The following is a 144,179-nucleotide window of genomic DNA, read 5'->3' as shown; positions in this document are numbered from 1 at the left end:
CACAAGGGGAGCCGAGGTCCCAAATCCTAGAACCCCGGCCTCAGTTTTCTTGTCCGAGGAGAGACTTAACGGAAACGTTCCCGAAACTCAGTGGAAAATGAATATTTTGCTGCTGAATTTGATCTATTCTTTTTTTTCCCCTAAAATCTCCCGCTTCGTGTGTTCTTGCTCTCAGTGTAATACTTTGGATCTTGGTTCAGTGTCCTGTGTGTCTGAGCCTTGATTCTCTCTGCCACCTCCCTTCCCCTTCTCTTTGCTACCGTGGGCTCTTCCAGGCAGAGGTAGGGGAGCAGTAGTTCTCAGAGGGAGCGTAGAGGCAGGTCGTGGCGTCTCTTGCTAATTCCATCTCTTAATGACGCCACAAAAGGGCAAAAACAATGTTCTGAGAAAGCTCGTCTTCTCTCATTTATTGGGCCCTCCCCGTGTGCCAGGCGCCGCGCTTACGGTCCGCACAACAGTCTATGGGCGAGGACTTTTATCTACGTTGCGGTTAAGGAAAGGAAGAACTTAAGTGGCTTGTTCGCAGTCACACAGCTAATCGATGACAGAGGCGGGCTTAAAATCGAGGTGCATCTGACATCGAAGCTTTTAGCCCCTGGCCTCCACTGGCTCCTGTTCTACTAACGCTTGCGTTTGACCTGGAGCAAATCCGACCCCCACCAGCCACCCCACCTTCCCACAAGGGCAGGGTTGTTGTTCATCCAGCTGGGACGTCCTCTTCCCTCTCTTGAAAACCCTGGCTAACTCCTGCCTGCCTTTTAAGACTCAGTTCCGGAGATGCCTTGGCTGACATCCCCAACTTGACCTCAAGCCCCACCCCCCATCCCCCACCCCAGGCTCCCACGGTCCTAACACTATGTATTTTCATATTTCGATTTTTGGGTTACCTGTGTGTGCTCTCACAGCGAGCAACCTGAGGGCAGTTTTTTTGTGCATTCCCAACGCTTAGCCACTGCCTGGCACCGGCCCGAAGTTGGCCCTCCGTACTTGTCCGTTGAATGAGTAAATGGATTAATATATAATGAATACGTGAACAGCAACAAAGGCTACAACAGAGAACAGCCCAAGCCTGCTCCTTACTTCTTGTACCCTAATCTTTATCGACGCGGCCAACCAAGTAGCACTAAATCAATTCAACAAAGATTTATTGCGCCGTAGGGAGGTGTCGCAGAGTGCTGGCACTTTGCTTCAGAGTATCTCGGAAGCGAGGACCCTGGGCACAGATGTCTGGTCTGTAAGAGGAGTGTGATAATCATACCTTTATCACAGGATTGCCGTGGGGTCAGGTCGCAGAATAGATACAAAAGCTCTTCTGAAATTGCAAGGTGATATGCACATGTCGGTGGTTGTTATTTTACTGTTATTACTACGCACAAGGCACTCTGTCAGGCCCTGAAGGAGGACTTGAAGTTGAGTAAACTACTGCCCATAGGACACTGGCCACAAAATGAAGCACTCAAAGGCCTATGAAATAAGGCAGAAGTTCAACGACCTAGAGGGGCTCGCAGGAGGGAGAAATCAGGAGTCAGGGGTCAGGAAAGCCCATTTGTCTAAGGCTGTGGGATCTGTGAGGGAGGTTGAACGGCAGGGTCACACTCCGAAGCCATTTATGGTCATGGACAGTGTCATAAGCAACTGAACTGTGTGGTATTTGAACACAGCAGGATCTTCCAGGGTGTGGTCAGTGAAGGCCACAGAGACCTGGGCTGGATCTCAAAGAATGGGTTGGATTCAGGTTCGGGGACAGGTTGGATTCAGGTTGTCCTTGCTGGACAGAGGATACAAATAATGGCAGGCTAGAGCTTGGAGAGTCTGGGAGACTAAGGATCGAGGAGAGCAGAGCCAGGGCTCGTGGTGCTCTATTCAGGCCTCATCCCATGACCCCAGGCGAAGCATCAAAACCGTATGAAGGGCCACCCGGGGTGGATCCATAGTCCATTCAGTACTCTATATTTGGACCGTAGCTCCAGAGGATAGTTTGGGAGAGCTTCTGGTGATACTCTTTGGATGAGTCTTTAGTGACTGGGAAGATAAATTATATAATAACCTACTCTGGAACAATCATTCATGACTTTTTATTAACCCTGTCTTCATCTCTAGGCAAAAACTCACACACACACACAAAAGACTGTCTTCAAGGAATGTTCTATAATACAAAGCTGTTTCATAGGCTCTTGGATGGCTGATAGAAAAAAAAATGTTTATATAAAAAGTAACCCTTAAAAAAAAAAACAAAAACCGAAACTGTAGAGATGAACAGCAGATCAGTTGCCTAGGGGAATGGGGATTGGATTGATTGTGCAAATTGATCACGTTGGCACAAGGGAACCTTTGGAGGATGGAAGTGTTGGAAATTACAATGGGTGGATTTTATGTTGTGTATATTACAACTCACAAGATTTAAAATACAAGAACTATATAAATGCTTCCTTCAGTCCTTAACCATAAAACATTATCCTTTTTTTAAGTTTTTTTAGAAGTTTATTTATTTTGAAAGAGAGAGACAGAGATAGAGCACGAACAAGGATGGGCAGAAAGAGAGAGAAAGAGAGAGAATCCCAAGCAGACTACGTGCTGTCAGTGCAAGGAGCCCAATTCAGGGCTCAAACTCACGAAGCCAAGAGATCATGACCTGAGCTGAAATCAAGAGCCAGCTTAACCGACAGAGTCACCCAGGCACCCCAAAACATTATTCCTTACCCAGAAAGAAATTGCAAGGACAGAGACGAGAATGAGAGGACACCCAAAGTCATGTCACATCAGAAACGTAAAGACTTGGGGATGGTCAAGCTAGAAAGGCGAGGGGAAGGGAAGAGAGGAACCCTGGGGGTACTCCGTGGGGGAAAGGGATGCGAGGTGATCTGTGTAACCCAAGGGAGGTTGAGCTCACTGAGATGGATGAATGTCTACTTTGCTCTGAGAAGTCGGGAGCCACCCAGCACTGGGCGTGGGCCCGATGCCCTGCTGTTGATGTTGTAGGTCTTTAAACATTGGATGAGGGTGTGGTGTATAAAGACTTGAAGGCCCTTTCTCTCCCTAAGAGTCTATGATTCTCTAAACTTGGTGAGATGTGGCCTTGCCTCACACATTAGGAGAGAAGGGAGAAAGCAGACCAGATTTGTGTTCCTTTCCTTCCCAAAGCGTCCGACTACAAAACTGGGCAAAAAGATCCCGCAGCCAAGACAAGGAACTTTCTTTACAGTAGCCAGAGCTTGAGAGTCAATTCTGTTGAACTTTGGGGACTTAAGGTCCTTGAGTTCAATCCTCGGCTTGGCATCTAGAAGCTTCCATCTGTAGAACTCTGAGCTCCCTTCGCAGCCTTTCTTCCATGTTCCCTGCTGCAAACCATCTGTTCCAGGGGAGCTGACCAACACACAGCCCTTCCCCCCCCCCCCATGCCTTTCACATTTTCCATTCTGCATCGTTCTTCAGATCACTACCCCTGCATGAAATGCCCTACTCTGATCATCACACTTGCCTAAGCCTTAACCTACCCGCAAGGCCAAAATCCAGTCGCATCCTGCCACTGCCTCACCGGTGACATAGTTGTGGAAGTGTATCCTGGGAGTACCTCACCGGGAGCCGTCTGCCGGCAAAGGTCAAAGCTGATCACTGGGGGGCTGAGACTACAATAGGCCCGGGGATGAATTAGGAATCCAAACGGGCCAAAGTCAAGGGGATGTTGACAGGATTAGGGGATCCAAACAGAACGCTGATCCGCTGGGGTTTTTGTTTTCTCTCAAAGTTTTAATTTATGTATACTGTATATGTAATATTCAGAAAATCCAGAATGGGATGCCCGGGTGGCTTAGTTGGTTAAGCATCAGACTCTTGGTTTCGGCTCAGGTCATGATCTCGCGGTCCGTGGGATCGAGCCCCACGTCAGACTCTGTGCTGATGGCTCAGAGCCTGGAGCCTGCCTCAGATTCTGTGTGTGTCTCTCTCTGTCCCTCCTCCATTCGTGCTCTGTCTCTCTCTGAAAATAAATAAATAAAACACTTTTTTTAAAAGTTCCAAAATAAATAAACAAACAAATAAATAAAATGATGCCCCTGCTGAAAACGTAATGGTCATTGAAATGCCATTTCTTAATTTTGGGCAAGCAAGAGAGGAATAGTTGTAATTTCTCTGTCCAAAGGTTTTTAAAAATCAGCTTACTAAGTATTCTCCAAAAGATATCCTCTTGGCCTTTGATGGTCTCTACTTTCAAGCTGAACAAGAAAAATTGAAAATGAAGAGACTATATCCTAAGGGGGGGGGGGTGTCCAAAATTGAAAAATGTTATAGACATTTCAGTTTATATTTTCATAACTAGTAATCGGTGATCTCTCTATAAATATTACCTTATTATTTGAAGATACCACAATATAAAGGCATGTTAGGTACAAAGCTCTTACGTGCAGTAAATATGTCATAAGCTGAAGTCAGTTGACACACTGTTACACCATTCCCAACAACCAAACCCACAATCACTTCCCAGCCTTTGGGCGACATGCTTGGACAGCCTGTCATATTCAAGGTGATTATATCCTAGGAAGAAACAGTTGTATCCTTTGGAATAGGTCCAATTCCCAGAAATGCCTCAGTAATCAAGATGGAGTAACCAAGGTCCCCAAATTGTCTCCTCTCGTCTCACCTCCCGTGTTGTTTCTGCACAAGGAGGAAGGGCTGAAGTGGAAGGAAGGATGTGGATGTGCTCTTGGCATAGTTTGGCTGTGGTTCTAAACCACTGATTAACCAGTACTTGTCATCTTTAAAAAGAAAAACTTGACTCCTGGCTCCAATTTCATAAGTGGCTTTATAGCTCAGGAAACTTCCACCAAGGGGCCCATCCTTAAAGAAAAAATTTTTTCCTCCAACTGCAGTGATAGGATCAACATTGAAATGGGGGCCACAGGTGGTTGGTCCCCTAGTGTAAGGATGCGACATAGCTTGGTGCTTTTCTGAGTCTCCTTACAAAGACTGGACGTCACAGATGTCATCCATAGGGAGGAGAAAATCTGGTAAAGTCAACGTAACTGTAGAGGGAGAACATGATAGCCTTTGGATCTTTGGAATGGCCAAGCTCATGAACAACAGCAGTAAACAAGTTTATGCCTTTGGTGTGTTTAACCTAGATTTCAGCCTCACCGAAACACAAGGCTTCTCGAATGCCAGCTCGGGCTCCATAAGCTTGATGGGCCCACCTCTGCCATCAAAGGATTGGAGCCCCTTGTGTGAGCTCCTTGTGTGAAATGTATCCTAACGTCGGCCTCACCGGGGCTAATCTGTCTGAATTGCAGGGGGTCACGTCACTCCATACTTGAAAAGCCTCCTGGATGGCATAGTCCATATCTTTCCACGCCACGTCAGGAATGTAATTCTTGATTCCGTAGGTTACATATGTTCTGCCCAGACAGGCTTCCCCATCATTGTGCCGGACCAGTGAACATGGGGTCCTCCGCAGTGAGGTGTTTACATCATTGCCAGAGGAGATGCACCCGGCTGCCCCGTCACATTTAGCCCCAAGAACTGCTGCGTGTCCTGGGTTATGCCCACCAGCAAGTCGCTAATGACTCACTTTGAGCACGGGAGTTCTTTCCATCTCCATCTGGAGGCCATAAAAGGTGCCCAGGTGCCTTTATACCACATCATCTTCTTCTGGACTTTTACCACCAGGCAGAGGAACAGCTCCAGAGGCAGGAGCTTGAAGAACCAGACTTAAGAGTAGAAACTTCTAACTTTCTCTTGAATAGTTTAACCCAACTTACTTTGTTCCTTTTCAATCTGCAGCTGGCTTTTATTCCTGCCTTTTATATATGCAGATATTTCCACCCCCAACATCCCTCGGTGTCTCTGACACCAGATCTCAGGGAGCACTCCCACCTCTAAATTCCTTGTTATCTGTACTTCCTCTTTGATAACACCTTGTATTATCACTTAGCTTTTCCTCAAAATGATCGGATTTACCAACTGTGTTGTAAGACCCTCGATGGCACCCAGGCCAACCTGAGTTTCCAGTTTTATGATTACTTTTTTTATTTGCCATTTTTTAATTTTTGAGGTTGACATCTCCCTCTACTTCCCACTGTCTCCTTTGACCCTGAATCTTCAAATTTAGACCAAAAGAGTTTTCGCAGGTGCATTCATTTTTTTTTCAATATATGAAATTTATTGTCAAATTGGTTTCCATACAACACCCAGTGCTCCTCCCAAAAGGTGCCCTCCTCAATACTCGCAGGTGCATTCAAATGAAAGTGAGGTGAGGAATTTGGAACTGCCCTCTGGCCAGAGGGAAAGGAAGCCCCAGCATTCAGCATCAATGTCCTCAAATGATGGCATCGTAAGCACCTCAGATCAAGCCTGATTTTTTTTTTTTTTTGAGAGGAGGGGGGCACCTGGTGGCTCAGTCATGATGTCACAGTTCGTGGGTTGGAGCCCCGCATCAGGCTCTGTGCTGACGGCATGGAGCCTGCTTTAGATTCTCTCTCCCTCCCCCCCCCCCCCGCTTGAACTCTCAAGAAAGAAAGAAAGAAAGAAAGAAAGAAAGAAAGAAAGAAAGAGAAAAGGAGAGGGACAGAGAGAGAGAGAGAGAGAGAGAGAGAGAATCCTAAGCAGCCTCCATGCTCAACATGGAGCCCAACACTGGGCTCGATCCCAAGACCCTGGGATCATGACCTGAGCCGAAATCAAGAGTCAGACACCCAACCAACTGAGCCACCAGGGGCCCCAAGGCTGATATTTAAAATTAGGACTCTCGGGGCGCCTGGGTGGCTCAGTCGGTTGAGCGCCTGACTATGGCTCAGGTCATGATCTCACAGCTCTGTGGGTTCGAGCCCCACATTGGGCTCTGTGCTGATGGCTCGGAGCCTGGAGCCTGCTTCGGATTCTGTGTCTCCCTCTCTCTGCCCCTAACCCACTTGCATTCTGTCTCTGTCTCTCTCAAAAATAAATAAAAACATTAAAAAAGGAAAATAAAATAAAATAAAATAAAATTAGGACTCTCTATCTACACATCCACGTCGGAAGTTTTAGGCTCGTCTGAGCCTTTTGTTGTTGTGGTTAAAGGAAACAAATGCTGTTGCGGGGGGCGGGGGAGGGGGTCCAGCCTGCATGTAAATGATTCCCTCAGAATGAAAGGGCTTAATGTAAAACATTTTTCTGCAAGTCATTCCACATTCATTAAGTGCTATCGCTGGTATTTGTCTCTTAAACCCCTTTTACGAGTGGGAGGACCCCAGAGAGTTTACAAATAACGCCAGTGCCAATGGAGGTGGTTAGTACGACCTAACACACATCCATCTACTGGGGAAGTCCTGGGAGGGGAGACTGCTTTATCATTTATTCCAGTTACTCTTGTTTCGGCCATCGAGTCGTGTTTAAAGGGGCCCTTCAAGGTTATTTGGCTCAAACTCCCAGCAAATTCTGGGATTTGCTTTCATACCTGACCTGCGTTCGACCACTCCGAGCGTTGGCAGATCACCCCTGTGGGAGGCAGTCCCACCCCCCATGCCTAGCTATGGCGGTCAAGAAATTTCCCATGAGGGGAGGGTGGGAATCTTCTTGATATTTGTCTGCACTTGCCCCCCTGTCTGCTCCCTTCACTGAATGGAACGTCTTGACCTAGTAAGTCTTGTCCAACCCACCAGGGCACGGACACCCATGTGGGTTTTGTACGCCTGAATATCAGAGACGGTGTCGGAATACACGTGGAGTGCATAGCCCCTTTCTCGTTTCTGTTACTTCAGATAAGTTCAGTTTAGAGAGTTATACAATTCTCAAATTTATAAGGGGCCTCAAAGTTCATCTAGGACGTAAATTCACAACGTGAGCAAAAAAACCCACCTGACTCTTTTATGCACAGAGTGCAGATGCGCATACAGCGCGTAAACATACACACGGCATATCAGGTGGTGGTACATGTTTATGGCAGAGGGTAACGAGGAAAATCCATCTTTAAAAAGGATCTTAGGGGAGAAATAACAAAAACACAAAGTTGAGAAACACTGATGGGCCAGTGTCTTGAGGCCAATTACCTCAGAATCCATCAGGAGTGGGATTCAAACAGCACTTTTTTTTTTAATGTTTTTTATTTATTTTTTGAGAGAGAGAGCATGAGCTGGGGAGGGGCAGAGGGGGGGGGCAGAGGATTCGAAGTGGGCTGTGCGCTGACAGCAGCAAGCCGGATATGGGGCTCGAACTCACAAACCGTGAGATCGTGACCTGAGCCAGCCTACGTCGGACGCTCAACCGACTAAGCCACCCAAGTGCCCCAAAACAGCACAATTTTTCAAAACTATTTTTCGACTATACAGCCGAGATTGAGCACCAGTGACCTAGACGAACCCCCCTCTTATCCCATGGGGCATTTGGGGACCGAAAAAGAGAAATAACCTGTTGTGATGAGCAAACTAGACAGGAGCAGAGTCCCTCTTGAGGGCTATTTGAACCTTTTTTTTCACCGTGCCATGATGTTTTTTTCAACTTTTCTGTACCATTTTGTTATGCTTTATAACATGTTAGCCTGTGGACAATTTGGCCCATGTGTTTATACCACACTTTATCCTGACAGCTTGAGTAATGAGGTACCGCCCTTTGTGAAAGTGGAAAATGTGCTATCTGCACATGGTTTGTAAATTTTTCAAATATAAAACGTCTATTATAAAAACGAAGTTTCTGTTTCTCAACCCCGACTCCTGTATCCCAGTCACTGACTTCCTCCCCCAGGCGTGGGCTCTGTGCCAAGCGTCTTGACTATCTTTCCGACAAAATTGTGTGCCTCCTTCGGTGGCTCTTAAATAATGAAATCGCTTGATAATTAAACAGAAAACGGTAGTGTTCAAGTCAGGGCTCCCAAGTGGCTTTACTCCCAGCTTCATTATATCTTCCTCAGGGTTTGGTAACAAGTACACACTCTTCACCAGGAGTGAAAATAGCATCACTTTGAGCAAAGCCACTCTTACACTTTCATTTTATACCGAACCTGCCCATACTGAAAATATCCCTGTAAACTACGACCACAACAGGCTGTCTCATTGTCCCATTAGATGGCAGCAGGATGGTAAGTTACCCAGCATTTCACAGAACAATCTAGAAAACTTTGCCTATCACAGACTTCCTCTTTTTTTCCTTCCTTTGAAAGCAAATTGCTTTAAGCACACATCAAAGTCCTGAATAACTGATATATTTAATAAACTGTAAAAAGTCATGGTGTTTTTCCAAATGCATATAATCGTATGTCATGCTTGTTGGATAATTTGGATTACTTGGATAGTTGGATTATTGATTCCTCTCATTCATGATGAGAGTTTTAAATTAGAACCTTTCAAAGGAAAAAGAGAACATCCATCTGTCTTTTTTTTTTTTTTTTTTTTTTTTAGAGAGAGAGAGAGAGAGAGAGCGCGAGAGAGAGCGTGCGCAGGAGAGGGGCAGGGGGAGAGGGAGAGATCATCTTAAGCAGGCTCCATGCTCATTGCAGAGCCCGATGCCAGGCTTGAGCCCACGACCCTGGGATCATGACTTGAGCCAAAATCAAGAGTCAGAGGCTCAACCAACCGAGCCACACAGGACCTCCTAAGTGTCTTTCTTAACACAATATTCTCGATGTCCCAAAAGATGACCTCCGGCAGTGACAAGCAGTCATCTATAGACTCAGGCTAGGTTGATAACTAGTGTCCAAACTTCTGCTCCTCTTCCCCACCCAAGTCTCAACTCTGAAGTGCTACCCTAAGGAGAAAAACCAATGTTATTTCCCTGGGAAGAGAAATTTTTAAAACCGTTCTCTTGGAATTTATCCCTACCCCGAACATGCTGACATAGAAGTGATAACAGTGAAATTTGGAAAGTTCTTCCTCAAATAAGAGACTACTCACGCTGAGAGGAAAAACAGAACGCATTCCACCCCGTTATTTCATTCGACAGAAAGAAAACTGAAGACGAGGGAGGTTAACTGGTTTGTCCAAGGTCACGTGGGAAAATTCACTCTTACTATGTAGTTGTTGGGTGTCTACCGTGTGCCCAGCATGTCCCAGGCACGGGGGTACAGCCCCCAGTGGGTTTCCATCAGGGGCATGAGCGGCAGCCCCAGGGCCAGGATTTAGTTCCGTCCTCTCCCACCATTCTCCATTACAGTCCCCTCTGGGGGACCGCTGGCCTTGCCTCCTCAGAGGGTCAGCATTCAGAATGATAAAAATAAAGCAATTTCCAGGAAGGTGGAGCCTCATTTCTCTCAGTCCCTTCTGGCAGAAATTGAAGGATATTTGGGAGAAAGCCAGGGACACGAATGTGTCCTTATTTGTGGAGAGGATGCCACTGTCCCAAAGCCCACAGGACATGGCCTTGACTAATTTTATAGGTAGCCCTCCTATGGTTATGCGTCCCCTTGTGAATCAAGAGGGTCATGGGGGCTAGATGGGTGCTGTCACCCTAGAACACACACGCCACCAGAAAGCTGACCCACTCGGAGATTACAACCGAGACTTAGCTCCCTAGAACGGTACGACAGCCAATCGGGCCATAAACAGAACAGCCCTCGAGTCTGACTTTCAACCAACGACTTACTGTTCCTGAAATGTTTATTTATTTTGGCTCCATGACTTAACAGAAATAGTGTGAGGTAAAATGACATGAATCACTCAAAGCCTTTCAGATGGTGAAGTACCAGTCTTGGCTGGAAATATAAAACAAGCCATACAGGCACAAGGCACGCACGCACACACACACACACACACACACACACACACGCACAGAAGTTAAGACATCCCTACGAAAATAAAATCTGACAATAGGAAACTTCTTGGAAGTGTCACTCTGGTACATCTCTGTGAATGGATATCCGTTTTGTTTAAAAAATTCAAATAGGTGGATGAACCTTGAGAACATTACGCAAAGTGAAAGAAACCACTCACAAAAAAAAAAAAAGGCAAATCTATAGGATTCCACTTATGTGAGGTATCCAGAGTAGTCAAATTCATGGACACAGAAAGCGGAATGGGAGATCCCAGAGGCTGGGGGGGAGGGGAGGATGGGAGGTTGTTGTTTAATGGATACAGAGTTTCAGTTTTGCAAGATGAAAATGCTCTGGAGATTGGTTGCACAACAATGTGAATATACTTAATAATACTGCGTTACACTCTTAAAATTGATTGTGACGGTAACTTTTACATTACATGCATTTTACCTTAATTTAAGAAAATTTTGAAATAGAAATGAAGTAATACATGTTCTCCATCAAGAATTTTCTATCATGTATCAGTGATATAGGTGTCACAGAGGAAAAACTTTTCCTCTACCCTCTTAGGGGTGGTGCGAGGGGCCTGTGAATTAAATTGCCAAAAGCCAGATTGGCAGGAGAAAAGATGATGTTTCTTTACATAGGTATTTGAGAGCTCACAAAGAAACCAAACTAAACTGAGGGTTTATGTACCTAACTTAACAAGGGGAAAGGAATGGGTCGAAGAAAGCTCCTAGGGGAAAAACGAATGGTTTCTTTAGGAAAAACAAATGGGCTCTTAGAAAAAAAAAAAAGGGAGATAAGATAGTCTGCGATAATGTTTATTTATGCAAGTGTGAGAGCGGTCTTCTTTATCTTCTTTGGGGCCTGAATCTTCCCTGGAGAGGGGATTTATGATCATTTCATTCTAGATATCCTTCCTGGGAGTCAAACTGCCCAGAAGAGGGGAATTATGACAATCTCATTCCCAGGAGTTTCTGCTTTTAGTCAGATACATGTGTGAAGGTGGGAGGGCGGGCAGTCAGACAAAGCTTCTTTCTGGATCTGTTGATTGTCAGATGTCTTCAGCTCAGAGTAATGTTTATGCCACTGCCGTCCGATTTAGACTACTTCCTAAGCGTTATTCCAAATATTAAAAAAAGGTGCAGTTCGTAATATTTCCCAAAACGTTAGTTACCATGTCTGCCAAACGAACCTCTTCTCTCCTTGCAAGGGGCCCAAAATTATAAACCTCACGTTGTAGTTCAGTTTCAGTCCACAAAAAGCTGAGAGTAAAAGCTCAAAAGATCTTCTGAGATCAATCGTCATCAGCAAAGGGCAGCGAAGTGATAAAATGGGGGGCTGTCATTCAGTACAAAACTATGATTTTACCCCTGCGAGGCACCCGCTGGGTGGCACAGAGGATTTTATTTTTGCTCCAGACTCTAGAGCCCAGAAGAAATGAAATTATAACATGCCCTCTTTGAGGGGATGTTCACTGGTGCTCGGGACCAAAGAGATACAGGTCTGAGTTGCTTTATTTTATTTTATTTTTTTTATTTTTTTTTTTTTTAATTTTTTTTTCTTTCAACGTTTATTTATTTTTGGGACAGAGAGAGACAGAGCATGAACGGGGGAGGGGCAGAGAGAGAGGGAGACACAGAATCGGAAGCAGGCTCCAGGCTCCGAGCCATCAATCAGCCCAGAGCCCGACGCGGGGCTCGAACTCCCGGACCGCGAGATCGTGACCTGGCTGAAGTCGGACGCTCAACCGACTGCGCCACCCAGGCGCCCTGAGTTGCTTTATTTTAGAAGGCATGTTTGTCTGTCTATGTATGGGTATTTTTCAATATTGCTTTCATTCTTAAAATTCTATATGCTTTACTGCTTTGCAGCAAGTGCTGGAAATAAACCTAAGGAGTTTTCTAGGCAGAGTAGAAACCTACAGAGTGTGATCCTGGAACAGCAGCATGTGGGAGCCAGTTAGAATGCAGAATCTTGGGTCCCACCCCAGATGTACTGACTAGAATCTGCATCTCTAAAGAATCTCTTTAGGGGATTCTTGTGCCCTTAAAAGGCTGGTTAGAAACATGGAGTTCCAGGTAGGCTTGGGTGGCTCAGTTGGTTAAGCCTCTGACGTAGGCTCACGTCATGGTCTCGAGGCTTGTGGAGTTCGAGCCCTGTACCAGGTTGTCTGCTGTAGGCAGGGAGCCTGCTCGGGTCCTTTGTCCCCCCCCCCCCCCCTCTGTGCTCCTCCCCTGGTGGCGCATGCTCTCTCTTTTTCGAAATAAAATTTTAAAAGGAAAAGAGAAACCTGGAGTTCTGCGTTCCCCCTCAGTGAATCTTTTCTAAAGTCTGAGACTCCTTGGCCTAGAAGTTTCAAGTTACTTACCGTGAAATTTCATATCCATAGAATTCCTGTGACAACAGTGAATTGCTTGTGGAGGAGAGTACTGGGAGAGGGACCCTTTCAATGTCATACCCTTTGTATGGCTTGAATTTTTATTATGTGTCTATATTCTCTTTTTTACGTTTATTTATTTAAGAGAGAGAGTGCGAGCATGAGAGCAGGAGGGGAAGAGAGGGAGAGAGAATCCTAAGCAGTCTCCGTGGCTTGAACCCACGAACTGTGGGATCGTGACCTGAGCCGAAATCAACCAACTGAGCCACCCAGGTGCCCCTTAGGTGTCTATATTTTCTTTATTATGATTAAGTAATCATGAGCTGTCTCTAACCACCACATTTCAGTAGGACATTATAATTTACAAAGGACTTTCGTGATTGCACAAATACTCCAAACACCCATGAACCAAGAAGTGACACATTCGGGTATCCCTATACTACAAAGGAAGATTCTGAAGTACAGAAATAAAGAGCATAAGGAAACATTGAAAATTAGAGCCAAACATGGGATCCAAGTGTTTAACATGTTTTTATTATGAAAAATTCAGGCATTTATAAAGTAAATAGAATATCATAATGGACTCCCATGTTCTATCATTCCCACCCCCTATTCCATTATTTATATGTATACTTTTTTAGGTAAAATGTACATACGTTGAAATGCACAAATCTTACCCAGGTCCCTTTTTTCCCTTAATTCCAATCTTGTGTGGCAGAAATCTGGCTCTATCACCTCCCAAATGTAAATGCTATTGACGGATTTCCGGCTGTTTCCTACACTGAGTTGAATCATCCTTCCCTCGATTTAGGTTTGGCCAGAAACGGAATGCCTTTGTTCTCAGTCAGAAAGCATATGGGATTCTAAGTCTGACTGCTGCATTGTTACCCACTCCGCAAGTGAAATCGGGGCCTGCCCCCTTCAAACTGCCCTCCTGGCCAATAGCCTCCCTCCAAGACCGAAGCTCAGAGCCCCTTGGCTGTGCTCCACCCCCACCCAGCCTTGCACCCCATCCGCACGGCTCTGCGTGGGCTCTCGGGGCCATCAGAAATACACTCGCCGCTCATGTAGTCTTATGTGCCAGGCGTTGCTGGCGCATCATCTCATCTCCGAGAGACCTGACCTTGCAGGACTCCCATTTCCCTTTAAAAGCTGGAAAAGAAAATCTAAGCTTGCCTTCCATGTCATTGCAGGAGATGAGTCAGCAGAACAGGAAATTCTCCCCGCACAAGCCCTTCTGATCCCGTGGGTTGGGCGTGTGTGGCATCGAGAGCGAGGGCTGGGAAGGGAACCGGCTTCTCCCCTGGAACCACTTTGAAAGGCGAACAATGTGAGTTGGCCGGTGAGTTTAGAAGTGTTGACACACACCTTGCCAATTAGGACTGTCCCGACATGTTTTGGGGAAAGCTCAGCTGTTTCCAAATAAGGAACAAGGCAAATAGGGAAGCCGGTGGTTGCGAAAGTCTAGGTGGCTTTAGAGGCGGAGAGGTGAGCGGAGTTGCTGCCCGCGACACTCACCGTGCATCTGAGCGGCAAGGCCAGCTTTCTGGGATGTTTGAGGGAAGAAGTGAGTTAAGGGGGGGGGGGGTCCCCGATAAGGTCCTTAAATGCCACGGAAGCCCTAGTGGTGCAATTATGCACACGTGGTGGATTACAAAACAGCGAAGAAGAGCTGCGGGCACTGGAGACGCCTGTGTGAGGCCGCCACCTCTGGCCCCGTCTGCATGACACTGCCCTGTCCACCGAGGGCGCTCAGGTTCACGGCCTGGGTTCTGCGCCTAACCAGCTGTGGGGCACTTGGAGTAAGTCTTCCAACTGTGTGGGGGCCCAGTTTTCTCAGCTGCAGAAAGGAAGTGCTTAAGAGCACAATAAGCTCTTCCATTTCTAAATCGCAAATCTTTCTCGACCTGGGATGCAGTTACGTCCCGGGGAAACCCCATCGTAAGTTGAAAACACCGCGAGGTCGAAATGCATTTAACGCTCCCAACCTACCGACCGGCACCGCCCAGCCGAGCTGACCTGACACGTGCTCAGAACACGGACACGAGCCTGCAGCCGGGCAAAAGCGGCTCACGCCAAGCCCGTTTGGTAACAGACTGTTGATCGGCTCGTGGGATGGATTGAACACCGTACCGGAAGTGAACAACAACGGCTCTATGGGTGCAGAAGGGTTCCGAGTACCCGGGTTGTTGGCCCTCGCGATGGCGAGGCTGACTGCGAGCTGGGGCTCGCTGCCACGGCTCCGCATCACGAGACACGACCGTGTGGCACGTTGCTAGCCCGGGAAAAGATCCAAATTCAAAATTCGAAGTATGGTTTCTACGTGTGGAATACGTACAGTGGGAAGATGCGAAGTCGAACCATGGCAAGTCGGGGACCGGCTGTACTGCGGCTCCCTCACCAACTCAGACTGGTGTAGCATTAACCCCACTTTCTCCTTCCTTTCATGACTTTTCCAATGGGACAGGGAGAGAGAAGTGGCTGAGTGCGGCCGTGAGCGAAGCCAGGACTCTTTAAAATAAGTCGCCTGTGGGAATCAGGCGCTAGGTGCGGGGTGTGTGTGTGTGTGTGTACATTTCTATTGTGTGTGTACATTTCTATTGGGTGGGGCTCTGTAGAGGGGAAGAGCATTCAGCCTGCTCTAAATGTTTCAGCTTTGCAGGAAAATAGATGCAGCAAAGATTGAGGAGTGAGATTTTGCATATGAGGAGGTGGGGGAGGAGCAAATGCGCTGAGATTCCAGCACTGAATTAAAAAAAGAATGAGGACACAGAAGGGTAGGCTGAAAATGAGCCAAGAAGTAAAAATATGCTGGGGCTTTTAAAGAGGGTGTAGCCAGAGCCGGTTAAATCCTACCCTTCCACTCCGACTGGCCTTCCCCTCACCCCGCCCGGACCCATTCTAAATTCTTTCAAGGCGCGGGTCCCTCCCCCCCTCCTCCCCCGCGGAGAAATGATACAGGAGCCAGGAGGAAGTGACACATTTTCCTGCTTGAATGGAGCAGGCCCCTGCTGCAGCCTCGCAGCCATCGTCAGCAATCTTATCTCCCCCCGGCCATCCATCCATCGTGGGCGCCTGGTTCCTCAAACAATGGTTTCCTCTGGCTGAATGAACCCTGGGTGATGACCAGAACACCCAGGCAAGCTCCGTGCTGAGAGGTTCGGGACAACCGTGCATGGTTCGTGTTCCTTTCCAGGGCACCACCCCACGAATAATCAAGTGCAGAGGGTAGCACTTAGCGTTTCCAAAAACGGGTCTGAGTCTGGACCCTGCACCCGGCGAAGTGAGGGGCCCTTGGGCGGTGAAGTGGGAGAATCCTGAGGTTGGTATTGAGGACTGAATTTGAGTGCCAGCTGTGTGACCTTGGGCAAGTTATGCGGCCTCTCTGAACCTCTGTATCTTCCTCTATAAAAGGAGGAAGGGCTGGTAATAATAACTGCCTTGAAGGTTCTTGTGAGGATTTAATAAGGTAGCAGGTGTGAAGGGCTTGGAGTGTTGTAAATATGCAAAGTTCATTTCCCTACCCCGCCCATCTTAGACACCCCCCCTCACCGGTCCAACCCACAGTACTGTTTGCTTACCCTTTAATAGCACTTTTTATCAGTACCTTACCAGCATAGCACTTAATTTTATGCAGTTATAGTGTAGTTTAATCATGTAGGCCTCATTTTGTCAGTCACACCGAAAACATAAATCAGCATTCCAGGCGAACATCTTATTAGCAGCTCCCAAATGACTAACTAAATGCTGTACTGACTAAACAATAAAACTACATAAGAATAGAGAGTGAAGTTAAAAGCATCACAGGCAAAAATAACCTCTAGACCTCCCTATTCCCATACGATTTTGTCCTGCCTGGTATGTATCTCCACTTTGTAGGATTTTCCTTTTTTTTCTTTTTTTAATTTTTTTAATGTTTATTTTATTTATTTATTTATTTTGAGAGAGAGAGAGAGAGAGAGAGAGAGAGAGAGACAGAGCACAAGCAGGGGAGGGGCAGAGAGAGAGAGGGAGACACAGAATTGGAAGCAGGCTCCAGGCTCTGAGCTGTCAGCACAGAGCCCGATTCGGGGCTTGAACTCACAAACTGCGAGATCATGACCTGAGCCGAAGTGGGACGCCTAACCGACTGAGCCACCCAGGCGCCCCTAGGTTTGTTCTTATTATGTTATAATCACCTGGCTCCATACTTGTCTCTGAAGAGTCTATAAGCTGCTTGAAGGCAGGGACAATGCTTCTTGTATCTTTGTATTTCCAGAACATAGCTTAACAAACTACGTTGTGGGTGCATAATAACTTTAATCAATTACTTTGAATAAGCCATTAAACTAGTAGATTTTTTTCCTGTTCTGTTCACTGATGTAGCCTCTGCACGTGGAATCGTGCCTGGCACATAGCAGGCTCCCCTAAACGTGTGTTGAGTGATTGCCCTGGGACCTTCCTGGGTTGCACTTTCTTCATCTGTATGAGGCTCGTTCAAGGGGGGGGGGTCAGTGGACTAAATTAGCGGTTCTCAAATCCTGGTTCTCCAATGGGCCACAGCAGAATTGCACTGGGATTTTAAAAGACACAGATGCCTGGACTCCCCTGCTGAACGATTCAGTAGGTCTGAGATAGGATCTATACATTTGTAGCTTTAAAAAAAAAAAAAAAAAAAAAAAAGGAAGAAGAAATCTTTCCAGATGATTCTGGACAAAACCCAGGCCTCACTATGTTAGATATTTCTAACAGTTCTCATGTAGTATGATTTGGTACATCATTTTGACTGTTTCAAAAGACTGCATGCAGATCATCAGAGGACTTTGCTGGGCTGATATAAGGAGAATATATAGAGCTTGATTTTGTGTTCGGAGGAGTTAGAGAGGAACGCTTTTGGGGTTTGTTTGTTTTTTTTTTTTGATGTTTATTTTTGACAGAGAGAGAGAGAGAGAGAGAGAGCGCGCGCGCATGCAAGCAAGTGGGGGAGGGGTAGAGAGTGAGGGAGACACAGAATCCGAAGCAGGCTCCAGGCTCTGAGCTGTCAGCACAGAGCCCAATGCGGGGCTCGAACCCACCAACTGTGAGATCATGACCTGAGCCGGAGTTGGACGCTTAACCCACTGAGCCACCCAGGTGCCCTGAGACACAATTTTTTTTAAAGAAATAAATACATATTGCATATGTCTTTCTGTTTAAAATAAGCAATTTATGACATGTATTTTTTTTTTCTGATTTTCTGAACCAGACAACATCTTCGGAGGCAGAGAGCATAGTTTCAAACTTCAGATAAGTTGTTTCAGGTAAACGTCCATTATTCAGACCACCATCAGCTGGCTGCTTTCGGGGTTCAGACAGGAGCTGAGTAAAGTTGCCCCTGGACCTTTGCATGTGCCACAAAATCCTCAAGTTACCAGGGGTACAGAAACCAGGAAGGGTTTTGCATTTCTTCAAGGACACACTCTACTTTGGTGGTGGCAGAACCCATTTAATATTTCACCGGGTTGGTATTGTCACCTGGCTGGGGTTGTTCAACTCTAGAACTGTACTATACTCCAGCGATGGTTGACTGCACCTTTCAGACTGATGCTGACCGGCTGGCCCAATAGTCCTCTTAACATTTGGGACATGCTAATCAAATGACAAAGGCCACTTCTATACCCCCACAAATATTTTTTCTCTCTCTCCCAAGTCAAAGAGTGTCCTCATCTGTTATATAACAGTACAAATTGGGGATGAGGAGGCTGGGGCGAAGGAGGGAAGTAGGTCTATTTTAACTGGATCAAGTTCCCTCCCACTCAGTAGTCAGGGCATCCGAGAAGAAGCCACGTACTGGAGGGAAGAGTCCAAGGGAGACCTACAGAGATTAGCATCTCTTAGCAGCCAAATAAGGATGGGTCAATGAAGGCACGGCAGTCGTCTGTTGAACTACACCAGTTATTCATTGTTTTTCTTTCCTATGTTGATGAAAAATTTTGTGGCTTTGACACTCTCACTGAAAAAAAAAAAAAAAAAAACCACCTGTGACATTTCACAACATTTAGGCCATGCAGTCAACTTTTCTGATGCAGAAACATGTTCAACCCCTCCAGGATGGTAAGGGTGTCACATGTCTGCCTTTCTGTTCCCCTGTGCTTTGTTTATATCACTATGTGACTTCTGGTACCAACACAGCCAGACAAGATCAGTGACCTGGTCGCACAGTCCCCCGGGATGTTCTGTGTGGTGACAGAGGAAGGGATATCCCTCAACACCACTGCCCACAGGGGTGCTAGGGAGAGGGCTTCTAATGAGTCACGGGCAAAACGAGTCCTTGCCGTTGAGCTGCACGAGAAAGCTCAGGATTTAACAGGGAAATGCCAAACTGCAAGGTTCTGGCTGACGAAAAAAATTGAAAGAGACAGTGCACAAATCCCATAGCACTTTTCAGGAATTTTTAGGAGCTGGAGTGACAAAACGGAAGTCATAGACATTTTGGATTTGGCCACAGAGCTGATTTCTCTGGAAGGACCAGAAGCTCACGCTGCAGGACATCCAAGCCCTTCCTTCTTTGAGATCCAAGGCTGCGAAGCACACGTCCAAGCACGACCTGGAAGACGTGGCTCCTTTGGTAACCAGCAGGACTTGTATTGAGCACACAATCATTCAAGAGGCGCCAAGCTGATGGGGGTGGCATAAAATGGCATGTGCTTCATGACTGTACTCTCAGACTTTCTGCAGAGGGATGAAGAAAACCGGGGGTGACTCTTGCACGTGAAACAAAAGTAGCCTGCGTGTCATTTGCAAGGTCTGGAGTAACCATCACCCTTTCTTCAAAAATATGTCTCCTGTGAGCAGTTGGGAGAAGCAGTCGTGTTCTCAGCAGCAGCTTTTAAGTGACTGGAAACTCTTTGTAAATAAATGGAAATAGATCACATTCTATGGCATCATACTCCAGTTCCCTCAACTATAGTACGGTCATCCTAATGTATCCGATTGTATTATTGTGACCTTGTATCCGTAGGGCTGTAATAATGCGAATGCGGGTGACAAGCAGCACTTGCTTTGCAGCAGTGATATCTTTTCAACACATTTGTTGCTAGTTGTGGGACGGAACAGGTAGTATTCACCCCATTTCATCAGGGTGTCGGGTCTAATAAAAATACAACACTTGATTGGGAGTGATACCTTTTTTAACCAGGAGCGCTGATTCATGGGAAATCATCTTAAAGGGCCTAGATTCTACCAATATAAGGATATTTACTATTTACTTTGAAGCATCTCATATGACCTCCCCCCATCAATAAAGCAGTGGTTCTTAATATTTTAGGCCACAGACCCCTTTAAAAACCTGAGGAAAACTGTGGGCCCTCCACTTGGAAGAGGGCACATTCACATATGCATAGAATATTTTTCAGGCTGTATCACGGGGCTCATTCACCCCAAGTTAGAATTCCCCTGCTATAGACATGGGATAGATAGAAAAAGAAAGATCTGGAATGGATCTTCTTTCCACAATTCTTTGGGGCCCATCTCCATGGTGACCGTTTTAGATTCCAAGTTCTAGGGCCATACCTTTATAAGGTGAAACTTGAGATCCAGCTATTTTTGTCATTATTTTTAACTTCTCTTCTTGCAACGGTTCTCTGCCTTGGCCATATGTTGGAATCATATGTAGAATTTTTAAGAATCGCAGTGTGTGCCCAAAGCCATACCCCAGATCAATCAAATCAGAATTTCTGGAGGGTAGGAGCAAGGCATCAATACTATTTAAAGCTCCCAGATAATTTGGATGTTAAACCGAAGTTGAGAAATCCTGCTTTTCTGCCCCTCCGTACTTGAGAGAATAATTCTGTCAGTCTGGGTATTCCAGTCGCTTGCAACCCCCTATATCTTCTGTGTCTTTCTGTGACACATCCAGTGTCTTTTCTGTGTGGGGTATAACAATTTCCTCTTTAAGCTAATAATTGCCTTTCACCTCGTTATCTAGAATGTCACTGAGAAATGTATTGTTCAGCTACCACTTAAGAAAGATTTCGTTTGACTCAGAGGTTATGATGGGGGAGAACAAGAAGCAGGAGAAAACAAAAGCTACCCCGAATCGTTAAACTCCATCCAACCTCATGGGTATGCTTTACTGAAAGAACAGAAGACAGAGAGGAGGTGGTGGCCCAAAAAAATTCCTCAAGCTGATTTTGAAGAGGTAGATGACTCAGTTAAATCTGCAAGAGTGAAGAGGTCCAGAGAAAAGGCAGAAACATCTCAAAAGTGATGCTCCTTTCATCGGCAGAGGTGAGGAATAAGGTGAATAAGGAGGTGGGATTGAGTAGGCCAAAAAAAAAGTTCCTACAAAGTCATGATTTTAGAGCTAGAAGAGATCACTGAGATACTCAAGAGTTATTTCTTTCATTTTATAGGTGAGAAAGCAACCCGGGTTGGTGATGTCTCTGCCTGAAGTCTCTCAGCTGGTCGTGGTGGGGTAGGCATGGGCCCAGGCCTCCTGAATGGCCAGGCCTCTCTCATCTTCAATGGCTAGAGCTCATTAATACGGCGACCGCCCACTTTGTCATCTAAACCTAGACACTTTTGAGAGTAAAAGAGGACAACAGGCAAACCTAATTTTTTTTTTCCTCTCTAAAACTCATTTGTTGGGGCTCCCGGGTGGCCCAGTCGGTTAAGCGTCTGACTCTTGATTTCGGCTCAGGTCATGATCTCATGGTTTGTGGTTTCGAGCCCCGCGTCGGGCTCTGTGTTGACAGCATGGAGCCTGACCGCTTGGGGTTCTCTCTCTCCCTCGCTCTCTGCCCCTCCCATTCCAACCCCCTACCCCCATTCACACTCATTCTCTCTCTCTCTCTCTCTCTCTCTCTCTCTCTCTCTCAAAAATAAACATTTCAAAAAGAGAAAAGTTTGCTGGTTCTGAATCCTGTTCCTTATATCTTTCCATCCTTTCATCTGGATTCTAGCATCCCTGGAGGGTAACACATGGACGCTTGAGAGAACACTCCTCCAAAGGTAATAAGGCCCCAGATGTGTGTCCTATGCCTCACTCTCCACCTCTTTCCTTACAGAGTTTCTTTGTATGAAAACTGCCCTTTGTAGGGGAGCCTCTGAGTTGACTTCTCTCCCAGAGATATAGTGTTGTCCCTCAGGTGAGCGCTATTTCTCCTTCCACCAGTGGTTTTCCTTTTTGAGAAAGCAATGCTCTGATTTCTGTGACTTTTTGCTTGTTGAAAGACAGGCCGGCCCTCTTTCCCGATTAGGCCCTGTTTACTTAGGGCTGGGTTTAAATATCTGCCACAGATTGGTCAGTGATGACAACGGCATTTCTAGTGAGTTTTCTGTAAGTGCTGCTTTTATATTAGCCTGTTAAAAATTTACTGTTGGGACCTTCCAAGAACAGAGTACATTTCCTTATGTGACAGTAATGCGGTTTCCAAATGGCTAACTACGAATGTCTTCTGGACCTTCTGCTTTTTATTTTTTTCTAAAAGTGTCCAAGGTAGTTACCAGACTCTGAGATACTTGGTAAACTCCTTTGTAATCGCTCTGGACTGATATAGAGTGAATTCCTGTTATAAAACTTGACATTGGCTAAATTTTAGGACTCCATTTCCAATCAACATTGGGACCAATAAGAAGCAGGACTCAGTCAAGTTAATATAATCCCTATAAAATACATAGATTTCAGTGATCAATACTCCAATGTCCACTCAGCTGAGGTAACCTCATTTTCCGATTTCTTAACATAGCAGCTGATTAATTCAATTATCTTAATTATTATCATTATTTTAATTTGAGAGAGGGATATAGCACAAGCAGGAGAAAGGAGCAGAGAGAGAGAGAGAGGGGAGAGAATCTCAAGCAAGCTCCACGCTCAGCGTGGACCTGGGCTGGATCTGGGCGTGATCCCGCCACCCTGGCTGGGATCATGATCTGAGCTGAAATCAACAGTCAGACGCTCAACTGAGTCACCAAGGTGCCCACAATGATCTTAATTCTTAGTGGCTTGCCAACCACTGGTACCCCTCAGTTTGCTGTTACTGTAGACTTTTGCTATGTGGATGCAGCTTAAGCCCATTTATTCCTGGATATAACAGGATTTTAGCTGAGGACCTGTCTCCCAACTTTGATGGCACTGTCACTACCTGCTCATGTTGTCTTGATTTTTAGGAGCCTCCTTCTTCAAACACAAGCTGTATTTTCCCTCGGATGATTTGCTTGGGACCATGAAGCCTCCAGTGATTAGACAGGCTTATTTGTGGAGGTAGATACCTGTGTTGGAGAGAAGTCTTCTCAGGTTGGAAAGGACTCTGGCAGGGAACATAGGCGGGACACGGAATAGCATTCTCACGTGACCTTCAAAAGAATCACTCATTTTTCCTTCTGCACCTTGACGGGACGGCTGAGGTGGAGGAGGTTAAATCACAGAGGGGCGCCTGGGTGGCTCAGTCCGTTGAGTGTCCGACTTCGGCTCAGGTCGTGATCTCGCGGTCTGTGAGTTCGAGCCCCACGATGGGCTCTGTGCTGACAGCTCAGAGACTGGAGCCTGTTTCAGATTCCGTGTCTCCTTCTCTCTCTCTGACCCTCCCCCATTCATGCTGTCTCTCCCTGTCTCAAAAATAAATAAACGTTAAAAAAAAAATTTAAAAAAAAATCATGGAGGTGGGTGCCTCAAATAGCATTTGCCCAGTGGCGTCTTATCTCGTTTCCCTCGCTGAAAGCAATTTTGAAGTTTAACTTCTGTTGTAGCTTTATTGCCTTCCAAATTAAGAAGTTATTAAATTTAAATTTTTATTGCAAAGCTACCAACATACCATGTCAGAGAGGTTTTTGCAGGTCTATTAAGTATGAGCTGGATTTGATTCATTAAGCTTTCAATTTTCTCCAAAGCTGTCTTCAAGTGTTTGCGGAAGCATACATAACCTTTTTCGGGGGTAGGAGTCTGTCTAAGGAGGAGCGATACGGTCATACCGGGCCACATTTAGGGGCTTCATAGATGGGTTTCTATGTTTCATCCCCAAGGAATTTTTACCCAGCCAACTGTAGTTTGATTGTTTTTAAAATGTGTGTGTTTGAGGGGGCGCCTGGGTGGCTCAGTCGGTTAAGCATCCGACTTCGGCCCAGGTCATGATCTCACGGTTTGTGAGTTCGAGCCCCGCATCAGGCTCTGTGCTGACAGCTTGGAGCCTGGAGCCTGCTTCGGAGTCTGTGTCTCCCTCTCTCTCTCTGCCCCTCCCCAGCTCATGCTCGCTGTCTGTCCCTGTTAAAAATAAATAAACTTAAAAAAAATTTTTTTTAAATGTGTGTGTTTGAGGACTTATGTCCTCTAAGTGCTCTGGGTCAAGATATGTGACCAAGATAAACAGTAGTTTCCTGGGAAAATGGAAGGAGCACTATACTGAGTGGACTGAGAGCCAGAAACCAGTTTCTAGCTCCCAGACTCTCCACTGACGAGCCCGGGTGACCTCAAGGAAGCTACCGGCATTTAATAACGAACACCTTAACCTCTTAGAAACCCAGTGTCCTCATCTATGTCGTAAAGGTCTTCGAGATAACGTACACGACGTTATAAATAAAGCTAACGTACTGTCCAAATGCAGAAATCTATTGTTGATCTCATTGTCACGAATAATAACATGAGGTATGAAGCCTGAATTATGGTAAAAACTGAAACGAGCAGACCTTTGGCTCACTCAAAAATTTGGGAGGTGAACACAGGAAGACCCGCATACACTTTCCCCCATACTCTTCAGGGACTTCCAGGGTTCCCAGGCAGACTCAATGTTGGACCAGGCTTCGAATTCAGAAGTGCGTTAAGGTAAGACATTGCGAGGTGTGTGTCAATATCGAAGGCTATTTTCTGAATGGCTGAGTGACAAACTCTTTCTCGTTCGGAGGGGCCTGGAAACAACATGGACCAGACTTGGATACAGCAGAGCAGGGTCCAGTCATCAATATGAGAGGAATCCTAGGTTCTTTTTTGTTTTTTTTTTAACATTTATTTATTATTATTGAGAGAGAGAGAGAGACAGAGCACAAGCACGGGAGAGGCAGAGAGAGGAGGAAACACAGAATCCGAAGCAGGCTCCAGGCTCTGAGCTGTCAGCACAGAGCCGACGTGGGGCTCGAACACACAAACTGCGAGATCATGACCTGTGCTGAAGTTGGCCGCTTAACCGACTGAGCCACCCAGGCGCCCCGAGGAATCCTAGGTTCTTGAATATACTGAGACCCAATAGTTTATCTGAATAGCTAATGCCAAACTGATGAGTAGAAGGTCTGGTGGAGGCACATCAAAGGATTTGATATTTCAGGTCGAATGTTCCAGGCTAAGAATGTATGTGAAGGAGGAAAGGTGTGTGATAAGGACTCATGGAGTACTGTTTCATCACTGTTGTCAATGAGTCCAGAGGAATAATGAAGGACAGTGCGGGATGTCCAGCCAGGAGACCTGGAAGAAGTATTCGCACCGAAGGGGTTCTCATGACTTGGTGCAGAATGCCTTGAGCTAGACATGAGCAGGCAGTGGGTGATGGCAAGATACAATACACCTCATATACTGGACGTATGAGGTTAAAGCACAGAAACAACGGCTTAAGCCCGAAAGTGCATTACCAAACATCGGGCCAGAGTTGTGCGCTGACTTCTGGAAAGAAATACAGGAGCGATGCCTAACTGACAGTGTGGTGAGAAATGAATATGGAACAGCTTCTGGCATGTCCAGATCGATCTTTATCGCAACTCAAAAACAGCCTTTATGTGTGAGCATAGATTTCTTTTGATGTTGGCTGGCCATCAGTCATGACTACACTTATTCTAACATCATTGTTTTGCCGTCTCAACAACAGAAAAAGACATTTACTTATGTGGAAGTCACTGAATCTATGAGTGGTGATGTGCTAATAAACATCTCATCACCAGCCTTCTGGCGGGGGGGGGGGGGGGGGGGTTAAGGAGTATGGGGAGGTGAGCTACTTTCTAGCATTTGCTGCTTTCTGAGGTATAAATAGTTTCATCATGCCCAATTTCTATCCCACAGGTACAGTAGATGTAAATAACCTCCAAAGCATAGAAAATAGTAAAATGACAAAATGATTAGGAAGTGATGAGTGTTTTATTATCTTTGTTTATAATATGAATAATTTGATTGTCAGTTTACAATTTTTCCTTTTTAGTAATGTCTGGTTTTTAACAACCGGCTCACAAAATTCCTAAAAATTTAACAACTAGCTCTTGAGAGACAATATGAGAGGCTCCAACACACCATTGCCAATGAGCGAAAGAACATCAGAGCATCTTTAGGGAAAGATAAAAAGAGAAAGGAAGAGCAGTGAAATATTTTTTTATTTATGAAAAAAAATATGGAGAAATGTGGGTTTAGGTCCTTCTCCATTCAAGTGAATACTTAACTGTAGAATGATAATGCTGGTTTGTGGATCAATGATTTTTGTCCCATAAGCTTGGGGAATGTTTCATGTTAGATCTCATTTGCTGCGTATTCACAATGTACATTTAAACATTACATAGTAAAGAACCCTTTTATACCTAGTGTTCCCCAACTTTTTTGACTGGTAGAATCATTTTTTCCCCACAGAGTACTTAATATTTTATGGAAAATAGATTGAAAAAACACTGCCTTGTGGGTATGCTTAAGTATCCCGTCTCTCAACGTTTGTTATTGATGACTTCAATCAGACAATTTATGGCATGTCAGTCCAATCTGTGGATATACTAAATCAGTGATTCTCAAATTTGACTACCTATCAGATTCACCTGGAAGCTTGTTTGCCTATTTTATTTAAAATTTAAAATATGACCCCCTTTGGGAAAAAAATGGAAAACATGACTATATGAATAGTCTAGGATATTGAATGAGATAATGTATTGATACATAGATCAAAGCTGGGTCAAGGAAGGAAGCTTTAAGGAAGCTAGGGTGATTATTGTAGAGAAGAGAACATTTGGGAGACATAGTTATATTCCAATATCCAGATGACCTTCATATTCATGTTAAAGATGTCCCAGATGGGAGAACCTGGGTCTATAGAATAAAGTTGCCATGAAGTGCATTTCTTTACAATATAGGGGTGAATTACTTAGTGGGTATAGCTGTCTAAAATCAGAATAGATCTTAGTTCTTGATTAATTGGACATTTTTAAGCAAAGGCTGAACGAACACTGGAGGGCCTGTTGAATAGGGAGTTCATCCATTGTGAGGATTGAACTAGTTAATCCCTAAAGTTCCTTCCCGTGTTGGGTCCATATGTTTCTGTTATTTGGGCATAAAGCACATACTAGTGTCATAGCTAAGCTCAAATGCCACCTAAAAAGTCGGCAGCACAGAAGTAGACTTATACTTCAAACAAACAGGCCATTTGGATAATAGTTTGTCAACATTGCAGAGCATTTATGATCATCTAATAAGCAATACTGAAAATAGATTTCAGAGATAATGTTTAATTTCACAGAGTTTGCATCTCATATCGAAGAGATATTCAGCTATATATCTATAGACTATCTCCAACAAAAGCATAAAACAACATTTTCGGTTGCAATTTACAAACTCAAGGTTAGTGACATGAGTTTACTCATGAAGATCTTTTTTTCATCTTTAAATATTCACACTATTAAGAGACGAAAAGAAACTATTTCTCTGTTTTATGGTTGAACCATGAATTAAATCATATCTGTGAACACAGCTATAATGGACTGCAACTTTTCCTTTAATGTGGAAAACCTATAACATAGATTTTATCATCAGGCTCTTATACCAGCAGTAGAGTGGACTTTTAAAGGACTTTTTAAATTCAGTTTATTCTTTCCCTTAATATATACTGATTTTGGACAATTTGGAGAAACACGAATGTCAAAGAAGAAAAAAAAATTGCCAGTTTGCCGCTGCCTCGAGACATTTCTGGTGAACACCTTAGTACATTTCCTTCCTGTCTTTTTCAGCTCTATGTATTTTGTGTATGTTTGTTGTACAAATGTGATCATATTGTATCTGTATTTTGTATCCTGTTCCTAAAGCATAAGCCACTTCCTCTGGTTTTACAAACATTTGGCTACATCATAATCCTCCTGGTGGCTTCACTATTGTTATTTTTGAACACCTGCTAGTGTAGGATATTTTCATGATTTGATAGTGCATACTATACCTTGAACATTGTGGCCTGAATTGTCAATACAGTCTAGACTATGCAGGGTTTTGGAAAACTGCCTTGTAGGCCAAATTTGTAGATATTAAGGACGTACGTAAAAAGCTGACATCTGCTTATAATTTTCCCTATAAAGCCTTTGAGCATATTCCATGTTAGAAAGCATGGCTGTAAGTAGTTTGTCAAAATTTTAAATTGTATCACTCTCCTTTTACCCTTGAGTTCATGGTCCTTCCTAGATACCTCTAATTTTTTTTTTTTTTTTTGAGAGAAAGAGAGAAAGGGGGAGGGGCAGAGAGATAATCTCCTTTTTTTAATTTTTTTTAAGTTATTTACTTTTAGAGTGAGAGCATTCGAGGGCATGCCAGCAGGGGAGGGGCAGAGACAGAGGGAGAAAGAGAATCCCAGGCAGACTCTGCACAGCGTTCGCGTGGAGCCCACTGTGGGGCTCAAACCCACAAACTGTGAGACCATGACCTAACTCGAAATCAAGAGCCGGATGCTTAACCAACTGAGCCACCCAGGTGTCCCTAGACACCCCTAATTCTAACTGCCTAGAGGAGAGAAGCATCTGAACTTCTCATTTAGTGTGGAGGAGACTTTGTATTCATCTTAACTCCAAGGAAACACACAACTTTCAAGTGATTCTCCCCTCGTTCTATAAAATTCTTTAAAAAGCCAGCTTGCAAGATCCCATTAGCTCCATTCTTTGTTGAGATTGTGGGTGTCCTTAGTACCTCTCAGCTTAGATTTGAAACAAAACACCTCCGAGACTCATAGATTCTCCGGGACCTTACCAGGAAGAGTTTTCCTCTTGGTGTTCCTAGGCTGAACTCAGTTTTGCAGGGAACTATTATTTTGTGCATCTTACACACGGTTAGGTGTTGAAGTTCTGGCGAGGGGCTTACATGAAAAAATGTTTACATGAATGTGTATGGATCATGTGGATGAGGGAATGATGTCCTATGGGATTCTCTTGGATGATATGTATTCAGGGACAAAGGACCAGTTCGAAGTAGTTGGGATGAATCTATCTATAAACAACTTACATATTTAACCAACCATGCTTAACAGATATAGATCCGAATGACCAAGATAATGTGTAAAATGCCTTTTATTTCCTGGGTCAGGAAGGGTGAGTGAAAACATTCACGACATAGTAAGCTTTTTTTTTTTTAATTTTTTTTAAACGTTTATTTATTTTTGAGACAGAGAGAGACAGAGCATGAACGGGGGAGGGTCACAGAGAGAGGGAGACACAGAATCTGAAACAGGCTCCAGGCTCTGAACTGTCAGCACAGAGCCCGATGCGGGGCTCGAACTCACGGACTGCGAGATCATGACCTGAGCCGAAGTCGGATGCTTAACCGACCAAGCCACCCAGGCACCCCACGACATAGTAAGCTTTAAGGAGGCGACACTTCAGTGTTTTCCTTCCCAAGCCAGGGAGATTTATTCATTCATTGGTTAATCCAATAAATTAGGTGGTTGGTGATATGGAGATGAATAAGACATATTTCCTACCTCAAAGAACTCAGTCTAGGAACAGACACATATTTAGATAATTTTAACATGATCTCGTAAGAGAGAAGTACATTCGATTTTATGAAACTATTTCAGAAGGTAGGGGATGAGGGAACATATCAGAGAAAGCTTTCTGAAGGCAGTTACATCTGAATTGGTTTTTAAAGAATCAGAAAGAGTTTTGCTGGCTGAGGAAGGAAAGAGAGATGGGTAAGTGGGACTGTTGAGGCAGGGGTGTGGTGAGTAGATGGTGACATTCCAGGGGAAAACTAGCATCATCCTAGATATGAAGAAGACATGGAATCAAGACTTATGTTCTGCCAGTGCTTATTTGAAGTGCTTATTAGACATGTGTAGAAATGTCAAGCAGGCAGGTAGAAGTGTGTGTCTGCAGTTTCAGGGTGGGGACAGCGCTGGAGATGTAGATTTGGCAGGGACTGGTATATACATGGTATTTATACCTATAAATACTCGATGAAGTTGCCTGGGACAGAGAAGCATATGCAGGGCAGAGACCAGGAAGACATATCGTCCTAACATTTAGAGGCTGGCCTGGGAGAAGGAGCTAGCACCCTGAAAGGGGTGTATAGAGAGACTGGAGGTAAACCAATCCTGTAACACACAAAAAAGGGTCTCAAAAAAGCATGGGATGGTTAGTGGTTTCAAATGCTGCTGGGAAGCAGAGAAAGAGAAAACCAAAGTGAACCATTGGAAGATCATTAGTGACCTTGATGCCTTTTCATGAAATGGTAGGGACAGAGCCCTACTACAGTAGCAACCCTTGTCTTTGGGCTAATAGGTATTTGGGCCTCTCTTCCCAAGAGCCATTCAGAAGAAAGGGAGGCAGCTTGTGGCCTGCTGAAATTACTGCTTAGGGTCACTGATCCTTGATTACTGGACCCATCTCAGCTTGTCCCAAGATTCCATACAATGTTCTTAGAACAGTACCCAGCACATAGTGCTATATGAACTTGTTGTAATTATCTCAGTTTCTAGGCAAGCCTTACTGGCTTCCCAGAAGAACAGATCATTTATGTAGACCAAATCATTTTTCAGGAAGTGTGAATATACCAATCTTACACGTGACAAAAACTGAAGAAAATGGCTTATGTATAGGGGTTCCAATCCTCTGGTTTATTGGTCTAGTCCCTCATTCTCTCTTTGTCTCTCCTTCTTAGTTCTGATTGAGGCTCACTGGAGAGCCTAGGATTAAATTATTAAACAAGGGCAGAGAACGTAAAAAGGAAAACAAGTAATAAAAGGCAGATGCAGAGAAATGCATTTACAAAATCAGCCAAAATAGAAGTACATACAGCACAGTGCATTAAAGTTTTGTACCTGTTTGTACAGGTAGCTGAAAGATGAAAATACAGGGTGGATTTTTAGTTTGGGTTTGTTCTTTGGTTAAGTGAGAAATACTAACATAGCAATGGAGGAATAATAATACAATGGTACAGCTTTTTTGAGTGGAGACATTTTGAGACTTATTTTACAACTGAACTGTTCTGGAAATCAAGAACAAGGTAGAAAGTGGAGATAATGGAGAGAAGGTGTAAATAATTATAAACTTCCCCTTGGTCTCTCAATGCCTGACCACTCCTTTCAGCCTTAAGGTCAAATTCTGGATATTTTTACAGATATTTTTCACGTGGAAAGTAGAGATCTGTCTCCTAGGAGCATCGTGGGGATTAAGGGAGATCTGCAAAGTGTCCAGTTTATAGTGAGTGCATCATTAATGCATCTTTCAATGACGTACATATACATCTCCTTTTGGCTGATGACAAGTGTTTCCTGGTCGTTTTCCTTATACCTCTTAACTATTGAAGATGCTTTCAATACAAATCTAATAATAACAGCAGCAAACATTTATCACGTATTCTAAATCATTTAATCTTAGAAACAATCCTATGAGGTAGTAGTGTTACCCGCATCTCATCACGGCCTCACCATTTGGCAGCCTGGCTTCGGGGCCCAGTTCTTTCCTCAACCACCGCTTCCACTTTTTCGGCAGGACAGACCTGGGCCGCTTTTTTCGGCCATGTTCTGCTACTAGCAAACTCAGTTTTCTGTTCAGAAAACACTGAACCGCTTTCAGTCGCCAAGGGCTCTTGCCTCAGTTGCCGGGGCCCATCAGAAGGTAATTTATTTCACCCAGATGGAACCAGCCCAGCTGCGTCTTTCCCAGACCCAGGAACTGTTCCCCTGGCCGAGCCGCAAGTCTGCACACACCACCCCCCCCCCCCAACCCCGGTCTTTCATTTCATCGGCCATAGTGTCACTATTTTGAGTAGAAACAGAGTATGCTCAAAGACACAGGATCCCGCGAATCCACCGCGAGCGAGCACGGTAACCGCACGGCTGAGCCCGCCCGGGAATCCATGCACATGACGCGAGGGTTTGGGACACTGATGTGCGCGGGACCGCGGACTGGGCCGGGGACAGAGAGCAGGACGAGCGCGGCAAGACACCAGACGAGCAGCTCGCGCACCAGGGCGCGGCGAAGGCCAGGCCGCCCCGGCTCAGCGCGGGGCGGAGAAGGAAGGGGCGGGAGCCAGGAGCCGGGCCGGCCGCTCCCCGCCCCGCCCCCTCTGGTCTCCGCCCCGGCCCTCGCCCCGCCCCGCCCCGCCCCTCGGGCCCGGCCCGGCCGCTCCGCCCCTGGGTGACGTCACTGGCCAGGCCAGCCGGCGCCATTTTGAAAGTAGAGTCGCCTGCCCCTGCCGCCGCCGCCGCCGTCCCTGTCGTAGCTGCCGCCGCCACTGCTGGAGAAGGAGAGAGAGCGGGGAAGCCCCAGAGTGAAATCCACCATCCTCCTGACTGGTCTGCCCGCCCCTCCTTCCTTCTTCCCCGACCCCCGCCCTCTCCCCCCACAGGTGCCATCCGCCGCCATCCGCCCTCCCTACCCCCCCATCCCCAGGTGAGGGGGGTGAGTTCAGGAAGCGGCGACCCCGAGGAACCCAGCAGGGTCACCATTTGCAGCGCAACATGGCAGGTAAAGGAGAAATCACCCTCGTCCACTGACAAGGCACCGCTTCCTTCCTCCTCCCTCCATCACCCCCTAGCGACCGTCTGTGCCTCGCGTAGAGCCACGGGGCGCCCCTCGGATTTCAGGGAATTGGTCAAGTGGGGTGGGGTGGGGGTGGGGAGGGTTTGTTGAGGCGAGGGGCGGCAGTGATACCTAAATGGCTTTTTAAATGAGGGCTGGAACCTGGGCATGGGTGGGGGTGGGGTGTGTGCTGGCGAGCCGAGGGGTAAGGCGTGGGTGGGGCGGGGTGGGGGCGAGTGCAGATTTGTTCCTACTCCTTTGGACCCGGTGTAACCTCTGCTCCCCCCACCGTCTCCTCCCCGTCCTTCCCCCCCCCCCCCCGCCCCGAGCTTTTTATACGGATCTTTCTCCATATAATTCCAATTTTTTTTTTCCTGCTGCAAGCCTTCTTGGGTGTTTATACTAACGTATTTTGTACTGAGAGGGAAGAGTGCCTTACAAGTTAAAATACAATGGGGACCTATGTGTATTTTTTCCCCACTGTGGATACATGTATTTTTGAGACCATGAACCTTTATTTTTTGTCTCGAACCAGCTCCCTTTCGTTTCTTACCCTTCGTGTCCAAAGAGTGCAAGGCCTTGTTAATCCACCAAGTTGCATGAAAAATGTGATTTAAACTTTCCGTTTTGTATGTTAGTTTTTGTGCAGATGTCCTTTTCCCAAAAGGGTTTCGTGGAGTTAGTTAAAATAGTTGTGGAGTTCAGCGATATAAATAGCCAAGGGGATTGATTTAGGTAAAAGCTTGGGAGGGGGGGTGGGAAAGATGCATGGAGAAAACCGGCTTGGAATATTTAGCAAGGAATGATGGTGAAGGAAGGAAAAGGTGATTGCTTTGAGGATTATCTTTATACATTTTGATGTTGCTGAGTATCTTCCTGCTTCTACTAGAACCAATTCTAGTTCTTGATTCAATTTCTTCCTTCATAGAGCCAGGGCATTTCCTTCTCAGTGCTTGGAAGTGAAATAGAAACATTGAGGAACTAAACCAATTCTCCATGCGTTTTCTAATATTTAGATAATCTTTAAATAATCAAACCTTTAAAAAAGTTAACATGTTGGATTGACTTAGGGTTTGCTGTAAACAAGTTGCTCCTTTGGCCTTGTCGAGTAAGTGAAATTAAAATTGTTTTGCACAAGATGATGACAAACGAGCAAAATTGTTTGCAAGGTCCTTTGGACTCTGAGGGATAAGGTGGAGGGAGGCAAGACAAGCTTCCTCTGACAGGCTCTTGAGCATTTATTTCGGTTTCTTTTCCTGTCTGGAGCCCGTGATGTGCTGGTAATGAAATGCAAAGAAATGGGTGGTGAGTGTTGTGTTTGCTGTGTGTGTGCTCTGGTGATTGGGTTCACACGAATCATTACTCCTCACCCGGGCAGTAATGTTTCTGAAGTTTTCTCTTCGTTCCGTGTTTTATGGTAGCTTAACCTTATTAACCCTTCTGTAGGCTTAAAGGAAAACTGTCTAATTGGTGGTATTTACTTTTCTCTGGTAGGTCTTGCGTGACTGTAAGGCTTTCACTGTCTTTGAGGGGAAGGGAAAATGGAAGTTTTGAACACATGTGCAATGTTAATGGTAGTACATGGCCTTTAGATTATCTCATACCTGGGATCTCTCTGTCTCTCCTTAAATGCAGTGCCAGCTATTGGAGACTAACCTTCCGAATTAATGCTCTGGGCTGGTGGTTGTATGTGTGGGCAGTACTAGGCTATTAGTATCATGCCAACCATGGATACCATCTCTGTGTTTACGAGAGTAAACATGAACAGAACTGAGTTTTAATTGGTATGTTTTCTTTTTCCAGGAGCTGGAGGAGGGAATGATATTCAGTGGTGTTTTTCTCAGGTGAAAGGAGCAGTAGATGATGACGTAGCAGAAGGTAAGAAAGCATTTAATAATGCAAAGTTTGAATATGGAATCTTCAAAATCTTGATTACTGAAGGATTTCTTTGCAGCTGAGTCTGTTCCAGGTTAAGAACATACTGTGTTTATTGCATAAGCAATGGAGGAACAGTTTTAAAGTCATCTTTCTGGAAAATAGTCTTCAGGTTTTTTTTTTATTAATACCTTGTATCATTATTTTTTATTTCTATTAAATGAAAGGAGCACTGGATGATGATGTATTTAAAACCGTCACAAGAAAAATCTAAGGCTTGTATCATAAAGGTTTCCTGGCTGTATAAATTTCTCATACAAATAAACGGTGATGCATTTTCATGTTTGTAAATCATTTTTAGATAATTGTGTTGAAATACGTATCAGCATTTAGCTCGGAAACATTTTTCAAAAATGAATATCTTTTTTGAAGGAAGATTTTTAGTTTTGTTTTGTTTTGTTTTTTAACTTGTGTACTTTGAGAGGGTGATGTTGGTTGACATTCTGTGAAGAAATGCTGACTCAAATGATACATTTTATTGTCTTGTAAGGATTAATTTAGGTGGATAAGAAAACAGCAGTGTTGTGGACATATAGCATGGCCTCCTGGGAGCTTATTCTGGTGCAGTTTGATCGGTTGAAGTATTTAAGTCTTCTCCCAAATTTCTTAGTGTATTTCAAAAGCTTAACATTTTGAAACGTTAGGGTTTTGCACTCATTTGAGGTGGTCTTAGGTGCTGGAGGCATTATTTCCCATAAAGTATTTGTGTTATTTCATTGTTCAGAAATATTATTTAAAGTTTGAATTTTAATGGTATCCTGTCTTGAATTACAGTAGGAATTTTTGAACAAAATTCAAACGAATTAAAATGTACTTTTAATTAAAAAAAAAATGTCTAGGGGCACCTGGGTGGCTCATTTAAGCGTCCGACTCTTGGTTTTGGCTCAGGTTGTGATCTCACAGTTTGTGTGATGGAGCCCTGTGTTGGGGCTCTGCGCTGAGAGCATGGAGCCTGCTTGGGATCCCGCCCCTTTCATGCTCACACACACCCTCTCTCACTCTCAAAATAAATAAACTTAAAAAAATTTGTCTAGTGAAAGTTTATAAATCATCTTTCTCGAAACAGTATTGTCCTATTAAGATTCTGTTTCTCACCTACTGCCTACAGTGCAGTTTGTTTTGAGGATTTCTTTGATGATAGGATGATGACTTTGTATTGAGCCAGTGAAAGGTTTGGATTTGCATGTGCCCATGTCTTTCTCAAAGAAGTGTCTGATCAGTTTGGTGGGTCCTTTGGGGAGCCAACTGGTATCCATTATATTTGTGATACTTTACAGAGCCCTGTCACATTTCTCATGAGTCCTCATCTGTTTTTCAGATGAGAAATTAGACGCTTTAGTTAAGAGAGTTACTGATGGTCACACAAATGGTACAAATCAAGGTTTTCTGGTGAAGCCTATGGTGTTTGACTTGAGAGATCCTAAGTTCAAGGGAGGAGCCATATGTGACTCATTTCGTGATTCCATTACCTGTTGAATAGTAGGCACTCGGATATTGGACCATTCATTCTGTGCTGTTGTGTAATATGCACCAAGTTATGAGAGTGGTGTATACTAGAAAACTTCTTTTGTTGATTGCCATTGATTTTTGTATGAAAGATCTGTTGGGGGGCTTCCTAAATGTTGAGCACTGGGGCTGCGAGGTGTCTGGAACATAAACCCTGCCCTGAAGGAGCTTGCAGTTTACTTGTTAAATGGTAGGCAGAAAGACTACATGAGTTTTATTTAATTAGAAGAAATCGATGGTTCCAAACTTAACCTAACTGAATCAAATGATAGTTTGTGATATGTATCATGGGATCAGTTGTAATTCTCCTCCTAATGCTTAGGAGCTGTATTTTGCTATTGATTCATCAAATAATTTTCTTTTGAGGTTGTTAAATAATATTTTAACATACAACCCCATCATCTTACCATGTTGAGGCTTAGTATGTACATTTTAATAAAAATATGACTTACTCTAGCACGTATGTGTATGCTAGTGTATTAAGCATAACAAGCACCCAGTTTTCAAATGATACTCCGTCAATTTGGGGATTTTTGCATACGGCAGCTTACATGTCATAGTGTATCATGTTTATGTTACTAAGGGAAGATTTGCTTTTCCAAAATAAGATTAATATGTTTTCTCCTTTGGTTTAGACTGTAATCTGTAAACAGGTTACATCTAGCTAAATCTTTAGTTCAGCTTGCCTGTTTTCTGTTAATGATGCATTGGAAGTTCTTTACCATCAAAAGCTCCAAATTGTCTTTCCTCCTACGTGCAGTTAGCTGTCATGGCATACCATTTTTACTTCTGTAATGCTTTAATCTTCTTTCCATACCCACTTTCAGCTTAGTTCAGGTTCTCAGTATCTTTCTTTTCAGGTTGCAGTAACTTCCTAAATTTCCTAAACTTCCTAAAATTTCCTGCTTCTCGTCCTTTGTTTTGCTTCTCAGTTGATCTTAAATGCTATCCCAGTTTTATGTTCCTCAGAAATCTTCAGTGCTCACTGCATCTGCAGGGTTACATTCAAATATTTCAGCCTGGAGTACCAGACCTGTCACCAGTATGACCCCTATTTCTCTCAGTTCATTGCTGATACAGTTCATGATCCAGCTCAGTGGATGCTGTTCTTCAAAAAAATTTTGTGTGCTCTTACTCTATCTAGGGTCTTTGTTTTTGCTCTTCCCACCTTGGAATGCCTGACACTCCTCCCATACTTCATCGCTTATCAGAATCCTTCAAGTCACATTTGTAACTCTTTTACTTCTCTTCCTTTTTGGGGAATATTTTTTACAGTCTTTCTTTATAGCACTTTGTATTTATAATTTACCCTAAACCTCTGCGGTTATACTGTAAGTTTAGTGCAGGACTAATGCATCTTTGTGCTCTGTGCAGAACGTCCTATACAAACTTCTGTGCTTAGAACGATGCCTGGCACACAGTAGGTGTTGAGTATTTGTTGAATGAGGGAATGTGAGTGTTAGGAGGCTTTGAAGGGGAAAGAGATGGGGTGAAAAGATGATTGAGACATACTTCTGGAAATCGTAGAGGTATTTACTCAGCAGGCTTTGTAACTGGATTGATGTTCTACAGCTGTGTAATGGAAAGAAGTCAGGAGACCTTGGGCTTTTATCCTGGTGACAAACTAGTGTATGTCACTTGGGATAAGTGCTTCTCTGGGTTCCAGTAAGCTTAGCCTTAAGGTGACAGGACTGGATTACATGATTTCTGTTGTTCTTTATACTGTAGTCTAGTTAATTCTGAAAGATGTTTTAGAAAAGAAGCAGCTCAACATTATTACTGCGAAGTTAAATTGTGTGAGATGTTGGGCTCTTTGGGGGGCCTTAATTTAGAAAGAAGTCTCTACTTAATCAAGGCTTAGAATTTTTCATTATGTACATTGCAGAACTAAGAATTTTAATGTTTGACCAGATACTCTTATAGACCTTTGGCCCACGTAGACACTTCTTGGGATACTTCTTCTGTGCATAGGTCTTTTTGGGCACTTTAATGGTTTACCTTTGGTGTAGCTTCTTGTCAGAGAGAAGGGTGAGGTACTAAAATCTCTATCATTCAGATGGTCTCCTGTCCTGCAGTTTTCATTTTAATCTTTGTGGTAGTAGTAGTAACATTTTATCATCTATACTTGAAAATTTTCCTTCACTGACAACTTTCTCTCATGAGACTATAGGTAACATAGACACCAGTTCTAGGCTACATAGTTCGAATGCTACTCAGTCCTTTACTAGCTGTGTAATCTTGGGCAAGGTAACTCACTTCTTTGTGCCTGTTTTCCTCTCTCTAAAATGAAGATCACAGTAAAATCTGTCTTAGGCTGTTGTTTTGTTGATTAAATGAGTTAATATCCAAAAAACAGAAACCTGGCCCATAGTAAGCGTGTTATAAAGGATTTAGCTGTTATTATTTGAACACTTACAGTAAGTAAGGAAGAGTTGGAGAATGTGAAAACTGGGGAATTGTCCTTAAAGGTTACTAAGAATTTCTCCTCAGCCAAAGTGAAGAGATTTATACATATTCTTTGGTTCCACTAATATAAAGCTCAAAAAACATTCAACACTAAACCATAGCCTTAAAGACACATATTAAACTGGTAAAACTTTGAAGAATAGCTACAAAATAATTGCTGTAAAAGCCAGTATGTGGTGGTTACCTTTAAGTGATGGACGGGAGTCGTTCTTGAAAGGGTCTGGGGGGGCCTCATGGAGACAGTGTCTTGACCTGGGTGGTGATTGTACTGACTGATTATCCTGGTCATTTTTCTGTTGATTTGTGATTTGTGTGTGTTTGTTAGCTTTCACCCAAAAAGGTGTATGTTTTGTGTGTGTGTGTGTGTGTGTGTGTGTGTGTGTGTGTGTGTGTGTGTGTTTTTAAATCAATACTGTACTCTAAAAAGGGTTTAGAGTGAACACTGGCCATCCCCACTTCACCCACTCTCTAATCCTCCCTCGTCCTTCTGAAGGCAATTAAATTGAACTCCTCTAGTTGTATTCCTTAGTGCTTAATTTTTGTGAATAAAATGATATTTCTGTTTCTCATCAGTTTTAGACATTTCCAGTTGACTTTCTAGTAGATGAAGATTAAGCTGTTGTCATTATCACCCCCATACCCCAACGTTATAGCACATATTATGGGTTAAGAAGTCAGTGCTCACAGGGGCACCTGGGTGGCTCAGTCGGTTGAGAGTCCAACTTCAGCCCAGGTCATGATTTTGCGGCTCCTGGGTTCCAGCCCCACGTCTGGCTCTGTGCTGACAGCTTGGAGCCTGGAGCCTGCTTGGGATTCTGTGCCTGCCTCTGTCTCTCTGCCCCTCTTCTGCTCATGCTCTGCCTGTCTCACTCTCAAAAGTAAACATTAAAAAAAAAAAGAAGTCAGTGCTCACATTGTTATGACCGTTCAGATATATATTGAACCCCCATCACCTGGCATCATCAACCTATGGCTCATGCTGTCCTATGTATACATCACTTGATCCATTCCTAGTCCTCTGTATTTAGTAATAGAAACACTGATTGTATTTTTAAAATCTGGTTAAACAAATTAGAAAAACCAAGATCATCATTTAAAGTGAAACAGTAAGGAATTTTTCCTAATTTTTTTTTGCAGTAGCAATACCTGGTAATCTGTTATTTGCTTAAATTTTACTTGTGGAAATATTAAACATTCAAATACATGTGGATAATCTGAAGTCTGTAATTTTTGGTTAAAAATATGGGACTATTGTTAACCATTCAAGATGGTTATTTTAATTTAATGTGAATTTTCATTATTTAATAGTTAATATTGTTAACTATTAAATAGTAATTTTAAATATACATCATTTTAATGCGAGTATAATTTTCCTCATTTCCGTATTTGACATTCTTAATTTTTTTTTTTTTTTTCAACGTTTATTTATTTTTGGGACAGAGAGAGACAGAGCATGAACGGGGGAGGGGCAGAGAGAGAGGGAGACACAGAATCGGAAACAGGCTCCAGGCTCTGAGCCATCAGCCCAGAGCCTGACGCGGGGCTCGAACTCACGGACCGCGAGATCGTGACCTGGCTGAAGTCGGACGCTTAACCGACTGCGCCACCCAGGCGCCCCAGACATTCTTAATTTTTTATAGGAAATTGTTTTAGGATATGAGTTTATTACACGATGCCTGTTTTTATGAAACTTGGATCCACAGGCATAGCATCTTTTCAACGCTTGGCTTCCTGTTTACTTTTGGTAGGACTTAGACTTACAGACTGGTTCTTGGGGGAAAAAATTCAATAGTAGAGCCTAAATATTCCCCAAATAAAGATATAACTAAAATTGTGAAAAACAATTTTTGAGATACCACATGAAATTTAATGTTTTTAAATCCATTCCATATATCTAATGCTACATACAGTGTAAACAATTTAAGATCATTTGTGTTCTGGGTTTCTTAGAGTAGTTTGCATATTAGATTTAGGCACTAAGGCCATTAGTAGGAAAAAATAGTAGAACCCTGATATGTGTGGATTTCAAAATAGTGGCACATAAGCTATATTCCAAAACCTAATGACCCGTAGGAAAGGCCTTATTTAACATTCTTGTATCACATGTGATACTCCTCCTTGCCCTTAACACACATTACTACTGATAGAAGTCTTGTGCTCATGCAGTAAATCACTTAGCGTAAATTTGCCCATTAAATAATGTGAATGATTGTATTTATCTAGCATTAGGCAGTATCCTTGTTTTTTGTTTTGTTTTGTTTTTAATTTTTGGGGGGTGGGGTGGTGGCGGGCAGAGAAAGAGGTAGACAGAGGATCTGAAGCAGGCTCTGAGCTGACAGCAGAGAGCCCAGTATGGGGCTGGAACTTGTAAACTGTGAGATCATGACCTGAGCTGAACTTTAGGTATGTTCTGATACTCTTAGTGAACTAAATTTTAAAATTCTAGAAATTGTGGAATAAGCAGCATGATGAGAGGTTGTTTGAAGCAAAGAATTTGTTATTAAGTCAGTAAAAAGATTCCCATATATTATGTATTTGCACATCCGTATTTTCTTAGTTGAGTTGCAAGAGGAAAGATAAGCTATATTTTAAGTTTCTTTTGTCGTTAATAGGAAAATTGAATGGTTGGACATAGATGTTTTATTTATTTTTTATTTTGTTATTTTTTTGCAAAAGTTTATTAGAATGTAAGATTAGAAAGGAAGAATAGTAGGAAAGCTCTCTTTACAGAGAGGGGACATTTGGAAGTGAGTGCCCTGGACATAGATGTTTTAGCTAATCTCCTCAACTATAATCTCTTTACCTTAGGTGATAATGGAAAATACAATTTAGTAACCAAGGGTCCACAAGTGCCTTTTTAGTAGTAGTAAAGAGAAAGTCTTGGTGATACTTAAATTACATTTCTTATAAATAATTGAATTTGATTATTATCACTACATAATCAGCATGAGGAAGAGATGGCCTGGTCATCTTAATCACAGCGGTCAGCATTTATTGGGTGCTTAACTATATGCCAAGTACTATGTTAGCTGCTTTATATATTTCATTAATCTTCACCAAAACTGAAATAAGTAGATGTTGTTTTTCCAGATTATAGATGAGGAAACTAGGCTAGGAAGATTAATTGTGTATCCTTGAGCAGGTGATGGAACTGGGATTCTTAACTTCAAATTTAATTTCCCTTCTAATGTCCATAATGTAATTTTTTAATTTAAAAGCTTGCTATTTCTCTTAGTTTAAATGAGGGTGTTTTGAGGTTGTTGGAATGTGACTTGTTTAACAGAGTTGTTTGTAATGTCCAGTAGACGTTGTTTTGAAGTAATTAAATCCAATTTGGAGATTTTCTGGATTTTCTAATGGAATTTTTAAGCTAGGATGTTCTATAAGTGGGCTATAAGGGCTTTTTAAATCTTCTGAGGTCGTATGTCACATATTGTGTATACTTGTACATATGTGCATTTTTCTGATCAGAGAGGTCCACGCCATTGTCCAAGCAGCTATTTTAGAGTGTGGTCTGATGACTTCTCAACTCTTTCAGAAGGTCTGTGAAGTGGAAACTATTTTCATAATAATATGATGCTTGCCTTTTTGACTGTGTTGACATTTGCAGCAGTGGTACAAAAGCAATGTGGGTAAATCTGCTGGTGCCTTGGCGTAATCAAGGCCGTGACACCAAATGGTACCAGTAGTCATGGTGATCTTCACCATGTACCAGTAGTTTAAAAATGCCAGTTTTACATATGAATGTCTTTGATGATGCAGTAAAAACTAATTTTATTAAATCTGACTCTTGAGTACATGTCTGTTAAACATTCTTTGTGACGAAATGAAAGGTACACCAAAGCACTTCTACTGCAGACCAGAGCACAGCGGTTGTCTGGAGGAAAAGCATTGGTGCAGTCACTTGGGTTTTAAGGTGAACTAGCTGCTGCTTTCATGGAACATTATTTTTGTTAGAAATAACTATGGACAAATAAGTGATGATTATTCAGACTTGGATATTCGGCAGAAATTGTCTCAAATGGACAGTGAATTTGTTGCCTCAGTGGACAGTATCTGTTGCCCATGATAAAATTTGAGCTTTCAAGCACAAATGAGAATATTGGAAGACATGTATCTGCCATCCTGAGTTGGATAACTTCCCAATACTCAAAGAATTTTCAGATAAGATCAGTAGTAATATTAGTGACTGCAATTTTTTGATGTTATGTAATGAAAGGTGTCAACATTTGGAAGCTCTGTATAACTCTGAATCAGTGTTTTGCAAATATCCAATGCTTGTGAGGTTAAAAAATGATGCATGAGTAAAAATGCAAGACACAGCATTGGATTTTAATGGAACAGACAGCTGATATGGTTTCAGATTCCACAAACCTTTAAGAAACTACTGCTTGTCCAGTTTTAGTGTAGTATCAAAGGGATAACCATAATTACCTGAAAAGCCTATTAAAATACTCCTTTTTCAACCACGTACTTGAATGAACGTGGATTTTCTTCATACATCTAACACAACACACTGTGGTGTGTTGAATGCAGAAACAATCAAGAGACAACAGGCATCTTCTGTTAAGCCAGATTTGCAGCAGTGTAAAAACAGTGCCATTCTTCTCACTAATTTTTCGGGGAGCAGGGGAAGTAAAATCTTTTTTTTTTTTTTTTTTTTTTTGTTGTTGTTAATGTGTAGGGCTTATTAATATTTTTAAATTGATAAATATTTTAAAATTTGAAAGGCCTTTGGGGACCCTCAGATTTCAATTGTAAGGAAATCCTGCCACCCAGAAGTACCTGACAGTTGTTGGTTTAGTCTGTTAGTAGATTTCACTGTATTGATGCTTTAAGAGAGTCTCACAGACCACTAGGTACGTAATCAGAGTAATATGCTGCTTTTGTGCATGAATGTCCAAAGCTTTCCCATAAAAGCTTTCTTGTGACTTGATATTGTTTCAGCCTACTCCCTTGCTGTTCTTTGGATACCAAATTAGATCTGCTTAAGCTCTTTCAATCTGGTGATCTTGGTGAAGGAAGGATACCTTTAGGACTTTAAAATTATCTATTTTTAAACTTAATCTCCCTTACAAAGATTACATACTAGTGCATGTTTGCCAAAATACTTCAGCTTTAAAGGTTTTTGAGGTCTTTTCCCACTATCTGTTCAGGTCCTGTTAACATTAATACTTAATGAAGGATTACTGAGTTCCTCAGAACCTGGCATGGTGCCATTTCTGGGTTGCTGCCTGGTTATTAGAAATGAGTTGGTGCCCTTGGCATTGTGTTTTATTCTGAGCCCAACATGTAGGAGTTTGGTGTATTGTTTTTTCTTGGAAGAAAGGCATAAAATTGCCTTGGTAACTTTCTACTTACCAACTCTATTACTACAGAGAGGGAACGGTGTTTTCTTTAAATTTTACTTGAAAGCACAACATAAGTCTATTTTAAAATAGATGCTGAATTTCCCATTCTAAGAATTCAGTATCAACTCTTGATTGCTTAGTATTTTCAGTACTTTTGTGGTTCTTTTTCTACCCTTTAAAGAACATCTGTCAAAGAACTTTAGGACTTTTAAAACTAGCTACACCAGTTTCTCTTCCATGTTCAAATGCTGGGTTTATTAAAAAGGAAAACTAATTTTTTATAATATATTTTTTAGTTAATATTAGCGGTAGTTGATTGAAATGTCATCTAGGTCTTTGCCAATGTCATATGTAGAATTCTTGGCAAATCATGATTGAATGCTTTTCTATAAGCCACTATACCAGGAGTTGTAGTTTTGTAATTTTAGTTTCTTTTGGTTGACTTCCTCGGAGAAAACTGGGATTTTCTCTTCTGAAATCTTTGAATAATATCTTTTATACAGTTCGGGGGTGGGGGTTCATGGACCAATGACTGTGTTTAAGAACCTTTGCTTTAATTCAAGTTTTGCCTATGGTTATATGCCTACTGAAATTTGGAGGAGTTGAGGATATTTTATATGGAAATGATAACTTTTAGACTGTTAAGAGGGTATTCTTTCTTAGGAATCTTTTCAGTGCTTACTGTTTCTTCTATGATAACAGAGGGATGACTCTTCTCTAAGGTACTGGACTTGACAACTTTAGTGTGTTTCCATCTTAATTTCCTTTTTTTTTAATCAAAAATTTGTCTCTATAACCATGGGTAAAACTGTTAGAGGACTATATTGAGTTTTGAACCAGCTGCTTGTTCTATACTTCATTCAGAAGGAATCTAAATTCTTCATTAGCCTGTATTAAGAGAGATACCAAAGTAGATAAAAGGGATTGGTAAGAAATATTTTTAAATTTTCTAAAGATACGGAAAAATTTTAACTTATAGAACCTGACATTGTAGAGCTTTAGGTCTCCTTTGTGTGAAAGTGGAACCTTTTCGTCTCCTTTTTTCCAGCTTACCACAAAGTAAGAGTTCTGTGGGTCTGGAATAGATGTGTTTCTAAGATAACTTAAGGGGAATAGTTAGTACATTTTTATTGACTCGTTGATTGGGAAGGCTCTATTGCAAGAGAGAAAGGCTATTGTAGGCAATAAATAATTCCTTATCTAGGGATGCAACATGCAAAAATGGTTATAGGAACTGGTAGGCTTTTCCCCCTTAACATAAAAGGAGAATTAATTTTTTTCTAGCAGCAGAACCAATTCTTCAAACGGAATATTTTTTAGCCTATAAAATAAAAAGCTACTTTTAATTTTAATGGCATTTTTATTGTTAAAAATACATAACAAAAACCACATAACAAAGCTTACCTTACTAACGATTTTTAAACATACACTTGAGTAGTGTTAACAATTCACATCATTGTGAAACTCTCTAGATCTTTTTCATCTTGCAAAACTGAAACTGGACCTGTTAACACTTCCCTGTTCTCCTGTCTGCCCCTGGTATCCACCATTTTACTTTCTGTTTCTGTGAATTTGACTACCTTAGATAACCTACAAATGAATCGTAAGACAAAAAAGTATTTGTCTTTTTGTGTTTTTTTTTTTTTTCAACGTTTATTTATTTTTGGGACAGAGAGAGACAGAGCACGAACGGGGGAGGGGCAGAGAGAGAGGGAGACACAGAATCGGAAACAGGCTCCAGGCTCTGAGCCATCAGCCCAGAGCCCGACGCGGGGCTCGAACTCACAGACCGCGAGATCGTGACCTGGCTGAAGTCGGATGCTTAACCGACTGCGCCACCCAGGCGCCCCAGTATTTGTCTTTTTGTGACTGGCTTAACTTCATGTCCTCAGAGTTCATCCATGTTGTAGCACGTGACAAGATTTCCTTCCTTTCTAAGGTTTAATAATATTCCATTGTATGTAAATACCACATTTTGTTTATCCATTCATACCTTGATGGACATTTAGGTTGCTTCCACCTCTTAGCTAGTGTGTGCTTTTTTTATAGATGTCTTTTTATACATGGCTCGGGTTCTATGGGAAGGAACAACAGAAATACTTTCTTTAAAATTGTTTTTTATGTTTGTTTCTGAGACAGAGCATGAGTGGGGGAGGGGTAGACAAGAGAGGGAGACAGAGAATCCGAAACAGGCTCCAGGCTCTGAGCTGTCAGCACAGAGCCCTATGCAGGGCTCGGACTCACAAACCTTGAGATCATGGCCTGAGCCGAAGTCAGTCGCTCAACTGACCGAGCCACCCAGGCGCTCCAGAAATACTTTCTTTAAATGATTGGGGGTTGGGGTTGTAGACCAGGAATGATCAAGATTGTATTTTTTACAACAACCTTTGAGGTAGACACTGCCATTTTGTACACAAGGACGCTGAAGCTCAGAGTTGAGCGTCGTTAATTTAAGATTGAGTCAGTAAAACTGTTCTGCTTTTTAGGCTTCCATGTTTCTTCTGTGTGGTTCAGTTTTTAAAAATAACTATTTGATTACAAATTTAAATCTTTTGTTCTCATAGGGAAAGGGTAGAGAGCTAAGGTGAGACCTTAGTTAGTATCCACAAGTGAACAAGAATATGTAATATTGAATGCCCAGTGCTGTAGAGAATGTGTAGGAAATAGAACAGATCCTTCACTTCAGGTGTATTAGGAGGGTCAGAATTATTAAAATAAGCCTTTTCCATAACTTTGTGGCTTTTGGTATTATTAACCTGTTGACATTACTGGGAGATCCTTTGCAAATCCTATGTAAAAAATTTACAGGTAATGTTGGGATGTAAGAAATTATTTTCCCTTTTCTAAGTTCGCATTGTTTTTAAAGTTTATTTTTGAGAGAGAGACAGCACGTGAGCGCACTTGCTGGCCAGCAGGGGGAGGGGCAGGGGGAGGGCGGGAGAAGCAGAATCTGAAGCAGGCTTCAGGCTCCAACCTTGTTAGCACAGAGGCCAACGCAGGGCTTGGACTCAAAAACCGTGAGATCATGACCTGAGTTGAGTCGGACACTGAGCCACCCAGGCACCCCTCAGTTGACATGCTTTTTGACGTTGAGATGGTGATGTAGTACAAATACTTAGTTGTTCTTGGAATTAAATGAAAGAATCATCTTTATCTCAAGTCTAAGACATAAATATGTCTTTCAGTGATTTCAAATAGCTGTGAATCGAATTTACTCATGAGTATCTTTGAAGATCTCTCCAAGTTAAATGTCCATGGTAGTGTATAAGCCTTTTCTTTCTTCCGTCTTTCCTGTGTGTTTCAAGACCTTCATTTTAACAGTTTGGCCATTCCTTAAGACGTTAAACATAGATTTAACCATAGAACCCAGTAATTCTGTTCCTAGGTATATACTTAAGAGAATTGAAAACATGTGTGCACAAAAACTTTTACATCAATGTTTATAGCAACGTTAGTCATAATAGCAGAAAAGTGGAAACAAACCAAATGTCGATCTACTGACTATGCATAAAGCAAAGGTGGTGTATCTATACAATGGAGTATTATGCAGCCATAGAAAGGAACGAAATGCTGTTAGGTGCTGCAGCTTGGATGAACTTTGAAAACATTATGCTAAGATGAAGAAGTTGGTCACAAAAGACTACATATTATATGATTCTATTTGTATGAAATATCCAGAAGAGGCAAATCTATAGAGACAGAAAGTAGATGAGTGGTTGGTAGGGCTGGTGGATGATGTGACTGCCAGTGAGTACAGCGTTTCTCTAAGGGGGTAATGAAAATGTTCTGAAATTAGATAGTGATGATGGTTGCACAGTTTTGTAAATAGAGTAAAAAAGCTGAATTGTGCACTGAATCTGACAAATGAATAATAGTAAATAAACTTTTTAGTTTACATATACAAATGGTAAATCCAAACAGTGCAAGAGATACAGAGTGAAAGTATGTCTCCCTCTTAACCCCCTTCTCCCAGGTTCTGTGTCTCTAGAGATACTGTCAAAATTTTTTATGTGTTTCAGAAGTGTTTCGCAGTTGCAAATTGTTAACTTTAACAGAGCATGTTCATCATTTCAGATTTGAAAGTGGGAAAATACGTTCCAGAAATCCATGATATGCAAGGTTTATAGGCCTTGTCTTAGGATCAAAAAAATTGCCAGGTAGCTACCATTTTCTTTTAACTGTCCTTTGAGGTTTCTGTAGCTTCAGACTGAAGAGTTGCTGAGAAGATTGTACATATTTGGGATGTGCATCTAGATGTGCAATTAGTAGATTTTAAAGCTGAGTAAAATTTGTGAAATAACAATGTCTAATAATAAAGTAATAATGTCTCACATATCCAAATCTTTAAAAATAACAATGGGGGGGGGGCACCTGGGTGGCTTAGTCGGTTGAGCGCTAACTTTGACCCAGGTCATGATCTCATGGTTTGTGAGTTTGAGCCCCATGTTGGGATCTGTGCTGACAGCTCAGAGCCTGGAGCCTGCCTCAGGTTCTGTGTCTCCCTCTCTGTCTCTGCCCCTCTGCTTCTCATACTCTGTCTCTCTCTCTCTCAAAAATAAGATAAACACTAAAAAAAATTTTTTTTTTAAATAACAATTTGGGTTCATTGATACCTGAAGTCTGTGTCTTATCCCTCATTAAATTAGACCTTGAGTATTTTTCCATCTAGATCTTACCGTTCCTAATGATGTCTGTAGTGACTAGGTCGTTTTTTGGTGATTATTTAATTAGGACTAAACTAGACATTAGTAGGCTAGATCCTAAAGACCAAATGTGTCTTTTTTTCCCCCCTCCTTATGTGTCTTTTTGACTATTTGGTAAATACATTAGCTCCTTGTTATGTCTACCATCTCTAATTCTCAACCAGATTTCTTGGAAATTTTGTTAACATTGTACAAATGCCAAAATGTGACAGTTTTTACACTGCTCAGTTTGGTGAGAATACAGTTTCATTAAATTCTTGTTATGTGGTAATTTATTAACATTAATAAGGATTTTTATTTAAGGAAAAATAATTCTCTGAATGTAAACATAAACTGTCTGATGTATTTTAAATAAGCGCTCGAGAAACTTAGCTAACTGCCTATCACTGTTGTTTTGCATGCATTATCATTTAATCTTCTCAGCCAGCCTCTGAGGATAGGTATTTTTATTTTATAGATGAGGAAATCAAGGATTAGACAAAGTAACTTGATCAAGGCCACAGTGGTAAGTGGGGAAGCCAGTGGTTGAGCCTTGGTTCTTCTCACTTTAGAACTACCATAAAGTAAACAAAAAAAATAATAAGATCACACATAATCTCACCATTTTTAGATAACATCTCAACATTTTGGTGTAGATCTGTCCTTTTACTGCTGTGAATATATATACATTTTAAAAACTTGTTTTACATGTGTAGTTTTGTATAATGCTTTTTTTCTATTTAACATCTGGAAAGATAAATGGCTCTTGTACTTAATTTGGGCATTTTAGTTTTCTACAGTTTTTGCTGTTGTAAATTTATGATGAACATCTTTGTGAGAATCTTAATACTTTAGGGGATGTTTCTAGAAATGGAGCTGCCGGTCAAAAGATACGACCTTTTTATGGCTTATGTAATGTATTACCAAATTGCCTTAGAAAGTTGGTGTTGGGGGCGCCTGGGTGGCGCAGTCGGTTAAGCGTCCGACTTCAGCCAGGTCACGATCTCGCGGTCCGGGAGTTCGAGCCCCGCGTCGGGCTCTGGGCTGATGGCTCAGAGCCTGGAGCCTGTTTCCGATTCTGTGTCTCCCTCTCTCTCTGCCCCTCCCCCGTTCATGCTCTGTCTCTCTCTGTCCCAAAAATAAATAAACGTTGAAAAAAAAAATTAAAAAAATAAATAAATAAAAAGTGATATCGGGCATCTTTAAAAAAAAAAAAAGAAAGTTGGTGTTGGTTTTCTCTTCCTCCAGCAGTGAATAGGAGTACCCATTTCCTAACCTGTTGACAACGTCTAGCACAATAATACCATTCAATAAAATCTTTCCACTTATTTGTTTGAGCATGTTTAACTATGTAGGTTCTGTTCATGTCCTTTATTGTTCTTTGGGGGTACTTTTCGTATTGATTTGTAATAGGTAAACTTTCCCCCCACCCGCCCCCACCTTCCATCATCATAGCTAGTGAAAGTTGTATGGAAGCTCAAAGAAGTAATTTGGGTCTAGAGTAGATGGGAAAGTCTTTTCTAAATGAAGTGGTTTTTTGTTTGTTTTTGCCAGGCAATGGAAGGCAGAGGGTAAGAAAAAAACATTTGAGAACTATTACTTGTTAGTTTTCTTATCTGCAAATGGGGATGATTAGTAGTACTGGCTTTGTTATTCGGAGGATTAAATGTATAGGAGTGCTTAGTTTTGGCATATGCTTACTGCTTGGAAAATTTAGTTGATGCAGTTATTTATTGCATGATTAACAGAAATAACACATTAAAAATTAATGGAGTAAATGCCTATTCAAGCCCACAAATCAAGATAAACTAGTTGTTTTTGAGATTTGGGGCAGGTTATACAGGCACTTTCAGTAAGTATATGTTGCATTAATGAATACAGCTTTAGTTTGGTTGAGTTAGGAGTTTGGGGAATCCAAAGACAGAAGTAGGAAGATTAGTTTTGTTTTTTTTTTTTGTTTTTTTTTTTTAACGTTTATTTATTTTTGAGACAGAGAGAGACAGAGCATGAACGGGGAAGGGTCACAGAGAGAGGGAGACACAGAATCCGAAACAGGCTCCAGGCTCTGAGCTGTCAGCACAGAGCCCGATGCGGGGCTCGAACTCACGGACCGCGAGATCATGACCTGAGCCGAAGTCGGACGCTCAACCGACTGAGCCACCCAGGCGCCCCAGGAAGATTAGTTTTATCGGAATTTGGGTTAGGCGGGGGTCTGGCACTTTGACTATTTGAGAAATTTAAAATAGAAGTTCAAGCTCATTCTTTAGGGGTTTTTTTTTTTTGTTCCATTTTCCTGTTGTTCTCAAGTCTCTCCATTGTTTTTTTTTTTTCTTTCTTTCCTGTGATTGGATACTCTACTTGAGGGGTGGGGCTTTGAACGCACTAGAGCCAAAGCAGCCTTCGCTGCTGGTTTCATTTTCCTCTAGCAGGTAAGAAATGGGAGTTTGGGAGCACCTGAAAGTGTGATCTCAGGAAGATCCCATTAAAAGTGTTGACTCTTAACTGCTGAGGCTCTTAAAAAAAAAGCCCTTTCTTCCGCCTCTCTTTGGCGATATTCTCTATTTCTGTCGTGTTATATGATGATCTGAATTCTTTACCAGACCTTGAGCAGACTGATGAGTAGGTGTAGAGCCCATAAAAAATTTTACAGGAGTCTGAAGAGAAAACATTTTATTGTACCGGTGAACACCCTTATTTCTCTCTTTGATTCCTTATTCAGAAGTTGTGCCGTGTTTTATTTTGTCAAAAGGGTTTTATTAGCAGATACTAGAACTTCTCAAGCTTTCTGTGCTTATGGATTTCCCCGAAATCTTGTTAAAATGCAGATTATGATTCTGCATGTACATCTGGGGTGGAGCCTGTGATTTTTCATTTCTCACCCACTCCAGTGAGGGCCGTGTTGCTGCTGTTGCTGGTGTGTTGGTGTACAATCTACACTTCCAGGGGAAAGGCAGCTGGTTTATAGCCTTTTGTAGGGGAAGGGAGAACAGGTACGGTAGTATCTTAATTATTTTACTCAGCATTTCTGACAGACTGAATAGATTCATTGTGCTGTTCTCACATCATTTAACATTTGCTCAATAAATGAATAAACACCTCCTGGGGAGCTTTGTACTAGCTGTTAAAAGAGCAGCTTGCATCACAGTGTACTGCATGTTAGCCATCCCTAATTGTTAGATTGAATTTGTGTTTGTATTTCAAGTTTAGCTCAGGCCAATATCTTAGTATACATAAAGGTTTGCTTTTGCTAGTAATTTGCTTTTTTAAATAGATTGGCCCCCTAGTGCTGTGAAAAAGATGAATTTAGGAAATAAAATTTTAACGCCTTCATTGGTTATTTTATAACTGCTAACAGATTTCTAATAAGTATAAGTTCTAATAGGTATAAATGATTAAGTTTTGAATTCTTTATGATTTTCTGTTGCTTTGTTAACATTGGAGGTACCTTTTCAGTCTCCTATCAGGATTTCTCTCTTCCTAACCACCCAATCTTAGTTTTATTTTAAGTTGATTTTTATTTTATCTGTGTAGCTCAGGTACATAGTTGAACAAGCCGGTAAATTCAAAATGCTTATGAGGAAAAGGAACCAGTTTCCTGTCCCTTTAACCTGTAATCACCTTGAGTCCCCTTCCCCACATTTTTCAACTGGTTTATTTTCCTATTTCTAAGTACATAGCAGCTGTTTATCCATTTTAGATGTCCTCAGAAGTAAATGGTAGTTAAGAGTTCTGTTCTGCCTCTCTTACTGCTCCTGTTTTCTCAATATTGCTGTACCATTATTATTGTCGTTTAAACCAGTGTTCAGTGTTGTGGTAGGCTGAGTAATGCTCTCCCCTGCCCCTCAAAGAAACCCACATCCTAATCCCCAGAACAAGTGAATTTACTTCACCGGAGAGGGAGCAGAGATGGGATTAAATTAATGATTTTGATCTAAGGAGGTTATTTGAGATTATCCTGGCCCTAAATGTAATCACAAGGACGCTTGCAAGGAAAAGAGCGAGATAAGATCTAAGGAGGAAGTAGTAGATGTGATACCAGAAGCAAGAGGTTGGAGATACAGGGCAAGGGTCTTAAGCCGAGGAATGCAGGTGGTCTCCAGAGTTTAAAAAGCAGAGAAACCAAATTCTTCCTTGAGTCTCTAGAAAGAAGCCTAGCCAGGCTCGTACCTTGAATCCAATGCAACTGAGTTTTGGGCTTGTGGCTTCCAGAACTTCAGTGTGTTGTTAAGCCACCAAATTTGTGCTAATTTGTTACAGTAGCCATAGGAACCTCATATAAGAGTGGACATGATTGTGTCCATATACCCTGTGCTGCTATGCTCTTTTCTCCAGAGTTAATAATTACCTTGATTTTAGTTTGTTGTTGTTTTTAGTCTGTCGCTGTTATTTTCTTTCTGCACCTTTCAATATGATTTTCTTCATTGTCAAAAGAATCAGATAACGTACATACACACCCCACCTTCTGGTGTTTTCTCCATTTTGTTGTTTCAGTCTAGAGTGATTTGCTTTGTTTTCTGTGAATCTATCACGAAACCACCTTAGATTTACTGACAGGTGACTAAATCTCCTGTCAGTATATTGAAGTACATCAGATGTTCTATCAGTTTTACTTTTGCCTTGAGCTCTATCCTTCGATATGGCCTGGCTTTTTTCTAAGTTTATTGCATAGCTGTTGTCCTTGTCCTTTCCTTCGTTCTTATTTTTACTTCACCATCATGGGAATTCCTTTTGCTTCTTCTGTGTTGGATCTCCTTATTCCTGGATTCCATAACTTCCTTTTTTGGTTTGCTCCCTCATTTTAGTGGTGCGTACCATCCAGTATTTCATAAGAAAGATTTCATGGGTGGTACACGCTTTGAGATTTCGCTTGCCTGGAGAAGTTGTCTTTACATTACTTTCCCACTTCAAAGTTGGGCTGGTTATTGGAAATAATTTTTCCTCAGAATTCGGAAGGAGTTTTTTCTTCTTTTTTTTAACGTATCTTGAGAGTGTGTGTGCACACACGAGCGGAAGAGAGGGAGAGAGAATCCCAAGCTTACAGCACGGAGCCTAATGTGGAGCTTGAACTCATGAACCGGACTCATGAACCATGAGCTCATGACCTGAACTGAAATCGAGAGTCAGATGCTTAACCGACTGAGCCACCCAGACACCCTGAAAGGCATTTCTTTTGTCTGCTAGTGTCTGTCACTGCATTTGAGAAGCCTGATGCCATGCTGTTTACTCTTCTTTTTTCCTGTTTGGATGATGTGCCTTGATACTGGGCTAGTCGTCATTGGGCCGTTTCAACTTGTGGATTCTTTTCCTTTAGGTTTTTCCTTCTCTATTTTATTTGTTCTTTCTGTAACTCCTATTATATGGATCTTGGGCTTTTTTACACCGATCCTCCAATTTTTTTCTTCTCTTTATGTTTTGTTCTGTGTTCCAGAAATTCTCAATTTTGTTTTCAACTCTTTCACAGATGTTTTACATTTCCAGTTATGTTTTAAGAGCTCCTTTGTTCCTTTTTCAGCAACCTTTCTTTTTGAGAAGATTGATTTTTTTTTTTTTTAATGGTCGTTTATTTTTGAGAGAGAGAGAGTGAGCACACGAGCAGGGGAGGGACAGAGAGAGAGGGAGACACAATCCGAAACTGACTACAGGCTTCGAGATGTCAGCACAGAGCCCGATGTGGGGCTCGAACTCACAAAACATGAGATTGGGACCTGAGCCGAAGTCAGAGGCCCAACTGACTGAGCCACTGAGGCGCTCTGAGAAGACTAATGTTTTAAATTTTTTCTAATCTTGGCATTCCATTTCTTACTCGTTCCTTTTTTCTTATTTATGTCAGCCGATTGCACTATCTGGTAATCCTTGGTTGTCCATAGCATTTAAGAATGAGGAGCTGAGAAATAGACTGGAAATGCCGTGAGCACTGACAGATCTAGTCAGCTGTGAGCTTCACAGTAAGGTGTTAAACCTGGGACTCTCACTGTTTCAGTGAGAGGGAACTTCCAGTGTCCTGTCTCAGAAGGAAGCTTGTATGGGGTTGGGTGTGTGTGTGGGGGGGGGTACTTATATTCAAGCCTGGCTGCGGATATTTTGGGAGCCAAGAACATGACTGAGCAGCTCGTTGTTTTACGTGCCCTCTAACTTAATCTTGTTTTCAGTGTGGTGCTTCACCATCAGCCTTAGCTCCCAACTACTGTCTTTGATCCAGCCAGTTCAGAAAGTTAAAGTGGTTCTTTGAGAATGGGGCTTCTTGCATCTTAAACAGATGTTTTAACTGGTAGTCCTGTTTGGAGCCTTATTCCTCACTGTTGTCCTTTCTTGACCCTTTGCAGGGTCTGCAGGGTGAATCTGCTTGCCTCTCTTGGCAACTCCTTCCATACGTTCTTAGGTTTCAGTTTATTTTATTCTGTGAGTTACCTGCTTTCCATTTTCCATCACATTTGTTGTTGTCTTCCTTCGGCTGTTTCCCTGAATGTTCCTTTGTTCTTACTGTCTTAAACTGTTTTTATTCATTTATTGTCATTGTAGTGGGATCTAGAGGGGAGAGAGAAATGAGTTTTGAATTTCTGTGTTTAACAAGTGCATCAATAAAATGTTTATAGTACAATTTTCCTTCATGTCCCAGAACACTTGGTAATCACTTCGTCTACCATGAAACAGTAGAATTCACAGAATTTGTATTTGTTTTTTTCTATATAAAAGCAGACGATTTTTTCTTAGATCTAAATTCTAAGGTTGTGTACTATTTGTTTTTAATATACTAAACTTTAAAATATTGTGTAATTCTTTCCCTCAAGTACAGCAAAGGATGACAAGTTAAAATAAAAGACACTAACTTGCACTTTTAAACCTAAATTTTAGGCATTAAGGAATCAGCCAAAAGCAGTGAGATTTTTAAAAATTTATTACTATCATTTTTAAACTGACATATATTCTGTTAAGCTCTGTAAAGGGTGGATCTTTATTTACTGTTAATAAAGCACTTGCCACCATGTGTGGCATACATAGTAGGTGCTCATGAAATATTTGTTGATGAGTGCATATGTGAAACTTATTCATGTATTTAAAATATCAGAGGTGTTAGCTTTATTAGATGCAAATGAGTTTAAGTTTTATTTCTACTCCTAAAATTGGTTTTAATTAATTAAAATGTTTATGTCTGAGTAAAGACATTTATAAGTAGAATGTAAGATTATAGTCACTTACTGATTGCAGGGCAGCTAAGATCATAATTTTCTGTTGGGAATTATCATTGTTCCTGAAGCCAAGACATAGAGGGAGTAGTAATTTTTCTCTGTTTTTCAGGGGGAGCTCTCATCCCCTGATATTAGTAATAAAACAGTTTTATACTTTTTCTGTTTTACAGATTTTATTTTTAAGTGATCTCTACACCCATTGTGGTTTCAACTTAACGACCCTGAGATCTAGTCGAACGCTGGCCCAGCCCCACTGGGCTAGATCTAGTCGAATGCTGGCCCAGTACCATGCTGCCTCTGCCTGCCTTAGATGTTTTCTTTCTTTCCTTGCTCACTAGTAGCTCCAGTCACCTGGGCTTTCTTGGTGGTCCATGAACAAACACCGTCTTGTTCTTGCTGAGGGCTTCAGACTTGCCCTTTTAAATCTGGAATAAACTTTACCTAGACTTTTGTGTGGCCCTGTGTAAATTAACTGATTCCCCTCCTAACCCTAGATAACTCTGTGTTCTCTGCTTTTTTTTTCTTTTTCAAATACTCTTGCTATTGGAATAATCTTGTTTGTTTATTGTTGACTTGCATATTGTAGGCTTCCTCTCACATTTTCAGTTTCATGCACAAGGGAATAAACTTTTGTTTTATCACTTTATTCTTAGCATTTTGAATAGTTGCAGGCACATAACAGTATTTGGCACTTAGTGGGCATTTTGTAATTATATTTTGAATGGGCAGGTAAATTGAACAAGGTGTTTTCACATGTCATCCCATTTTTAAATATTTGAAACTTTAATTTTACTAAATGTACATACTTTTATTTAAAATAGAAAATACTGTATGCTAAAGAATTTATAGCGCTCATAATCATTCTCTCCAGTTTTGTAAACCAGTAAAATGAGGCCCAGAGAAGTACCCAGAGTCCTACAAGCTATTATTTATTATAGGCCAAGCTGCTATAAAAGACCCATACAGTGGTTCCCCAAATTAGCTAATTTCTCTCTCCTGTAATCCCTACAGTGGTAGAGAGTAGTCCAGAGTGGATAAGCTGCCTTTGCCAGTGATTTTCCAGGATCCCAGGTTTCTTCTGTCTTGGTGTTGTAGTATGCTCTTGTCTGCATGGTCAGAATTAGGAAATTTTCTAATTTTTTAAAATAAGGAATTTTCTAATTTTCTTTAACCTCTCATTTTCTTTAAAACACTATGTGGTTTTGCTGAGGGACAGGGGTACCTGGAGACCCTTTCTTTTTTTTTACTAAAAGGAGAAAAGGGGGCATGGCCAGTTGCAGGGATGGTCTCTGTTATAGCTAGTAATTGTTAGAACTTTTACTCAGGCCTATTTACTCCTTAGTGCATTGCTCTTTCCTTCCTACTTCATCTGTACATAATATTAGACATTTTCTTCAGGAAGTTCAAGAATAAAAATGTTACTGCACCTTTCATTGTCAGATAAAATGTTGGTTAATCCATAATGACATAGGTTCTAGAGTAGTAACAGAATGATAACAACTAATGTCTTCAAATTTAGTTTTCTTGTGTCTTGTTTGATGCGGGACGGGATAGGCCTACATCTCCTTTTTAGGAGGCAAGAATCCTCCTCCCCCATTTTGAGTGCCATTATATAGCCTGTTATATATGTTGCCATTTGCAACAACATGGGTAGAGCTGGGAAGTATAATGCTAAGTGAAATAAGTCGGTTTGAGAAAGACAAATACATTATGATTTCACTCATATGTGGGATTTAGCAAACAAAACAAATGAGCACATCAAAACAGAGGGAAAGAGAAAGCAAGAAACTCATCATAACTGTAGAGAACAATAGGGGAGATGATCTGTCTTGGTGATGGTTTGGCAGGAACTTGCCAGCTTAGATCTTGGTTTTCATGCTGCCTAGGTGGGAGAAGTCCAGTCTGACATTTTTTGTCATTGTAGGTGGACTCATGGTTTTATAGCTAAGCTAAATATGAAATGAGGTCAGACAGATAATATTAGACCTATACAATGATATAGGAAGAGCTCTTTGCTGGGAGTAGGAGCAGGGGTGGGGGTGGAGGGGTGGTAGGGTTCTTTGAAAGGCTTCACAGCCCTTTAAAAAGAAACCCAAGGAAGAGAGAGCTGCTGTTTTTTCTTTTTCTCTTTCTTTCTTTCTCTCTCTCTCTCTCTCTCTTTCTTTTTTTGCTGTAATGTATGAGAATATATCTAGAGCTGCTATAGTCTGCCTCTCCCTTGTCCCAACTTTTTATTTTGAAAAAAATTTTTTATAATTTTTTTTTTAACATTTGTTTATTTTTGAGAGACAGAGAGAGATTGAGCACAAGCAGGGGAGGGGCAAAGAGTGAAGGAGACACAGAATCTGAAGCAGATTCCAGGTTCTGAGCTGTCAGCACAGAGCCTGACACAGGGCTCAAACTCACAAACCATGAGATCATGACCTGAGCCGAAGTCAGACGCTTGATCGACTGAGCCACCTAGGCCACCTCTATTCTGAAAATTTTTAAGCCTGCAAAGAAGTTGGAAAATACTACTATAACTATTATTTAATCATATTCACCAATTACAAGCATGTTGGCACGTTTGCTTTATCTCTTCTCTCATACTTACACCTGTATTCTTGTCCCCAAATCTTTTGAAAACATGTTGGAAGCAGCATATGCTTTACCCTTAAATAACTTAGCATTAATCTCTTAAGAACACTTTCTCTTAAACAATAACATTATCATACCCAAGAAATTTAACATAAATGCTCTCTGTTATATAGTCCATATTTAAACCTCCACAAGTGGCTCAAAAACTGTCCTTAAAATTTTTTTTTTTTTTTTTTTTAGTCCAGGATCCGGTCAAAGCATTCTGTTAATTTTGAAGAGTCAAAGCTTGTTTTCTAAAATACCATACTTTCTAGATTTTGCTGTTTCCTCATGTAAAATCCAGGTTAAACATTTTTGGCAGAACATCAAATCATGTAAATTTGTCCCATTGTTAATTTGATCACCTGATCATGTAGTGGTTGCCAGATTTCTCAAAAAAAAAAAAACAAAGCAAAAACTTTTTTTTTGTGATTAATAAGCATTCATTGATGGTCCTTGCCTGAGGTAGGTAGTAATTACATTGGTGCCGCAGAATTTCCTAATCTCCCAACTCTCTCCCTTTTTTAGTACCATTGTGGATTTACAGGTTCTTTTGTTATTCTGTGTATTAATCTGTTAATGTCCTCTAATCTGTCAGTGCCCCTGTTCCTTTTGATGCTTAAATGGTCCTAAATTTGGTCTGTGAGAGAGACCTATCAAGTCCCTCCTGTGCCCCCATTGCATGCCCAAGTTAGTCTTTGATCACTCCCTATTTTTCTGACACAAGATGTTTCAAGAGTGTAACTTTTCTGCTTCAGACTTGGAATCAGTATTTTTCTAAGAAGTTTTGGGTTCTTTTCATAGGGAATGGTATTTAGAAGCCATTTTAGGTGCTAAGTGTTTTCTTTACTACTGGAATGTCATTTTTTTTCTAGACAGCTAGGAAATTAAAAGGATTTTGCAGTTTTTAATTTTTGAGTTTGTACAGGATGAACTGTTTTTTCAAAAGGGACTTACAAAATATATCAATTGTAGTTTGTAAAACTTACTGTATTGTAATTCAGACAGCTAAAAAAGTTTTAAAAAATTATCTTACATACGAATTAGAAATTTGAACATATACAGTATCGTGGATATTTGATATTAAGGAAGTACTGTTTGCCTTTTTCCCCCAGGTATGATAGTGTTTGGTTATATTAAAAATGGTGCTTGGGGTGCTTGGGTGGCTCAGTCGGTTGAGCATCCCGACTTCAGCTCAGGTCACGATCTCGCGGTCCGTGAGTTCGAGCCCCGCGTCAGGCTCTGGGCTGATGGCTCAGAGCCTGGAGCCTGCTTCCGATTCTGTGTCTCCCTCTCTCTCTGCCCCTTCCCCGTTCATGCTCTGTCTCTCTCTGTCTCAAAAATAAATAAATGTTAAAAAAAAATTTTTTTTTAAAAATGGTGCCTTTATCTTTTAGAGATACCTTTGAAATATGGATGAAATAATTAGGTATCTGGAATATGCACAAAATAATATGGGATGGCTTTATGGATAAAACAAGAGTGACCCTGAGTTTTCTACCTACTGTTGCAGATGACTAAAATAGTTTGTGATGGAATTAGGAAAATATTAATTTCTACAGATCTGCCAATTTAGATTGAATACCGGAGAGTTCTTTTTTACCTCCCCCAGCCTATATTTGTATCTTTTTCCTTTTACAGTGAGAACCTCAATTCCCAAATCTGTAGCTATCTTTTGTCAGAATATGAAGATGATAAGAATTTGGATCTTTGATGAGATAAACCAGTGGATTAACCCTGCATTTAATTGCTCTATACTGGGATTTCTTGTCAGGGATAACAAATAATTTTTTTATTGTGATAAAATATACATTAGACTTACTGTTTTTTAATCATTTTCAGTGTACAGTTTATTGGCATTAAGTATGTGCACATTCGTCCATCTCCAGAACTTTTTTTTAAGATTCTATTGTCAAGTAATCCCTACACCCAACATGGGGCTCGAATTTAGAACTGTGAGATCAAGAGTTGCGTGCTTCTCCAACTGAGCCAGCCAGGTGCCTGAGAACTTTTTTTATCTTACCAAACTGAAACTTCATTCCCATTAAACAGTAACTTCCATTCTCCCGTTTCCCAATTCCTGGCAACTCCCATTCTACTTCGGTCTCTGTGAATTTGATTGCTCTGGGTACCTCATAAAAGTGCAATTATACAGTGTTTGTCTTCAATATACCAGTGTTTGGTTTATTTCACGTAGCATAATGTCCTTGCCTTAATCTGTTCCGTCTGCCATAACAAACTACCATAGACTGGGTCACTTAAACAATTTATTTCTCACAGTTGTGGAAAGTCCAAAATCAGGGCGCCAGCTGATTCTGTATCTGATCAGGGCTGGCTTTCTTGGTTCACAGATGGCTGTCCTCTCACTGTGTCCTCATATGGCAGAAGGGGTGAGAGAGCTTTTTGGGATGTCTTATGTAATAACACTAATCCCATTCATGAGGGCTCTACCCTTATGACCTAATCACCTCCCAAAGGCCTCACATCCTCATATCACTGAGGGTTAGGATTTCAACATGAATTCTGGGCTTATTTCATCAAAGATCCAGATTGTTTTCACCTTCATATTCTGACAAAAGATAGCTACAGATTAGGGAACTAGGGTTCTCTCTGCAGGAAAAAAAAGATACAAATATAGAATGGAGGAGGTAAAAAAAACTCAGCATTCAGTCCCTAACAGTGCTCAGAGCTTATCCATGTTAGAGACTGTGTCAGTTTCCTTCCTCCATTGTATTTAATACCACTTTGTTTATCCAATCATCTGTTGATACACATTTGGATTGTTCCCACTTTTTGGCTATCATGAATAATGCTGCTATTCAACATTGGTGTTCCAATATCTATTCAAGTCCCTTAGAGTATTTGGGTCTGTAGCCAGAAGTGCAATTGCTGAATCATAAGCTAATTCTGTGTTTAACTTTTTGAGAAGCACCATACTGTTCCACAGTGGCTGTTCTGTTTTACATTTTCACCAGCAGTGTACATGGGTTTTAATTTCTCCACGTTCTCCCCAACACTATTTTTGGTTTTTGTTTTTGATAATAGCCATTCTAACGGATATGAAGTGGTGTCTCGATGTGGTTTTGATTTATATTTTCCTGATGACTGGTTATGTTGCACATCTTTTTATGTGTTTTTGTCTGTTTGTATATCTCCTTTAAGAGAAATGTTTTTCCAATTCCCTTGCCTATTTTTAATTTTTTTTTTAATTGATGAGTTTCAGGAGTTCTATATATATTCTGGATATAATTCCTTGTCAGGTATATGATTTGCACATATTTTCTCTCATTCCATGGGTTGCCTTTTCACTTTTGTGTCCTTTGATGCACGAAAAGTTTTTATTTTGATGATGTTCAATTTATCCTTTTTTCAGCATCATAGTCAAGAAATCATTGCCAGATCCAATGTCCTGAGGCCTTTTTCCCTGTTTTCTTAAAATTTTATGTCTAATGTTTAGGTCTTTGATCCATTTTAAGTTAATTTTTGTAAATGGTGTAAGATAAAAGGTCAACCTTCATTCTTCTGCATGTGGATATCTAGTTTTCCTAGCACCAGGTGTCGAAAAGACGTTGTCAATAAGCATTTGACCATATGTGGGGGCCCATGTGACCATAAGCAGAATAGAATAGTGATTATCTCTGGATGCTGTTTCATTGGTCTGTGTGTCTGCGTTTATGTCAGTATCACACTATTTTGATTATGGTAGCTTTGTAGTGTTTTTTGAAATAAGGAATAGTGAAACCTCCAACTCCCCCCTCCCCCTGCCCAAGATTGTTTTGGCTATTCAGGTCCCTTCAGATTCCAAATGTTAGGATTGATTTTCCTATTTCTGCAATAAATGGACCTAGACATTGATAGGGATTGCATTAAATCTGTGGATCACTTTGGGTAGTATTGATATCTTGACAGTAGTAAATCTTCTAGTTCGTGAACAAGGGATGTCTTTCCATTTATTTTTAAATTTTCTTTTAGCAATGTTTTATAATTTTCAGTGTACGTCTTTCACCTTATTGAGTAAATTTATTCATAAATGTTTTATTCTTTTTGATGCTATCATAAAGTGAATTGTTCACATGATTTCCTTTTGGGGTTGTTCATTGTTATTGTTTAGAAGCACAGTTGAGTTGTGTGTGTTGATTTTGTGTTCTGCAACTTTGCTGAGATTATAAGTAATTGTATTCCTTAAGTAGAGTACTAAGATGTTTGAAAATCCCTTTTCTTTGACCAAGAACATATCACCTAGAAATCTGATGAGAGCTCAGATACAGGGTTTATCCCTCAGACACTCTGCCCTACCTTGTCTGTACAGGTTGGCTGCTTGTGTAGGTTAGGTCTCGTGCAGTAGTATGTTATTTGTGCTTAATGTCATTGTGTTAAGTCCCTTCTTAATTCTGTTTCTTGCATATTCATCAGCAGAGGACAAGAAACCTGAAGTCTGATTATCCTGGAGAGTGTACACCCTATACCAGTGTATCATCGGATGAGAAAATTTGTTGCCATCTGATTTAGTTTTTGTTGGTTCTCCTAACCTGTTTATTAGGATTCTAAGAAAATAGGGCAAATAAATTATTTCCAGGGGAATGTGGATGGGGTAAAGGAGTAATGTGGTAGGGAAACTTTTTACATTGTTAAATAAAAAATGGATATTTTGGTTTGTGAGTTAGAATGCTGTTGGTGTTCTGACTTAAGGTTTGTGTTTGATTAATGTTAGGTTCTTTTCGCAGTGCAAGGTATCTACTGCTGGCATGTAGTTGTAGGGGCTTCTTTACAACCATGTGTGATGTGGTAGTTTGTGCTGCTGAGCAGCTGTGTGTCTGATTCCTTTTAAGATTATATGGGTATATTGTTAAAATGTTGCTGTGCTAGGCTTGGTGACATTGCATTTTTTGGAAATCATCAAAATTTAGTTAAATTACCATAGTAGGATGTTTCCTGGGGATTGATGATGTAGATTAAAACATCTTTGTTTTATCCAACAATAGAACTGAATTACATGGGTAGGAAAACCAACAGGCATTTCCTGTCCTATTTATCAAAACAGAGTCTTTTAAAGAATGTGTAAAGTGCTTTACTTAAACAAATCCGCTGTGTTGACTTCCGGTGGAAGATGATGATCTAAGTCCATGTGTTAAAACAGACAAACACACACCGAAATGACCAACAAGATAATGGGAGAGTTCAGTCTCCTTGGAAACCCTGGAAGCATGCCACAACTAAACTAAAAAGAATTTTGGCAGGAAAAGGTACAAATGAGAAAGAAATATAGTGAGGGAAGTTCTTTCTGGTTAGCTTGGTGTTCATTTTTGTGGTTGAGAAGCCATCCTGGGGTATGAGGAAAGACCTGTTTTGAGCTAGAATTTAAGGGTGGTCCATAGGGTAGTTGATTGGTATGAGATTTTGTACTTTGAAGCAAGGATTGAAAACTAAGTGACTCAATGCTTCTCACCAAGGAGAATATCCGTAAAGAGGGGCTAGCTACACATGGTTGCAGGAGAGAGACTAACTGTGAAGCACAGAGTTGAAACTTCCTGCTCTGAAGCTACCTTATTTGGCCTGCAGGGCTGTGACTTGAGCACTTATTGCTGAATCTATATGGTGACCAAGGAAGTGTGGCAGGCAGCCTCTAAGATTGCCCCCCAATGATCCTTGCCTCCTGGTATTCATGTCTTTTATCTAATCCCCTGACCTTGAGTGTGGCTGGACCTGGTGGTTTCTCCAAGTATGACAAAAGTGAATGGATTAACTTGATGGCAAAACTTTTGAGGTTAGGTTACAAAAAGGCTTTGGCTTTCATGTGGGGCTGTCCTCTTTCATTTGCTCTGAGGGAAACAATCTACCATTTTGTTTTAAAATTTTTTTTTTTTTTTTCAACGTTTATTTATTTTTGGGACAGAGAGAGACAGAGCATGAATGGGGGAGGGGCAGAGAGAGAGGGAGACACAGAATCGGAAACAGGCTCCAGGCTCCGAGCCATCAGCCCAGAGCCCGACGCGGGGCTCGAACTCCCGGACCGCGAGATCGTGACCTGGCTGAAGTCGGATGCTTAACCGACTGCGCCACCCAGGCGCCCCATCAATCTACCATTTTGTAAGCTTCTCTGTGGAGCTTATGAGGCAAGGAGCTGGTGTTTCTGGCCAACAGTCAGTGAAGACCTGATGATTGCCAGCAGTCACGTGTTTGAACTTGAACTGCAAGCAGACCCTTCCACCATCAGGTTTGAAGATGATAGAGGCCCTGGCTGACACATTGACTGCAGACTTGTGAAAGATCCTGAGCTGGATGCCCCCAGCTAAGCCACACTCAGATTCCCGATCCACAGAAACAGAGGGAGTAGAGTACATGTTTGTTGTTTTAAGCTGCTAAATTTGGGGTAATTTGTTAGGCAGCAGTTGAGAAACTAATACAGGAAGTAACCATGTGAACACACACACCCCCACCCTAGAGGATTGAACTTGGTTCTAAATGTTTTCTGATTAACCTAAGACAATTCCCAAATGTTACATAAACATAGACCTTTCTCTATAAAGATGAACACGTGAAAAGGTGGACACATACAGGCTCAGTCTAAAAGAAGGTGACCAGTGTGAGCAGGTGATTTCCTGTGATAGGGACTTATTTCAAAAAACAAGAGAAAATGTTGCAATTTAAAAAACAACTAATTACTGTTCTCAAGGAGACTCCTGAACACTTGAACAAAAAAAAAAAAAAATCAGAGCAGGAAAGAGTTCTTAAGTGAAATTTGTGCTTCTTAGCTGTTAACTTTTTGGAGTGGTAGCAGAGGGCTTTAGAAATAGTCCCACAGTTCAGAGGAGAAAATGAGATGAAAATTATATAGGCATAAGTAGAAGAAACACAAAGAGTAGATCCAGTGTATAATAAAGGTTCAGAGTGAGAGATCAGAGCAAACATATAAAAGATAAAGTCAGAGAAACAGTAAAAATTTTCCTAGAGAGAACAGGTCAAAAGGGCTCAGGGAATATATAGCTAACATTTATTGAACACTTATTATGTACCAAGTATTTTTCACATTGAAACTCATTTGAAATTCTCTACAACCCCCATGAGATAGGGTCTTTTAATATTCTTCTACAAATAATTAAAGTGCATACCAAGCAAAATAAATGAGATCCATACCTAGGAATAGCCTAATGGATTTCAAAGATTTCAAAACTTTAAGGTATAGAAATAAATAGTACAAGTATCCTGACAAGAAACAAGTTACCTGCAAAGGAAGGTGTATCAGATGAGCATTTCATTTGTCTTCTGTATGCTAGCACTATGTGTGGCTGTTAAATCTGTTAGGTAAAATACAATAAATTCATTTCCTCAGTTTAAGTGCTCAATAGCTATGCGTGGCTAGTGGCTACCGTGTTGGACAGTGCAAAATAGAACATTTCTGTTACAGTAGAAAGTTTTATTGGACAGCACGGTGCTAAAAGATAGTGGAGTGGCATTTAGAAAACCCTGAGGAGAAAGCTGTTACAACCTAAGAATCTTAAATTGCTAAAACTTCACATAGGCAGGATAACAGAATGGCAATTTTCAGGCTTGTAATGATTGAAAGTGTGTCACTCGAGTACTTTTCTTGAAAAAATTCTACTCTTAGTATATCCGGGCAGCTGGGAAGTCAGCAACTCAGAAGCATGATGAATCAGCTTCAGAGTCCTGTTTGTTTAACCCTCTGTTTCTCAGAATAACCCAAGATACATAAAAGGGAAAATCTCCGTTCATGGCAGATCTGAAGAGAATGTCCTTCATAAGCTAAATTTCAGAGTGTCAGAGCAATGATTACAGCCTCCTACAGCTCAACTCCAGAGCTAGCCACAGAAAACAGCTTTTATTTTAAGGACAGTTAATCCACTGAAACCGCTTTTGTTGAAATCGCACAGAGAATCTTCATGCCACCAAATCCACGCTTACTTCTCAGCCCTCACTTTACTTGATCTGGACACTTTTTGGACACAGTTCATCCCTGCCTCCTTTTAGAAACACTTTGCCTGGCTTCCGCAAAAGCTCTTCCTACCTTACTGGTAGTTCCCTGTGCAGTGTCCTTTACTAGTTAGCTTAGTGCTAGGTGCGGGAGAGCTCAAGGCCCAGCCCTCAGGCCACACCTCTTGCTTTCTGTAATCATTCACCAGGAAATCATATCTAGTCTTTAAATGCCTTCTGTTAGCCGATGATGCCTTAATTTGTGTCTCTCCTTCCTTCCCTAAACTGCTCTCAAATCTATCTAGCTGCCCGTGTGACATTTCTACTGCATGTGTGGTTGAAATCCACACTAAAGTTATAAAAATGAAATTCTTGGCTCCTTTCTTAACCAGAACCTGCTATTTGCTGGTGTGTCTCTTGCCAGTAAATGACACTGCTTTTCCTCCATTGGGCTGGGTTCTAAGACCTTGGAATCCTCCTTTGATAACCTCCATCCATCCGCTAATTCTGGCAGTGCTCTCTTCAGAATGTGTTCTGAATCTGTCCATCTTTGTGGCCACCACCTTAGCTCAGACCGTCATCATCTTTGCTTATGCTACTGCAGTAATTTAGGAACCATTCTCCTTCCCCACCCCCACCCCCCATTTTGTGCTGTAGTCGCACAACAGATAATCACTTTAAAACAAGATAGAAATTCTGCGAGGACTTCTTCTCATTCTTAAAACAAAGCCACAGTCCTTCTCCCATGGCCTACGAGGCTGTATGTATATCTGGCCTCGGCCAAATGCTCCATCTCCTCTACCACCTTATTATGTAATTAGTCTTGTCAAATATAGCAACATTTCTACTTAGGCTGCCTGCTTGAAATACTTTCCTTTACAAGTTTGGATGACTAATTCCCTGTTTGGTCTCTGCCTAAGTTACCTCCTCAGAGAGGCTTTCTCTGACCACTCTACCTGAAATAATGCCCCACCCTCATTACTTTTCTTCTCTTGTTGGTCTTTGTATTTTTCTATTTTTATTTCTGTTCTATTTATACTGCCCTCGTACATTTTATATTTATTTGTTTATAATACGTCTCCGTCACTAGCATGTATGTTCCATGAAGGCAGGGATATTTATTTACTCTTGTACCCCCAGCAGCTAGAAATGCTAGCTTGACCTAGAGTGCCTAGCATGTGGTAGGTGCTCACTCAAATATTGTGGAAGGAATGACCGTCCTAAAAATGAGCAAAACAACAAGTACACAAGATTTATAAAAAACACCAGTTTCCAGAATTAGAGGAATAAATCTTTAGTTCAAGTAAATGGAGAAAAACTTTTAATGTAGAACTTTATTTTTCAATGAGATTCATGAAAGAAATTGCGTCTTTGAGAATGGAATCATGTGAAAATCTCAAATCATTGGAAAAGCATGATTACAATTATTTTAAAAGTTTAGTAGAGACCATGAATTGCAGTGCAAATATAATTTGCACTGGTCAGGAGTATCACTTTGAACAAACTAACCTGCCTCAGCTGAGAGAAAAAGGATGAAAAAGGGAAAAGATGGGGAAAAAGAATTTTCTGGACTAAATGTCTTTTTTTTGTAATAGTATGTGATGTATTCCTTTTGGTTGAGAATTTTGGTGAAATCATTTATGACCAATGGAAGTTAACTTCTTTCTTTAAACCTGCCATTTACACGCCATTAAAGAATACTTGATATAAGGCAAACATCAGTCTATTAATGTTACTAAGTACATTCAACCACCATGAGAACCTGGACATTATTCTTCTTGCTTTCATCTTTAGCTCTCCACACCTTATCAATGATCAAGCCTTGAGAAGCCTTGCATCGTATACTTCGTAAATGTATTTTAAAATCTGTACACTTCTGTCCCCTCTTTGTATCTCCATGGTTTAGTTAATGGAACAGGTGATATTAATAAAACCAACTTTATAGGTTTGTTGTGAGGGTTAAATACCTAACATACAATAAGTGCATTTTAGATGTTTGCTACTTATGATAACATTGTTACTGTACTGTCCTGGCTCATATCACTGTCATTGCTTACCCCGATTTCTGGAGTGACTCCAGATTGGTCTCCAGACTTCCCTCTGCTTACCCTTCTCCCAGTTCCCAGTTCTCTTCACTTCAGTCCGAGTAATCTAAAGGCATGTGTAATTGGATTACTTGTATTTAAAACGGCACAGTGAGCTCCCTTTAATCATTGGGGTAAAGTCTGTAAAATTTTCTGTAACATATCTTAATGATCTCTAACTTCTTTCTGTAAATAGACTTCCCCTTTGTACCGGGTTTGTAGGTGAGCAGGACGAATCCTATCAAAACAAAGTGGAGTTGGGCGTGACTCTGCGAAGACAGATGGACAGTGAAGGGCTTTCTGGTTCTTCTAGCATGGCCATAATAATCCTAGTTTGTAAATATTTTAGGCAGATACTAATAACCAGGTGCCCATTCTAGTTAAAAAAATATCTTAAGGCATGCATACATAGATGCACAAGCTTTGTGCAGTACTGCTCTGTATAATCTCCATGGAAACTATTTGCATCATATTTTGATAAGGCAACTTTAATGAGGTGATTTGCTTTGTGGTTTGAATTATGAGCCACTTAAAAGTTAGTGAACATCTAATAAAGATGGTCACTTTAGGTTTAGAATGGTCAGTTTCAAGTTCTTCATTCTAACATTATATATAACATAAATACACCAAGGCTTGTTTGTTACGATCACACCTATAGAGTAAATGTATTAGCAACTGTTTATCTTTCTGTTCTTTGTTGCAGGAGGGTATGGTTCCATTCCATTTTATCCAAACATGATATCAGATTATCCAGGAACAAGTTAAAAAGAAGGGAGACTGGTTCCAGAACACATCTCTGGAAATTACCCTATGGACCCTGACTCTCATGGCAACATTACAATGTAGGTTCTGTATGAGCATCAATAGCCAGTGGTCTTTTTTGAGCCTATCACATAACATGTTCCTGTTCACTGAGTCAGAGGTTGAAAAAAGGTGTTTAAAAAGGCTGTTAGCACTTACTTTATTGTTGAAAATCATAATGTAATCAAAGTGATATTTTAGTCCAGAGACCTAGGAGTACAGAATCTTAACCTGCAGCCTGAGGCTTCTTGAGTGTACAGACGGCCGCTGACTTAATGATGGTTTGACCTACGATTTTTCAGCTTTATGATGGTACGAAGGCAACATGCATTCCGTAGAAACTGTACGTTGAATTTTGATCTTTTCCTGGGCTAGCAATAGATGGTAGGGTATTTGCTCCCAGTTGGCCATGTGATCACAAGGGTAAACAGCGAATATGCTTAACAGTGATTCCGTGTCTATCATATAATCATTTTGTTTTTCACTTTCAGTTTAGTTATTCAATAACTTAATGAGCTATTTAACACATTATCAAAACAGACTTTGAATTAGATAATTTTGCCCAATTATAGGCTAATGTAAATGGTCTGAGCACATTTAAGGTAAGCTAGGCTGAGCTACGATGTTGGGTAAGTTAGGTGCATTTACATGCACTTCAATTTATGATGGGTTTATTGGGCTGTAACCCCGTCTTAGGTCGAGAGTATCTGTATATGCAAAGAAGCAGCAAAGCAGGTCAGTTATGACACTTTACTACTTAGGGCTTCAGCCTCAGTCTCCAGGGAGCTTTGCTGGACCATTTGGAGAACTTTACCTAAGCTAGATTGGCCTCAATAGCCTAGAAACAGATAAGGTTACAATGCTTGCTTCTGCTTTGTGCAGCAAAGCCCAAAGCCCAGCCAACATCTCCTGCCTATCACGTGCCTGATTCAAGGTTCATTTCTTTACATCTATTGCTTGTTTAGCCCTCAAAGCTACTCTGTGAGATAGGTATTTAAAGATGAGGAAACTGAATCTTTAAGAGCCTTAGTTACTTCCTCAGGGTCTTACAGGCAGGTGAAGTGAAGAAAAGTCCAGTCTGACTTCTCATCATTTCCTGCACAAGTTTCTTATAGATACGGCCCCAAGAATGTATTACAGGTATGCTAAGACAGTGATCCCTCAGTTCCTGTGGGGTGCATGCTGAGCTGGATGGGGGGGTGCTTAGCTGACTAGAGTTCCTGAGCAGACATGAACAGCCTAATCTTATCTTTACACTAGCGTGCCTTACAAACAGTGTATTCTGTGTGTGCCCTGACATGAGAAAGATCGACACACTGGCCTGCTCCGCTGAAAGTAACAAGTCAGCAAGGGGGAACATTAGGCGCCAGTTCTTATAGCCATCCTCCTTTCAGCCTCTCAGGTTACGGTAATAACCCCTAGTCAGTGCCAAGTAGGCAAGAAAACTTCAGGATGGTCTGGAAGGGAGAGAGGAAGAAATGGTTGGGGCCCACTTCCCCAAGAGCAGGTGAGTAGGTCAAGCCTTACTTACTTCATAGGAGCAAGAGATTGCTAAAAGGATGGCACATACTTAACTTGCTTTTTAGGCCGAAATAAAATGTTCTTAAATCTTGAACATAGCACTTTAGTGGAAGGGGTGGACCTGACCTTTCAGAAAAGGTAACAAAAACTTTGAGCTCCCTCTAGAGGTCAACAGTGATAAAGGAGCATCATAATGGGAAATAACCTAAAGCTAGTCTACCCCTTCAGCAAGAAACTAGCATTTTATAGATGTATTATCCAGGAAAATACTTTCTTACATTGGAGAGTAGTTAGTTGCCTTTGAGAAGAAATTTGGGTTAATCATATTTTAATAGCTTTGTGGGGTGATTCCTAAAATTCAGTGTTTGCTGTGTTATGGTATATTGAACTAATAAAGGAGAAAAGATCATGATAATAGATTGTGTCCAGACAAAATAGCATGCTTTTAATTTACTTTTTTTTTTTTTTGAGAGAGAGAGGGTACATGTGCAGGGATGGGGGTAGGCACAGAGACAGAGGGAGAGAGAATCTTAAGCAGGTTCCATGTCCAGGGCAGAGCCCAGTGCAAGGCTGGATCTCACAACTGTGAGATCATGACCTGAGCCAAAATCAAGAGTTGGATGCTTAACCAACGGAGCCACGCAGGTACCGGCAAATTAGCATGCTTGGAGCTCTGAGTGTTGAAGCAGATCAGATCAAAATGAGAATTAATTTCTGTGCTATTGTGTGCCAGAACATTTTGACTTTAGCAGAGATAAAGGTGATGAGTATACCCACTGTGTTCTCATTCCTACCTCTCCAACATCTGAAAAGAAAAGAACAGTGAATACCAGATTAATATTCTGAGGTTCAAGTTGCCAGGCATATGTTAAAACTTCTCAGAAAGCTAACATACAATTTAAGTTTTAGAACCTCAGTTGATCAAATGAGAAATCTGTTTCAGCACAGATATCTTCCTCCGGATCAGATACTTCATGGATAAGAATTAGTTATGGTGCTGACCTTTACTGTGTTTACACCTTTTGTTCCCAGTATTGTTTATTCTTCTCTTCAGAACTCACCGAGAAAGTTCAGTTCTTAAACTTTAGTATGTAACTATAGAATGAAGAAGTTAGAAGTCATGTTTAATTTGTGGTAATATTCAGAATATATGAAAGTTACATTTTTTTAAAGTTCCTGAAGTGCTTAAAAAAAAAAAAACCCAGAAGGATGGGAACATCCCACAAAGGGACCCAGGAGCGAACCTGAAAGCTCTCAATGGCCAAATCTGGAATAATTTGAACAATACAGTAAACTTCATAGTATGATTATAACCCAAAATATGAAATAAATAAATAATGAGTTTCATACTGATAACTGAATAAAGAAGTGGGAGAGAAAAGACAAATTTCCCCTAGAGAAGAATTCTGAATATGTAGATATTCCTCCTCAAGGCAGTAGTGCTTAATATCTCCATCCCTTAAATGTAGGCTGTGCTTAATGACTTCCTACCAGAGTACCTTACTGGGGGACGGGTACTTTATAGTGGAGAAACCTGGCAAACAGCATCATGGCCAGATAATCTAGGTTATCATCAATAAGTCATATTGATAAGATGTACCTTCGCATGATGTAGTAAGAATGACCTTTCGTCTCTGTGATCTTCCTGCCAATAAGGCATAATGGCAGTGTGGCCAGGAGAAAAACAATATCAAATTTAGGGACATGCTGTAAAGCACCTGGCCATTACTCTTCAAAACTGTCAAGGTCACCACCGAAGAGAAAGTGTCACAGACCGGAGGAAGCTAGAGACAAGATGACTAAATACAATATGGAATCCTACATGGGATCCTGGAACTGAAAAAAAGGTACTAGGGAAAGATGACTGAAATCTGAATAAAGTGTGGAGTTCAGTTAATATTCCAGTGTTGGTTCTTCATTTGTGACAGGTAAACCATAGCAATGTAAGGTGAAGGTGTATGGGAACTCTCCGTACCGTCTTTGCAACTCTTAATGTAAATCTAAAATTAGGCTAAAATGAATTTATGGAAAATAAAGATTCAGCTCAGTTAATTCTTATGCTGTGTAGCTTTTGTTCAGTGATGTTTGAAAACTCCCCAGGTGTTTTGAAAAATGGAGAACTTCTCTGCTATGTGTATATGTATCATCACTTGCAGTTAAGTAGTTTGTGACTTTTATGTATAAAAGTGAGAAAGACCCTATCTCATAGAAGTGTAGTGAGTAGTTTCCAACGATATGAGCATATCCAGCACCATAGTTTCCTGCTGTAGCTGTGGTGGGAGTTGAGCAGAGCAGAATCATGCTTCATTGCTTCAGTCCCATTCTGTTTTCACATTGATTGGCTTATAACTTACAGAAAGTAACTTTCATTAAGTCACTATTGTTGTGAATTCCAGGTTACAAAGAAATAAATCTGAGATCCATTTTGTCAGAGTGAGGTCCCTGACAGAGATCCATGGTCATGGGTGGAGTTAATGCAGTTTTTGCAGACGTGTTGTCTTACAGGTCTTTAATTTTCCATATTTGAAGTTTTCTGATAAAAGCACGTTATTTTTCTCAGCCATCATTCTGTTTTCTTCCTCCCTAAATGTATTAAGTGTATGAATACGTGTTATATATGCTCTGTGAAAGATAAATTCTCTGAAGAGAGAAATCATCTTTCAGTGTTTCTTGGCAAATGAAATTTCATTGCAAATTTTGAAGTTCACAATTGACTTAACTTATGGTTGAATTTTTTTTTTAAGTTTATTTATTTATTTTGAGTGAATGAGTGAGTGAGAGGAGGTGCAGGGGAAGAGCAGAGAGAGACAACCCCAAGCAGGCTCCGGGCTGTCAGTGCAGAGCCTGATGTGGGGCTCACTCTCACAAACCTTGAGATCATAACCTGAGCCAAAAATCACGAGTTGGACACTTAACTGACTGAGCCACTCGGGTGCCCCACTCGAGGTCGAATTATTAATAGCAGAGCTGAGACTACATCTCCAGGTGTCTTCTTGTTCTTACCTAGTAGTTAATGAAGGGCCAAGGGAAAGTGTGAAAAGGGAGGAGGATTTAAAGAAAAATTAGAGCAAAATGTGAAAAGATATTGGCAAAATAAGAACATCTGATGTTTCCCTTCTATTCTTATTCTTCTGTTCTTTAACGGTCTAGACATCAGTGAGCATCTTTATACTTTTTTTTTTTTAATTTTTGGATTATTGGGGCGCCTGGGTGGCTCAAGTCAGTTCAGTGTCCGACTTCAGCTCAGGTCATGATCTCACATCACAGTCCATGAGTTTGAACCCTGTGTTGGGCTCTGTGCTGACAGCTCAGAGCCTGGAACTTGCTTTGGATTCTGTGTCTCCCTCTCTCTCTGCCCCTCCCCAGCTTGCTCTCTCTTCCTCTCTCTCTCTCTCTCTCAGAAGTAAATAGACATTTAAAAAATTTAAAGTAAAATAAAATTTTTGGATTATTTTAGTAGGATGATTTCTGGAACTGACATGAAGTTCCAAGAGAATGAATGCTTTGTGGCTGTTGGTATAAATTATGAAATAGTTTTCCAAAATAACAAGATATACTTTTCTACAGTGCAGGTAGAGCAATTTATATTTTTCCTCTAGTTTAAGAGATAGAAAATGGTGTGTTATTTAAAAATTAATTTGAGGGTCACCTGGGTGTCTCAGTTGGTTAAGCATCAGACTTTGGCTCAAGTCATGATCTAGTGGTTCGTGGGTTCGAGCCCCGCATCGGGCTCTGTGCTGACAGCTCAGAGCCTGGAGCCTGCTTCAGATTCTGTCTCCCCATCTCTCTCTGCCCCTCCCCTGCCCATATTCATTCATATTCATATTTTCTCTCCCTCTCTCTCAAAAATAAATAAAAAAATTAATTTGAGTGGATATTTTATTATATTTTACCAGTATTGCTCTTCTGTGAATTGTCTTCCCCATGTTGTATGAGCGAGCTGTTTTTGGAAATACAGGTATTTTTCTTAGCCACTTGTCTTTAGTTATTGTGTAAAAGTCACAGTTTTCTTTCATTATCTATCTATCTATCTATCTATCTATCTATCTATCTATCTATGCTTCTTCTGATGTATTTATACCCCTCCAGAGATCTAATATACATTTTCCCCCCTGATGGAGTACCTACAGAAGGGGTAAAGGATTGGGGAGAGGAAAGGTGATATTTATCAGGCATTGTCATCTTTTTTTTTTTAATCTTAGTCATTCAAATAGTGTGTAGTGATAACTCATGACTTACAGATTCATCTGTTGTCAGGGTTTTCATGTTACTCTTACGGTAATGGTTATAGGCATGTTAACCTGGTCTCCCTCCCTGTCTTGAGCTTTGGAAACAAATTCCATAATGCTCTGATTGTTTCATTTATGTTGTGTACAAATCGGATCAAACATGCTTTATATCTTTTTTTTTAATCTCCATGATATAATGTAAGCAGCATTCTTTCTCAGTACAAATAGATTTTATTTTTTTGTGCTGAGAATGTAAGGTACACATAGACAAACTTTGGAAGGATGTATACTAAAATCATAGTCTATCAGTAATGGGGTTAAGAGTGATGATTGTCTTTTTTTACAGAGCAGTTTGTGTGATTAAAAGAGTTAAATCCCATTGCAGATCTTACACAAATCATAGTGTACATAAATACATCTATACCTGTTTTACAGTTTGCACATGTTTGTTGAAAGACTGTTTAGTTATTATCTACGGTTATCTCTTAGTGATGGGATTTCAGGTTTTTTATTCTTTAAGTTGGTTAAAATGATCACTATATTATTTTTTTAACAAAAACAAAAACCAAATATTTTTATACTTAGGTTCCTGTAAATCTTTTTAAGTATTTTTATTGCAATACTGGTTTTTATCTTTTGCCTTAGAGTTGTAAGATTATCAAGTGGTTAGTTAGAATCGGTGGTTCTTAATCTTTAGCTAATTTTATTGTGGTTAGAGAATGTGGTCTTTAAATTTGAAATTAGAATTCTTTAAGGGACTGTCTGTGGCTCAGTGTATGAGTTTTTTAATTGCATAGCTCTTTGGAAGATACATGTTCTTCTGTATTGGTATAAAGTTCTCTGTATGTGTGTATCAGTTTGATCTTTCAAGTGTGTATACTTTCTCCTCCCCTCCCCCTTCTTCCCTTCTCCCTTTTTTGATCTGTCAGGCATGGAGAGGGATGTCAGTCTTCTGTAGTTACAATTTTTGTCAATTCCTTTATTTCTAAAATCCTAAAATATATATAGTAAAAATATGTGGAAAGATTCATGGCTGTTAACGTCTTTAGCTTACTTTTTATCATTATATACATATTATAACTGTCATACTGAATTTCTTTTTACTTAATTTAACCAGTGGTTGGAAGCATTAGTGGCATTTACTAGGCATGGGCCAAATGTGCTAGCTCTTTGGCAGTTTGCGGGACAATCTTGAACAAGAAAAAATCGTCCCATGGTCTGCATGACTTAGAATATTCTGCCAAATGTTTTTGGTGCTGGAAAAAACTTACTTTTTCTAAGCCTAAAATCTGTTTTATTTATCATATATTATTTTGCATGGGTTTAATGTATATACTGATGTTTGCTATGTAAATCAAGGGAACATTGTACTTTGAAATACTAGAACTTTACAAAGAATTCTTCATGATTTTCCAGTCACATCACCAGTGCAAGGCCGTTGATGTTTTTTGAGTTACCACTATTGTATACCTGTATAAGTCTGCATTTATAACTGATCTATTGTGATTATTCTACATAGAGTGTCATCATGCTCACATTTACATATTGGTGGGAGGCTTTTTTATTTTGTTTTTCAGTATTTTCCACCTTTTTTTTTCTGGGACTGCAGTGATCCATATGGTAGAACACTTGATATTATCTTACAAGTCAGGTCTTTGTTCTTTTTTCCTGCTTTGCTCTTGCTTTTTTTTTTCCTCCCCCCTGTAATAGCCCTTTGAGTTCTTGATCTTTCCTACTACAGTATCTAGTTGGTTAATGCCACCCAGTGTATCTTTCATTTCAGGTAGTGTATTTTTCATTTCTAGATGTTCCTTGTCTTTTCTCTTACATTTCTCAACATGTTTATAATTCACTCTGTGTTCTGGAGCATATTTACAATAGTTGTTTTAAGGTTCTTGTCTGATAGGACCTTAATTCCATCATCATTTTTGTCATTTCGGGTCCTTCTGGTCATGGGTCACATATTGCTGCTGCTTTACATAACTGGTGATTTTGGATTAGATGCCAAACGTTGTGAATTTACATTGTTGAGTATTGGGTTTTGTTCTAGCACATAGTTAAGTTGCCTGAGATACATTTGATTCTTTCAAAGTCTGTTTTTAGCTTTGTTAGGACAAATTCAGTCTTTTGTGTTGATGTAGTTCCACTTACTAAGGTGATGCTCTTCTGAAGACTTTACTTGGTGCTTCATTAGTTATGAGGTTTCTCTACTCCAGCTGGTAGGGATCCCCTAATAGTTCTGAGCCCTCAAAAGCTTTCTAGTGGTTCTTTTTTAGGCCTTGTGGAGTGTCACCACAAATGCTCAGATTCAGTTAAAGAACCCAAGTGTCCTCTCTCTTTCTGTGCTCTGCTTCAAATTCCCCCTGATTTCTGTTTTCCATAACCCCCAGTTTCTGTCTCCACAACTAAGTGAGATTGCTGCTCTGTCTGTCTGACTGCCCTGTCCAGAAAGTAAAGGGCGTTAAATATGACTCACTTCTTTGTCTTGGCTAAGGGTTCACAGTCCGACAACATTTTTGTTCCGTTTTCTAGTCCTTCCCAGCAAGAGGATGCATCCAGATTGTCTTAGTCTCTCCCTCATGGCCAGAAGCAGAAACTAACCCCTAACCCTCATTCTCACCCTCACCCACATGTCAGAGCTAATAATTATTTGCTCACCTAATATATAGTAATTTTTGTTAATTACTACTATTGATATATACCATCTGTTAGTTTTCTGGCTGTACCCTGTTTTGTTTATTATACCACTTAGGAAATAGGGAAGACAGGTAACAAGAAATGTTGTGCCTGGTGAAATAGAAACAGACCAGTAATACTACTGTTGTCACTCGTACTGCCACCAACCACCACTCTGCCCCCAGAAGAAAGCAGTGATTTCAGCTTCCGAGAATGAAACCTGGCTGCCAGTGGTTTACAAAGAAAGGAAAGGGTTGGAAGAAATGAGAATTCCATTTTATAGAATACATTTTAATCCTTGATTTTATAAGATTTAACGAGTCAAAAACATTGTGTATATTAAGTTTTCTTACTAAAAATTTGTGCCTTTTAAGTGCTGTTGCCTGGAATTCGATCTATGCCTAAAATTGCTCTGTGTTGACTTCGGGCATAGTGGGGCAATTGACTGATGTTCTTTTTTTTTTTTTTTTTTTTTTTTTTTTTTTTTTTTTTTTCTACGTTTATTTATTTTTGGGACAGAGAGAGACAGAGCATGAACGGGGGAGGGGCAGAGAGAGAGGGAGACACAGAATCGGAAACAGGCTCCAGGCTCCGAGCCATCAGCCCAGAGCCCGACGCGGGGCTCGAACTCCCGGACCGCGAGATCGTGACCTGGCTGAAGTCGGACGCTTAACCGACTGCGCCACCCAGGCGCCCCGACTGATGTTCTTATAAAAAGATTAACATGGACAGTTTTTTCATTGTGAAATAACATTTTATTGGCCATAGGAAATAATCTTTTTTTTTTTTTTTTTCCTTAAAAGAGGAAGTTTTTGTTCTTTGATTTTTGTTGTTTGTTGCTTTACACTGTTCAGCTAAGCAGTGGCTTGGTTGGCTGTTTCTCAGATTTTCTCTTAGTTCATTGGCTTGTAGCAAGATGAAAAAATAACAGACACCAATGTATTAAGAATGTATTAAGAATATCTATAAATGGGGGCACCTGGGTGGCTCAGTCTGTTGAGTGACTGACTTCGGCTCAGGTCATGATCTCATGGTTTGTGAGTTCGAGCCCCGCTTTGAAAGGCTCTGTGCTGACAGCTCGGAGCCTGGAGCCTGCTTTGGATTCTGTGTCTCCCTCTCTCTCTGCCCCTCCCCCACTCATGCTCTGTCTCTGAAATAAATAAACATTAAAAAAAATTTTTTTTAAAGAATATCTATAAATTGAGGGGTGCCTGGGTGCCTCAGGCGATACAGCGTCTGACCTCGGCTCAGGTCATGATCTCACAGTTCATGAGTTCAAGCCCCGCATTGGGCTCTGTGCTCACAGTTCAGAGCCTGGAGCCTGCTTCAGATTCTGTGTCTCCCCCTGTCTTGGCCCCTCCCTCACTTGTACTCTGTCTCTCTCAAAAATAAACAAACGCTAAAAAATAATAATAATAAAGTGTGTATAAATAGAGAAAGTTGTATGCCTTTTACCCAATATTTTCCTTCCTCAGTGATTTACCTCAGTGATTTAAAGTGGGTTGACTTCTATGGTATATAGTATCTTTGGTTCTTGGCCCTTTTTTTTTTTTTTTTTTTTTTAGGCTGGTTGTTAGTTTTGTTTCTAGGATTCCTCGGCCTGTCTCAAGTGTGCCTGTTAAAATTCTGTACCCTTGCTGTGAAGCTGCTTCAGTATTAAGCATTTATGACATCACTTTACTTTGGGGTTCTAGTTGTAAAATAGCCATTCCTGGGATAAGTGACCATTGTAAGAACAGATGTCGTCTTATTCCTGTTACAGTTTGCACTAAAACACTAGTCTGTTTCTCTTCTTCCCTCCCCTTCTCTTTTCCTCCTCCCTTCTCTCTCTTACATGCACACAGACACACTTCTCTTTTCTTCCCCACCCTGTCACATATTCAGTGACTGCATTATAACCAGCTATAACCAGTACTATCTTTAGTACCTTGGGGTGTTATAATAAAGCCTTCTGTTTTATTACTTGATTCTTGTTCTGTCTTCTGAGGATAACATAGATACAGAATCCTATCACCACCATTCCTATCCCACATCTCTTCAGTACTATTATAATGACCTCCCTGTTGACTTAATCATCTCTAGATTTTTCTCCTGTCCAGGTCACTTTAGAAAGACAAGATTTCTCCCCCATTGGAAATTAAGCACAAGTCCCTCTTGCTTTCCAGTGCTCAGCAGGAAGGCTAGTCAGGCTAATTATACTGATCATTGACTTATCCCTTATTAAGTTACAGCCCTAACAGCTCATCTAACTAACAAGAGTTGTAATTTCTTTAATTTAGGTGAACGCAACAATTTGGGAAAAAGATGAAGTAATTTATTTATTTATTTTTTTTTTAATTTTTTTTTTCAACGTTTATTTATTTTTGGGACAGAGAGAGACAGAGCATGAACGGGGGAGGGGCAGAGAGAGAGGGAGACACAGAATCGGAAACAGGCTCCAGGCTCTGAGCCGTCAGCCCAGAGCCTGACGCGGGGCTCGAACTCACGGACCGCGAGATTGTGACCTGGCTGAAGTCGGACGCTTAACCGACTGCGCCACCCAGGCGCCCCAAAAGATGAAGTAATTTAAATACTGAGCCACCTCTGCCTGTTATTCCATTGTGTGAACAGGAAAGTGAATCTGGTGTTGGTGTTAGGTGTGAGCGTTTCACCAAGTTGAGAGTTCAAAGAGAAGTATTTTTGGTGCAGCATGACTTTGTATGCAAATTAACTAGTTCATCTGGTGCATTAGCCAAAGAAACCATAAGCTAGCAATGCACTGGGGGCAGTTGGCTGAGCTGGACTGACAACAGAAAGAATTTGCGTGTCCAAAGTGATGCTTGTCTGAGTGGTTTGAATTTAAAGGTAATTTTTATGATGTATGGTTTTTAACCTTATTCCCTGATTTTAAAAAGAACCTGACCTTCAGGTAAGAAGTGACTCCATATATTGTGTCTGGTATTGTTAGCTTCTATTTATTTTCTCTCTCAAAGTGTACCCTAATGTACTTTAAGTGCAGGGCTCTTGTATGATTTTAAACCTTCACTACAGAATACAGAGCACCCAATGAATGGCTTTTATGTGTGATTTCTTATTTGGCTCATTGCTTGTGCAACAGTATGTTGTTTAATATTTACATATTAAATATTTAATAATTACATTGTAGCTTTTCCAGCTTTGTTTTATTGCTGATACTTAGTTTTGTGCCGTTGTGATTGGGAAATGTACTTGGTATGATTCAAGGGTTCTTAAATTTGTCATATTCGTTAGGTCTCTTTTTTATGTGATTTAACTGGGGGATTCTCCTGTGTGTACTTGAAGAAAATGTGTATTCTGTTTTTCTTGGATGGAATGTTTTATATATATACACACACATACACACACATATATATGTGTATATATTTATATATGTACATATTTATGTATGAATGTATTAGAAAAATATATAAATATATTTTAAAGTATATATTTATATATTTTAGAACCCTGTATTCTTAAGTATGCTTCAAGTAAAAAATGTTGAAAAAGAAAAAAAATAACTGAGGGTACTCACTTAAAGCATGTCAGAGGGGAGGTGGGTGGGGGAATGGATGAAATAGGTGAAGGGGATTAAGAGTACACTTAATCTTGGGGCGCCTGGGTGGCGCAGCCGGGTAAGCATCCGACTTCAGCCAGGTCACGATCTCGCGGTCCGGGAGTTCGAGCCCCGCGTCAGGCTCTGGGCTGATGGCTCAGAGCCTGGAGCCTGTTTCCGATTCTGTGTCTCCCTCTCTCTCTGCCCCTCGCCCGTTCATGCTCTGTCTCTCTCTGTCCCAAAAATAAATAAACGTTGAAAAAAAAATTTAAAAAAAAAAGAGTACACTTAATCTTGATGAGCAAAATAGAATGGCTTTTTAAATAATTATGTTTGTCTTTACAGATTAGTCTGATATATTCAGTTTCACACTTTTATGTTACATATACGAACACTAAATTTATTTTTTCCTCCTGATACCGCTGACCACGGTGGGCTTCTGAGATAAGGTGTTTTTTTTGTTTTTTGTTTTTAATTTTTTTTAACATTTATTTATTATTGAGAGACAAGAGAGACACAGAGCGTGAGCATGGGAGGGGTAGGGAGAGGGAGAGACAGAATCTGAAGTAGGCTCCAGGCTCTGAGCCGTCAGCACAGACCCCGACGTGGGGCTCGAACTCACAAACTGCGAGATCATGACCTGAGCCGAAGTCGGTCGCCCAACCAACTGAGCCACCCAGGCACCCCTGGGATAAGGTTTTTAATCTGGAAGTGGGGTGTTGTCCACACCTTCTGAAATTACATGCACATTTTTGTGTGCACTTAAGCATGCAGTTTTTTGGCACGACACGTGTAACTTTCGGTAGGCTCTCAGAGTATTCCAAAAAGGTAAAGTGCCTTGGACCTAGACAATGAAGGAAGCAAAGAAAGTTTTCCAAAATCAAGCTGTTCTTGGAAAAATTACTAAAAAGAAAACTACAAAATGGAGTGTTGGACAGGTTATTAGTAAAGATACGTTGGTCAGTAATTTTTAAAATTGAAGGTGTATAGTGTTCTTTATTATAGCAAATCAACATTCTTAAATTGTCACAGTGAGCTAATATATAGGTCAGGAAATGGCCTTTCTCTTGTAAAAAAAAAAAGTTTATTTAAATTGCATATGATGAAATCTTTCCTAATTTGGCATAATGCTTTATAGTGAAGAACTTGTTAGTAACAGTGGTGAATTTTTCCAGTGTAGTTGCTTTATCTTAATACCTAATTCTGTAACTTAGATTTTTTTCCCTTAGAAAAATGACTCTGGTGTCAATAAGCAAGTGAAATACCCTATAATTTTATTTGAATTTACTGTGAAATTAGCACTGACTTCGGGTGTAACAGGACTGCTTCTAGTAGCCTGTGTGGTGGTTGAGAGCCACAAGAAGAGCTGTGCATATTGACGGTGCATAGCACAAAGTGTTCCTGATATGTGTGTGTTCTGTTTGCAGACTTTTGTTTGAGAGGCCATAATTTGAATTTATTGATTTATGACTGTTAAAATTTCATCTAAAGTTACTTTTACATTTAAAAATTTCCCCCATTTTAGTTATATCTGCTTTAGTTTCAGAGGCCACCTTTGGGTTCGCATAAAGAAGCTTATCAAAAGTATATAAGAAGGAAAATTATCAAGATAATTATTATAATGTTTAATGGTCCTGTTATAAAATGTTTCACAAATTGTTGATTACACTCAAGATTTTAGTGAAATACCAGTAAACCACTAGTATTTAAGTATAATTTGTATTCCTGTTACAGTAGATTCATACTGATTTATTCTAGAGAGAATGTGTTTTTGGAGAACTAAAATATTCATGAAAGAACCTTAGATTTACTTATTTCTGATGGTAGGTTCATCTGTAGGCCTGGAATGTGTTAGGGAAAACATGCTAAGTTCTGTGTAAGTTGGGAAAGAAAAACTAAAATCATCTCTTCTTTGTTTTTGTTTCAATTATACAGCAGATATAATTTCTACAGTAGAATTTAATCATTCTGGAGAATTACTAGCAACAGGAGATAAAGGTGGTAGAGTCGTCATCTTTCAGCAGGAGCAGGAGGTAAGTGTTTAAAGTTTAATATATCTAAATTTCAGTTTGCTTTGGGGGCTAGAACTTGTATTGCACTGGAGTACTTCATCAGAGGATTTTGACTTTTTTTTTTTTTCCCTTAATGTTTATCAAGCAGAATATCCCAATGGATAGATGGCTCTGCTTCTCTTAGCTGTGTGTGTGTGTGTGTGTGTGTGTGTGTGTGTGTGTGTGTGTGTGTGGTTTTGACTATAAAAACACAGCGCTTTGTTAGATTTGGTTAGAGAAAGGAGTGGGAAGTGGTGTTAATTCAAGATTTTAACTGGTTTTGAAGCCTTGGCCCTCATTTTTTTTCTCTTAAAACCCCATAAAGCAAAATTGCTTTGATCTCTTCTCAATGCTTAGTTTGCTTTGTGTAATTGGGGGTGGGAGGCTAGTTTAAAGAAAAAGCTGTTGAGTTATTTTGACATCAGTTCATACTAATACTGTTACTGTGGTTTAAATAAAACTTTTAAATGACAATTGCATGTATACCCATGTAATGTAATTTATAAGCTCAGTAGTACCCCTTTTCAAGCAGAGTTGATTTGAAAATTGTTTTCCTTTTCTCTTTGAAGAAAGGAATTTCTCATTGCAGACTCTTGAGATTAAAGTGGGTTTTGTTTTGTTTCGGGTACAGCTTAGGCACACTTCTAAATCCGATTGACAAGATTTCTCACTAAAATTTTATGTTAAAATTTGTCACACTAGATTTTCCTTTACTTTCTCTGTCCATTCATAGATCAAAGTTAGACATTATTTAAAATCATCTGTTTTGAAACATCCTGTCCCTGTTTATATATCCAAAAAGAGTTAAAAGTAATATGCATAAATTGCAGGGTTTTACAAATAGATGTCTAAATCATAACAGAGAGTTAGGTTTTAAAGGATTGTGAAGTTCCTTAAATAAGCAAAGAATCTAGTAATAATACTACTACTTTGCACTTCTATAGCGCCTTTGACCTGAGGATCTCAAAGTGCTTTACAAACACTAATGAATTAATCCTCACAACACCCCAGTGAGGTAGGTAATTTAATTTTAAAAGAAATGATTAATAGTGTCTGATTAGAAGATGCACAAACACTAAATATGTCTCCTTTTATTTATTTATTTATTTATTTTTGGTTGGAAGACAATATGAAAAGACTCCAGCTTTTCTTGACAAAGACTGTTCTTATGGGAAGGGGGGAAGCAAAATCAGTTTTCTGTTCCTATTTTCAAGCAACTAAAATCTTGACCATAGGAATCTTGAAATACTTAGAGTTGAAATGGAACCTTAGATCATTACAGTTTCCCTTTCTATTTACAAATGAGACAGTTAGGATATTAACAGACCACTTGATTAGTGTGACAGAACTAACAGCTAGGACTCAAAACTTCTGACGCGTCATCTTTTAATATTCTTCGGTGCCTTTCACCTTAGATAACCAAATATGAATGGTAATTTTGTTATTCAGAAGTTAGAGCTGGCATTCTCTGCCCTTGAGTGGTTTTTTTTGTTTGTTTGGTTTTGGTTTTTTACTGGATGTTAATGACTGTCTACAACTTAGCTTTTGTTTTAAAGAAAGGTGTTTGGAGCTTTCGATAAATCTAGTAGGGGTTTGATATACGATAAATTGGAATAAAAGATCTAACACAGAGTTACTGCAACTGCTCGAACGTTTTACTTGTATTGGCAAACAAGGCCCCAGATTTGAGGAATAGGTTTCCTTTGATTCTTTCCTGAAATTCCATTGAAGATTCTAAAGTGCTAATATTTAAGATACATACCCTTATAACAAGGAATGAGCAAAATGACTTTTTGAGAAGGATCATTGGTACCAAAAAAGGACTTCCTTTTTCACATGTATCTGACCTTCTTAGCTGCATTTAAGAATTCAAGATAGATGCATTATCTAGAACCTCAGGTTAGTAGTGTATCTTGAGAATTACTTAGTACAAGTATCAGTATGTTTTAAGCGATGGATTAAATAATGATGAGGTAATAATTTACTTCTTCCTTCAAAACTTTATCTTGTTGGGGCGCCTGGGTGGCGCAGTCGGTTAAGCGTCCGACTTCAGCCAGGTCACGATCTCGCGGTCTGTGAGTTCGAGCCCCGCGTCGGGCTCTGGGCTGATGGCCTGGAGCCTGTTTCCGATGCTGTGTCTCCCTCTCTCTCTGCCCCTCCCCCGTTCATGCTCTGTCTCTCTCTGTCCCAAAAATAAATAAACGTTGAAAAAAAAAATAAAAAAAAAAAATAAAAAAAAAAACTTTATCTTGTTAATATTAATTTGGTGCCTGTTACATAATTTATTTTCCACATATTTAAGCCCTGTCTTATATGGAGCATGTAGTATAGGGCTGTCTTCAGGACACTCACTGCCTACGTCACTGATAATGTCTGTGCCTTACGTCTAGAGGCACCTTTATATCAGCACCTAATATATTTAGATTAGATTTTTATGAATCCACATCTGTTACATCTGTAAAATAGTGTTCTAGTTTGGAAAGTGGGAGAGAACTTAAAGATGATCCTTTTCTAGTTTTTAGATAATCCCAGAAAAGGTTTCTATCAAAAGGTTGTATTGCTTAGTTTAATAGCAGAGCTCTAGAATTAGAACTTAGATCTCTGAATTTCAGTCCAGCTTCTTCTAACAGTTACAGCTATTAAACATACATTCCAGGGAGCACTGGTGCCTGTCCGGTGAGCCTTTCTTAGTGTCTGATAATGATGCCAGCTCAGTGTACAAAACAGTGGCATTTGCATTCTCGTGGCTTTATCTTCTCACTGGGTGGCTGGCGGGGTTCCTTTCTAAACTTCACTTGACTGGCATGGCAGACTGACACCTTTAACTCACCGTTCTGTCTCACTTCTTTTACCCTTCAAGTGTGGCTGATCCCCTTCCTGTCATCCTGTCGGGTACCTCTTGCTGCCTGTCCATCTGTTCCACAGTCAAAGAAACTGGGTAGTCATTTAGAGGGCTGTCATTCAGTTCGAGTATATTTCACCCTGGTGATGCTAAAACATTTTTTGCTGTCATTTAGTACTGTTTTTATAACTAATACGTTCCTATAGTTTTCTGTTTGACAGAATCTCTGTGATAGAAGCAGGTCGCGTAGGGAAATTAAGGCCCAGGGGTAAGGTGATTTCCGTGAGGCATTCCACTTGTCCTGTGGTCAGTAAGTGTTGACACCCAGTCCAGTGTTTATGGCATGTCCTAAAATAGGTGAACAATCTTACTGTTTTCATAACTTTTATGTAATAGCTTTTGACAACAAAGTAGATGGCGGGATATATTCTTGTTGATAATGAAAATATTAATAGTTTTTCTTGGGAGATTCCAAGTAACTGTTAGACTAGGTGGTGTTGGTGTTCTGTATTTTGTAAAGGATCTTTCGTTTTATGGGTATTCAAATTAGGTGGGCGGCAGTTGTTGAAATTGCTGATTTTTCTTTTGACTTTGGATTGCTCAGACCTTCACTTTTCTCTGAGGCTTTCTGATTGATATAGGTTAAAGTGTGTGTAGGGGGGAGATTTTTTTTTTAAGGGACAATTAAGGAGAAAGGTGAGAAGGGAGATGTTCCTTTTTTACATTTCTTCCTAGATTATCATATAGAGCCTTTGTTTTCTGTGTTCTAGGAGTGCTAGTAACTTTCTAGGCTTTTTCTCATTTTTTGGTTATTCTTAACGTGGCATTCCCAAAACTCCTTAAGATATAGAAGAAATCTTAAAATCATGTTTATCACAAAAGATGGGTAGGGGGTTAGGGCATCTGGGTGATTCAATTGTTAAGCTTGATGTTGGCTCAAGGACATGATCTCACAGTTGTGAGATCAAGCCCCCTGTGTCAGGCTCCATGAATGGAGCCTGGATGGAGCCTGCTCTTTTTTTTTTTTTTTTAATTTTTTTTTTTCAACGTTTATTTATTTTTGGGACAGAGAGAGACAGAGCATGAACGGGGGAGGGGCAGAGAGAGAGGGAGACACAGAATCGGAAACAGGCTCCAGGCTCTGAGCCGTCAGCCCAGAGCCCGCCGCGGGGCTCGAACTCACGGACCGCGAGATCGTGACCTGGCTGAAGTCGGACGCTTAACCGACTGCGCCACCCAGGCGCCCCTGGAGCCTGCTCTTTAAATTCTCTCCCTCTCCCCGTCCCCTTTTTGTGTGCATGCACTCTCAACTCTCCCTCTCTCTCCCTCTCCAATAAAAAAAAAAATAATGGGTAGGGGTTTAATATGTATTTTCTTTGTAAATTATTTGGAAAGACTAGAATGGAGCTCAAAATCACCAAGATGTTGTTAAGGGCGCCCAAGTGGCTCAATCAGTGGAGCATCCAACTCCTGAATTCGGCTCAGGTCATGAGGTTCATCAGGTTGAGCCCCACGTGGGGCTCTGTGCTGACAGTATAGAACCTGCTTGGGATTGTCTCTCTCTCTCTGCCCCTCCCCCACTTGCTCTTTCTCTCTCTCAAAATAAATAAACTTAAAAAAAAAACAACAGGGGCGCCTGGGTGGCGCAGTCGGTTAAGCGTCCGACTTCAGCCAGGTCACGATCTCGCGGTCCGTGAGTTCGAGCCCCGCGTCGGGCTCTGGGCTGATGGCTCGGAGCCTGGAGCCTGTTTCCGATTCTGTGTCTCCCTCTCTCTCTCTGCCCCTCCCCCGTTCATGCTCTGTCTCTCTCTGTCCCAAAAATAAATAAAAAACGTTGAAAAAAAATTAAAAAAAAAAAAACAACAAGATTTGTTTTTAACAGATTCGGTATCATCCATACAAAGGGGTTGTTGATTTACTTTGATGTTTAAGTGAAGAGAGAACCCACTTTTGTAGGGTGATGGGGAAGCATTCGCTTTACATAGTATTTACTGAGCAGCAATCAGAACAGCAAATTTAGCAGTGTTGGTGAGAAACGGTCGAAGGAACCAAGTCTATATAGCCAGGAGAAGAGACTGTGTAGTCTTGATATTTAGGGATTTATGTGGGAAGAATTGATCAGTTTCTTTTGTATATGGAAATAAACACACAAGATCTGGGTGCCCATCTGTCAGGAATATTATAGAAAGAATACATGAGAAGTTCAAGAAAATCCAGTGTGGTTTATGCTAAATCAAAGTATCTATAAAATAAGGTTTCTTCTCTTAGCTACCGGGCTTAACTGTCTTCATTTTTCATTCACTCTTTGATCTAAGTTTTGTGTTTTTCAAAGAATAAAACGTTAGAATCGCCTGGGAACATGCATTTCAAATGCAGATTACTGGACTGTGTCTCAAACCCACTAAATCAGAATGTCTGGAGGCCCGAGATCCCACTTTTACTTTTTTTAAAAGTCCTTTGGGGACCTCATTTGATAGAAAATGTCGAATTGAAATTCTCTGCATTCCAGTACCAGGATAAGGATAAAAGCTCCATAATACAGCTTCAAGTTTATATCTAAAAATACATTTAAACAGATAGATCTTAAATGTATTTAAGATACATTAAATGTAAATACCTTTGAGATAGATCACATGATACATACAGAAAAATGCACAGAATCACAAGTGTACAGTTCTATAAATTTTCACAAAACAAACACACTTGTGTAATTCTTCCCTGGATCAAGAAATGGGATATTACTGGCACTTTAGAAGCCTTCTTTGTCCTTCCTGTTACTACTACCCTCCTCTACCAGAGATAACTGTGAAATTTGTTTTGCCCATATTGAGCTTTATTTGTATATGGTGCATTCACAGAAACTAAGTGCTAAAATGTATAAGCTTTTGCAGGGGTTCTCAACCTTTGGTGTCATGGATTTCGTCAGTAGCCTGGTCAGTTCTGTGGACTTCTCAGAATGTTTTAATTGTATATAATAACATCGGATTAGGAAGGAAACTATATTGAAAAATACGTTTCAAAGTGTTTTTAAAAACACTTATTACTGAGTAATAAATGTTTTTTGTGGGGTGCCTGGGTGGCTCAATCAATTGTCTGACTTCGGCTCAAGTCATGATCTCACGGTTTGTGAGTTCGAGCCCCGCGTTGGGCTCTGTGCTGACAGCTCAGAGCCTGGAGCCTGCTTTGGATTCTGTGTCTCCCTCTCTCTCTGCCCCTCCCCCACTCATGCTCTGTCTCTCAAAAATAAATAAACATAAAAATATTTTAAAAATTGAAAAAGTAAAATTAAAAACAAAAGTTTTTGTGGGTAACAACTGGGGTGTGATTTAAAAGCATGTCATGTCTATAGTGACAAAGTGATGGATGCTGCTAATATGGTGTTTTATCACCTATATCCATAAATGAAAGAAATGCTGAATTTCAGCTAGACATTAGTAGGAAAAAATATTTAAATTTCCACCACATCCAGTTTCACAAAATCCCTGGGTTTCATCCATGGATAGGTAGTATATGGGCCCCAAATTTACAGCCCCTGGTAAAGCAGTCTCTTTTTACCAATAAAAAGACTGGGGTCCCAGACAATAGGTTTAATCATCCAAAGTCATACACTTTAATAAAGAGATGAACCCTTCTAGAATCCACGTGTCTTGTTTCTCTGCCACAGTCGCAAAATCTTATTTAATCTTCACAGCAAAATAATGAAGATGTGTGCACACCTCCTGTGTTTCAATTTATTACCAATTTATGGATGAATTGAGATTAGAGAAGATAACTTTTCTACGATCACGTAGCTAGTGAAGTCGGTAATAGTTAATTTCTGTATAAATTGGAATGAATATCCACAACGCTGCATATTGTTTAACATGTGAAAAAAAATCTGACTTCTCTAAGTAATGAGCCTAAGTGATACAAGTCACACAGGAAAATCAGTTTCATTACTTTATCGTAATGGGGAAAATACTTGATCTTGACTTTTTAATAGTAGCCATTAACGAATGATGTCTTCTCTGTGGTAGGCTTAAGGAGGGAAAAGTTAGAAAGAGTTTGGATTGAGAGTTTAAATACCTCATTTCTGTTTGTTCATGAATTCATCCAGCCACCTCTCTTGTTCAGCTGTCTATTGTCCACATTTCTATCCAACCAGCTGTCAGACACATGTCACCTACCTACTAATCTTTTGAGGTTCCAGCTCAAAGAATTCAAAATTCAAAAGAATTATATTTTCCAGAAGTGAAGTATCAGTTTAAAGTACCATTTCTGATTGCTAAGCGTTATCAGTATGAATGTCACTAAACAACTGTTAAAGTAGGATTCCTCTAAATGTTATTTTTCGTAACACTGGATGAGATCTTGAAAGGATGTTTTTGACATATTAAAGTAATTTTTTCACTTTACCTTTTGCCCAGAAATTTGAATTGTCCATATTTCTTATATTGTCCCCCCAGAATCCAAACAACAAAAAACAGATCCAAATCTGTGAAACTAATAATACCCAGGAATTTTAGAATTTACTTTTTCTTCTCTCTGCCATCTTCTCAACCTCACACATACAACACTTCTTAATTGTATTTTTCTCACAAGTAATTTCTCCCTGTTAATTAAAAACATCATATTCACTGTAGATAATTTAGGAGACATGGACAGGGGGCAAGAAAGTACCTATAACTCCACCAAACAAAACCCAACACTTTTGGTGTGTATTAAAGATTTGTCTTTCTAAAATGAGATTATATTTAGGGTGGTATGTTATTTTTCCTCACATACTTCACATATGTAAAGACCTTTCATGTTGTTAAAGATTCTAAATCCTCATCTTTAATGATTACATGATACTCCGTTACAGACATGTATTGAAGTTTATTTAATGTAATCTCTATTGCTAGAGATTACCTAGATTGTTTATTTCTTGCTTTCTGATCTTTTTTTTTCTTTTTCTGTTATGAATAACACTATAAAAACATTCTTGTAGTTGAAACTTTGAAGCACCTATTACTTCTTTAGAACCTTCTAGAAGTTAAGTAGCTGGATCTAAGGTTGTGAGCATTTTTAAGTTATATTGGCCAATTCTCTTCCAGTAAACTTTACGAATTTATACTTGAACCAAAAATTTCTAAATACAGAGAAGAAATAAAATCGACAAATTGGTGATTAAAAAAGGTATTTTTACCGGATTTTAGTTTTACCTAAACTTTTGATACTTCCAGTAATTAAAATTGTTTCCTCTATGTCCTGTTTTTCTGATGGTGTATTTAATAAATTGATTTGTTATAGGCCATGTATTGTGAGGAGAGTAAGTTCTTTCAGGAGGCTGTGTTTCTCAGTTTTGTAGATTGGCTGCCTTTAAGTTTCGTTTACTTTTTCTGTTTGTGTTTGCTGATTTCCTGCCTCTAAATTATTTAGACATTTACCCATATTTCATATTTTCCCATTTCAATTCAATATCTGATTGAAATTTATTACTCTGCTTTATGTAATTTAGAGATCTTCCCCTCCTCTACCTTCCCTCCCCACCCCCAAACTGACAGGCAGGTTATTCCAACATACATACTGATAATCTTTTTACAATGACTATTTTAAATGCATCTGTATCAGACAGAACATTATTTTATAGAGTTATATCTAGTCGTTACTGTATTTTACTTTTTCAGTACCTTAAGTGTGTTGAACTAATCTTTTTTATTTTTTCCATATTGTAATTGAATTGTATATACAGGTTTCAGAATTTATTGAAGTTGGTTTCTTTCTCAAATAACTCCTTTTGCTCTTTTCAAAATAAATAACTTGGTCAGAATACAGGGTGTTGCAGGTTTCCTAATTTGAGAAACTAACATTCGGCTTTTTGGATTGCAGGCCATTGTATGTTTAGCCATATCATGTTGTGTCTAAATAATGTGGATCGATTGGACGTTAAAGATGTGGGGTCCATCTGCTGTTGGTTAAGCAGTCCAACTCTTGATTTCGGCTGAGGTCATGATCTCACGGTTTGTGAGATTGAGCTGAGCCTCGTGTCATCACATAGCCTACTTGGGATTCATTTTCTCTCTCTCTCTCTCTCAAAATAAACAAACACTCAAAATCATTTCATCTCATGAATAAAGACCAATCTGTGTGTTAATCTTGTTTAGAGAGGAAACCAACTCCATAAGAGTCTAAGTTGTCTAAAGTGTGTGTTGCTTAGTATAGTATATAATAGGCATTCAGCGAAGGGGCACAACTTACTATTTAATAAGAGCTGAAAAATCTTGAAATATTCCACCACCATCATTGTGATCAGAAAATGATAGAAATTTCTTTTGTTGTTGTTGTTTTCTGTTTACATCGATTGTGTTTTATCTTGCTTTATTCTAGAAAGTTCCATATATTTGCATTGATAGTGGTTTGTTAATCAGATATCTACCATTTCTGTCATTTCACAAGACTCAAACTTTTTTTTTCTTTTAGTTTTTTTAATGTTTACTTTTTTAAGAGAGAGGGAGAACACAAGAGTCAGCATGAACAGGGGAGGGGCAGAGAGAGAGAGGAAGAGACAGAATCAGAAACAGGCTCTAGGCTCTGAGCTGTCAGCACAGAGCCCCACGTAGGGCTTAAACCTGCAAACGGTGAGATCGTGACCTGAGCCAAAGTCTGACTCTTAACCGACGAGTCACCCAGCCACCCTACAAGAGTCAAACTCTTTTAAACCACTTTGAAATAAAAAGCAAATGTTTGCTTGTTGCAAATATATTACAAGATTAAAGAATCATTAATAAACACTAAATTTTATTAGTGTTCTATTTAGCAGCTTAAAAAATATCCATTGTCACTTATATGAGATTACAGTAAAATACATTTTTAATTTTTTCTAAAATGTGTTATGTTTTGTTCAGTGAGCAAAGTAAATCCTACATTTTCATAAAGTTTCTTTTAAAAGAAGGAAGTTATTAGTAAAAGCACAGTGCAGTTATTTATATTTAGAATTAGCTGTTACAGAATGTCAAATGATGTTCTTTCAGAGATTGTTTTTAATTCTTGATTATTCTTAATAGGTTTATCATGAAAAGTATGAAAACTGTATCATTTTCACAAAGAAAAAGATAAAAACCCAAAATCATCCCATCTCAGGGGCACCTGGGTGGCTCAGTCTGATAAGCATCCGACTCTTGATTTCAGCTCAGGTCATGATCTCATGGTTTGTGAGATGGAACTGAGCCCCTTGTCAACACAAAGACTACTTGGGGGCGCCCCCCCCCCCCCCCAATAAGCAAACATTCAGAATCATCTCATCTCATGAATAAAGACCAGTCTGTGTCTGTGTGCATTCTGGGTGTTTTTGTTTTGCAGAATTAGAATCATGTTGCACATGCGACTCCATAAGTTTTTGTATCTGTTGATGTTGATCAGGTTAATTTCAGTCAAGGAGGTGAAGAAACTGGGCAATAATTGAGTGGAAAGGAGGGCATGTGTAGTGTGGAAGAACGTGTCCAGTCTGCTTTTATAACTTAAGTGACAAAAGTTAAATGAACATGGAGCTTGTGGGAGCTGTAGAAGACGAGTAGCAGGAAGCATTATGGTTGAGACACACTGATCTGCTGTTGAATGTAATTGGCTCTATAGTATTTCATAATTCACTTGATTTGATGGATATTGAGGTTGTTTATGCATTAAGTTGTTCATACATCTTTGCAGGCATGGTTTTCCATGAGGTTATACTTTTGAAGTGGAATTGTTGAATAGCTACATTTTTTAAGGCTTTCAATAAGTATTGACAAATTATCCTCCAGAGAAGCTGTGTAAATATTTATACTTCTTCCGGTAGTATATGACTTGAACCATATTCTCATCATTAAAACGATGGTCATTATCACATTTTTTATTCGTCTAAGGACCAAACATTATTCTTCAATTTTGATTACTAACAATAATGAGCAGTTCTACATATATTTACTGACCATGTTTTATATAAATTGCCAACTTTTGACCTTTGTCATCTTTCAAGGAAAGGTATTGATATTTTTTTATAGTGATTTTTTTTTTATTTAAAAAAAATTTTTGTTTTTTACATTTAGAGACAGAGCACAATTGGGGGAGGGGCAGAGAGAGAAGGAGACACAGAATCCGAAGCAGGCTCCAGTCTCTGAGCAAGTGGTCAGCACAGAGCCCGATGCGGAGCTCGAACCCACAAACCACGAGATCGTGACCTGAGCGGAAATCGGACGCTCAACCAACAGAGCCACCCAGGCTCCCCTTTCGTAGTGATTTTTAAGGACCTTTTATAATACATCTTATATAATACATAATTTTCTGGCCTATACTAGCCATCTTGTTAGCTGTCAGTCTTTCTCTGCTGTTTACTTTTGTCTTTATAGTAAGAAGTTCTTTTTCACTTTAAAATATATAGAAATTCACCATTGTGCTTACCTTTTGTTGCTTTTGTTTATTTTTGAGCATTTAATTGCTCCCTCTGGAGTTTACTTGTGTATAAGAAACAAAGTTCCAATCTTCTTTCCAAATGGTTGGTTGGTTCTAACACCATTGAATATTATGGTTTTATATTTTGTTTTGGTTTGTTTAAACCTCAGGGGCATACTTGAGTTCATGAGCTCCAAACCTGTGCACATAGGCATGCAGGTGCACATACACTGCTTCTCACATGCTTTCATGTACCTTTCCCTGTAGATAACAATAGAGGTAGATTCATCTGTCCCTATAGGTAACGATTTAAATGTGTTCTTATATATTTTGTTTTTTGTGTGCTATATTATTAACTGTGGTAAAATATCATATAAGGTGGAACTTCTCAACCGTTTTCCAAGTCTGCAATACAGCATTACCAACCATATATACAATGTTGTATAACAGATTGCTAGACAACCCCCCCATGCGGCCCCTCCCCCCACCAATCCTGCATAACTGAAACACTATACCCGCTGAACAACAACTTCCTACCCTCTTCCTCCTCCTAGCCCCTGGCAACCACCATTCTAACTTGCTGTTTCTATGAAGTTGGCTACTTTAGATACCTCATGTAAGTGGAATCATGGAGTATTTATCATTTTCTGACTGGCTTGTTTGACTTAGCTTAATCTCTTCATGGTTCATCCATATAGTGGCATAAGATAGGCTTTTTTTAAGACTAATATTCGTGTGTGTTTGTATGTCACATTTTTCTTTATTCATGTATCCATCACTGGACATTTAGTTTGCTTCTACTATTAGTTTGCTATTCACATAGCTATTGTGAATAATCTCTTTGAGATCCTGTTTTAATTCTTTCAAATATATCCTAAAAAGTGCAATTGCTGAATCACAGGGTAGTTCTATTTTGAGGAACCCACATACTGTTTTCAAAGTGGCTGCACCTTTTGTGTGCCACATTTTTTTACACTGTATTGAAATAATACACAAAAGCATACAAAGCATTAGTACATTATCACATAGCAGACATCTAGGTCAAGAAATAGAACTTTCCACCCTTCCACATAGCCCTTCTCATTCCCCTTCCAAGTCATTAATTTCTCCTTTCTCCCCTTAAAGAAAAGTCTATTTATAAGCCTGATTTCTAACACTGAGTTTGATCTGTACTTTTAGAACCTTCCATAAATGGAATCATAATAAGGGTGTATCTGGCCTTTTTGCTCAATACTACGTTTGTGTGTATATAATTTGCTCATGTTCATTGCTATGTAATGAATGTTCTTTTGTGTTGCTTTACTACAATTTATCTGTTATGTTGTAGGTGCAAACATTTTGGCTGTTTCAGTTTGTGGCTATTAAGAATAATGCGTCTATGAGCGTTATTTTTTGTTATTGTTTGGTTTTTTTGTTTTTTGTTTTGTTTTCATATTTTCTTTATTGAAAATATATAAATACACTAAAAAGAACCTCAAATCCATATATATATTTGAACTTATCAGTCTGATATTTTTTCTTCATAATTATATGCAATTAAGGCAGAATTTGTTTAAAAATTTTTGGAGACACCTTTATATGAAGAACAAATTTGTTCTATAGAAAATAATGTAGAGGATGTTTACAACTCAGAGAGTCTGAAAATAGACATTTCAATAAAACTGGCTATTTTATTCAATCACAGGAATGACATTGGAAATATAGCAAAGATCACATTGAAAATTACGAGGGAATTAGACACTAATAAAAATGCTCCAAAAGATAATTGTTTTAAGATGTTGGTGATATAAGGAAGGGGGGTGGGAAGGAAAAGGTGGACTTGAATAAGTTAGTTAAGCAGAGTGATTAGTAGTTACATAATAACTGCAACTCAGGGATACATTAGAAACTAAAATGTTACTAGAAATACAAGTTTTTAAAAGCAGTGTGTTACTAAAAATATGAAAATGTGCATGGTGGATGCCTAAAACTCACCCAATTAACATTTTAAAGTATAATTTAAGGCCATTTTTATTTTTATTTTGAGAGTGAAAGGTGTTGAATAGTTAGGTGGGCAGAACAATTTCATCACTACTGGAGATTGATTTTCACTTCAGTAATCAAGAGAAAGGAATTTAAATTTTGCTGTCCTTAATTGATGTAGTATTTAGAATTATAAGCAGTACAAAGAGAAGGCTTGTTTTTCACAAACAGCTTGATTGGTAGAAGATTTCTTTCTTTTTTTTTTTTAAAGCAGTGCTATTTTACCAGTTGGATAAATTGTCTCTATCCAACTATTGACTACAACCTCCCACATTGAGCAGGATTTCCTTTATAATTTTGATTGATTCCTGGAATAGGAAAGACCATATTCCTCATACTAGTTTGCGACTTTCTCTTCTGTTCTCCATACTATACAATGTGACTAATGATAACCAATGAGCTTTTATATGATAAATAAGTTATATTCACTTATGTTGGTATCTAAAATTTTTTAAAAATATTAATTTGGATGGATTTTTACTATTTCGACAAGCACTATTTTTATTTTTTGGTATTTTCATTTAATTTATTTTTTTAAATTTACATCCAAGTTAGTTAGCATATAGTGCAACACTGGTTTCAAGGAGTGATTCCTTAATGCCCCTTACTCATTTAGCCCTTCCACCCTCCCACAACCCCTCCTGTAACCCTCTCTTTGTTCTCCATGTTTAAGAGTCTCTTATGGGGGCGCCTGGGTGGCGCAGTCAGTTAAGCGTCCGACTTCAGCCAGGTCACGATCTCGCGGTCCGTGAGTTCGAGCCCCGCGTCAGGCTCTGGGCTGATGGCTCAGAGCCTGGAGCCTGTTTCCGATTCTGTGTCTCCCTCTCTCTCTGCCCCTCCCCCGTTCATGCTCTGTCTCTCTCTGTCCCAAAAATAAATAAACGTTGAAAAAAAAATTAAAAAAAAAAAGTCTCTTATGTTTTGTCCCCCTCCCTGTTTTTATGTTATGTTTGCTTCCCATCCCTTATATCCATCTGTTTTGTATCTTAAAAGTCCTCATATGAGTGAAGTCTTATGATATTTGTTTTCTCTAATTTCTCTTAGCATAATAATACTCTCCAGTTCCAACCACGTAGTTGCAAATGGCAAGATTTCATTCTTTTTGATTGTCGAATAATACTCCATGTGTGTGTGTGTGTGTGTGTGTGTGTGCGCACGCGCACACACACACAACACCATCTTTATCCATTCATCCATCAGTGGGCATTTGGGCTCTTTCCATACTTTGGCTGTTGTTGATAGTGCTGCTATAAACATGGGGGTGCATGTGCCCCTTCGAAACAGCACACCTGTATCCCTTGGATAAATACCTAGTAGTGCAATTGCTGGGTTGTAGGGTAGTTCTATTTTTAATTTTTTGAGGAACCTCCATACTGTTTTCCAGAGTGGCTCTGTCAGTTTGCATTCCCACCAATAGTGCAAAAGGGTTTCTCTTTCTCCGCATCCTTGCCAACATCTGTTGTTGCCTGAGTTGTTAATGTTAGCCATTCTGACTGGTGTGAGGTGGTACCTCATTGTGGTTTTGATTTGTATTTCCCTGATGATGAGTAACGTTGGGCATTTTTTCATGTGTCGGTTGACCATCTGGATGTCTTCTTTGGAGAAGTGTCTGTTCATGACGTCTTTTGCCCATTTCTTCACTGGATTATTTGTGGTTTTTTGGGTGTTGAGTTTGATGAGTTCTTTATAGATTTTGGATACTAACCCTTTATCTGATATGTTGTTTGCAAATATCTTCTCCCATTCTATCGCCTTTTAGTTTTGCTGAACATTCTTGATCATGTTTTTTGGTCCACATAGTCATGCATGAAATTACTATGTCATGAGGTGGACAGCACAATAAAAAGTGGTTTGCCGATTTTATCCTCATGAACAGTACATGAAAATTCTGGTTGTTCACGTCTTTGCCAATATTTTATTATCGGTCTTTTTAAATTTTCAAATATTTTGGAGATTTTGTGTATGTCATATTATACTTTTTTTAACACTGATTGATCATCTTTTAATGCGTTTATTGGTCATTTGGATATTATCTTTTGTGAAGTGCATGTTTCCTACTTGGGTAGGAGCCGAAATCAAGAGTCCCCTTTACTCTTTAAATTTTTAAATTTAAAATTTTTTAATTTTTAAAACGACATACTTTGATGCATTCTTGTTCAAGTGTCACAGTGTTGAGGACAGGGGGATTATGTTTCCTTTTCTTTATATTTGCTCAAAGTACTTCGTTCGTACTTGCTCACAGTCATGATCATTATAATAATGTAAACATCCCTCCCCAAGTTTTAGGGGAAATCTCACTGCTCACTAAAGATTCAGCTCTCTGGAATCCACTAAGTCAGTTTCTGTGCATGCATCTGTTTTATGGCCTCTTCTGTGTGTTACTGCTGCTGTCATCTCTGCTGTTATTCTTTGTTCTTGTTGATTTGTCTTTAAAAATTCTTCTATGTAGGGACCTGGGTGGCTCAGTACGTTAAGCATCAGACATTCAGTTTCAGCTCAGGTCATGATCTTGGCGGTTTGTGAGTTCAAGTCCTGTCTCCCTCTCTTTCTGCCCCTCCACTGCTTGCGTGTGCATGCCCACATAGTCTTTCGCTCACTCACTCCCTCTTTCTCTCTCTCTCTCTCTCTCTCTCTCTCTCTCTCTCTCTCACACACACACACACACACACACAAAATAAATAATTAAAAAAATTATTTTACTGTAATTTTAGTGGAGTTTCGGGAATATGGTTAAGACGTGAGCCCAGCCTGCCATGTTTAACTTTGTAGACATGACTTTCTTCTTGTGTGATGTAGTTTTTATTTGCCTGTTGTAAAGAAAAAATGCTTCTTGAAATCCATTAAGACTGCCAGTCATCTCCATGATTTTGTTTTTGTATCATGTAATCATGTTTAGACCCATGTAATAATTACTGAGTCTTTAGGATGATGGGGTTTTTTTTCCTGTTTTAGAAGATATGTTTGTGCTTTTCTTATCATTTTATATATTGTGACCCATAGAGACCCAGTTTTTGCATATAGAAGTGTATGTGTTTGCCCTTGGTTCTCTATATTGCTTACCTGAATTAAATGGACCTTATTTCTGCTTTTTAAAAAAATTATTTTTTATAACTCTTTTTAATGTTTATTTTTGAGAGAGAGAGAGAGAGCACGCACACACACACACAAGTTGGGGAGGGGCAGAGAGAGGGGGAGACAGAGAATCCAAAGCAGGTTCCTGCTTTGACTGGGGCTCAGGCTCAAAAACCGCGAGATCATGACCTGTGCCAAAGTCGGACATGACTGATCGACCCAGGTGCCCTAATTTCTATTTTTGACTAAAGTTTCACATACACAAGTTACTTGAAGGTAGAGAATCTGTGTTATTAAATCTCTCTATTGTAGGTAGTAGGAAACATGTGCACTTCACTTGCTCAAGTTCAAAACACATTCATATTAAAAATTGAATTGCTATGGGGCACCTGGGTGGCTCGGTCAGTTAAGCGTCCGACTTCAGCTCAGGTCATGATCTCCTGGTCCGTGAGTTTGAACCCCATATCAGGCTCTGTGCTGACAGCTCAGAGCCTGGAGCCTGCTTCAGATTCTGCATCTCCCTCTCTCTGCCCCTCCTCTGCTCACGCGCTCTGTCTCTCTTGTCCCTCTCTCTCTCCCTCTTTCTCTCTCTCTCTCTCTCTCTGTCTCAAAAATAAAAATAAAACATTAAAAAAAATTGAATTGCTATGATAGTTTTTTTGGAGAGTAACGTGACAGACCTTTTGAAACAGTAATTTTAGGTAGAGGATGTATGTTTTTTTCTGAAGTGATATTAGCATATACTTATTTAATGGATTGGGTTATCTGATTTGGTGTAAGGTTATGGTAATGAGATCAAGGTTCTAATCCCCATGTGGATTATATTTTGTCATATGCCCTGCATTCTTAATATTGGCAAACTCAGTAATAATTAATACTGCTACTGGAGGGTACAGAGACAACTGTGACCATGAATGATCGATCCAGGTAATAAAGCTACCAGAAAAAAACAACCCAAAACAGGCTTTTAAGATGTTGATTCAAGGGGTGCCTGGGTGGCTCAGTCACTTAAACCTCCGACTTCAGCTCAGGTCATGATCCTTGTGGTTTGTGAGTTTGAGCCCTGCGTTGCTATGCTGACAGCTCAGAGCCTGGAGGCTGCTTAAGGTTCTGTGTCTCCCTCTCTCTCTGCTTCTCTCTCTCTCTCTTTTTCTCTCTCTCTCTCTCTCAAAAATAAACATTAAAAAAAATTTTTTTTTTTAAGAAGACCTATGTCCTAATTTAAAAAAAAAGATTCAATAAGGTTTTCTTTCTGTATGGAGAATAATAACCAATGAGCCATTCTTAGATAATCTTAAACATTTCACTCGATAATTCTGTTTTACCTTAAAATAGTTGACTATCAGTAATATCGTTCCTGTGAACTATTTTCCCATAGGTGGTTCTTTGAACTAAACTTTCAGTGTTTTTGATGGAAAGATTTTTAATCATGTGATAATAGGTTAAAAGATAAAATTCTGAACATGGTTATAACTCTGACTTTTTCTAAGGTGTTAATGTTAACTAAAGAAGTTCACCAGCAGTCTCTTTATCCAGTAGCTTAAACCATATTCACTCACTGATACTAAATGAAATAAATCATCGGTGTGTGCTAGGCTTATAAATATAAGAAGGCTAATTTAAGGAGCGTAAACAATTGTTGATGGGTTTGTGGGGAGTGGTTTGCTGGTTAATGCTGAATGTGGACTTAGTAACAGAGCTATGTGACAGTGGTCTTGGGGTGGGAGTTGTGGTGGCCATGACATTGATGAGAGCTCTTAATGAGTTCTTTAGTGGTGAAATGACCTAAAGGCAGGCATGAGAAAGAAGAGGAGGAGGAAAATAGTGCATCATATTAAATAACTGAGGATTGACCCTAAAGTGGGCAGAGAAAGAAAGTGTGCCTCAGCCAGCTGATTCTGATAAGCTTTTATTTACTTTTCCCTTTTTGGATGAGCTCCCTCATTAAGGATGCTTAGATTTTTTTTTTTTTTTAACCAGTAGTCCTTTATTATTTACTAAATAACGGTAAATTAGTAATCAGATTGATCCGTACCCTTTCCCAATTATATTGGGCTTAATTATTAGTCTTTAGCTTTTCCTTTTTGGTGAAGCTGTTTTATTTATTCCTTGAAGACCTTAAACATGAAAAGCAATTGTATGTAAGATGCAGATAATGAACCAGAATTTTGCAAGGTCTGTTGGAATTGATTACATGTTTGATTATTTTTTGAAATATTTCTCAACAATCGTCCAAATATTTTTGTTTCCATTTTAGAACAAAATCCAGTCTCATAGCAGAGGAGAATATAATGTTTACAGCACCTTTCAGAGCCATGAACCAGAGTTTGACTACTTGAAAAGTTTAGAAATAGAAGAAAAGATCAACAAAATTAGGTGGTTACCCCAGAAAAATGCTGCTCAGTTTTTATTGTCTACCAATGGTAAGTGTTAAATTTTTTTTCCTTTTATATGCCCACTGTGTACACCTATTCTGTAGGATACTTTCACCTTTACAAAGTAGAATAATTCAGAGATTTCTGCAAATAGACACTTGGAAATATGTCTTTCCCACATGGAATGTGTAAATTCTTTTTTGTCTTCCCTTTTGTATTCTCTTTTAGTTTCTCTAAATTCCATGAAAGAGATCCTTTAGGTGTTAGTTTTCTTTTAGTACACACACAGTCTGTAGGGAAGAAAAAAAAAGACTTTACTATTAGATTTAGATCCGGTACCGTTTGTGCCGCTTCTTGGCTTAAGTAGCCTTGAGCAGATCATAATAGTTGAGTCAGATTTTCCTCATGGGCAAACTGGAGATAGGAGTATCTATGTTACAGTATCATTATGAGTAGTAAATGTGATAACTCTTAGTGTGCATAGTGAGTGCTCGTTAAAGTGTGCCTAAGCTCTCCAAAGAGTATTTCAGTATAAATACACACTATCTGTCAAAGGATGGTCTCCATTCCAGGATACTTTTTGGGAGAGCACTCTTTCTACTTGATACTTGTTCTTTAAGGACACGAACTGGAATCAACATACTGCCTTCTTCCCAACAAGCCTCATGGATGGAAGAAGATTCTTCTTACACCATTTTGTTTGCTCGAGAAAAGTTATTAACTAAGAATTAGAATTATGTAATGACTACCAGAATTTAAGAATATCTCTTTTTGTTCTTCTAAATTTTTTTTATATAAGTTGTTGTGACTTGGTTTATCCTTGGGGGCTTGGGTCTGAAGAGAATCGTTAAGAGTGATTGAGGGGGGTACATCCAGGTTCTAGTTAGCCATTGTCTGTAAAAATTTAAATTAAAACTTTCTTGAGGCTGTATAAGGCACTATTAATGAAATTAGATTTTAGTACCTAGACCTTACTGTCCTTTCCCATTTGCAGATGATAAAGTCAAGAGACTTCTGGGGTGATGTGGTGGAGATTACTGAGTGACCCTTTCATCCAATTTAGGCTTTATCACCCACTGTATCAAGTTCTTAGAAATACATTCCATAAAATGATGCCATGAGCTGACACCATAAATGTTTGCTGCTTCTTAGGTGACCACTTTTCGGATCGTCAAAGCTCTCCCCAACCAGCACGTTGAAACCCTCTACCCCATCTCTTCTCACATAAACTGCATTTGCCTCTCTTCTCCTTATTAAAGGAAAAATAAATAGAAATAAAAATGATTTAAAGCTTATAACTTAGGGCATTATAGATGAAGGAAATGTGTTTATTCATGTTGTATGTTGGCTTCTAATCTTGGTTCACTTTAAATTTAGATGTAAACTAAGTTATTTCAACAGCACTTCAGATACTGCTGTTTCACATCAAAATAATACTTGATCATATCATTTATATGGTTTCTACTTTTGGAAGTAAATGCCCCAAGTAAGTGTGCTGGGGCATACATACCTCATATATTGGGATATTTGTTCTTAATAATTTTGGCAGTTCACTTCTTACGGGATAAATTACTATTCTTTTATAAAGGGAGGTTTTTAAATTTTTTTTTTTTTCAACGTTTATTTATTTTTGGGACAGAGAGAGACAGAGCATGAACGGGTGAGGGGCAGAGAGAGAGGGAGACACAGAATCGGAAACAGGCTCCAGGCTCCGAGCCATCAGCCCAGAGCCTGATGCGGGGCTCGAACTCACGGACCGCGAGATCGTGACCTGGCTGAAGTCGGACGCTTAACCCACTGCGCCACCCAGGCGCCCCTAAAGGGAGGTTTTTAAAGTAAAAGTTGAAATAGAATAATGGAGCCTGCATACCCATCACCCAGCTTCAGCAGTTCTCAGTTCATAGCCAGTTGTTTTTTTCAGGTGCTTCTGCTTCTCCATCTCCTCAGTATTGTTCAGAAGCAAATCCCATTTCAGTTCATTTATGGAATAAATCTCAAATATCTTTCAGTTCTCACTTGATATCCACATGTGTCTTCCATGCACTCTCTGTGATTTGAAATAAGCAAAGCAGTGTATAATCAGATGAGCCTTCCTAGACAGAAAACTTTACAGAGGCTCAGTGGAGGGGGAGACCAATGGGGATTCCAGTGTTTGGGTCTTAGGAATATGACTCTATGTAGTATTTTTCTGTAGAATCAAGTGTCTCCCAAATAGATTTACTGTGTAAATTTTAAAGTCATTATTTTAAAGGGCACTGCACAGTGCATTGTAGGTATCTTTTGTCGTTATTATTAAAGAGTACTAATAGTTATTTGGGGATGCATTATTTTTTTGTACTAAAAAGTAGAGCTCACTGTGGAAGGATAAAACAGGTATGGGAATTTCACACACTGCTTTGTCTGGGTGTGGTGGGATGGGAAAAGGATGGAAGGAGCAGAACTTAAACTATATCTGAAAAGCTTTATTCTTTTTAAAAGAAAGTACTCATGGGAGAACGTCAACATCTCAACTCTGAGTACTAACTTTATATAATTTGGTATTGTTGTCTGTGTGAGATTAAGCATAATGATACCTCCTCCTCCTCCACTTGTAATGGGCCTTTACTCTCCTAAAAGATGAGAAACTACGGTGGGAGAATGGTAGGGAATAGAACTAAATATCGCAGCTTTGATTGACCCAAAGTAATCTCATTTTCATCTTTGCATTGCTTTGCCATGGTCCCATCATACACTGTCCAGTGTTCCCCATATTGTTCTTACTTAAGTCACTTCATAGTGCCCTCCTTATAACTTTAGTTCATTTTAATGTTTCTTTAAGTGACTTTATTCTTTTTCTCTTTCATCTTGTTTCGCTTTCTCTGAATTCTCCTCGATTCTTCCATGTTGCAGAAATGTCCATCTCTAACCTGTTGGCCATGAGTCTTGAATATATGAGTAGTACAGAGTTCACTAGTAAATAACAGTGTTTTAACAGCTTGTTAATAAGCTTTTGAATAATAAAGCTGCATTCCCACAAAGGAAACTTGGTAGCATGGTCTTCCCTCTCCCAACCCTCTTTTTATGGTGAGAGGGGCACTGGGACTTGGGGATTTCTGGAACACCCTTTACTAATTAGTATTGACAATGTAGGGAACCACCAAAGAGCAGTGGTTCTTAACTTTTTAGAAAAGACAGATTTCTTTGAGGAATCCAATAATTCTCTTTATAGAAAAGCATATATATTTAAATAATTTTGCATGCAGCTCTATGGAGTTTGATTATTGTTTCATACCTCCAGTAGGCCAAAAACTACAGCTAGAAAAGTCACTACTGTAGAGCTTAGGAATTTCGTTTCTGGTTTTTTTTAATTGTTATTAAAGTATTTCATTTCTTGGGGCTTCTGGGTGGTTTAGTCAGTTAAGCGTATGACTCTTGATTTCTGCTCAGGTGCGTGTGTATACTTTCTCTCTCAAAAATGAACAAGCTTTTAAAAATATTTAAAATATTTATTTCTTGGGGCGCCTGGGTGGCTCAGTCGGTTAAACGTCCAACTTTGGCTCAGGTCATGATCTCACAGTTCGTGAGTTCGAGCCCTGCATTGGGCTCTGTGCTGACAGCTTAGAGCCTGGAGCCTGCTTCGAATTCTGTGTCTCCCTCTCTCTCTGTTCCTCCCCCACTCATGCTCTGTCTGTCTCTCTCCTTCAAAAATAAATAAAAACCTAAAAAAAATGTTTTTAGTATTTATTTCTTTTCTTTTTTAAAAAATTTATTTATATTTTGAGAAAGAGAGAGTGAGCAGCGGAGGGGCGGGCAGAGAGTGGGAAAGAGAGAATCCCAAGCAGGCTCCCCGTTGTTAACACAGAGTCCAGTGCAGGGCTTAAACTCATGACCCACGAGATCATGACCTGAGCCAAAATCAAGAGTTGGACATTCAACCAACTGAGCCACCCAGGTGCTCCTAAAATACTTTATTTCTGACCTGCCTTGTTCCCATGAACTGCACTCAAATTGTACAGGGAGAGAAAGAACCTTAAGCAGGCTCCTGAGCGGAAATCAAGAGTTGCTTAACTGGCCGAGCCACCCTGGTACCCATGTGGAGTCTTTGATAGATCTACTGGGAAGTATGGGAGGAAGGGAGATAGTCCTTTATCATTTTTATTCTAAATTAGTTAATTAAAAACTTTTTTAACCTCTTAAGTGACAAATTTATATCACTTAAAAAATGTTGAAATTTAATGTTTAAAAATCTGTTTACCCAGTTTTTCATGATTTTTTAAAATATAATTTTCTTCCTAAAACACTACAAGGAACCACAGACTACATTTTATTTGAAAAATTTGATACATATATTGTGATTTCTTTATATCTCTAGTAAGGATGGTGAATTTGAACAGGCCATACGATAGTTATGAATTGGTGAGGGGAAGCTTTTCATTCTTCTAAGATGAAGAGTTTAGGGGCACCTGGTTGGCTCAGTCGGTTGGGCGTCCGACTTCGGCTCAGGTCAGGATCTCGCAGTCCGTGAGTTCGAGCCCCGCGTTGGGCTCTGTGCTGACAGCTCAGAGCCCGGAGCCTGTTTCAGATTCTGTGTCTCCCTCTCTCTCTGACCCTTCCCCGTTCATGCTCTGTCTCTGTCTCAAAAATAAATAAACGTAATAAATAAATAAATAAATAAATAAATAAATAAATAAATAAATAAATAAATAAAATTTTAAAAAATGAAGAGTTTAGGCTTGACTTATTTATATCATGCATTTGGGGACAAGTAAAATATCCTAAAATATATAAATCTTTACGTAAGATTTATATATAGTATATATTATATGTTATATACAGTATATATATATTTTACACATAGCACATAGAGAATTTTTAACTGCAAGATAACTCTAAACATTACTAGGGTTTAGATGAAATATTAGATTACAAGTTAGCAAAATTAGCGATTTTTTTCTGTTTACACTTCATCTTTGCAAAGGGCATCCACAGGGTAACTGACACACTTCCCTACCAGGCAGAGAGAGGTGGTGAGGCTAGAAGAGTCCCTGCTACCCCTGTATGTGACAGAATTTTATAAAGTGCCCCCATACACTATTTTTTTTAAGTTGTTTTACCCATTTGTTTATGAAAGGACCATTAAGAATGTGATACATTTATATGAATGCAGTTTTAGGATTATAACATGAAGTATTAAATAAACGTGCTTGAGTCCATAATGATTTAAATAAATGATTGGTCAAATAAATAAGCAGGGAGAGGGGATACTTCTTACAGGAGAATTTCAAATATATGGATGGATGCTCCTCCCTACAGGAACTGTAACTTGATTCTCTAAGTGTGGACCAGACTTAGAGACTCATTTCCAAAGAATAGAGTATGACAAGGGGGGAAAGAGTAACTGCAGTGGAGAAACCTGGCAGATCCTGCCTTAGCCAAGTGAGTAAAGCTAACATCACCAGTGGAGAAGTCATGTTGATATCATGTATACATGTGTACCTTACTTCACCTCGGGTACCTTCCTGAAAACCAGTGATCCCAGTCTGATGAGAAAAGAAAACAGACGTACCCAGCTGAGGGACATTTACAGTACCTCACTACTACTTCTCAGAATGGTCAGGAAGATGAAAAATCAGGAAAGTCTGAGAAACTGTTAAAGTCAGAGAGACCAAGGAAAGTTGACAACTAAATACAGTGTTGTTTGGATCCTGGAGTAGAAAGGGCTTAGTAGAAAACCTGGTGAAATCTGAGTAAAGTCTGGAGTTTAAGCTAATAGTAATGTACAATGTTAATTCCTTAATTGTAACAAATGGTTAAATAGGATGTTGCATAAATACCATGGTTGCATAAGTTGTTGACATTAGAAGAAACTGGGTGAAGGGTATAATGGAAACACTCTGTGCTACCTTTGCAACTTTACTGTAACTCTGAACTTAAAATAAGCATTTATTTAAAAAATACTATTTTCTATGTTCTTGATAACCTAGGAATTTTGTCTTGAAGAACTTGGGGACATAGCTTTTAATTGGTCGGTTTTTTTTTTTTTTTTCAGTCCTGTTAACAACTTGACTTAAATCCCTAGTACAGCAGGGAGAAGATAGATTTAAACAAAGGCATCCAGTCTTGTGAAGGAATTTGTGGAGTCTTTCTTCTCTTTTTTTTCTTTTTTCTTTTCTTTTCTTTCTTTCTTTCTTTCTTTTTTTTTGAGAGAGAGAGAGTGCACGCACACACACGTGAACAGGAGAGAGGCAGAGGGAGAGAGAGAATCCTAAGCAGGCTCCTGAGCAGAAATCAAGTCAGGGGCTTAACTGGCTGAGCCACCCTGGCACCCATGGGAAGTCTTTGATAGATCTGCTAGGAAGTATGGGACAAAGGGAGATAGATATTCCTTTATCATTTTTATTCTAAATAATAAGCTTTCTTAACTCTGTTCTCTATTGAAAATTAAATATTAAGTAAATATATATGTATGTGTATATATATGTACACAACATATATGTGTTTACATGCACAGATACATAGATGTATAATTTTTTTCCCCTCTAGCTTTAATTACTTTTTTAAATATTTTTTTAATGTTTATTTATTTTGAGAGAGAGAGAGAGTGTGTGTGGATAGGGGAGGGGCAGAAAGAGGGAGACACAGAATCCAAAGCAGGCTCCAGGCTCTGGGCTGTGAGCACAGAGCCCGATGCCGGGCTTGAACCCATGAACTGTGAGATCATGACCTGAGCTGAAGTTGGATGCTTAACCGACTGAGCCACCCGGGCGCCCCATAGCTTTAATAATTTTTAAAAGATAAAGGACCTGGCTGTGACTTGATTTTAATATCAAATGGTACTTTATGAGTACCATTAACATAAATTTGTGATTTCTGTATTGTATTTCTATGAATATGTGTTTTTATTCATCAGGTAATAGGAAATTTGTTTTTAACGTTTATTTATTTTGAGAGAGAGAAAGAGAGGGCCTGAGTGGGCGGAGGGGCAGAGAAAGAGGAATAGAGAATCCCACGCAGGCTCCACGCTGTCAGTGCAGAGCCCAACCTGAGCCGAAACCAAGATTCAGACACTCAACCACCTGAGCCACTCAGGTGCCCCGAAATAGCATGTTTTAATGTACCTATATATTTTTCTTCCATTAGTATTACTCTTTTTTTGAGGACTTTTTCATTTTTCTCTGCAGATAAAACAATAAAATTATGGAAAATCAGTGAAAGGGACAAAAGACCAGAAGGGTATAACTTGAAAGAGGAGGATGGAAGGTATAGAGATCCTACTACAGTCACTACACTACGAGTAAGTACTACTTACGAAAGAATGATGGTATGACAAATAGTGTTCTGTATTCATATTATATATGCTAGATACTTAGCAGAACTTGAATAGGATTAACTGTAATCTGCCCCCTCCCAATAATTCTGTAACCAGGTAGGACATTAAAAACTCCCATTTTAAACAACCATGTCCCACATAGAGGTCTCTCTGTGCCGGGGGCTGACCCAAGACCTAATGCAAGACTGTTTTATAGTATGTCATACTCTTTTGCTCTCATGGTTTGAGTGTTAGCTAACACAACCTTAAGTTTCAAGATTAATTTTCTTTGGAGATCAAAAAAGCAGAAATGGACCAGATATTCTGATTCCTGCTGAAAAATACCAAGAATTAGGTGCTCTGGGCCAATTTCCTTTTTAGCCATTTCAAACTGGGAAAATGTTTAGCTTTGTAAATCTCAAGCAAAAGATTGGAACTAGAACGCACATCAAATTCTAATAGTATAAAAGAAGGTAAATTGACCAAATTATTTTTCTTCTCATGTCAACACTTTAAGGATCAATATCAGTTGCTGTATAAAACTAAATCTGTGTGCTATTTGTAGTGTTCCCTCAAAAACTGGAGTAAAGAACTGAACCTTAAGTGCCATTGTAAATAAATGAGCATTTTGTAATGACTGTTTTTCATGTATTGACAGGTGCCAGTCTTTAGGCCCATGGATCTAATGGTTGAGGCCAGTCCACGAAGAATATTTGCCAATGCTCATACATATCACATCAACTCAATTTCTATTAATAGTGATTATGAAACATATTTATCTGCAGATGATTTACGGATTAATCTTTGGCATCTGGAGATTACAGACAGGAGTTTTAGTATCCATTTGGTTTCTTTTTTTGGTGTTCGGTAAAGAAGGCATGTTGTGCCCACTAGTTATTTCTTCATCTCTCCTTCATGTATTTTTATTTTTTCTGCTTATAGGAGCTTCTTACTATACCACTTTTTTTTTAAGTTTATTTAGTTATTTTGAGAGAGATACAGGAAGAGAGAATCCTAAGCAGGCTCCGCACTGTCAGCACAGAGCCTGACATGGGGCTTAAACTCATGAACTGTGAAATCATGACCTGAGCCGAAGTCAAGAGTTGGTCACTCAACCAACTGAGCCACCCAGGCGTCTCTATAACATTTCTTCTTTGTGCTTAAGTGATTAAACACTGGGGGAAGTTCTTTGATAAAGGGCATAATGTATTGATTTAAAAATAGGATTGTTGGGGGCGCCTGGGTGGCTCAGTCAGTTAAGCGTCTGACTTCAGCTCAGGTCATGGTCTCGCAGTTCGTGAGTTCAAGCCCCGCGTCGGACTCTGTGCTGACAGCTCAGAGCCTGGAGCCTGCTTCGGATTCTGTGTCTCCCTCTCTCTCTGCCCCTCCCCCACTCACACTCTGTCTCTCTCTTTCTCTCAGAAATAAGTATTAAAAAAATTTTAAATAGGATTCTTGGAATTTTAAGTACTATTACGTATAGTAAGTTCAGTAATTAGCGCTAAGTGCTTTGCTATATAATACTGTGTATATTAAATACTGTTGCAGTCCCTGTGAAAATTAATGTTTTTAATAGTTGAGTTTTTTGTAAAAAACAAATTTGTGGAGTATTATTCTTTAAAAATGTAATTATAAAAATATGCTCACTAGAGTTGGAAAAAAATTCATACAAGTCATGATGCAATAGTGGTATAAAGTCAATAGAAATACCTTTCCCAACGCCATTCTCATTGTTCATATTATCCTTCTGAGATTTTTCTGTACAAGTGTATGATACTATACATACCTGGCATACACAGCATACTATGTGCATACAAATCTAGGGTTGTATATAAATATATTTAAGTTTGTCTTCCTTTTATTTTTTAAGGTTTTGTAAATGTTAGCAGTTATTACCGCGAGTGTCATTGTATGTATTTTTAAATAGACCTCATTTGAAAAATTAACACCTTACTGGAATTTATACTCTACCCATATTGTATAAAAGAGCCTTTTTCCTCCAGTCTAGTCCCTTTACCAGTCTCGTTAGTGAAAAGTACTATTTATCAACCATTTATGTTTCTTTTTGTTCTTTTCTAGTTTTTATGTTAGGTACATCAGCTCCATTTTTGTGGTGCAGATAGGTTCCCCTTGAAGTTTTTTACTTTTGTTTGGAATGTACACTAGCTCCTGTCAATATTTAGGAAGATAACTTATCAATCGGTTCCTTGTGGCTTCTGGGATTTGTGTCACACTCAGGAAAAAAAGGCCCTGCTACATTCTAATAGGATATAGAATTCACCCATGGTTTCTTCGAAGATTTTTCCCCAAGCGTTAGAATCCCTCTGGGATTTATACTCCTTTAAGGAGTAGAATGCAATTCAGAATTAATACTTGTGCTTAATTAAGTTTATGAATGAATTTTAGATTTGAGAACTGCAAGATTATATTTGCCCTTTTTTCTAAGTGGAAATTCCTTAATAAAATGCTATTCAGATATTGTGGATATCAAGCCTGCCAATATGGAAGAGCTAACAGAGGTGATCACAGCAGCAGAATTCCATCCGAACAGCTGCAACACGTTTGTATACAGCAGCAGTAAAGGAACTATTCGGTTATGTGACATGAGGGCCTCTGCCCTCTGTGATAGGCATTCTAAACGTAAGTTTACTGTGTCTTTTTTTTCAAATGATAACATTTTCTGGTTTTTTGAAACTAGTGTCAGATGTGGTGACTGCATTTACGTAGGTTTGTAAGTCTGGGAATCTGTGTGCCCAGGGTCTCCCGTGCCTTTTGCCAAGCTGCCTGACTCTACACGAGGCTCTGGAGCTTACTCCACTGGAACAACATGAAGGCCCTCCTGGGAGCATGTCTGTCGATGTCCCAGTGGATATATTTTTAAATGGAATATGATTTTTTGGGAACCTGGGGTTAGGCTCTCCAACTCTGTATTCAAGTGTAATTGGTTTTTTTTTTTCCTCCTTCCCTTCCCCCCTCCCTTCTCTCTTTTCCCCCTGCCCTCCCTTTGTCACTTTCTATTTTGAGTTTTCTCGGAAGACTTTTCTGAGAAGAGCTTTCCTTGGTTTCAAAAAAAATGAAAAAGCGCCAGGTTAAAAAATTAAGGGTTTACATTATTATTGTCTTCATGTTACTGTAGACGTGAAATTCATTTGGTACGTGCCTGTTATCAAAACAGTTTCACCTGGCCACTAAAACAGTAGACTCTGGAATGAATTTGGACGGTGTGTTTCTTGCGGTGGCAGTACAGGCAGTCGTGGAGGATGCGGAACCCGCAGACCTGGTGCACTCTGGAGCCCGAAGCCCTGGGGGGAGCTTAGCTCCCTTAAACCAGCCGTAGGGCTCTGGGTGTGCGCTATGTACTTGGGCGTCTTCGACGTCGGCACTGAATCACTCCTAAGAAACCTCCAGGGAGGTTATGTTCGTGTAGCCAGAGAGAGGTTTTTCAGTTCTATATACTAGCCTGTCACTCTGACTCACTTGTAGGAAGTTTGTGAATGGTTGTCTCAGCAAGTGCTTTGTCCGAGCCAGAATATTATACAATTTGCCCTTTTTTGCTTGTTTTTAGTGTTTGAAGAACCTGAAGATCCCAGTAACAGGTCTTTTTTTTCTGAAATCATCTCCTCTATTTCTGATGTAAAATTCAGCCATAGTGGTCGATATATGATGACTAGAGACTATTTGTCAGTCAAAATTTGGGACTTAAATATGGAAAACAGGCCTGTGGAAACATACCAGGTATTTGCAGTTTTTTCTTTCAATGAGCATATACCTTGTTTACTTCTAAGTCTTTATAGTGGATTTTGTACTACATGTTACTCCCAGTACAGCATGGTCAGCCCATAGGTTTTTTCCTTCAGACATCCATTGAGTACGTTGCTTCGCCTAATGTTAATTTTATGTATACTTTTGTAGGTTGTGTTGTCTATTCAGTTAAAGTGTGATTTTGCTACCAGTTTGGTTCAGTAGTAACAACTTTTCTTCCCCACCCCTGTCTACATTTAAAGTGAGGAGGGGAGAGCAAGCTCTCTATTAATGTCTAGGTGGGGAAGAGGATTGGGGAGAATGGCCAGTCCTACTGGAGATGTCCTGGTTGGAGTGTGCACAGTAGTAGTTTAAAACTGAAGCTGAACTTGGGCGTGCCCAGTCAGGTGGACCGGCGTTCTGCCTTTTGGCTGATACCTGTTGTCTTAAGCTAAAGGAGAAGGGCTTGAAAGCCCAGCAGACGGCTCTAGGTGTTGCCTATCTGTTGTAGGATGTTAGGTCTGCATTCTCTTCTCATCAGCCAGCCACTACCATTGATCCCCTGTCTCTTCCAGAGAAGAGAACGAAGGTGTGCACAGCTGGGAACAGGGTGGGGGGCAAGCAGAAACCTGGGTGAAGCCCTAGGCTACAGTGTAGAAAACACTTACCACTGTTGTATGAATAGAGAACTTATAAACGGTACCTTCTTTATGTTATATGTCTTCCACAAAATTAGAACGACGTTTCTCTAACTTTTTAATCCTCTTTGACAAACGTAAACTACTTAAGACTCTTCTTAATGGTATTTGAAATTTTAAAATAAATGCTATGTTGAAGCAAAAGCAAATACATACTGCTTTGTTTTCACGTTACATTTGTGTGACCTGCAAGATTGTAATCTATTTCCTGGGGTTCCTCACCACCACCACCCCATTGCCATTGAGAGTAATTGATTTGAACCTTAACTTCATACATTTAAAATTGTTTGGTGAGAAACCCTTATATGTGCATTCTAAAACTTTGTCGGACTGTTAGGATTTACCTCGTTTTACCAGATTTGCAGGTTTTCTGCTTATGCTGAATTAGTGATTCAGAGTAGAGTCACATTATACTCAAATGTAATGTATGCAGATTCAACTCTTAACTGAATTTATATAATCCTCTTTCTGAGCTGTGTGACTAAAGGGTATTTTGAGCTTATTAATTTTTTGCCTTCTAACTCTACATGAGTTACAGTTCTTCTGTGTTAACAAATTTGTGCTTAATGTCACATAGACATGGCTGAATCATTCCACTATACTTAATTGAAATGGACACTTAAAGTGACTTAAGGTTGTTTGGTAAAGAATAGAGAATTCTAAGCATTTAGAAGGTACCTGCTCTTTTCTGTCATTATTTATTTTATAAGGCTCTCTAAAGTCAGTAAGATAGAGACCCCTTTTTCCCTCCCTCTGGTCACAACAAAAGCTTTGGAATGTCCTTTGTAATTTAACGGTGTTAATATTGAGAAAAATGCATCATTTCTCAGAATACTTTTTAAATACCAGATTTAATGATTTTTCTGGCTTATCCCCTTGTGAGATACTAGTGAGTAAAATACAGAATTATACTTCAGAAAACCAGTACCTCTTCATTAGTTTTTGATACTCCATAAGGAATATCAAGTAATAACCAATTTTTTTAGTGATGCATACCTCGAGTAACTATATGAAGTTGATCCTTGAACAACATGGTTTGAACTCCGTGGGTCCACTTACACGTGGACTGTTTTTCTATAAAAACAGTATAGTGCCATAAATGTATTTTCTCTTCCTTATGATTTTCTTAATAACATTTTCTTTTCTCTAGCCTACTTTATTATAAGAATACAGTATATAATACATATTACATATAACATTAAAAAAAATACATGTTAACTTTATATTATCAGTAAGCCTTCCCCAGCCAAGAGTAGGCTATTAGTAGTTAAATTTGGGGGAGTCAAAAGTTCTATATGGATTTTGACTGCAGTGGGATTAGCACCCCTAATCCTCATGGTGTTCAAGGGTCAGTTGATAATTTATCACCAAACCAGGGGCGCATATGCTGCGCATAGTATGGGTATGTAATGACAATATAGGGCTTCAGTTATTTATGCCCAGGAAGTAGTTATTTAAAAAGGAAGTAAAACATAATACTGAGTTCTTTATCAGTAATTTATTGGTTGAAAACCAAGTGTTAACATATTCAACTACAGATATAATAATAATAGTCTTTAATTATCATTCTCTTATCTGTACCATTTTCAAATGTTCTCTAGCCTGAATAATTAGTCAGGCCTATAAAGTGTTCACTTGCCATGCCCCAAAGGGTATTTTTCTCTGTCCTACAATGGGAAAATGTGTGTTCTTGGAAAGGGGCTCATTTGTTTGTAAAAGAATAAAATTATTGCCTTTATCGTTACCAAGAGAATTGAATTTTAATAAGATTAAATAAAGTGTGTATGTATCTCTGTATATTTCTTTTTTAAAAAAACAAGTAAGGATTTAGTTAAATTGTTTTCCTAATATCAATCAGCAGATATTAAGACGTAAATAAATATATCTGTAATAATGCATTTGTACTTAAAACTCAGGTTCATGAATACCTCAGAAGTAAACTTTGTTCACTGTATGAAAATGACTGCATATTTGACAAATTTGAATGTTGTTGGAACGGATCTGACAGGTAATTGATTTTAATTTGAACTTCTCATTCAATTGTGCATTTCGTTAGAGGAAAGAAATTTGCTATTTCGCTTCTATGGTTGCCACATTCACTAAAAATACAACTTCTTTTAGATTGACACAAATTATAAATCCTGACTTCATTTTTTTCAGTTTCCTTGAAATAAATTCAGTAATCTTATAGCAGTAACAGCAGAAAAAAATTAAACCTGTTTCACTAATAAATATGAAAATGCACAAAGAAGTCTCAGGATCTTAAATTATGACTTAAATGTCTTTAAATATTTCCCTTTGTGAACCAGATCAATGACATTTTTGACATGCCAGTAGTTAAAATGGTGAAATTTCAGTTTGTTCATCAAGTATGAAACTGTTTTTAGAAATATTTAGTCAGTGAATATTTCGTTTGGAATGCTACACACCAGTTTTTCCAGACACTACATTAATATCTCATGGAAGTGGTAATTATCATCTGTAATTTTAACCATATTACCATGAGTAATTAGGATTTTTATAATCCACAACTTTGCCATGGTATGCTTCATTTTTACCATGTCATGAATATGTGTATCATTATTTCCAGGGATAAATAAGTCTTAATCTTTCAGGTTTTAGTTTCAATAGAACAGAACATGGTACAAGAAAACATAATTTGGGGATTACCTAAACTTGCCTTCAAGGTAATTAGAGGTACTTTTAGTTTAATCGGTGAAGCCTGATAAAATTCGAGTCTCGTGGTATTAATGTGTTAAAGAGGATGATAGAACTTAGATCGTTTGTCTTTGGTATGACTTTTAAAAGTACTTTTATCTGATTCTAACATGACACCCAGGAATAGGCTGACCAGAGTACACCTAGACTAGGAATAAGCAAGCTTTGCCTTTGAATGCACTAACCCCGAGGCATGGAGAAGTTTGGAAAAAGAAAAGAAGAGGAAAGGAGAAATTAGCAAGTAGGAAGAGAAAGAAGACACTGATAGAATACGGCACACTGCTACAACTAGTTCTTCCTCACACGGTTTAAATTGTTGATTTCCCTTAACCTTAAAATAATTTTTTGGAAATGATTTCAAACTTACGGAAAACTTGTAAGGGTGACACGTCTTATTTAGCCCTTACTCAGGTTCTCCTGGTACTGTTTGCTGGGTCATTCTCTTTTGCTGGGTCTTTTTCTCTCTCTCTCTAAAGACATGCAGGTAGGGGCTCCTGGGTGGCTCAGTTGGTTGAGCGTCTGACGCTGAATTTCGGCTCCGTTCACAATCCCCCGGTTTGTGAGTTCGAGTGCCACGTCGAGCTCTGTGCCGACAGTGCAGAGCCTGCTTGGGATCTCTCTCTCTCTCTCTCTCTCTCTCTCTCTCTCTCTCTCTCTCTCAAAAGAAATAAATAAACATAAACTAAAAAAAAAAAAAAGACATTTAAACAGACGCACATTATTTGTGAACCAATTGAGAGTAAATTCCAAACATGCCCCATTGCCCTTAAATTTAATTTAATGAGTATTTAAATTTAATAAGTATTTCCTAAAACATAATAGTTTCTCCCATGTGATGGCAGGGCAGTCCTCTAAAGCAGAGAAACTTGCGTTGGTGCAGCAGTCCTCCTGTCTAATCCACAGAGCCCATTAAAATTTCCCCAGCCTCGGGGTGCATGGGTGGCTCAGTCAGCTGAGCCTCTGACTGCAGCTCAGGTCATGATCTCACAGTTCTTGGGTTCAAGCCCTGCGTGGGGCTCTGTGCTGACAGCTTAGAGCCTGGAGCCTGCTTTGAGTTTTGTGGCTCCCTCTCTCTCTACCCCTCCCCTGCTCGCTCTTGCACTCTCTCTTTCTCTGTCTCTCAAAAATAAACTTCAAAAAAATTAAAAAAAAAAAATCCCCCCCCCCGCCCCAGCCTTCCTCAGTCACGTCCTTCCTAGCAGAGGAAAAAATCTGATCAAATAGCCAATCCAAAGGTATATGTAACATTTAGTTGTCCTATCTCCTTAGTCTTCTTAAATTTGGAACGGTAGTTCTTCGTGTTTTCCTTGTCTTCTGCAACTGTGGCATTTTTGAAAAACAGGCCAGTGATTTTATAGGATGTTTCTCAGTTGGAGTGTTGTCTAATGTTTCCTCGGGACTTGATTCAGGTGACACATTTTTGGCAGGTATACCACAGAAATGCTGGCCTAACGAAACCTTTTAAATAGACCTATGTGTCCTAATCCATTAAAACCTCACAGATTCAAATAATACAAGGATGCCGGTCTAAATTACATAAATCCTTTTAAAAGAAATACAGTTTTAGTACCTTCAGGTATATGCACCTATTTAAGTTTGATTAAAATGTTGTCAAATGTCCTTTGGGGGAATTGACAGTACTGTGTAACGTACAATATGTGCAAATACTCAGAGTTGTTTTCAAGTGGTAAACAGTTCCTTGATAACCTGTGATCTTATTTACAATAATAATTTAAACCGTGTGGGAAGAATGGGGGAAGTAATAATAGCACCAGACCCTTTCCAAATGAACGGTTTCAAACTTAGGTTTTGCTTACTGGGATACTTAAAACTTAGTAAGTGTTGAGCGGTGATAGATGGAAGGTTGAACTGACAAAGAGCTACCCTGGGTAGGATTAAAATTTGGCAGGCCTTTAAACGGCTGCTATTAAAAATATTGGTCAATGGGGTGCCTGGGTGGCGCAGTCGGTTAAGCGTCCGACTTCAGCCAGGTCACGATCTCACGGTCCGTGAGTTCGAGCCCCGCGTTGGGCTCTGGGCTGATGGCTCGGAGCCTGGAGCCTGGTTCCGATTCTGTGTCTCCCTCTCTCTCTGCGCCTCCCCTGTTCATGCTCTGTCTCTCTCTGTCCCAAAAATAAATAAACGTTGAAAAAAAAATTAAAAAAAATATATATTGGTCAAAAAAAGTGCTTCAGATGTATTTAATGTTATAGGTAAAACGACTTTCTGTTCATAAAAACTTCACATGCTACTCAGTATTCTCAGAAGCGGATTTCTTAAACCATCATAAGCTAGGATGATCCCAGCATCCTGGGAACAAGTTCTCTAGTTTATCATTTAAATCACAAAACAAAGCGTTGGTTTCTTATGAGCGGTTTTATACCGTGCGGTTTGGGGGTTTCAGAACCTGTGGTCCCACGGTTGGTACTTCAGAAAGCTACAGGTTTGGTCAGTCACGTAACAGCCTGTAGTGGCAAAAATGTTCGACAAAGGTGACGTCAGTACTAGTAATCAGAAGCTGCCCTTGAGAATGCTTCCCGCGTTGGTGGTGGTTTGGGTAGTCATGAAAAGGAGTCGATGAAAGAAAACCAAGCTCCCTAGCCCTAGCCCCAGACTAGTACCAGTTTGTTTGGATGGTCTCGGGGTTGGTGTCAGCAGCCCTCTTCCTAAATCCAGATGTGCTCGAAGTCCCTATTTCCTGTGGAGCACACTGGACTGGGTTTCATCCCTGAACCGTTGTACTGGAAATAAACTCTTTTCACTTATTTGACTGCACACTTGTTTGCTTTTGCAGTGTTGTCATGACCGGATCTTACAATAACTTCTTCAGAATGTTTGACAGGAACACAAAACGAGACATAACCCTAGAAGCGTCGCGGGAAAACAATAAACCTCGCACGGTTCTGAAGCCACGCAAAGTCTGTGCAAGTGGCAAGCGAAAGAAAGATGAAATAAGCGTTGACAGCCTAGACTTCAACAAGAAAATACTTCATACGGCCTGGCACCCCAAGGAAAATATCATTGCTGTAGCTACTACAAACAATCTGTATATATTTCAAGACAAAGTGAATTAGGGTTGGCATTCCCAGCCGAAGAGCCCACTTCCTGCTTAGTTGAGATAGTTGAATCTAGCATTCGTACCTAAAAACGAGAGAGGTCCATTGTGGCGCCCCTTTCCAGTGTTTGACAGTGTGCCATTCGACAACACATTTTTTATAGCTACATGGAGAAATCTCTGTGGATTCTCACCGCGGTGTTCTCCATGTCTGCTAGCCATGTAGGTAAGGGTAGGGCACTTTTAATTTAAATGACTTCTTGCACCATCTTGCCTAATGGACTAGATTGGACTGTGTCAACATTGATTTCCTCCACTTTTTATGCCTTCCATTGTGATGACGTCAAACACAGTGAGAGCCTTCAGTCATGCTTATGGGATTTAATTGTGTATCCTCATTACTGTATCATTTGTGGGGTACACCCCTCCCCCTTTTTTAAATTAAACACAGCTCATTCTTACTGTGGCTTGTAGCATTCCTCCTCTTCTGGCCTCCTGGACTCTTCCCCTCCGTCTCTCTCACCCCTGCCCCTCCACCCAGTCTTGGTGGTGGTATATTAAAAAAAGAAAGAACGAAAGCACACAAAATGAGTCAGTTTGGGGTCAGTGGTAAAGGGGGTATATGTTGCGAACAAATGTTTTAAATAACAGTTGGCTGTAATCACTCCTTGCCGTGTCTGGCACCGAAAATAAGGAAAAAAAAAAATACTACTACTGAATAAAAGTGACAAAGAATGGAGAATCTGGTTTTCTTTTTCTTTTTTAATCTACCTCTCTAAGCCAATATTTTGTGTCATACTTTTGGGCGCAGTGAAATGAAATGAGTTTCCATTGTTTAATCGGTATTTTTGTTAACTATTTTTAACAAGTGTTCTTTTACATGGAGAAGAAGGGGTCTTGGTTCTGTATGAACATGTTTTGAATATATATTGGTATTACTAAGGATTTCACAATCTATAAATTGCTATTCGAGATTTTTTTTTTTACCTGTGGTTATAAGTATTGGATACATTGTATCTACACTTAACTCATCTGTTAATGAAATTGTTGTAAATGGGAACCAAATTTGTAGAACTTCATTTTTAAAGACTTTTTACAGTGCTTAATTTCATTTTTGCCTTACTAAAGTTAAAGGTTTAAAAAACTTTAACAGGTTAAAACTTTTTTCGTCATTCACTCATAAGACATGACATAAAACTATCCTCCAGTGATTTACATAGATAAAATTGACACTGCACTAAATATTTTTTTTGTATTTTCCTGCTATCAGATCTGAATGAAATGTACTTTGCCATAGATATGTTTTTCCTCTATTTTTGGTTTTCCGAAGTATTAATATTAAAGACAAACTTTAAAGGTTCAGTGTTCAGAAAGTGCTTAATGGACTCCCAACAGCTGCCTCAAATAAAAATTTAGTAATCTGTAAATGATTACATTTTCCTTAAGTGGTGATACCTTTTCCAAAGATGAAGAGTACTCCTATTTTTTAATGGGTAGAATGTACCTTTGTCAGTCTTGCAGAAGCTTTAATGGAGAAGAAAATGGACTTTATTTTTAAAACTATAAATTGAGTAGGCATGTATATTATTAGAGAATGGTTAGGATGTTTTGGATGAGCAGTAATAGACAACCTAGAATTTTAGAGGACTCTGAGTGCTTCGTGTATATATATATATATATATATATATATATATGTCCACTACCTATGGTTCTATTCTCATCAATGAAAGATGATGAAGCAATTCGACCGTAATTCCCTCTATACTTATACGAATATTATGTCTTGTAAGTCAACATTTTTAGCACACAGGAGAAATTTTATGTAATAAAATTACTGTATCTTTTGGACTTAACAAATTGGAATTTGTATTTAAACACGTTCTATGTCTGGAAATTCTTCAAGTAATGGCACTTTTACTAACTTATTTGGGGATCTTGGGTGCATTCCTAATTTGTTATTTATTCTTCACACTTGACTCGGAGTGGGATGTTCTCCTGCCACTGTATCAAACACTGATGCTCGTCTCTGATCAGGCAGCTTTCCAGATCTACGCGGAAGATCGTTTCCCTAAAGTTTGGGTGTAGATCTTAAGATTAATACCACCAAACAGCTCTTGGAAATTCTCTTTGGATTCAGCAATAGCTATAATGATTCTCACTCATGACACTAAGGGTTAGTTTTTTATGTTTAAGAGAAACATTACTACAGTTAAAATGCCTCCATAAAGGAATGCTATTACAAATTGTAATGATCTTCTCAAGTATCCATTTTTACTTATTTGATGTAGCAAATTAGAAGCCCAGCCACTCATCTCATATGGTCATGGTTAATCTTTTTATTAATAAAAATTTTGCTTAGAATAAACTTAGTCTTGTCAAGTTGCTTGTATTCTACTGACACCTACAAACATTCATATTCTATCCCTTCTGTCTTAACCTGTTTTTAAAATTACAGTAGGAAAAGGAACTTGCATTCTGTTAATCTCCTTTGATCTCTTTAGTGGCTGGGCAGTAGTCATCTTATAAATCTCTGTATTTAGGTGAACAGCTGTTCATGTAACAACTAACTACTGGACATGAAACTGTCTTCTGTGAAGCCCTTAGTCCTTTGGAATAAATGACTCCATGCTGGGCACCTGGGTGGCTCAGTCGATGAAGCATTCAACTCTTGATCTCGGCTCAAGTCTTGATCTCAGCGGGGTGCGTTCAAGCCCCACGTTGGGTTCCACGCGGGGCATGGAGCCTATTTAAAAAACCAAAAAGACATCCATGCACTTTTTTCTCATTTCAAATTGAAGTTTTGTTTTTTTGTTCCAGTTTTTTTGTTTTTGTTTTTGTTTTTTAGTGAGGATCTTTATAAACCTTAAATGTGAGGATTCTGGCTACAGATATTCCTAAAGAAAATGAGAAGTATGAGAACAGGTTCTTGCAGTGTGTAACTATTTCAAGTAATATCTTTTTGGTCTTGGAAAATTTATATGTGAAACTTAAACACTACTGATCAGTGTTTTTAGTGAAATACAAATCATTACCTTCTTGGAGAACACTGCTTCAGCATTTTTTTTTCTTTAAATCACACTTAAATTCAAGTGGAGATAATCTACACTTCTGGAAGAACAAAACCAAGCCTAGAAAAGAGAAAAGGTGAATGCTAGGTAATCAAGAATCAAGTACTTTAGCATTTGAGAACATTACTATTTTTGGGTCTTATTTATTCAGTTGGTTGATAAGGTGTGTGTGTGTGTGTGTGTGTGTGTGTGTGTGTGTGACCGTGACTAAAAGTTTTTCACACACCTTTTCCCCAAACCTTAGAACCTGACCCTGCTTCATTTTGTAGAACTGCGTATGAGGTCAAAACATCCTCACTCACTGTTTAGTATTATCAAATGCTTGGTGAGCTTACAAAGCCTTGGGGGTGTTCTCAAATGCCGAAGGTAATTTTTTAAGCTGGTGATAACTTTAGTTTTGTCGCCTTGCCATTTTATTGCATAGTGGTATCAGACTTTTTAATCTATCTCTATGTAAGAATTAAGACACGCCCACCAAAACTTCCTCTTTGGCACAGTAACTGTCAAACTGAAGGCACTACAAAGATGCCTCCAAAAGGAGAAATTTAGCAAAGAACTAAACTTGTTTCTTTTAAAGTTCTATGCTTCTGCTCAGTAGTAGGTGAATAGCAACAAGTTATTCGAGGGCTTTCCCACTAGGGGGCAATGGTTAAGTCCTGAACAGCATTTACCAGGTATTTTTAAGAATTCATTAACAGGAGAATTCTATTCCTATACTGTAAGAGGTTAATTATCAAACACTAAATTGGGAACCAAATAAAGGGGAAGCCCAAGGTATACTTATGTCCAAATAAAACCAGTATTCAACATGACCTAGCAGTACTTATTAACAGGCCCAATGATAGAGGATGGATCCCACATGTCACTTATGAGGTCTTTTGTGATCTTTCTTACTGAGGAAGCAGCAAAAGTGAAATTACGAAAGAGTCAAGCGCTCCTTTATTTCAATCCTAGCCTACACAGTCTGGCTACCCCTTTGCAAAATCAGATCCTTAAGTGCCATGTTCGCTTTCTTATTTACAAGGAGACCAGGAGTTTTATGTTGATTTAACTCTGGGCCACCATTTCTTTAAAAAAACAAAAACCTTCTAGACCCTGAATGCATGTTTTTCAGAAAGTACAGAAGGAAAAAATACCCCACCAGTAATCTTACCATGCAGGGAAAACATAGTTGCCTTTTTTTTTTCTTTCCATAGAGAATGGAATCATGTGTACGGTTTAATGTCCTATTTCTCTGCTCAACATTGTGCCGAGCAGTGTCCCAGATCAGATACGAGATTTCCCTGTCTGCAAAGCCTCACGTTTGTGGATCATCCACTATTTATTTCACTGGTCCCTGTTGTGAGGGCTGAATTTTGTTTTTATTTTTGCAAATAGAAGTATTGATGGGTACGATTTTTAGGATACATTCCTAGAAACACAGTTACTGTGTTAAAGGCTATGGATATATTTAAGATACGATACATGTTGTCAGATTTACCTTCCAAAAATGGAAGTTCCATCACTAGTATGTGGGATTACCCGTATCTTCACACTTACAAAATTTCATGTTTCAGTTTTATTAATTTGAAAAAGTCAGAAATGGTACACCAATTTGTGTTTCCCTATTTCTAGCCAGGTAACTCATTTCTATAACACAAGACACGTATGTACTCTGTAAATATTTTCTCCCACTCTGAGCCAGTCTTTTCTTCATTCTCTTAACAGAGCTTTTTGAACATCAGCAGTTCTTAATTTTCACAAAGTCCACTTTAGCAACTTTAATGGATTATGCTTGTGGTGTCATCCAAGAAACCCGCCCAACTTAAGGTGACAAAGATTTTTTTTTTCTTTAGAACTCTAATAGTTTTAAGTTTTTACATTTAGGTCTGTGATGCCTTTGAGTTACTTTTTACATATGGTACGTATAAAACCTATACACCACAGATCAAGTTTTTCTTGACAATCAGCCACAGTGTTAGCCTGTTTCTAAACTGTTCCATTAGCGTATCTGCTTTCATCCACACTGCCTTGCCTTGATTCGCGTCGCTTTCCGTAAGTCAGAAAATCAACTTTGTTCTGTTTCAAAAACGTGTTGCAATTTGAATTCCTTTGCCTTTCCGTTACACGTTTTAGAGCCAGCCTGTTGCGAACAAAAACACCCTCTCGGGTTTGGATGATAACGGCACTGCACGCACAGACCAGTTCAGGGAGAGTGGACGTTTTAGGGTTTGTCCTCCAATCTGAGTGAACACAGCATATTGTCCCATTTTCTGTAGGTTGCAGAGTTCTTTTATCACTGTTTTTAGTTTTTAGCGTACAGATGTTGCACAATAGTACTGTTACCAGTTCATGGGGTTTTTTGTATGTATGCTGGGGAATTGGTACTTATAAAATTTTCAATATCTAATTGTTCATTGTTCACATCTAGAAATAGAATGGATTTTTGTATATAGACCCTGTATCCCGACATCTTACTAAATTCACTTACGGAGATTTTTAGAAGTTTTCTATTGAGCCATGTTGTCTGCAGATTATTTATAACAAATGTTTTCTTTCTCCACAGTCTTTCTAATTTTCCTTTCAGATGCCTTTTCTTTCTCTTCCTTGTCCTGCTGCCCTGGTTAGACCTTCCAGTTGACGGTCAGAGGAGTGGTGAGGTCAGTTCAGACACATCCTTGCCTTGTCACCAATGTGAGGGGGCAAGCATTCATTTACCATTACCATTAAGTGTGTTATTTACCCTTAAGTAGGTTAGTTGTATGGTTTTTGCAAATGGCCTTTTTCAGGCTGAGGAAATTCCGTGTTATTCCTGGTTTTCTGAGACCTGTTAATCATGAATGGATTTTGGATTTTGTCAGATTTTTTTTTTGCATCTACTGAAACGATGTCTTTTGTTGAAGGACTGGCCTTGCATTTCCAGAATATTGTTAGATTCTTTTGCTAGTATTTTGTTATTTTTGCCTCAGTGTTCATAAGGGATACTGATCTGTAGTTTCCTTACCTTTTAATGTCATTTTGGTCAGTGTAATGTTGCTCTCATAAAATAAGTTTCCCTCCTCCCCCATACTATGGAAGAATGTGGGTAGAATTCATATATAGTTTCTTCCCTAAGTGTTGGGTAGTATTCAACGTGGATGCCATTTGGGCCTCTTACTGGAAGATTTTTATCTGAATTCAATTTTTTAAATAGAATTATACACATTATTTCTTCAGTTTTAGCATTTTGGCTTTCAAGGAGATTGTCCATTTCATCTAAGTTATCGGATTTATGAGCATAGTTTTTCATAACATTCTGTTTATCTTATTCTGCTCAGGCTGCTATAACAAAATACCATACACTGTGGTTTTTCTTATTTTTGCTTTTATTCCTCCTTCCCCCGTCCCTGTCCTCCCTTCTCCCACCCTCCCTTTCCCCTCCTCTTCTCCTCCTCCTCCCTTTTTTTGTCGTCAAACCAAAGAGTTTATTTCATTTATGGTTAGAAAGTCCTTCCCTTCATTTAGGGTTAGAAAATGAGAAAAAGTTCTTTTATGTTCACTTTTACACTTAAAAATGCTTTTTATTGGGGCGCCTGGGTGGCTCAGTCGGTTGAGCGTCTGACTTCGGCTCAGGTCATGATCTCACGGTCCGTGAGTTCGAGCCCGGCGTCGGGCTCTGTGCTGACAGCTCAGAGCCTGGAGCCTGTTTCGGATTCTGTGTCTCCCTCTCTCTGACCCTCCCCCGTTCATGCTCTGTCTCTCTCTGTCTCAAAAATAAACATTAAAAAAATTTTTTTTAAATGCTTTTTATTATGAATCATTTTACTTCATTGCATTTTCATTTCTATTAATGATGACATATGAGAGCTACTAATTTCACTATATTTTACCTGTAGCCATTAACTAGAGCATTAATTCTACTTTGTACGTCACTTGACTCTTTGGCGTTTTGTGTAATTCTATTGTCTCCATATAATTTCATTTATTCTCCAATATCGAAACCTTTTATTTTCAAACCTCTTTCTCTTCTGCTTTAATTGTGGAAACTTCCAAAATAATGGTAAATAAAAGATACAAAGTTGTTTGTTTTCTTCGGGACTTTCTTCGGGCGATACCTTTGGTGTTTGTTATTAAGTATAATGTGTGCTGTTGCTGGAGATACTCTTTACCATGCTAAGAAAATCTCCCTGGTCCTATTTTTATTAATTTTTTTAATGTAATAATATCAAATACTGTGGCTGTCTATTGAGTTTATTTTTATTCCCTTTGACCCTACTAAAGCGATGAATAGTATTTTTGGAATTTCACTTCTGTATACCAGAGGACATGGATCTTTTGTTCTTGCGTGTGGCTGATTTTGTCAGGATTGGGCCAGCTTCGTAAAATTAAACGAGATGGTCTCATCTCTCCGTGTTTTACCTTGGTTTTGCTTCTTTTACTCAAGAGTACTGTTGGTGATTCCAGTGGCATGGGGGTGGGGCGGCAAGAGGTAAGGTGATATTTCTATGGTGGTCACTCCTTCTCCAAAAGGTCCTTCTTATCTTAATTCTGAACTCCATCGAGGTTATAGTAGTTAAAATTATTATAGGTAAAGAATTGGCTCCAAATTACCAAATAATATGCCCTATGAGCGTAATCTTGATTTACACATCAATTAAGAAGTACTTTATTGCTTAAAGGGACCTCAGACCTCATTAAGCCAACCTCCTCATTTGAAAAATGGCCAGATATAAAGTTGTTCTGTCAAGAGTCACACGGCTGTGAGTCACTCTACAAAGACAACTGTCATATATGTCCCTTGTGGGGGAATTGAAATGTATTCCTGCTTTGCTCTCTGAATCGCCCAGCAGTCAGCAGAATGGAGCACCGTAATTTGAACTTTGGCTCGTGACGTTTTGCTTCTTGGCCCTAATCTAGATCAAACTCTTTGCCCAGCAGTTCACTTAGTAATGCCTGAAAAGATCTACCGATGAGATTATAGAATTGTGATCCTAAGCAGCAAAGAACACGTAGTTAGGATGTGATGGGATGCCACACTAGGGACCCTGCCAGACTACAAAAATATTCTTATAAACTGTTTTCCTCCTCTTACCCTTTCTTCACTCCCTCAACTGGTGGCCAAGTGCTGACCTGTCTTGCGGATAAGTTTATGTGGTCATCAGATGAGAATGGCATCCAACACGCACTCTTTCATTCATTCCGCTAACGTCTAGTTACTTCCCTTCCTTCTGTAATTCTTTGAGTTTGCACCTCACCTGCGTTAGAATTAGGGCAAAATTACTTGTAATTGCATATGATACTAAGTCAACACTCAATATAATAATAAAATACTTTGCAGGGTATATCGTGGCTTCTTTAGTCCTCTTAAAAATTCTCACTTGGTCCCAACTACGTTTCTGAAATGGCGAAAGAGTATTACTCTCCCCATTTGGCCCTTGAAATCAGGCTCAGAGGAGGTGACTTGCACAAAATCTCACCACTGGTCAGCTTGGGCTCAGACCCAGTTTTGCTTACTCCCGGTCCCCTGTGTTTTTTGTTTTGTTTTGTTTTGTTTGTGTTATGTACACACTGCCTCTTTGATAGGCTCCACACTGTCCCCACAGAGCCTGAAGCGGGCCTTGAGCTCACCCAATGCAGGGCTTGAATTCACGAGCCATGAGATTATGACCTGAGCCGAAGTCAGATGCTTAACCGACTGAGCCACCCAGGCGCCCCGTGCTAAAGATGTTACATAAATTAACTCATCCAATTTTCGTAAAGTAACTTGCCTGGGCCACACGATTAAACTGGGGCCACTACTTTAAACTGCCAGAAAAGTTGTAGCCAAATCTTTGTCAGAAAGTAAACAAGCTGAAGGTCCTAATTTAGACATCAGTGTTCGGGTGCCAAAGCAGTTCCCAAAGTTTTGGATCAAAATGTCCATTTCCTTTCCAATTTATATTAAGTTTGGCCCTTATTTTTTCCGCGGGCAGTAAAAGTACAAGGTTCTAGAACTGGATGAAATTTCAGAGATCAAGGTAAAACGTTTTCTGCGCGATATAATTGTGGCTCTTACCTTTCTCTTGACAGGAGAAATTTGAGAGAGCGTTCCTTGGATGACCACACAAACAGCCAGCACTTTTTTTTTTTTTTTTTTTTGAGCACTTGAAAGGAAACTTTTTTTCCTACAAGAGAAACGTTAAATAATTGAACCTCACAGATTGCACTTGGCATAAGCCCCAAAATAAAGTGGGAAGTCTGATAATGAGCGATTCTGAAGGAAGTGAACATGGCGGCACAAATGAAGGAAGTGAAATGGCGAACTCAACTTGGGTCCAGGTGGGATCTCTGTGAATCTGGGTAAAGAAGGGTGTGGCCCAATCAGAGCCATTTTTGTAGACAGTGCCTTGGAAGCAGAGAAACTAGACTACGAGTCGAACGCACGAGTCGCTTTATCCACGTTTGTGTTAAAATGCAAGGGGAGCCCAGGAGCTGTGGGTCTGTGCGTTGCAGTCAAGTGGTCTGGATTCAAATCCATATCTGTCACTGCCATCTTGTGTGCGGTACTCTGCACGTGTATCAATTTTCTTCCCTATAAAATAATAGAGACACCTAACTCATGAGATAATCACATAGAACATCAACTGTATGAAGTACTTACAAAGTCTGGCGTATATTAAGGGCACAGGGACTTCAGCCGCTATTATAAATGTCTGACCCCCCCCCCTTCTACCTGGTTTATTATCTCATTCGTTTTGAATAAAGGCACTGGGGGAAATAACATGTAATGTAGTACGCACAAACTCTCTAACGTCCAGACCCAGTTTAACTCAATATGTAAATCGCAAATTTCCCCTCAGGAGAACACACTTTACAGACTCCGGCTCAGGCCTTCCTCCAAAGTGGGGCCAGCCAGACCACGTGTTTTGCCCCTCACTAGGATCTCGCCTGCATGTGGCTTATGTCATTAGGATAAACCTGGGAGGGGCGCCTGGGTGGCTCGGTCGGTTAAGCGTCCGACTTCGGCTCGGGTCATGATCTCGCGGTTCATGGGTTCAAGCCCCGCATCGGTCTCTGTGCTGACAGCCCTGAGCCTGGAGCCTGCTTCGGATTCTGTGTCTCCCTCTCTCTCTGGCCCTTCCCTCTCGAGCTCTGCCTCTCTCTCTCTCTCTCTCTAAAAAATAAATAAACATTAAAAAAAAAAAAAAGGATAAACCTGGGAAAGGGACATTTACCAAGTCTGTTGGGAGAAAGCCAGGCTTTACCCGGTAATTCAGTTGGCCTTCACTGAAATCTGCTTCTCTTCACCAAGGAAAGCCTGCTGTTGTTTACAGACCCCTAAATGGGAGGTCATTGTCTCCTGCTCCTTTTTCTTCCTTCTCAACTCTTCCCTTGGGCCCTCTGTCCCTGTCCGTGGGCCTGCCAAGGTTCTCTTGCCACAAGAATAAAGGGCGTTACACAAGGACATGCCTCCTGCATGTCTTAGTTCAGTGTCTGCTTCTCGAGCTTTCTCCAGACTAACTCCTAGTTGGCTCCCCCTCAGTGAGCCTTGGTCACCAATCCCCAGGCCTTCGCTTTTCTCCATGGCACTGGTTCCTCTCTGGAATTGCCATTCCCTTGATCATTCTCTGTCTCGCTGGTGAGACAGGCAGCTACAAAACAGAGGCCTTGTCTGACTTCTTAACTGTAGTAACCTGGACCTCAAATGCCTGGTGGTTAACAAACACTCAGAGTATTTATCGAATGGCTGAATGAATACATCGTTGCCTTTTTATTTGTCCTCTATAACCTTGCCCAAGCTACCCCGCGGATGTGAGTTTTAGATCCCTCATTGGTTAAGTGATGCTAATAATGAGGATCAATCGAGGTAAATATACGTAAAGTAGCCAGCATAGGCCATGGCACTAAACAGTAGCTATATTGATGTTGGCATTTCCAGTGATTAAGTGGTGTTTGGTAACATATTTATCGAGGGAAATTTTCACCGGATATAGCTTCTAGGTTGACTTTTATACACTCTCAGCACTTCGAAGAGATTCCAGTGTTTTCTGTGTTCCATAGTTTCCAGTGAGAAGTCTGTTATATCCTCCTCTTTGTCTCCCTGTAAGTTAGGTGTCGTTTTTGTTTTTTTTTTTTTTTTTTTTTTTTTTTTTGCTGCTCCTTTTAAGATTTTCTCTCTGTCAGTGTGTTGTTGTTGTTGTTGTTGTGTTTTTTGTTTTGTTTGCCATGGGATTGTGATGTGCTTTGGTAGGACTTTCTTCATGTTTTACCTGCTGGGGGTTGTTGAGGATTTTGTAAGCATGAGACCATAGTTTGTGTCACGTTGGGAAATTTTTCTTCAAAGAAATAACTTCTTTAATGGTTTTCTCTGTCCTTCCTTCTGCTCTCCTTCTAGGACTCCAATTATGCACATGTCAGACTTTCTGATAAAATCCCTTAGGTCACTGTTCATTTCCTTTCCCCATCCTTATTCTCTGGATTAAAAAAAAAAAATGCGTTCTATTGCTTTCTTCAAGTTTATGTCATTTCTTCTGCAATATATGATTGGCCTTAATACCTATCCAATGTATTTGTTATTTAAGATAATTTCATTTTTTCATCCCTAAGGGTCCTATTGGTTTTTCATGTTTCTCCTCAGTATGTTAATGGTTTTCCTTAAAATCTCTGGATATATTTATAGCAATTATTTTGACACCTGTGTCTACTCATTCCATCATCTTTGTCCCTTGTGGATCTGTTTCTATTGATTGATTTTCCTCCTAGTTATGGCTCACATTTTTTCTACTTCTTGGCATAGCTACTAATTGTTTTCATCAGTTTTTGGACGTTTTGAATATTGTTGGACATTCACATTTTGTTTTCTTCTCTTAAAGAGTGTTGGGATTTATTCTGGCAAGCAGTTATTTGCAGCTCAATTTCGTCTCCTCAAGACTTATCTTTATGAAGGTTCATGAGGTTGGCCATGGAACTTCACTGTCCAATATGATAGTCCCTAGGCACATGGGACTATTTAAGTTTCAATGTAAATTATTTAAATGAATTAAAATTAAGTAAAACTACAAATTCAGTTCCCTAGCCCCACTAGACACATTTCAAGTACTCAACAGCCACATATAGCTAATAGCGACTGTATTGGAAATTGCTGGCCTGGAATATTTTTACTCTAGAGGTAATTTAGATCTACGCTAAGGCATGACCTTTCTAGGGTCTTTACTGAGTGTTCCATGAGAACTCTTCAGTCTGTCTTATCAGGACCTAAATACATCTATTCCTGAGTAATTTACATTCCTGGAAATTGTTCAGCTTACAGTTTCCCATACATTCTTAGCTTATAGAGTATCACTCTCTGCTTCCATGGCTTGGTATTAGGCAAAGAATAAAAGGGATCAATGCACAGATTTCTTTTTCATGCGTTGGTCCTTTCTCTCTCAGAACTCTGCCCAACTCTGCCAGTTATTTCACCTCCCCGGACTCAGCTCTCTCTATTAATATCACCATCACCTCATCAAGTCTTCTTTGCTCTGCTTTCGATTCTCTTTCCTGTTGTAGTTCTCCCTTCAAGTGGGAAGCCAAGGTAATAACAGGACTTACTTGTTTCCTGTCTCTCATGTTTCAAAGTCCTATACAATTGTGCAATAGGACTTTAAGCAATGTCTGAAAATTATTGTTCTGTATATTTGATCCAGTTTATTAGTTGTGTATTGTCAGAAGATAGGTCTGGTCCCTGCTACTCTGTGATAGCTGGGAGTGGAAGTCCTTGATTCATAAAAATTTTTTAAAATTTTATATCCTGTCCTAGTGACTACTCCAAAATATAACAGATTTAATTGATTAATTGAATAAGCCAAATTAATTTGTGTGTCTGCCACTGTTGCACAGAATGATGAAATTATACAGTTGTGTAATTTTGGCAACTTATTCTTAAATAGTTCTACCCATGTTCTTACTTTGTCTAGAAGTTTTTTATACACCCCTTCAGTCAGTGATGCAGTTTCTACTTATGTCTTTCGTAGTTACACAACTTTTGCTGTATATTTCTTTTCTATTTAGATACTTAAATACAAAGTCTTATTCATAAAGAAAATCAAGGGGATGACCACATATTTTAGTGGAAATTCTGAATAACAATAAAATTTGTAATATGTTACCACTAGTATATAAAGGAAAAGATATATAGTAAGAGGGATTAGTTCAAAAGTTTCAAATTCATTCATTTCTTATTTTAATGTATCAGTTTTGATCTCTTCGTTTTTAAATAAATCGTATTAAGGCATGATGTAGAATAAATTCTTTTTCTATTGCTTCCAAGCACATCACCACAATCTTAGGGGGTTAAAACAACACAAACTTATCATCTCACAGTTGTGCAGGTCAGAAATCCACGTGGCCTTGGCTAATTTCTCTGCTCCAAATCTCACAAGGATGAAATCATAATGTTGGCTGGCTGGGGTCTTCTCAGGAGGTTCTCGGAAGAATCTTTGAAATACACTGAGATTACTGGGAGAATCCAGGTCCTTGTTTGCTTGTGCAACTTAGGCCTTCCTAAGCTCCTCGAGGACTCTCCCCATATGGATGCCTAGATCTTAACACCAAAAATAGCAAGTTGAATCCTGAAATGTTTGGAATCTCTCTAACTTATTTTTTTGATTCATCCATTTTTAGAGACATAATTCTCTACTCTTGAGTGCTCATGTGATCAGATTGAGCCCACCCAGCTCAGCTCATCCAGGATAATATCCCTGTTTGTGCATCTAGAGACTTAATTACATTCACAAAGTCCCTTTTGCCATGTAATATAACACAGGCACAGGTTCAAGCGATTAGGACCTGGACATCTTTGGGGCGGGGGGAGGGTTCTGCCTGTAATATAAAATATTCAGAGGAAAAGAAGTATAATATTTCGAAAGAAAAAGAGCAAAATGATCAGAAAATGATAGATACTAAAGACAGGCATCACAGAAAAAGGATCATGAAGATGTATAGGAATGCAAAAATATCTAGCACTAACTATGGCAAAAATCACAGTGTCTGAAATCCTGTCAAAGAAGACCAGGAGTGCAATGTTGAAAAAACACAATCCATAATGAGGAGAAAAACCAACCGATGTCAACAAAGAACAGTCACAGGAGATACAAGTGCATTAAAATAATTTTTAAACCTGTATTTTATTCATTTTTTAAGTAATTTTTACACCCAATGTGGAGCTCAAACTCATGATGCCAAGATCAAGAGTCACACGTTCTTTTCACTAAACCAGCCAGGCACCCATGAATCTGTATTTTATATGTTAAAAAGAGGGGCACCTGGGTGGCTCAGCTGCTTAAGTGTCCAACTTTGGCTCAGGTCATGATCTTTGTGGGTTCGAGCCCCACATCACAGCTCAGAGCCTGGAGCCTGCTTCTGATTCTGTGTCTCCCTCTCTCTGCCCCTCCCCTGCTTATGCTGTGACTCTCTCTCTCTCTCAAAAATAAACATTAGAATTTTTTTAAATTAAGGGAAGATATAACACAGATTCAAATCATATTTCTAGGGATTAGAAACTACAAGGTCTGAAATGAAAATACACCAGATGAGATTAATGGTAGATTAAATATTGCAAAAGAAAAGTTTAGTGAACTTGAAATAATACCAATAGAAATTATTCTAAAGGAAAGATAAAAAAATAATGAAAAGACACCAGTGAGCTATAAGACAACATTAATATATGGATATTGGACATATACGGACAACCTAATATATGGATAAATAGCATCCACAAGGAAAGGAGAGAGAGCAGGAGACCAAAAAAAGATTTTTTTAGGAAATCATGGTTGAAATTTTTCCAAATTTGATGAAAATTATAAATACAGCGTTCCAAAATGTTTAATAAGCCCCACACATATGAAATATAAAGGAAGCTAAATCAAAGTGCCTCGTAATCAAATGGCTGAAAATCAGTAATAAAGAGAAAATATTAAAGGCAGTGAAAAAAAAAAGACAACATTATACAGAGAAACAAAGAAAAGGATGATATCAGATTTCTGATTGGAAATAATGCAAAAAAGAATACACCAGAGCAACATTTTAAAAATACTGAAAGGAAAGGGGGGGGGAAACTTGTAAACCTTGAATTCTATACCCAGCAAAAATAGCTTTCAGAAACAATGGAAAACCAAGTAAAAACTGTCAGAATCAAAATTTTCAGGACTCTGGATAATAATAAATACTCAGCATTCAAAGGAATACCAAATTAGAAAAAGGCAACCAAAACATGGCAGTAAAGCTTTGTGGCATTTCTACTCACCCTGGCACGAAAGTGATCTTATTGATGGCAGAGCCTGCATTCCCACTGTGAGAGCCTGGTCCTCGGTTTCAGAGAGAGAAAAGCACACAGTATTTTCGAAGAAATATGTTTGTCTGTTTTAACCTGTGTGGGGGTTACCTGAAAGTGCCTTTGTTTCCCCTGACGTGGAAATCATTCAGGGCAGAAAGATGGCTATATAGAGGGAATTAACTTATAATCGTTGCAAGGCAAATGAACTGCTGCTGCCTGGACAAAAGATTACAGCTGCAGCAAGCAACAGATGTGCCAAAAGTGGGAAGAGGGCTTTTTTTTTTTTTAATTGGGGCATTCAAAAGTGACTACATATACTGAGGAACTAAAAAAGTCATGCATATGCCCAAGGCAGGATGTGTGCCTAGAAAAGACATGAAGGAGTGCCTGGGTGGCTCAGTCAGTTGGGCATCCGACTTTGGCTCAGGTCATGATCTCACAGCTCGTGAGTTCCAGCCCCACGTTGGGCTCTGTGCTGCCAGCTCAGAGCCTGGAGCCTGCTTCAGATTCTGTGTCTCCCTCTCCCTAACTCTCCCCACTCGCACTCTGTCTCTCTCTATCTCAGAAATAAACATTTAAAAAAAATTTTTTTAAATAAAAGAATGAGAATGACTCTCCACTTTTAGAAAAGACTTAGAAAGACACTACACTGTCACCCCTGGCTAATCTCTAGGCCCAGCAGAAGCAAGAAGTAGGGGCTCAGAGTTGTAAATGGGCCGTCAAAGCACTGAAGGAATGTCCCCCAACACATACTGAGAATGTTTTTCCCATTTCTTCTTTTTCTTTCTTTTTCGTTGGTTCTAGACATTCAAGAAATCGCTGTCAAAACACCAACTGATCTCAGGCTAAAGGAACAGAGGCTTCAGAAATTTCACATGACAGAGAATATGGACTTGACAGAAATAGTTTTTAAAGGCCACTAAAAAACAGCTATAGTCCACAACTAACAACAAAACAAACCCTAAAATGGGAGGGAAATCTGGTTTCCAGAGTTGCCATATTATATTCAAAATGTTCGGTTTTCAACAAAAGTTAGGAAGCATATAAAGAAATGAAAATGTATGGCCCATTCACAGAAGAAATTAACAAAAATTGTCTGAGGAAGCACAGACATCGAATTTATTAGATGGAGATTTTAAATAAACTGTTTTACATATGCTTAGAGAGCTAAGGAAAACCATAGATGAAGAGCTAAAGGGAACAAGGAGAATATCTCAATGAATAGCGAATATCAATAAAGACACAAATTAGGACACAAAGGACACAAAGGACAAATTAGTGGCTCAGTGTCCGACTTCGGCTCAGGTCAAGATCTCGCAGTTCTTGAGTTCGAGCCCCTTGTCAGGCTGTCTGCTGTCAGGGCAAAGCCTGCTTGGGATCCTCTGCCTCCCTATTTCTCTGTGCCTCTACCATTTACACACGCTCTCCCTCTCTCAAAAATGGATAAACATTAAAATAATAATAATCATAAAGAGGCACAAATTATAAAAAGGAACAAAAGTCCTGGAACTAGAGAGTACAATACTTGAAATGAAAGAATCATCAGATTTGAGCAGGTGGAAGAAACAATCAGCACACTTGAAAATAGGTCAACTGAAATCCAACCTGAGGAACAGAAAGAAAAAACAATTTTAAAAAACCCACAGCTTATGGTTTGTGGTCAGTACATAAGAACCTTGGAAGTTATCACTCCATACGTATCATAAAGCCAAAGCTGAACAAATTGAAAAATCAACAATTCTTATATCCACAAGAGAAGTGACGACACTGAGCAAACCGCTGCCCCCCAAATTGGAGAGACTGGCAGCCAAATACAGAGGATAATAGTTTTCTGGAGTAGAAACTGATGAGCTAAAACTTTCCCAGGAACCAATGCTGGGGGTGGGAAAACCTGACCATAATTGATGAAATGCTGAAGGCTCAGTGTGGACCAGTCTGAGAGTTTAAACCCCAGGGAAACCAATCACTAGGAGGTCCTCACACATGTGAGTTTTACCTCCTGGATTTCTACCGTGTTCTCACAGTGAATATGGGAGGAAAACCCACTTGTGCCTACCTAGCAAAGGGGTTGGGGCAGGAGGAACCATTTTAGAATATGCCTGACCATTCTGTTCTTAACAAGGTCTGCCTTCTGGAGAAACTATTTAACCAAACCTATATCTGTCTTTTTTTTTTTTTTTTTTTTTTTTTTTTTTTTTTTTTTTTTTAAATCAGAGCCTAATTGACCTCAGGGAAGGAAACTACCCAATCCCGGATGACTCTAGTCTTCTACATAGAGGCTAGAGGGAAGGGAGGGGGGGATGGGAACTACGCAAGCCCCTTCTGGACTTACACTTGGGAGAAGGAAAATACCCAGTTTCAGCCCACTCTAGCCATCCTGTCTCACCTACGGGGAGTGGGGATTGAAAATCACGTATGAAGCTTACAGTCTAGAAGCACAGCCTCACTGAGACTGAGACCTAATCATAGGACTATAGAATATTTCCCCTTGCCTACACTTTACCAGCACATTACTAAAGGCTTATTTACAGCAAATCCTTTTGCTGAGTGCATCATGCTCAGTTAAAAAAAGAAAAATTACAAGACATACGAAAAGGCAAAAAACATGGTTTGAAGACTAATGCAAACATCAGAACCAACCTCAGATATGGCAGGGATATTGGAAATTTCAGGCTGGGAATTTAAGACAATTATGATTAATATGCTAAAGGCTCTAATAGATAAAGTAGACAGCACGCAAGCAATATAAGCAGAGAGATGGAAATGCTCATAAAGAACCAAAAAGAAATGCTTGAGACCAAAAACACTGTAACAGGAATGGAGAATGCCTTCAATGGCTTTATTAATAGACTGGACGTAGCTGAGGGAAAAAAACCTCTGAGCTTGAGAAGATCTTAATAGAAACCACCAAAACTGCAAAGCCAACAGACAAAAGACTGAAAAAAGCAGAACACAATATCCAAGAACTGTGGGGACAACTATAAAAAGTGTAAAACATACAGCTTATAACAAGATTATAGCAGAATAAGAAGGAAGAGAAAAAGGAATAAAAGAAATATTTGAAACAATAATGACTGAGATTTTCTCCAAATTAATGCTAAACACCAAACCACTGATACAAGAAGTTCAGAGAACACCAAGTATGATAAATACCAAAGAACTATACCTGAGTATGGGGAGCCTGTGTGGCTCAGTCAGTTAAGCATTGGACTTCAGCTCAGGTCATGATTTCACGGTTTATGAGTTCAAGCCCCGCGACCGGCTCTGTGCTGACAGCCCGGAGCCCAGAGCCCACTTTGGATTCTGTGTCTCCCTCGCTCTCTGCCCCTCCCCCACTCGTGCTCTGTCTCTCTCTCTCTCTCTCAAATAATAAATAAATAATTTAAAAAAACTGTACCTGGGTACCTCATTTTCAAAAAACAGTAAATAAAAGAAAATCCTGAAGAAAGCTGGAGGAGGGGGGACCTTACATATAGAGGAACAAAGATACATCTAAACACAAAACTTCTCCTCAGAAACCATGCAAGCATAAGAGTGATGTGAAATATTTCAAAGATTCAGAGAAAAACCCCAGCAACCTAGAATTCTGTATCCTGTGAAACTATCCTTCAAAAGTGAAAAGGAGGGGCGCCTGGGTGGCTCAGTCGGTTAAGTGTCCGACTTCAGCTCAGGTCATGATCTCACGGACCGTGAGTTCGAGCCCCGCGTCGGGCTCTGGGCTGATGGCTCAGAGCCTGGAACCTGTTTCCGATTCTGTGTCTCCCTCTCTCTCTGCCCCTCCCCTGTTCATGCTCTGTCTCTCTCTGTCTCAAAAACAAATAAACATTAAAAAAAAAAGTGAAAAGGAAATAAAAACTTTCTCAAACAAAAATTGAGGGCATTTGTTCCCGGTAGACCTGCCTTGCAAGAAATATGTCTCTTGAGAGAAAAGGAAGATGATGTGAGTCAAAAATTCAGATCTACTAAAAGACAAAAAGAGCATTGGAGAAGGAATAATTGAAGGTAAAATAAGAAGTTACTGTTTTTACGTTTAATTGATCTAACAGATAAGAGTTTGTTCGAAATAATAATAAAAGCAACGATGTATAGATATGCTTCTATATAAAGAAAATGAATTATAACAATGATATTAGGGAAGAGATGAAGGAATTTGCATTATTTTGGTATTGTAAGGTGCTTACACTACCTGGGAAATAGCATAGTGTTACCTGAAAGTAGGCTCAAGTTAGTTGTATGTGTACATTGCAGACTCCAGGGCAATCACTGAATAAAGGGGAGAAAAGTATAAGTGATATGCTAAAAAAAGGAGAGAAAATGGAATGACATTAAATGCATAATTAAAATGACATAAAGCAGAGGGGAGCCTAGGTGGCTCAGTCAGTTAAGTGTCTGACTCTTGATTTCGGCTCAGGTCATGGTCTCACAGTTCATGAGTTCAAGCCGCGTGCCAGGCTCTGTGCTGACAGTGCAGAGCCTGCTTGAGATTCTCTCTCTCTCCATCTCCTGCCTCTCTCCTGCTCTCTCTCTCTCAAAATAAATAAACAAAAAAATGTTAACGACATAAGGCAGAAAAAGATTGGAAGAAAAAATAAGAACAAAGACAACAAATAGAAAAAGGGAACATATATGGTAAATATTTATCCAACTATATTAATAAGCACTTTGATGTGTATTTATTTTTGAGAGAGAGAGACAGAATGCGAGTGGGGGAGACACAGAACCTGAAGCAGGCTCTGGGCTCTGAGCTGTCAGCACAGAGCCCAATGCGGGGCTTGAACTCACGAACCACAAGATCATGACCTGAGGTGAAGTCAGACACTTAACCAACTGAGCCACCCAGGCACCCATCAATAATCACTTTGAATATAAATGGTCTAAATGTGCCAACTGTCAGAGTGGATTAAAAAACAAGACCCAACTATATGTTGTCTAAAAAAATAAAAACCTTATTTTAGGAGCATGTGGGTGGCTCAGTCAGTTAAGAGACCGACTCTTGATCTCAGGTCATGATCTCACAGTTTGTGAGTTTGAATCGCACATCGGACTCTGCACTGATGGCGCGGAGCCTGCTTGGGATTCTGTCTCTCCTTCTCTCTGCCCCTCACCTGCTTGTGCTCTCTCTCTCTCTCAAAATAAATAAATAAACTTTTTTTTTAAAGGATTTTTAAAACCTTATTTTAAATATAAAAACAAAGATAGATTAGAAATAAAGGGATGGAGAAAAATATACCATGCTAACTCTAAATCAAAGAAAGTGGGAATAGCCACATTAATTTCGGACAGAGAAGACTTCATAAAAAGGGAGGTTTTAAGAGATAAAGAGGGACATTACACAGTAAGTATTAAAGGAATTGATTCTCTAAGAAGACATAACAATCTTTAACATATATGCACCAAACAACATCAGACAAAAACAGAGCTTTAGGGAGAAACAGATGTATCCATTATTATAGTTGAAGACTTCAACACACCTGTGTCAGAAATGGACAGATCCAGTTGGCAGAAAACCATTGAATACAGAGTAGAAATCAACAACACCATTGATCAACTGGCTATAATGGACATCTATAGATTACTTCATCCAACAACAGAATACACATTATTCTCAAATTCCTATGGAACATTCACCAAGATAGGCCACATTCTAGGCCATAAAACATACTTTAACAAATTTCAAAGAATAGAAATCATATAATGACTGCTCTTGGACCTTGGTGGAATTAAACTAGAATTTAATAACAAAGATAGCTGAAATATCCTAAAATACTTGAAGGTTAAACAACACACTTCTAAATGACACATGGGTCAAAGAGGAAATCTCGAGAGAAACTTAAAAATATTTGACCTAAATGAAAATGAAAATACAAGTTCTCAAAACCTGTGGTATATGGTGAAAGCAGAGCTTGGAGGGAAATTTATAGTATTGAGTGCACATATTAGAAAAGAAGAAAGATTAAAAATAATCTAAGTTTCTACCCTTGGAAACTAGAAAAAGAAGCACAAATTAAACCCAAATTATACCAAAAGAATAATAATAAAAATTAGAAATCAATGAAATTGAAAACAGGAAATTAAGAGAAAATCAATGAAACAAATAGCTGGTTCGTTGAAAAAAATCAATAAAATCAATAAGCCTCTAGCCAGATAATTAAGGAAAACAAGAGAGGACACAAATTACTAATATCAAAAATGAAAGAGAGTACATTAACACAGGGCCCATGGACATCAAATGGACAATATGAACAATTCTCTGCCCACATTTGAGAATCTAGATGAAATGGATGAATTTCTTGAATGATGCAATCTGCCAAAACTCACACAAGAAAAGATAAAGCATCTGAATAGGCCTATGTCTATTAAAGAAATTGAATCTAAAATTAATAGCCTTCCCTTCAACAAATGGTATTGGGAAAACTGGACAGCAAAATACAGAAGAATGAACCTGGACCACTTTATTACACCATACACAAAAATAAATCCAAAATGGATGAAAGACCTAAATGTGAGACAGGAAACCACCAAAATCCTAGAGAACGCAGGCAGCTACCTCTTTGACCTCAGCTGCAGCAACTTCTTACTAGATATGTAAGTGGAGGCAAGGGAAACAAAAGCAAAAATGAACTATTGGGACTTCATCAAGATAAAAAGCTTCTGCACAGCAAAGGAAACAACAAAACTAAAAGGCAGCCTACAAAATGGGAGACAATATTTGCAAATGACATATCTGATAAAGGGTTAGTATCCAAAATCTATAAAGAACTTATCAAACTCAACACCCCAAAAACCAAATAACCCAGTTAAGAAATAGGCAAAAGACGTGAATAGACATTTTCCCAAAGAAGACATCCAGATGGCTACAAGACACATGAAAAGATGTCTAACATCACTCATCACCAGGGAAACACAAATCAAAATCATGATGAGATAACACCTCATACCTGTCAGAATGGCTGAAATTAACAACACAAGAAACAAGAAGTGTTAGCAAGGATGCAGAGAAAGCAGAACACTCTTGCACTGCTGATGGGAAGGCAAACTGGTGCACCATTTTGGAAAACAGTATGGAGGTTCCTCAAAAAGTTAAAAGTAGAACTACCCTATGATCCAGCAATTGCACTACTAGGTATTTACCCACAGGATACAAAAAATACAGATTTGAAGGGGTACATGTACCCGATGTATGTAGCAGCATTATCAACAGTAGCCAAGTTATGGAAAGAGCCCAAATGTCCATCAACTGATGAATGGATAAAGAAGAGGTGGTGTGTATGTGTGTGTGTGTGTGTGTGTGCACGCGCGTACACACGCGCACGTTGGAATACTACTCATCCATCAAAAGGAATGAAATCTTGCCATTTGCAACAATGTTGATGGAGCTAGAGTGGATTATGCTAAGCGAAATAAGTCAGTCAGAGAAAGACAAAAACCGTATGATTTCACTCATTTGTGGAATTTAAGAAACAAAATAGATGGACATATGGTAAAGGGAAAAAGAGAGAGAGAGGGAAACAAACCATACGAGACTCTTTATTATACAGAACAACCTGAGGGTTGATGGAGGAAGGGAGGTGTTGAGCACTGGCTGTTATAGGTAAGTGATGAATCACTAAATTCTACTCCTGAAAAAAAAAAAGTAAATAAATAAACTGTAAATAAAAAATAAAACAAAACAAAACAAAATTAAATTAAATTAAATTAAGCCTTCCAAAGGAGAAAGTCCAGGCCAAGATGGGTTCACTCGCAAACTATATGAAGCATTTAAAACATATCAATTCTCTAGAATCTCTATAAGAACATAAAAGCAGAGAGAATTCTTCCTAACTCATTCTATGAGCCAGCATGACTTAAAACCAAACGCCAAATACCAAAACTGGACAAAAACATTAGAAAAAAATTGCAAACCAATAATTCTTATGAACATAGACACAAGAGTCTTAAAAAAAAATTAGCAAAGCAAAGCCAACAATGTATAAAAAGGGTTATATACCATAAACCAGTGGGATTTATCCCAGGAATGCAAGGCTGTCCACATTAGAAAATCAATTAATGTAACCCATAAGATCAACAAGCTAAAGAAGAAAAATAACATGCTCATATCAATAAATGTAGGAAAAGCATTTGACCAAATCTAACACCAACGCGTGATAAAAACTCAGTAAACTAAGAAAAGAGGGAAACATCCTCAGCTCCATAAAGAATATCTGCACAAACCCTACAACTAATATCATACTTAATGGTGAGAAATTTGCAGCTTTTCTTCTGAGATAAGGTATAAGGCAATATTGTACTGAAAGTTCTAGCTAATGACATCAGGCAAGAAAAGGAAATAAGAGGTATATAAACTGGGAAGAAAAAAATAAAATTGTCTTTGTTCGTAGATGATATAACCATCTACGCAGGTAATCCAAAATAACCACACAAAAAATTCCTGGAACTAAGAAGCAGTTATAGCAAGATTGCGAGATACAAGGTTAATATACAAAAGGCCATCACTGTCTATATACCAGCAGTGAGCAAGAAGAATTTGAAATTTAAAACCACAACACCCTTTCTTAGCACCTCAAAATAATGAAACATTTAGGTATCAATCTAGGAAAATATGTGCAAGATCTATATGAAGAAAACTGCAAAACTCTGATGAAAAAAACTAAAGAACGAAATAAATGAAGAGATATTCGATGTTGACGGATGGGAAGACAGTATTGTCAAGAATACAGTGCTTCCCAACTTGACCTATACATTCAATATATAGAATAAATATAATCCTAATCAAAATCCCAGCAAGTTATTTTGTGAATATCGACAAACTCATTTTAATATTTATATGGAGCCATAAAAACCCCAGAAGAGCCAACACAACATTGAGCATGAGACCAAAACTGGAAGACTGTCACCGGCCAACTTCAAGATTACTGAAAATCAAAAATAATCAAGACTGTGGAATTGGTGAGAGAATAGATAGATCAATGGAACAGCATAGTAAGCCTAGAAATAGACACATATAAATATGGTTAACTAACCTTTGACAAGGAACAAAGGCAATCCAATGGAGAAAAGATAGTCCTGCCAACAAATGGTTCCAGAACAACTGGATGTCCACGTGGAAAAAACTGATTCTAGACACAGACTTTATATCCTCCACAAGAGTTAACTCAAAATGGATCATGGACCTAAATCTAAAACACAACATTGTAAAACTAGAAAATGACATGGGAAAAAATATAAATGCCTTGCATTTGGCAATGACTTTTTAGCTACAACACCAAAGGCTCAACCCATGAAAGAATTAACTGCTAAGCTG

At 39.6% G+C, this 144,179-nt stretch overlaps 1 protein-coding gene across 3 annotated transcripts; it reads left to right on the top strand.

Moving 5' to 3' along the window:
* The first annotated feature begins 32,404 nt into the window (after positions 1-32,404).
* PPP2R2A (protein phosphatase 2 regulatory subunit Balpha) lies at positions 32,405-120,302 on the top strand. 3 transcript variants are annotated; one of them, XM_032592830.1, is made up of 11 exons: positions 32,405-32,720; positions 34,578-34,652; positions 69,234-69,372; positions 83,246-83,343; positions 101,943-102,108; positions 109,221-109,333; positions 110,007-110,184; positions 111,824-111,988; positions 112,914-113,083; positions 115,704-115,795; positions 119,300-120,302. In XM_032592830.1, the coding sequence occupies exons 3-11, from the start codon at positions 69,357-69,359 to the stop codon at positions 119,577-119,579; spliced, it is 1,278 nt and encodes a 425-aa protein (XP_032448721.1). In that variant the 5' UTR covers positions 32,405-32,720; positions 34,578-34,652; positions 69,234-69,356; the 3' UTR covers positions 119,580-120,302. The 3 variants fall into 3 exon arrangements, with proteins under 3 accessions (XP_032448721.1, XP_030168205.1, XP_032448722.1); XM_032592831.1 differs by lacking the exon at positions 69,234-69,372 and adding an exon at positions 84,306-84,376 and having other exon boundaries at positions 32,431-32,720; XM_030312345.2 differs by lacking the exon at positions 69,234-69,372.
* Positions 120,303-144,179: the final 23,877 nt, after the last annotated feature.

Source organism: Lynx canadensis, chromosome B1 (assembly GCF_007474595.2).
Source record: "Lynx canadensis isolate LIC74 chromosome B1, mLynCan4.pri.v2, whole genome shotgun sequence".
Lineage (NCBI taxonomy): Eukaryota > Metazoa > Chordata > Mammalia > Carnivora > Felidae > Lynx > Lynx canadensis.
This window is presented reverse-complemented; position numbering and strand designations above follow the sequence as displayed.

Excerpts from the sequence above, each read along its gene's own strand:
- PPP2R2A (XM_030312345.2), top strand. Across the intron at positions 102,109-109,220 it reads GTTTTTATTGTCTACCAATG|ATAAAACAATAAAATTATGG; the intron begins GTAAGTGTTAAA and ends TTTTCTCTGCAG. Across the intron at positions 110,185-111,823 it reads GATTACAGACAGGAGTTTTA|ATATTGTGGATATCAAGCCT; the intron begins GTATCCATTTGG and ends AATGCTATTCAG.